Below are 144,179 nucleotides of genomic sequence, written 5' to 3' on the forward strand. Positions count from 1 at the left end.
CCAAATTTGGTCACAAACCCATCAGCGGTTTCGGAGAAGAAGTTGCAAGTGTTTACAGACGGACTGACGATGCGCCATCACATAATCTCCCCTGAACTTCATTCCAGGTTAGCTAATCATGGTCTAAGGGGGTCTACGAGGGGAAGGGGGAGGGAGGAACAGGAGGGGGAAGTTGACCCCAAAATAGTTTTATTGTGGGTTTCTTTAATGTCGCATGATTACGTTCGTATTATTAGCTCACCTGGAACGAAGCTCAGGGGAGCTTATGCGATGGCGCATCGTCCGTCCGTCCGTCAGTCGGTCCATCCGTCAGTCAGTCCGTCCGTCAGTCAGTCAGTCCATCCGTCAGTCAGTCCATCCATCAGTCAGTCCGTCCATCAGTCCATCCGCCAGTCAGTCCATCCGTCAGTCAGTCCATCCGTCAGTCAGTCCATCCATCAGTCAGTCCATCCGTCAGTCCATCCATCAGTCAGTCAGTCCATCTGTCAGTCAGTCCATCCGTCAGTCAGTCCGTCCGTCAGTCGGTCCATCCGTCAGCCAGTCCATCCGTCAGTCAGTCCATCCGTCAGTCAGTCCATCCATCAGTCAGTCCATCCGTCAGTCAGTCCATCCGTCCGTCAGTCCATCCATCCATCAGTCAGTCCGTCAGTCAGTCCACCCGTCAGTCAGTCCATCCGTCAGTCAGTCAGTCCGTCCATCAGTCGGTCCGTCCATTAGTCTATCAGTCCGTTAGTCAGTCCGTCCATCAGTCAGTCAGTCCATCAGTCAGTCCGTCCGCCAGTCAGCCCGTCCGTCAGTCATTCCGTCCGTCAGTCAGTCCGTCAGTCAGTCAGTCCGTCAGTCAGTCCGTCAATCAGTGAGTCAGTCCGTCAGTCAGTCCGTCAATCAGTGAGTCAGTCCGTCAGTTCATCGGTCCGTAAACACTTCAAACTTCTTCTCCGAAACTGCTGATGGGATTGCAACCAAATTTGGCAGAAATGATATTTGTTGTGTTGTGACCAAAGTTTGTTCACGGCATTAAAAAATATCGGGGTCTAAGGGGGTTTACCGGGGTCAAAGTGGATCCAGGTTAGACCCCCCAAAATAGGTATTTGCTTTTTTAACAGAAACTACACATACTATTTCGATGAAACGTCACCACAACCTTCATCACCCATGATGTACCGGAGTTTATTCACGGCATTAAAATAATCTGCTCCTTTGGTAGTCTACGGGGAGGGGGTTGGGGTTGCCCCCAAAATAGGTATTTTTTTGTTTGTTTAAAGTCTTATGATTATGTTAGTATGATTCTACATGCTGCCCTGTCTTCTCGCAACCATTGAAATTGGTTTTAAATACCTTTAGTCGGTGCAGTAGGCCTATAGTGTTTACTCTACCAGGTGAGCGCCAGGTGTATTGCCCCTATTTTTACAATTTCGTGCCACGATGCAGGGTCAGATATAGATACTGATCGAACACCGTGATATTTTAAATACGGTACCATGGAGTATTTACAATACTCGATTATGGGACTCGGTACAAAGTCAGGAACTCATTTGCACGATAAAGGGTGCAAAGTGTAAAACTACAGGGAGAATGAAAAGCAAATAATCGAGGATGTCGGATTGATCCACTGCTCAAAGTTTGGTCCAACGGACAATCTACTTATTCGGTACTTTTGGAAGGAGAGAGTAAATATAAACGGAAATTCAAAAGAGAAATAGAGGGAAGGTGAAATGCAGGGGGCGAGGCGGGGCACGCCATTCTGGGCGGTGTGTGTTGAGGAGGGCGGGGCAGCCTGGGCGGGGTGTGTTGGGGAGGGTGGGGCAGCCTGGGCGGGGCGTGTTGGGGAGGGCGGGGCAGCCTGGGCGGGGCGTGTTGGGGAGGGCGGGGCAGCCTAGGCGGGGCGTGTTGGGGAGGGCGGGGCAGCCTAGGCGGGGCGTGTTGGGGAGGGCGGGGCAGCCTGGGCGGGGCGTGTTGGGGAGAGCGGGGCACCCTGGGCGGGGTGTGTTGGGGAGGGCGGGGCAGCCTGGGCGGGGCGTGTTGGGGAGAGCTGGGCACCCTGGGCGGGGTGTGTTGGGGAGGGCGGGGCAGCCTGGGCGGGGCGTGTTGGGGAGAGCGGGGCAGCCTGGGCGGGGCGTGCCGGGGAGGACGGGAACGGAGCTGTCTGGCTGGGTGTCATTGGAAGTTGGGAGGAGAGAAGGATAAAGGAAGGAATGGAGGGGAGGAGCTGTGTTGTAGTTTGTCGAGATTACGGCTCCCTCTAGTGAGCGACTCGTGCATTTGATGTCGCGGTTCAAAGTCCACTCCGAGTGAGCTGCGTCAGGCCAAGTCGGGTAGTGGAACGAAGGTACGGATTGGAAGGTATAATGTAACTGAGGTACAGACGGAGTAGGGGTGTAACTGAGGTACGGATTGTAGGGTGTGACTGCGGTACGGATTGGAGGGTGTGACTGAGGTACGGATTGGAGGGTGTAACTGAAGTACGGAGAGGAAGGGAGGGTAGGGTGTGACTGAGGTACCGATTTGAGGGTGTCACTGAGGTACGGATTGGAGGGTGTGACTGAGGTACGGATTGGAGGGTGTAACTGAAGTACGGAGAGGAAGGGAGGGTAGGGTGTGACTGAGGTACCGATTTGAGGGTGTGACTGAGGTACCGATTTGAGGGTGTGACTGAGGTACGGATTGGAGGGTGTGACTGAGGTACAGATTGGAGGGTGTGACTGAGGTACGGATTGGAGGGTGTGACTGAGGTACGGATTGGAGGGCGTAACTGAAGTACGGAGAGGCGGGGAGGGTAGGGTGTGACTGAGGTACCGATTTGAGGGTGTGACTGAGGTACGGATTGGAGGGTGTGGCTGAGGTACGGATTTGAGGGTGTGACTGAGGTACGGATTGGAGGGTGTAACTGAAGTACGGAGAGGAAGGGAGGGTAAGGTGTGACTGAGGTACCGATTTGAGGGTGTGACTGAGGTACCGATTTGAGGGTGTGACTGAGGTACCGATTTGAGGGTGTGACTGAGGTACGGATTGGAGGGTGTGACTGAGGTACGGATTGGAGGGTGTGACTGAGGTACAGATTGGAGGGTGTGACTGAGGTACGGATTGGAGGGTGTGACTGAGGTACAGATTGGAGGGTGTGACTGAGGTACGGATTGGAGGGCGTAACTGAAGTGCGGGGAGGGTAGGGTGTGACTGAGGTACCGATTTGAGGATGTGACTGAGGTACGGATTGGAGGATGTGACTGAGGTACGGATTGGAGGGTGTCACTGAGGTACGGATTGGAGGGTGTGACTGAGGTACGGATTGGAGGGTGTGACTGAGGTATGGATTGGAGGGTGTCACTGAGGTACGGATTGGAGGGTGTGACTGAGGTACGGATTGGAGGATGTGACTGAGGTACGGATTGGAGGATGTGACTGAGCTACGGATTGGAGGGCGTAACTGAAGTACGGAGAGGCGGGGAGGGTAGGGTGTGACTGAGGTACCGATTTGAGGGTGTGACTGAGGTACGGATTTGAGGGTGTGACTGAGGTACGGATTGGAGGGTGTGACTGAGGTACGGATTGGAGGGTGTGACTGAGGTACGGATTGGAGGGTGTAACTGAAGTACGGAGAGGAAGGGAGAGTAGGGTGTGACTGAGGTACCGATTTGAGGTTGTGACTGAGGTACCGATTTGAGGGTGTGACAGGTACGGATTGGAGGGTGTCACTGAGGTACGGATTGGAGGGTGTCACTGAGGTACGGATTGGAGGGTGTGACTGAGGTACGGATTGGAGGGTGTGACTGAGGTATGGATTGGAGGGTGTCACTGAGGTACGGATTGGAGGGTGTGACTGAGGTACGGATTGGAGGATGTGACTGAGGTACAGATTGGAGGGTGTGACTGAGGTACGGATTGGAGGATGTGACTGAGGTACGGATTGGAGGGTGTGACTGAGGTACGGATTGGAGGGTGTGACTGAGGTACGGATTGGAGGGCGTAACTGAAGTACGGAGAGGCGGGGAGGGTAGGGTGTGACTGAGGTACCGATTTGAGGGTGTGACTGAGGTACGGATTGGAGGATGTGACTGAGGTACGGATTGGAGGGTGTCACTGAGGTACGGATTGGAGGATGTCACTGAGGTACGGATTGGAGGGTGTGACTGAGGTATGGATTGGAGGGTGTGACTGAGGTATGGATTGGAGGGTGTCACTGAGGTACGGATTGGAGGGTGTGACTGAGGTACGGATTGGAGGATGTGACTGAGGTACGGATTGGAGGATGTGACTGAGGTACGGATTGGAGGATGTGACTGAGGTACGGATTGGAGGATGTGACTGAGGTACGGATTGGAGGATGTGACTGAGGTACGGATTGGAGGATGTGACTGAGGTACGGATTGGAGGATGTGACTGAGGTACGGATTGGAGGATGTGACTGAGGTACGGATTGGAGGATGTGACTGAGGTACGGATTGGAGGATGTGACTGAGGTACGGATTGGAGGATGTGACTGAGGTACGGATTGGAGGATGTGACTGAGGTACGGATTGGAGGATGTGACTGAGGTACGGATTGGAGGGTGTGACTGAGGTACGGATTGGAGGGTGTGACTGAGGTACGGATTGGAGGGTGTGACTGAGGTACGGATTGGAGGGTGTGACTGAGGTACGGATTGGAGGGTGTGACTGAGGTACGGATTGGAGGGTGTGACTGAGGTACGGATTGGAGGGTGTGACTGAGGTACGGATTGGAGGGTGTGACTGAGGTACGGATTGGAGGGTGTGACTGAGGTACGGATTGGAGGGTGTGACTGAGGTACGGATTGGAGGGTGTGACTGAGGTATGGATTGGAGGGTGTGACTGAGGTACGGATTGGAGGGTGGCACTGAGGTACGGATTGGAGGGTGTGACTGAGGTACGGATTGGAGGGTGTCACTGAGGTACGGATTGGAGGGTGTCACTGAGGTACGGATTGGAGGATGTGACTGAGGTACGGATTGGAGGGTGTGACTGAGGTACGGATTGGAGGGTGTGACTGAGGTACGGATTGGAGGGTGTGACTGAGCCTGAGGTACGGATTGGAGGGTGTGACTGAGCCTGAGGTACGGATTGGAGGGTGTGACTGAGCCTGAGGTACGGATTGGAGGGTGTGACTGAGCCTGAGGTACGGATTGGAGGATGTGACCGAGGTATGGATTGGAGGGTGTGACTGAGGTACGGAGTGGGGGTGTGACTGATCAGGTACCGAGTGGGGGTTGTGACTGATCAGGTACGGAGTGGGGGTGTCACTGATCATGTGCGGGGTTGGGGTGTAACTGAGGTACGGAGTGGTATTAAATAGTGACTAAGGTAATACATTGCATCAAATCAGACTTTTCCACCTTTATTTACACATCTAACCCACAACTTCCAAGTGAAAAACAAATTCTACAAATTTCAGAAAATTAGTTAAAAATACAAAACTAGAATATCTTAATTAGATAAGTGTACACCCCCCTTCTAATAACAATTGGGGAAAGGATCAAGTTTGGCAAAGGCACAGATCAGGGGATGGGTATAAAAATATTCCAAAGGCCTCGACTCTTCCTGGCAGCACAGTCCAGACAGTCATTAAGAAGTGGAAGGCGTTTGGTCCATCACTTCTGAACGGGTTTAAGCTGTGCTTGCAATTCCAATGTCATTATCTCTCTGATTATAATTAATTGTTTTTTGGTAACTTCAATTTGTATTTCTCAAAACAAATTGACGTCATGACAGGATAACTCAGAGGTGACCAAATCGCTTTTGAGTTGTCGAGTCTGCGTTCGACTCCCGACTCGACTCGGATTATAAACTGTCCCGGTGTTTTGCAGACGAGGTGAGGCGTGCTACCCATTGGACGGATGGTAATCTGGGACTCCCATTTAACAGTTTTATTTGGTGGACGTTGAAGATCCCACTGTTTTGCGTAAGACGTCAGGGCTGGTGCGTGGTGCAGGGTGTATTTACGCCCCGATTTTCTTACAAAGCGTTGGTGCTGGCAAAGCTGTTTCTTGGTAAGGGTTACAGTGGGTTGTTTGTCTGTGCTCTATCCTTTTAAATGCTGAGCGTCAAGCAAGGAAGCAGCACAAACAATTTTTTTTTAAATCTTTGGTATGACTCACACAGGACTTTTGTGACTTTTGCTTTTTCTACTTCTCAGGCACGCAACTACCGCAACCAGTACTGCGGGCATGGCGAATGAGTGCAACATGCTGCCTCGTGGCTCTGGGCCACACACTGTGGGCTGCACCGATATTATGACAACTGGAGGTCAAGAGGTAAACACCACCAAAGGAACAGCACCCCGTGTCAAACTCCTCTGGTGGGGTCTTCTAGCTTCACCGAAAACACAGTACCGGTGCTGTGTACCGCAATCTGCTTGTTTTGCTTTCTTATGTTCATCTTCAACACTGAACCTGAACTGTATTTTACCTGAAAAGTTCAATTGTGCTCTTGAATGATGAATGAATGATCGTTTTAAGGCCATTTCCCCGCTAGAGCGGGGGTTAGCCTTGCGGGCCCCATGACGATCATGGTTCCATGTTTGAGGCAATGTTTTTATGGCCGGATGCCCTTCCTGACGCCAACCCTTGGTCGCCTCTTAAGATGTGCAGGGACACGGTGTACCTATTCTAAACCGGGGTACACACCGGGATCATTCATCCCAGCAAGCTGATACTCAATTTGCCGACCTCGGAAGGATGACAGGCTGAGTCAACCCCCCTGGTGTTAATTTAGCGATCGACCGGGATTCGAACCCAGGATCCGAGGATCCCAAGCCGGCACCCGAACCGCTAAGCCAACACCAGGCTTCTCTTCTCAGGCCATAATTACCGCAACCGTCATGTTGAATCTGAAAGAGTGTAACATGCTGTCTCGTTTTGCTCAACAAAATCCAATTGTACTTGCACAATCACAGGTATCTTGTGCTGTTTTTATTACCTTATTATGAACTCCTTTGTTCCATTTTTATTATGTCCACAGGGGACCTTTATGCGTGTTTACTACCCATGCACAACAAATGGCAGCAAGATGTATCCGCCGACCTCATTGATGCCCCGTCATGAATACACTGCTGGTCTTGTAAGCTTCTTAAGGCGTAGCCAGTGGCTCTTCCCACACCTCATCAACAGGTGGTTTGGTGAGTACGCACATCAGGCTGGGGTTGTATATCTTTTACTCGACTTGGGTAAGCTTTCCCTCTTTGCTTTGAGATTTTGTTCAATTAGTAATTGCAGCAGTGTCTCGCTCTTCAAATTGTAATGGCATCGACAGAGGTGCCTACATCTCTTTATACGAGCGGGCTGCAATTCGAGAATGCTGATAGTTCCCGGTATAGCCAATCCTAATATTAGCCAATTAGTATCACTTGAAATTCTGCCTCGTAATGAAAAAAAAAGATATATGTATATATATATATATATATAGTCACGTGAAAAAGTAAGTACACCCCATGTAAAGATTCGACTTTTTCAACATATTTCAACATACAGCTATTTGATCTTCATTTCAACAATATTGATGGATAAAGGTGATATAATATAACAAATATCATGAAACATTTACATTTTGTAGTCCATTGTATAATTTAAATAAACATAAATGCAAATTTCGCAGGTGGAAAAAGTAAGTACACCCTTGGCTCTAATAGGTGGTATTGCCCCCTTTGGCAGAAACAACCTCAAGTAGGCGTTTCTTATAACTGTCTACCAGTCTCTGACATCGACTGGGAGAAATTTTTGCGCACTCCTACATGCAGAATTCTTTCAGCTGTGCGATGTTTGAGGGGTTTCTGGCATGCACAGCTCGTTTCAAATCCCCCCACAACATCTCGATGGGATTTAGATCCGGGCTTTGACTTGGCCATTCCAGAACCCTCCATTTCTTTCTTTTCAGCCATTCCTTGGTGGATTTACTGGTATGTTTAGGGTCATTGTCATGTTGCAAGGTCCACCTTCGGTTGAGCTTCAACTTTCCGACAGATGGCCTCACATTATCCTCAAGCACCCTCTGGTACAATGAAGAATTAATAGTGGATTCTATGATGGTGAGCTGCCCAGGCCCTGATGCAGCAAAGCTACCCCAAACCATAATATTTCCACCACCATGCTTTACAGTTGGTATCAGGTTCTCGTGGTCAAATGCTGTCTTTGGTTTTTGCCAAACATGTTTTCTGGTACTGTGGCCAAATAGCTCTACCTTTGACTCATCTGTCCAGAGCACATTGTTCCAGAAGTGCTGGTCTTTGCCAAGGTGTTCATCGGCAAACTTTAGTCTTGCCCTGATGTTCTTTCTGGACAGCAAAGGTTTCCTCCTGGCACACCTCCCATGTAGATCAAATTTGTGCAGCCTCTTTCTAATGGTAGACTCGTGCACTTTGACATCAACAGTGCCCAGAGCTACCTGTAGGTCCCGTGATGACATTCTGGGGTTCTTAGAGACTTCTTTCAGCATCTTGCGGTCTCCTCTCGGGGTGAACTTGCTGGGGCGGCCTGGCCTCAACAAGTTGACAGTTGTTTAGAATCTTCTCCACTTGTAGATGATCTTCCAGACAGTCGAATGATTGATTTCAAATTGTTTGGAGATCTTTTTAAATCCCTTCCCAGACTCGTAGGCATCTATAACCTTCTTTCTGAAGGCCTCAGAGAGCTCTTTTGATCTCGGCATGGTGATGCCGCACACTTCAACAACAAAGAGCAAACCAAACTAAATGTCTGAGGTTTAAATAAGACAGGTTCCTCCAAGATCCTCTCTAACGATGTTCTAATCATTTGCACCTGAGCTGGTACACCTGATTCTAATTTTAGGTATTTGAAGTAGTGATAAATGTAGGGGTGTACTTACTTTTTCCACATGCGAAATTTGCATTTATGTTTATTTAAATAATGCAATGGACTACAAAATGTAAATGTTTCATGGTATTTGTTATATTATATCACCTTTATCTATCAATATTGTTGAAATGAAGATCAAGTAGCAGTATGTTCAAATATGTTGAAAAAGTCAAAACCTTACATGGGGTGTACTTACTTTTGTGTGTGTGTGTGTGTGTGTGTGTGTGTGTGTGTGTGTGTGTGTGTGTGTGTGTGTGTGTGTGTGTGTGTGTGTGTGTGTGTGTGTGTGTGTGTGTGTGTGTGTGTGTGTGTGTGTGTGTGTGTGTGTGTGTGTGTGTGTGTGTGTGTGTGTGTGTGTGTGTGTGTGTGTGTGTGTGTGTGTGTGTGTGTGTGTGTGTGTGTGTACTTTATATATATACTTTAATATATATATACTTTTTATTATATTATATATATATACTTTCGTAAATGAAGAATAAAATAATTGCAAACATAATAAAGTTCGGAAATAAATGAAAAATAATTTAAAAATTGAAATTAACTAAATATTTGAAAGTTTAAAAAGTTAAATGATGAAAAAAATATATTGTTCAAAAGGTGGGACACACTGTCCCCAAGACTAAAGTCTTCATGCCCCCTCCCAGAACCAAAACTACTCTTTAATTTTTTTTTTTTTTAAATATACGTGGGCTAAGGCTCGTCGTAGAGCTCGCACACACACACACACACACACGCACACACGGACATGCTGACGAGACAAACACGTAACACAACCACTGAGCTTGGGGAAAGTCACTAACGTCACTTCCCAGGATACTCTGGGTACCAGTGACGTCATAACAATGGTGCCACTTTTCTCACCGAACTCAGTGGGGCATTTCCTCAAGGGGAATTTCCTCCTCCCCATGGATGCCAACCGATCGGGATTGTCCGTGCTCTATCCTTTTCAAGCAAGGAAGCAGCACGTACCTTTAAAAAAAATCTTTGGTATGACTTGAACTGGTCCAACCCGGATGGGTATTTTTTAGGAGACACCACCCCCTTACTGGATAGCCATTGGCTCCATGCAAGAGCTCATCCGCCCTTTGCCAGGTGTTGTTTTTGGTCCTGGCAGGGTAGCACAGCCAGTGAGGGATGTCGGTTTAGTCGCCGACAACCCAACCATTCGGCTGGTGGCACTGGGTTACATGTTACCAGTGGCAGTCACAAAAGACTGACCTGACAAAAAAAACAACCCTTTCAGACATTTCTCTTCTGGAACTCCAACGACACCTAGTAGAACACATACCTCCGCCAGGCTGAACAGTTTACATTTTGTATCCCACTGATGGGCTTTCCACATCAGGGAAATGTGCCATCCTGCCTTGCTCTCCAAACTATTTATCTATCTATTTCTATGGCATCCAAGGTCAACTCCACATTTGGCTTACTGAATTCCACTGCTCTCATAGCCAACATGTGGCTCTCAACCAAATCCATTCATCTTTCCTTGTCAAGGCTGGAGTGCCCCAAGGCAGTGTTCTGGCCCAGTCCTATTCCTGATCTCCATAAATGATCTCTCTGAATCTCTGGAAATTCCTATTTTTATATTTCCTGATGACTGTAGCCTGGTGTTGGCTTAGCGGTTAGGGTGCCGGCTTGGGATCCTAGGATCCTGGGTTTGAATCCCGATCGATCGCTGAAATAACGCCAGGGGGGGTTGACTCAGCCTGTCATCCTTCCAATGTCGGCAAATGGAGTACCAGTTCACTGGTAATTCCCTGTGTCGCAAGAGGCGACTAACAGGGTTGGCGGCAGGAAGGGTATCCGGCCATAAAACATTGCTTCAAAAAAGGGACCATGGTGCCCAAAAAAGGCCAATCCCCACTCTGCGGGGAAAAATGGCCTCTAAAGGCGGTTCTATTTCCTGATGACTCCATCCTTTAAGCCCGGTGTTGGCTTTATGGTTAAGGTGGTTGTCTCGAGATCCTAGGGTCCTGAGTTTGAGCTCCTGTCATGTCGTTGAATTAGGACCTGGCAGGTTGATTCAGCCTGTCACCCTTCTGAGGTCAGCAAAATGCGTTCCAGCTGACTGGTATGGGGGGGAGGGGTGGCATTGCATCAGCGAGCGGCACAGCTGCGCCCGCAGAAAACGATGCAGCCAAGCAGCCACAGGCTACATACGAAACTCTACCACTCTACCTTGTGCCGTGACATCCTTCATCCTTCAGACGGGCAGGCTGCAGCCTCTTACCTCTCTTCAGACCTTGAAAAACAATCACAAGCTGGTAAAACACTTGGAATATGTCTTTCAATCCTGACAAATCTCACACTATCACACTCCGAAAGGACCGTCTGGAAAACCCTCGCATCGACTTTCCGAACAATCCACTTGAAGAAGTTCAGTCATTCAAACTCTGTCGTACAAAGTCCTATCTTGGCACACCTGAACTCCTATCCACCTCCAAAGCCTTAATCCGTAGCTTAATGGAGTACTGTTGTCCCTTTTGGCTGGCTCCCTTGCCTCACATCTTTCTCAGCTAGACGCTGTGGAAACCAAGCCCTTCAAGATTATTGGAATCTCCCACAACGAAGCTGCCACTGCAGACAGGTCAGTGGTCTCTTGTTCTTCCACCACCTCATTTCTGGTCTTGCACCCTTTGCTCTTTCCCTGCTTTGTCCAACCTCCCCCAACCCCCCCCCCCCCCCCCCCCCCCCCTCTAGGAATTGGAGAGTTTATCCCATCCTTCCTTGCAGATCTTCTCAAACTCTGTCAAGTAAAGTGCTCGGTGAACAGCAATCTTCAAGTGTTTCCACAGGTTCTCGATGGGATTGAGGTCTGGGCTTTGGCTGGGCCACCCAAGGACTTTCATGGTCTTGTTCCGAAGCCATTCCAGTGTTGCTTTGGCTGTATGTTTAGGGTCCTTGTCTTGTTGGAACGTAAATCTTCACCAAAGTCTAAGGCCTTTTGCTCTCTGAAGCATGTAGCTTGTTCTCCTCAAGGATTTGCCTGTATTTTGGCTCCATTCATTGCTTCCTTTATCCTTAAAAGTCTCACAGTCCCTGCCGCTGAAAAGCATTCCCATAGCATGATGATGTAAGGCATGACCATGCTTCATGGCTTGGATGGTGTTAGATGGGTGATCTGTACTTGGTTTCCGCCAGACGTAGCTCTTTGCATTCAGGCCAGAATTCAAATTTCATCTCAAACCACAGAATATTTTACTTCATGCTCTGAGTCTTTCACGTGCCTTGTTACAAACTCCCAGCATGCTGCCACTTGCTTTTTTTTTCAGGAGTGGCTTCCATCTGGCCGGCTCCCACAAACCCTAAATTTGTGAATTGCTGCAGACACTGGTGTCCTTCTGGTAGGTTCTCCCATCTCAGCCAAGGAACTTTGTAGTTCTGTCAGCGTGATCATTGGGTTCTTGGTCACCTCCCTGACCAAGGTCCTTCTTGCTCGGTTGCTCAGCTTAGTCGGACGGCCAGATCTAAGAAGGGTCTCAGTAGTTTCGTATTCTTTCCATTTCACAATGATAGAGGTCACTGTGCTCATGGGAACTTTCAACATTAGAAATGGTTTTATCCCCTTCCCCAGAGCTATGCCCCCCCCCCCCCCCCCCGCAGTTTCTTGGACTTCATGGTAGAGTTTCTGCTCTGACATGCACCGTCAACTGTGGGACCTTGTATAGAAAGGTGTGTTTCTTTCTAAATAATGTCCAGTCAATTGAATTGGCCGCTGGTGGACTCCAATCACGTTGTAGAGACAACTCAAGGATGATCAAAGGAAATTTGATGAAACTCTTTGGACTGTCATAGTGCCTGTCATTTTTTATTATTTTGTAAAAATTTTGAGAAAAAAAAAAATCCACTTTGACATTATGGTGTATTATTTGTAGATAAGTGCTCTAACGTCCAGATCGAGGCATCCGAGAGTACAAAAAATCTCAATTTAATCCATTTTAAAATGAGGCTGTAACACAAAATTGGCAAAAGGTCAATCGGCGTGAATACTTTCTGGAGGCACTGTACATGTGGAGTTTTTGGTGATTATGTGCTCTGCTTATGATACTCTGTTTTTCACTGTTGTCATGTGCTTTCTCTTGGGCTGACTGTAGGCAGAATGAAGGCTTCTGTCTACTGGAATGCACATCTTAATGGCAAAGAAGCATACCCCCTCCTCATATTTTCACATGGTCTTGGTGGCTTCAGGTGGGGATGTTATTTTGGCCATTTACCCAGCCCTTTTCTGGAATATTTGATGCAACTATACATCTATAAAGTTGAGTAGGAGGATAAATGTCCACCTCATTAATTTTTACAAGGAAGGATATCTCATTACAGTATATATGCCATGTTTCATCACCTGTTCTTTCAGCCATTCAAGTATGAATGTGTTCTTACGTTAACCTTATCTTAGTGCATTTCCCAAAGCCAAAGTCTCACGCTCACGTGAACCATTTTGTCCTTCTTTTCTCGAACCTGTGGAATCGCCTTCCTGCGTTTGTCCAATTATGGGCCTTACTCCAGTGCTGAATCGACTTTCATCTCGCATCCTTTTCATTTCTCACCAAAGATCAACTCGAATGATTTCCAACTCTTTCATGAGATTGGGAAACGTTCCATATTTTAAACAAAATGGCTAACAATTTTCTGGTAACCTAGGTGGGGCGCCGCGTAAATGTTTGTATGTAAGCATGCATATACACCTGTAATCTTCCTGAATGTTGCTTGCAAAATGAGGGTCAGCTATCGTTCGTGACCCAGAGCTGTCAGCCCGATATAACATCTCAATCCAGAATCGTTTTGTTGCTTTGGGCGAACTGTCAGAAGACATTGAGGAGTCCTGGCCCCTTTTCTGTGACACTATCCTCTCTACAGCATCCAAGACAGGCGGATTTAGTAAGCAACAGAAATGGCCCTGGTTGTCGACCGATTCCCTGACCATTATTGATATGAAGAGACAAGCACGACTTCAAGGAAACATCCCAGAAAGTAGGCGCCTTAGAGGTGTCTATCGAGCGAAGGCTATGAAAGACCTTGACTCTTGGTATGGACACCTAGCCGATGAAGCTGAGGAAGATGTCCATCAAAACGAACTTAGACCTGCCTTCTGATCCATCCAGTGCACTGGTCGAAATTCAAATAAAAACAAAAGCATGGGTCATTATTATGATTATATATTACGTATTATACATGGGTCATTTTTCAGCTGCCCTGACTCCACCCCACTGCTTTACACCCATTGGTTGGACAGCTGGCCTGTCTCCACCCCAAATAAAAGCACGTGCCGCCAAGCCATGAAGAAGCACAGATTGGCAGGCCTTAGGCCTGGGTGTTAATCCAATGCCCAGTACAATTTGAATGATCCCAGGTATATAACCACGATATATTATAAATGCACATAAGCCGTACGCATGTTTTTGTTTCATGTGTGTGTATCGGGTTATTTTTATTATTCCTTTCAGCACCGAATGTGACATTATACACCGCCTAAATAACCGGATGTGCTTACTGAATATTGAACTGAAACTTGGTCGGAGACGTGTATTGCAAAGCAATTTTTGCTCTTCTTTATTCTGTCCCAGCTTATTGGGGTTCATTCAATACGTATTTTAAACGTGTACATGTAATTTATTACAACATGCCCACATGTGTCACCAGAAGGGATGTATGGTGTGCCGGTTTTTCAGGTCATTGTACTCTACAGTGTGCATTGACATGGCTTCTCAAGGCTTTGTAGTCGGTGCAGTGGAACACAGGTAACGCAACATGACCTTGTTTCATATTGGTGTAAGAATGTTCGATTGGCACTTCCCTTAACGAGTGGCTCATTGTTGGAGTGGGTTGGGTCTTGTTGTATTCAACACAATGGTACGGGTTCAATTATCAGCACTAACAGCCCATAGGAACAGCACATTGCCACCTCCACTGACCTGCACCTCCATGACTAGTTCCGTGACCTCCATCAACTTCCCAAAATGTCTTTCTAATTTGTGGGCCAACTAGACCGGTTGAGCATTTTCATCCAATCCAGACGTAGGGATGTTTTGCCTGCCTTGTAATATTCCTGGGTAAGACCTATGCACGTGGTGCCTCGTGCTGTCGGCACTTGTGATCCTGTCGTGCTGCTCGTAATTGCTGCCATTATTGTGTGATCGCACTAGAGACGAGTCGGCTTCAGCTACATACTCCATTGACGATGATGGACAGGAGAAGTGGATATCGTTCCGCCATCTACAACAAGGAGAAAAGGAATTTCCTTTAAGAAACAAGCAGGTTTGTGTTTGGCAGGTTTTTCATTGGATTTTGTGAACAAGATGTGGCACAGCCCGGTTGTTTGTGATCATATCATCGACATGGAAACTCGTATGACTGTTGACTTCGTCGGCATCAATGGCATACATGCTGGAATCGCTTTCACATTATTTGCTTTGCCGTTTACATTAGTTGAATTTTAATTTTAAAATTTTTATTTGATCGTCTTGGTTTCATTTCATTAGAATAACATTTTGAGAAGAGGAAGAAGGTTGATCTTATAAATAATTTCAAGTGTTTGTGCATTTGTTACTCTTTCACCACCGAACCGTAACACATAGATGCCCCAACGTTTGGGTGTCGGTACCTCATAATCTGGGCAAGGTTTTAAGATAAAATAACAACTTTATTTCACCAAGTATAAAAACACAAGGAATATGTCTATTTTGGTTACCCAAACACAATAAGACTTTATTTAAAATAAACTCAAAGCTATATCTATAATAATAATAAAAGGGTGTGTGTGTGTGTCTGTGTGTCTGTTACTGTGTGTGTTTCGTTGGTTGTTATCTCCATTTGCAAGTTTCAGGAGGTAGAACTGAGTCCTCCCAGGACCCAAAGTATCCACCTTTGCTTCGGTAAGTGTGTGTGTGTGTGTGTGTGTGTGTGTGTGTGTGTGTGTGTGTGTGTGTGTGTGTGTGTGTGTGTGTGTGTGTGTGTGTGTGTGTGTGTGTGTGTGTGTGTGTGTGTGTGTGTGTGTGTGTGTGTGTGTGTACCTCAAATATAGTTTACCTATTGACCTGTAGCAAATGTGCGATGCAATATGTTGGTGCATTGATGGGTTGACTGACTGCCTGGACGCAACTGAGGTTGTGGATCGACTGATGTACCATCTATTGATTTGGATCCATGATCGAGGTTGTGGATCCGCCGTTTGGAGAGGTCCTGGGCTGAAAGTTTCGAAACCTCGAGGAAGAACGGTGCCCAGCTGATGATCCATGCAGTCGGGAAACTAGTCAATTGCTTACGGGTTAAGGTTCTTGCTTTAGGTGGAGAAACTATGTTTGAGATTTGCAATTTAAATAAAGTTGAATATGGGATGTTGTGAAATTAACATCATTTACAACAATCCTTTAAATTATTTAAGTTTAGGAACAACCGATACTGTACAATTGTGTGTGTGTGTGTGTGTGTTTCCTCCATAACTCCAAAACCATGAAAGCTAGCGGGTCCAAACTTTGTATGCATACTATGGGAACTCCTGGGAGTGCATGAATGAAAACTGGGTGTTTGGGTGTATTAAAACACTATTTTTGAAGATAATTAACCGGGATATTTAATAAAAACAAAAACAGGCTTTATCCTTGGTCAGTCCGCTCTCCCTCGCAGGGGTCTTTTATTTATCCTTTGTCAGTCCGCTATCCCTGCCTCGCTTTTATAGTTACACATGATGAGTATAAATAGACTGTTAAATATCAGTCATAAATAGCGTCGCGTTCCTCGTAATTAAAATCTTTCCAAGGAACGGATAGCCGAACAAGCTGTTACGTTCCTTTAAGGCGTTCAGTAAAAACATATAGCGGAAAACACGCGGGGTGGAGCAAGAGGGAGGGAGGGGGGGGGGGGGGAACCGGAGCTTACCTTCACGATCCCACCGGCGACAGCCCTTGAACCTGTAATAAATAAACTCACACAAAACGGAATTAAAATGTACAAAAGGAAACGGGTTTATTTAGTAAAATGCCGGAACAAAGAAAATGCGCGATAAACCAAATTACTAAACGGAACGTCCCCACAAACAGACCCAAAGACTGACGAAAGGGAAAATAACTGGAAAATAATAGTGTTGTTGGTGGCACTTAGCTCAAAAGGGCTCGTGTGTCTCATCAGTCCGCGAACAGGTCCTGGAGGTCCGTATGCGGGAACACACGCCTTGGCGCGAAGTCCATGCGTGAAACCAGGCCTCAAGGCACCCTCGTTCACTCGGTCACGTGAAGCGACGAGCAGGCATGCAACTCGCATCCCCCAGCCACCGCCTGTCCTCATTATCTCTGCACGGAAAGCACAGCTCTTCCGCCTCCCAACCACCAGCAAGGTCTCGGAACACTGCCATTCGTAACGAGATTCATAACGGGAAGAAAGGACAGCAGCGTCGGGGCACAACCATTGGCTATGGCATTTAGAACGAGCAGGAAGCAAGAGAGAGAATGTCCGCCATAGCCTTCTTTTATCACCCAGGCTCTGACGTCATCCGTGCCTGCTTCACCAGTCAGTGTGTGCCACCTCTTTGTAGTCTATCTCTGCTCCTATCAGCAAGTCCCATCTTACCCCAGGCTTGTGGCAACCAAATCCCGCCCAATCACGGCTCCTCGGGGCATGGCCTCACGGATCTTTTGTCCTTTTCTGTGTCTCTTTCCAGTCGGGGTAATCAGCACTAGTGCTTCATCTGGGTTTCCGGTGGCTTTTTAATTAGTGAGCTTAATGGGGAGTCGATTGCGTGGCTTGTTTATGTGTCTATGGTGTGGTGCCAAAAGGGACATAGGAATAAAGTACAGAGGTAATGACATGCAGGGTATAAATTACCCATAATCCCTGATCTAATTAACATACCCCACTACTCCGATGGGGACAAAGATACACTTAATCCGAACACACGGAGCTGATTTATTTACATCAAGGTTTCTACACGACATTCGGAGCACCTACCTATACATTCTACCTGCACTAAGGTATCAATACCACCTACAAACGTAACAATAGTAATAAAACTGCAAATGAATAGCACCCCCATCCCCCACCCCTGTCCCTGGCATTCAGTAACATCCAAACAATCCAAACAGTAGCACCACATCACAAAAACACGTCAACAGAAAGACCCAGGGCGCAGGAAGACTTTCAGTGGTAATCCAGTTGGACAGGGGAAAAACTGCCTGATGGAAAAAGCAGTTTGTCCAACACCTGAGTGATCTTTATCGCCTTCCAGATGGCAAAAGCTGAAACAAGACATTGGCTGGATGCGAGGCATCCGAGAATATCCTCTGGGATTCTATTCACAGTACGTTCAGTCTGGATAACTCGGGTCTAAATTTGGAAGTTGCGTTGGTGTAACCGGAAGCACGACTTGACCCCATTGTTCCTGAGCAAGCAATTGGGCCTATGTGTTGCACCGTCGCCGTGTGGAGTCGCAGGTTAGAACGTAGCTCCCGCCGATTCACCATGCGACCCACAGTGATTTAAGGAGGCCGAGCTTACCTCGTTGTGTGATGACCTTTAATCTATTATTCGTTCTATAAACCTCCGCACAACTATATGCCGCCGCTTTGGTAAACAGAATGCACCACACTTGCACAGACCACACTTTTTATTTACACAGTTCATACACTACTGGTCAAAAGTTTTAGAACACCTCAATTTTTCCAGTTTTTATTGAAATTTAAGCAATTCAAGTCCAGTGAATAACCTGAAATGGTACAAAGGTAAGCAGTAAACTGCTCGAGGTTAAAAAAAGTTTAGGTTAGCAAAAACGGGAAAATAATGTAAATTGCAGTTATATTGTAAAAAAGGCCTTCTTCAGGGAACAAGTAATGGGTTAACAACTTACAGCTGTTCTGCAGCAATATAAGTAAATTAAGCCTTGAAAGTTGATGCAAACAATTACTACAGGTGTCCCAACCTCTGCTGATTACTTGATTACAAATCCCCTGTCTGTATAAAAGCAGTATTGGAACAGACTGTTATTACACCCTCTGAAGCATTATTTGGACAATATTGCACTGCAGGAAGTAGTATATTGGAAACTGGAGGAAACTCTGACAGGAAGAGGTCTGGCAGATCCAAAGCCACAACAGAATCAGAAGACAAGTTTCTGAGAGTCAACAGCTTGCGTGGTGGGCGGCTCACAGGACAACAGCTTCAAGCACAGCTTAACACTGGTCGAAGTAAGCAAGTTTCAGTTTCAACTGTGAAGAGAAGACTTCGAGCTGCAGGTTTGACAGGTCGAGTGGCAGTAAGAAAGCCATTGCTAAGAATGCAAAATAAGAAAGAGGCTTGCCTGTGCCATGAAACACCGCCAGTGGACTACTGAAGACTGGAAGAAGGTCTTATGGACCGATGAATCAAAATTTGAAATCTTTGGTTCATCACGCAGGGTTTTTGTATGCGAAAAGTTTTTTATGTTTTTGTATCGAGTAGGTGAAAGGATGGTTCCTCAGTGTGTGACACCAACTGTCAAACATGGAGGAGGAAGCGTGATGGTCTGGGGCTCTTTTGCTGGATCCAGAGTCGGCGACTTGCACAGAGTGACTGGCACCCTGAACCAAAAGGGCTACCACAGCATTTTGCAGCACCATTCAATACCCTCTGGTATACGCCTAGTTGGTCAGGGGTTCATCCTACAGCAAGATAATGACCCTAAACACACCTCCAGGCTATGTCAAAACTACCTTCGAGGAAAAGAACAAGACGGTAGGCTTCAAATCATGGAATGGCCAGCACAGTCTCCAGACTTAAACCCCATTGAGCTGGTTTGGGACGAACTGGACAGAAGGGTGAAAGCAAAGCAACCTACAAGTGCAACGCATTTGTGGGAACTTCTGCAACAGTGTTGGGAAGAACTTCCCGAACAATATTTGATTTCCATTGTAGAAAGAATGCCACGATTGTGTTCGGCGGTTATAATCTGCAAAAGGTGGCTACTTTGTTGAGTCAAAAATTTAAATTACATTTTGTTAAACAAAATCATTCTATGATTTCTTTTTTATCTCCAATTGTTTATTCGTTCTATGCTTAATTTAAGAGTACATTGAGACATTAAACTGCGTAAATTTCAATAAAAACTGGAAAAATTGAGGTGTTCTAAAACTTTTGACCGGTAGTGTATTTACAATCGCATTTGTGCATCAGCAATTATTCAAACACAAGCAAGTTTTTCCCTTACCTGTAGGCGGCACTCATGAACCCTCGGTTATAGACATGATATCTTCTGTTATTTAGCACCTCTACAATATGGGCCACTTTCACTCCAACAGGGGCAGATGGAGAGACACATTTGGGGAAGACAAGACAAGACTGACTGCCCTGACCTGTTGCGACAGTTCCAGGGAACCGATGTATCCCTCTGGGTGGTTGCTCGAGCTGAAAAGCTCGCGGTTACTGGTAAGCGTGGGCTTCCCCCATGACCATGGTGAATGGCACCCTTGCGCTCTGGTGTTTATTTGTTGATGCTCCGGGACTGTGCCAGGCACCAACAGCCACAAGGTCCGCCTGCCCCTGCCCCAGGGCACTGAGAAGAATGGTAGCTCGATCATCACCAAGAGCACTCCACCAAGAGCATGCCATGATCCGCTGACTGGATCCAGAGCGCAGGAAGGCTGACAGGCAATCAGGGAGGATGAGAACCTCTGGCAGAAGAGGCCAGCTCTTAAAAGAGCCAAGCCAGATGCCTTGCCTAAGACTCCCCTACTCAGGCTTTCTTCCTCTCTGCTCGTAAGATGTTAAACACTGCCTTTTATAGTTACTCACCCCTGTATCTCTGCCCGTTTCTGCTCTGTGATCCGTTTGGATCGGCCCCGATTGACTGGTTAATTTTGGGTGTGAACTCTTTCTGATCCAATTGATACATCCCCTTGATTGGTGGTATTATCAAGGGGGTAGAATCGTATATGGCATGTTTGTGCTCGCTACCCGATTGGTTCTAGCTGTGGTGGGCGTGTTATTTCTGATCCGGTTTTGGACCAGAAAGGACACAGAATTATGGTCAGTTACCACAAGGGTTTAAGGGATGACAAAGAATAAGGAAAGAAACATTCAACACTGGACTGTACGGGTCAGAAACACAATATGGAAAGGGGGGGGGGGGGAGGGGGAGGGAAACCATGCATCCAATACATACGCAACACGTGTATAACCACATAAACATCGGACATTGAACTAAGCAATCCAAAACAAGAAGAAAAAGACATAAAGTGTCATTGCCCCCATGGTTTTGGGAATTTTGCTGTACGGAGTTAAGGCCGTCAGTCGGCCATCTTTGATCAGATCGCAAAATAAAGTGAGGTGCATGTGAATCGCAACACGTACTATGCTTCAAGTTTGAACAAAATCGGACCATGCATGTTCAAGAAATGGTTGGGGACAGGGCACGTTTGAGTAACAAAATGGCCGCCAGTCGGCCGTCTTGGATCTGATCTCGAAAATAAATGGCGTGTATGTAAGCCATCATTCATTATCTGTTGCCAAGTTTGAGCAACATCGGCAAATGCATGTCCGAGAAATGGTTGGTGATGTGTTCAACATCAGGTTTTTTTTACACCTAAAATGGCTGCCAGCCGGCCATCTTTGATCGTATCGCGAAACGAAATGGTGTGCATAGGTATACCATCATGTGTTTTCTTTGTGCCAAGTATGAACAAAGTCGGTCCATACATCTCCAATATATGGTTGTGAATGGATGCGCACACACACACACACACACACACACACACACACACACACACACACACACACACACACACACACACACACACACACACACACACACACACACACACACACACACACACACACACACACACGGACGGACTGACTAGACCCAATCCATAAGCCCCGTTTTGGACCTAGTCGAACGTGGGCTAATAATAACAACTAGCTCTATGTGCAAATCTCTGTGAGGCCCCCCCAAAACCACAACACCTTATTGGCATGTGGGATTGTGGGGTTAGGCAATGCTGCCACCTCCCGCTGGCAAACGTAATCACCATATGAAGCCGATAACTTCATAGCTTTTCAAAGACCATCATGTCCCAAAACCCCCGCTGGGAAAAGCTCACCACCGAGAGTAGTAACTCCATACGTTTTCAATGCACAACTAGGCACCCCTACGTGTTTTTTTTTCTTTTTTTTTCTGTTTTTTCTCCATGCTAGCCCCGGGTACCCAGACTCGTAAATGCAATATTTCTCACTAATAATGATGTTGCAGGTTAATTGCACGAAATTATTCACAAGGAACCTCTCAGCCTGCAGGCCAGATCTACAGGCTTGGAGGTTCTCCCCTGCCTAATTGTGTAATGTTTTGGTGATATTTTATTCAGTTTTTTAAGTAGCTACTAGACCCGAACGCCAAAACAACTTCAGAGGAGCAACGACAAGTATTCCCCCCAACATGGAAGCTCTCGTCAAAAGGAAGCAATCTCAGAACTCCTATTGGGCAAGTGTGTTGTTGCACGCACAATTCCCAAGTCGTTAAAAAATTATATTCGTAATATAACTATTATTATTGTCCCCCGCCCCTCCGACAAGGTCCGATAAATGACCGATCATCTGCCCAGGTACTTTTGTTTATGCAATGCTTCAAAAACCGTTGAACATTTAGCTTTCATATTGCAGATATCTATATTCCTCATGACATTACCTCAACCTGATTAGATCACGGCTGTGATTGGCTGAATTATGTTGCCATGGCAACCATCTCGGTAACTTGGCTTGTGTATGTGATATTTCGAAAACCGTTGAAAATATATAGCTTTCATATTCCACAGATCTATTCCTCATGACATTATCTCAACCTAAATAGAACGTGGTGGTGATTGGCTGAATTGTGGTGCTATGGCAACCATCTCTAACTTGGCTTGTGCACGTGATATTTCAAATCATTCAAGATTTAGATTTCGTATCACAAAAATTTATTCCTCGTGCCACCAACAAAACCAATAGTCTAACAACGACTTAGCCGGGCTTGTTTGATACTTTCGTTTTTTGGTTTTTTTGTTGTTGTTTTTTGTATACTGAATCGAGGCTCGTGAAAGAGCTAACATTTATTTCACAAACAAATCAACCAGACAAACAAAATATATAAAACTAGAACGGGCACTCGGTAGAGCGCATACCTTCGCCGCAGCTACTTTTGTTGCCAAAATAAAAGACTACAAGATCTGTGTAGCAAGATTCGAGGGAATGACACTCGATGACTACAAGATCTCGGCGCTGATTCGTTGTCACTGTGCCAGTGTGCCATAGTCCCGTTGATTTGCACGGAAAGAACCATGTTTACGGCTGCTAATCCAAGTTTATTACATGCATCCTTACAACTGTAAAATATGCATATATATATATATGTTCTGTTTTTCATCTCTTCAAATTGCACCAACAGTCGAAAACATCATGACACATAAGAATGACACATCTACTTTCATCCAATTTGGATCCGAATTGACCGCGTTATGATTTTTTAAAAACCGCACATTTTGCAAGGGCGTGACCCCCCTGACCTTTGGCCCCCAACCGCTAACAAGGGTTATGACGTCGGAGTGTCATGTCGCATATCACAAGATTGGGCATTGAATTCTGAACATTTTGGCATTAGTTTCATACAAATTGGACACAAATTGACCGCGCTATGGTAAAAAGACGATTTTGACCTTTTCATGACCTTGACCTTGACCTTTGACCCGATCGATTCCAAAATCTAATCAAATGGTTCCCGGATAATAACCTATCATCCCACCAAATTTCATGCGAATCGGTTGAATACTTTTTGAGTTATGCGAATAACATACACACACACACACACAGACATACAAATAAATACACAGCGATCAAAACATAACCTTCCGCTTTTGCGAAGGTAAAGAGGGAGCGGAAGACAAGATGGGGAGAGAAGGGGAAGCACACAAAAACTCATATTCCTATTAAACAGCCAAATAATAACATAACTAAAAGGAAATATAATAAACTTCCGTGGAACGTTTTGGGGTCCCAGCGGGTGTTGTAAGGTTAGGGTTGAGTTGAAGAGGATAGCATGGCCTGGGTGGGCATACCAGTTAGCAGTTAGCAAATAGTGCAAGTATTATTATTTTTTTGACTTCAGGCATGGACAGCCTGTTCGTGAATGACTTGGGTAAAAACAAAAATGGCGAATGGCAAACGATGAACCAATAAATCCCACATCCCCGTGCCACCTTCAGTAGAATGTCAGATATTGACCACGTTCTCTATATTTTCATTCCAAACAGCATCATTCATCATTCCAATCACAAATTAATAATTAAACCTCCTACCTACCTTACAACACCTGCTGGGACCCCAAAACGTTCCACGGAAGTTTATTATATTTCCTTTTAGTAAAATATGCAACTGTAATGGTTACTAAACGCGCTCCGCTATCATGTGACCAGATCCTCAGCTCCGGTTGGTGTATGTTTGTGGGGATATACATACGGACAGATAAACGTTGTTCTAGATGGCATTGCCCTATGGGCTACACCATAAAAAGGGAGGGGAACCTAGAGTATTAGCTTCTTGTTATAGTGTATATGATTTCCTGCATTACTTTTGTTTAAGTAGTTGGTATCAAGAATCAGGATGTTATGTTACAACTATTTATACAGTGCATTCAGAAAGTATTCAGACCCCTTCACTTTTTTCACATTTTGTTATGTTGCAGCCGATTGCTGAAATCGTTTAAATTAATTTTTCCCTCATCAATCTACACTCAATACCCCATAATGACAAAGAGAAATCAGGATTTTAGAAAGTTTTGCAAATTTATTAAAAAGAAAAAGCTGAAATATCACATTGACATAAGTATTCATACCCTTTGCTATGACACTTGAAATTTCGCTCAGGTGCCTCCCATTTCTCTTGATCATCTTTGAGATGTTTCTACACCTTGATTGGAGTCCAACTGTGGTAAATTCAATTGATTGGACATGATTTGGAAAGGCCCACACCTGTCTATATAAGGTCTCACAGCTGACGATGCGTATCAGAGCAAAAACCAAGCCATGAGGTCGAAGGAACTGCCTGCAGAGCTCAGACAGGATTGTGTCAAGGCACAGATTTGGGGGAAGCCTACAAAAAAATCTCTGCTGCATTGAAGGTTCCCAAGAGCACAGTGGCCTCCATAATTCTTAAATGGAAGAAGTTTGGAACAACCAGGACTCTTCCGAGAGCTGGCCGCCCGGCCAAACAGAGCAATCGGGGAAGAAGGGCCTTGGTAAGAGAGGTGACCAAGAACCTGATGGTCACTCTGGCTGAGCTCCAGAGATCCTGTGTGGAGATGGGAGAAACTTCCAGAAGGACAACCATCACTGCAACACTCCACCGATCTGGGCTTTATGGCAGAGTGGCCAGACGGAAGCCTCTCCTCAGTGAAAGACACATGAAAGCCCACCTGGAGTTTGCAAAAAAGCACCTAAAGGACTCTCAGACTGTGAGAAACAAGATTCTGTGGGATATTATAATCTATGAGAAACAAGATATTATAATATACTAACCGAAAGCACCCGGCGTTGCCCAGGTTCTTTTTGAATGAATTTACGACTATAATTCAGCTTTTACTTACGGCCGTAGAAGATTAACTACTATAATTCAGCTCGGCTTTTAATTGCGAAATGGGCCCAGCCCGGCTGAAGTGGCCTCAACTGGCCTCGCCACCTAGTCTATAACCTGCCCGGGGCCCGTCCCGACATTTTTAGTTCTTTTTGAATGATTTACTACTATTTTTCAACTTTTACTCGCGGCCGTAGAAGATTGACTACTATAATTCAGCTCAGCTTATATTTGCGAAATGGGCCCAGCCCGGCCGAAGCGGCCTCGTCCGGCCTCGCCACCTAGCCTATAACCTTCCCGGGGCCCTATAACCTTCACCATTCAGGAGATTAGCACGTTCAGACAAACAAACAAAAACTTTCTTTTGTATATATAAATATAATATTATATACTGTATATATATTTATGTACACACACATGTACCAGGCCGCAGAAAAGTTCAACAATATGTGCTATGGCCCTCTGACCGTAATGCAAGGTCTTTTGGAATTTGCCATTCGTTTATCTTTCTGTGTACCCTTTGGTGGGTCATGCTATTGCTCTGATATAATTTTTTGCCTCCATTTGGCCTTTAATGGCTTTCTTCTTCCCATCCTTCAGGTGGAAATCCGTGCTGAGGAATGCATTCGAGCATTGCATTTGTTTGAAGACTTTCAGAATGGATGTCCCGTGGAAAACCTCCTGCCTGTGGACTTTAAATTTACCAGCTTTCAGGTAAATGAGCAGTAATCACTATAAATTTACCTGCTTTCAGATAAATTAACTCTTTAAAACACTTTCACAGTAGAGGAGAACAGAAACAGGATAGATAACCAGGTAAGTAATGAATGGGTAGACAGCTGTCATGCATAACAATGGAATAGAAAATCTTTCAGATCTTTTTACTTCATCTACATATCTTTCTCCCTCCGTCTCTCTCCCTCCACCTCTCTCACTCGCCATGGCATACCTGCAAAGGATTTCTATGACTCCATGGGACTGACTCGATCTGTGCATTTTCCCACCAGGATCTCTCTCAATGGCAAGTCTTCCTTTCTGGATTTGGTAATGACCAACTTCCCCGCCAATGCATCTTGCTCGGCCTCTGCCCCAATTGGCTCACCTGATCATGTGCTTGAGAAGGTCAACATCTCTCTGGCCTTTCTCGGAGAACAGCTGTAGCACCGGCGAGTCTGGCAATTCACTCGGGCAAACTGACAGGGACTGCAAGCAGCGATCACACTTCAGGACTGGTCTCCGATATCTACCACCGCTGATATTAATTCAGCCTGGAAATTGTTCCACAGAAACCTGCTCTCTTGTATGCACAGATTAATCCCATCTCGTCTTTAGTTATCTTATCCACCCTCCCACTCTTGGTATTCTGAATACTGTGGTGAGACCGTTCCTTTAAAGCAATTTTCTTTCTCTTGCTGGAAGGACGGTCAAGGCAAATCCAACCGAAGGCAACCTCAGATCATTCCACAAATCCTGCAACAAGTGTGTCCACTCTCTGGAGTGCCAGACAACAACATCTCTCCAATCCTACGAATGAGCTTTCAAACTTTCCCTCCTCTAAAACCTGGTGGCGTCTTGTCAAGTCTGTATCTGATGTATGCTCCTCTTCCATCCCTTTCCTCACTTCAAATAGAACCACAGCTGAATGCGCTCGTGAGAAGGCCGAATGCTTCAATTCTGTGTTTGCTTCAAAGTCTTTGTGTCCCCAGCCCCTCCCTCTCTGTACCCACCTTCCAAGTCCCCAGCCCGTACTCAACTGCTCGTGTATTCTGTGTCTTTTGCACCTGAGAAGGTGGAAACGTTTCTGGTAACCCCCGACTCTGACTCCACAACAGGACCGGACGCAGAGCCTCCGTTAGGGTGCCCGCGGAGCCCACAGCCACTGGGGGCCACCCACAGAGGGGCGTCCCACATCAGCTAAAGCATTTTGAAAGTCCAGTTGTGCAACATAGACGTTTCCAATGACACTAGCCATGCATATCTACCGGCTGCCATTCGCTTCACTGACGGGTTTAATCAAAGACTTCATGTTGCACTTCACAACCACATGGCATTTCTGTCTGTAAATCTCAATGAGGATTAAAAATCAGTGAAACACACGAAAACCGGACCTTTCATGGCAGAGTTGTTGTTTTTGTTGTTGTCGTTTTTGTTTTTGTTGTTGTTGTTGTGCTCCTTCTGTGTCTGTCACGCTTTATTCTGAAAACTTAAATGGTTCCTGTTACCGTACATTAAACATCTTCATCCAATTCAGAAAGATAGACGGACTTTTAAAAGAGAAACTTGTATCTTCATTTGAGCGAAAACTTAAAAAATCTTCCTATCCGAAACCGCAAATGCTGTCGATTTGAATGTTGCCTTGTTACGATCGACTACTACCCATGGTGCAAAAAAGTTGTATAAGTTGACGTCATTGGTGAAGCGGTTTGGCAGCTATGTTGAGGTAAAAAAAAAAAAATCTATCCGATTAACACAAAACATTTTTTGTGACATCTACGTATCAATACCAACTTGAATATGAAATTTGTTTTTGATCGGTCACATGGTCTGGCAATGAAAAAGAAAACAAAATTTCTCACGGTTGAAAATGTCGGAAACAATGAAATTTGTCACGGAAAAAACAAACGATGACCAGGCGGCTAAATTGGATTTCATGGAAACCTTTAAAATGCATCTCCCTCTTAATTTTTCGATCGATTGAGTTGAAACTTGGAGCACTTATAGTATGCCACTTGACTTGATGTATATCCTCTGAATGATGTCATAGGTCATGTGGCATTGCGGCCATATTGTATTTCATGAAAAACTTCAAAAATACACCTCCTTCATTTTTCGGATCAATTCAGTTCAAACTTTGCATAATCGGGTCCTGGCTGCCTTTGGCAAGGGGGTCCAAAGGGGACCTTTGGGGGGTCAAGGACGTTGTTGCACACTTGTCCAATTAGAATGGGGCGTCTTGGTCCCCGGGGCATCACTGCTTGCAGTTTTGATTTTTTCTTGTTTCCATACTTTTTCATAGTAACATCCCTACATCCTCTTTTATTTAACAAAAAAAAAAAAAGAAAAAAAAAAAGGTTTTTATTACTTGTTAAATAGCTTTCAAACGACCTCAAAGTGAATCAAATGAAATTTACTGTGAACCATATATACTTGATTTTAGATCATTTCCTCCATCTTGAGGATGAATTTCCTTTAGGACGTCAGTCAGCGTTATCTTCATTCTTAACATACTTGGCATGAGGCCCACATAAGGTATCCTGCCAAAAATGAACAGCGATTTACATTTGAATTGGTTCATTGTTGGCCACATATCACACTCTGGTTCACCCATACTACTACTATCCTATCAAGTTTGGTTACAATCGGTACAGGCATAGCCGAGATACGACTATACATTACCCATGATGGTGTGGAAAAACTGATACACGCAGAGACAGACAGAACTGGTCTTTCTAATACTTCGCTAACCCCTCCGGAACCGAGGTATGAATCGATTCTTCGCCTGAAGATCTGTCACCATATTATTGGCGCTGAGGAAGCGCCTCTAGCGATTGACTTCCAGCCAGTGTAACGCTAATTCCTGTCACAGGAATTCTGAGATCATATAAGTGGGCGTGGCAGTTCCTGATTGGTTCGTGTTGGGGAACGCCTTCTCGCTGCCGACGTGACGTAAATTCGCGCACGCGCACTGGTGATTGGCGCTGAGGAAGCGCCTCTAGCGAATGACTTCCAGCCAGTGTAACGCTAATTCCTGTCACAGGAATTCTGAGATCATATAAGTGGGCGTGGCAGTTCCTGATTGGTTCGTGTTGGGGAACGCCTTCTCGCTGCCGACGTGACGTAAATTCGCGCACGCGCACTGGTGATTGGCGCTGAGGAAGCGCCTCTAGCGAATGACTTCCAGCCAGTGTAACGCTAATTCCTGTCACAGGAATTCTGAGATCATATAAGTGGGCGTGGCAGTTCCTGATTGGTTCGTGTTGGGGAACGCCTTCTCGCTGCCGACGTGACGTAAATTCGCGCACGCGCACTGGTGAAGCTTACTCGATCCCATATTACATGTACTTTCATTGCATACAAATTATACTTCCTCCTAGAAATTCCATGCCCGAACCTCAGCGCAATCCAAGAGGATTCACTTGTTACTTATTAGCCCTCCAATAGAAAGGGCCCCCCACATGAGGTTTGCAGGGGGCCACCCACATACCCAGCAGAGGCTCTGACCAGACGGCATCAGCTCGCATGTCCTATAAACCTGCTCTGCTGCTCTTGCACCTCTTCTCTCTGCCGTTTTCACTGTCATTTACCGGTAGGTTATTTTCCACCTGCTTGGAAATCGGCCACCATCACAGCATTACATAAACATAGGGGCAATACCCCTGGCGCTCACCTGGTAGAATAAACAGTATACTGCACTGATTAAAGGTATTTTAAACCAATTTAAATGGTTGCTAGAAGACAGGGCAGTATGTACAATAATACTAACATAATCATAAGACTTTAAACAAACAAAAGAATACCTATTTTGGGGCAAATCCCCCCCCCCCCCCCCCCCCCATCCTGTATATCTCCTCGGACCTCAATTTTTCCAATGCCTTGAACAAACATTGGTACATCACGGATGATGAAGGTTGTGGTGAAGCTTCATCAAAATCGTGTGTGTAGGTTCTGAGAAAAAGGCAAATACCTATTTTGAGGGGCAACCTTCCCCCCCCCCCCCCCTCCTCCCCCCATATACCACCTCAGACCCCGATTTTTTTAAATGCCAGGAACAAACTTTGGTACAACACGGATGATGAAGGTTGTGGTCAAGTTTCATCAAAATAGTGTGTGTAGTTTCAGAGTAAAAAGCAAATTCTTATTTTGGGGGTCAAACCTGGATCCACTTTGACCCCGGTAAACCCCCTTGGACCCCGATATTTTTTATTTTTTTTTATTATTGCCGTGAAGAAACTTTAGTCACAACACAACAAATATTATTTGTGCCAAATCTGGTCGCAATCCCATCAGTAGTTTCAGAGAAGAAGTTTCAAGGGTTGACGGATGGACTGACTGAAGGATGGACGGACTGACTGAAGGTTGGACGGACTGACTGACGGATGGACGGACTGATTGACGGATGGACTGCTGACGGACTGAATGACTGATGGACGGACGGATGGACGACGCGCCATCGCATAGCTCCCCTGAACTTCGTTCCAGGTGAGCTAAAAAGGTGCAAAAACTGATCCCCTTATCTACAGACCAATGAGCTTGCATCCGATCATCAGCAAGGTCATGGAATACGTCATCACAGTTGACATACAATCATTCCTTTTCTCCAACAGCCTCATCTCAGATCATCAATTCGGATTCAGACCTGGTCACTCTACCTTGGACATGCTCCTTATACTCTCCCAACAATGCATGGAGGACCTCAATATCAGACACGAGATCAGGGTCGTCCCTCTTGACAGATCTAAAAGCTTTTGATACAGCCTGGCATCCCGACTTGCTTTCCAAACCATCTGTCTATGGAATCCAAGGTCAACTCCACTCTTGGATTACTGACTTCCTCCACTCTCTTAGCTAACATGCGTCTCTCAACGGAAACCTTTCTTACTCTCTCCCTATCAAGGTTGGAGTACCCCCAAGGCAGTGTTCTTGGCCCCCATCTTATTCCTCATCTTCATCATTTATCTCACGGACTCTCTGGAAAATCCTCTTTATCTCTTTGGTGATGACTCCACCCTCTGCCTTGACATCCCTCATCCTTTTGAAAGACAGAAGTCTCTTCCCTCTCCACACACCTTGACAAAATCACAATCTGGTCAAACACTTGGAATGTCTTTCAATACTGAGAAATCCCACACACTCACCCTCTCTCTCTCTCTCTCCAAAAAGACCATACCGCAAATCCTCCCATCTATTTTTTCAACAACCCCTCTCAGAGGTTCAATCACTCAAACTCTTGGGTCTCACACTCAGCCATTATCTCTCTTGGGCAAGTAACATTTCAAAGTTGGCTTCCAAAGCCAGATACCGATGGCATCCTTCGTCGTGCAAAGTCCTTGCTGGGCACAGCTGAGCTCCTATCCACCTACAAGGCTTTCATCCGCAGGTTGATGGAGTACTGCTCTCCCCTCTGGGTTGGCTCCCCTGCTTAACATCTTTATCAACTTGATGCCATAGAAACCAAGGCTTTAAAGATCATTGGAATCTCCTACAATGAAGCTGAGTATGTGGGCTTTTCACTTCGCCGACAGAGCATGGTCTCTGTGTCTTCTTATGCCTCATTTTCTGGTCTTGCACCCTCCACCCTCTCTGTTGCTTCATTCTTCTTCACAATTTCCTTCATTATAAATTACAACTGCCTCTACTGCGCACTGCACCATCAAGTTGATTATCACGTGTTCGATACATCGTCTCAACATGCTCAAATACTGTGGCTGCTGCCCTTGCTTCAGAATTTAGAGAATGTGTTTTGGTGAAGTGCCCCCCTTCTCCCCCACCCCTCCCCATGTATGCAACACTATCCTCTTCTTCCTCTGACCGCATTTATTCTCCCTCTCCCCTCCCTACGTAGGGCTGCATAGATCTGAAACGAGTTGCCATAATGGGACACTCGTTTGGAGGAGCGACCGCCATCTTGGCTGCTCACAAGGAAGCAGACTTTCGGTTGTATACAGCACAGAGGATCTGATATTCAATATGCTTATGGGGGATAACATGTTAGAACCGTATGTTGACAGTGAGATAGCACTGCTATGGAGGTGCGTATTAAAATTGATCCAGATTTAAGAGGGGGATTGAAAATATAGTTTGTAAAATATGTTGAGCAACTCCTGAAAAGTCACAAATGTCCACCCAAAAGTAATATTTTTCTGAATATGAAAGCATTAGTTATCACTTACAATCCAGATATCTTATTTACAGTTTATCATTTGTGAAGGACCAGCATTGTTTGAACAAGTCAATTATGTTAAAACTTTACTTCTTTCAAATTTGACTTGAAGACAATATACAGGTAGTAGACAAAAAATGGAAACACCTGGGTAAATGAGGGACATCAAGTATATTGAAAGCAACAGCTTCCGCACAGGTGTGGCCCATGTGTTGATTAAGCAAATAACATTCCAACATGCTTCGGGTCATGTTATAGAAATGATGCACAGGCCTGGTTGCCTATAATTATGGCTAGCATGGCTGCAGGAGACCTCAGTGACTTTGAAAGAGTGGTGATTGTTGATTGTTGGGGCACGTTTGGCAGGAGCTTCAGCGACAAAGGTAGCTCAACTTCCTGATGCTTAATGAGGAACGGTGTCCAAAGTGATGTTGGCATGGAAATCTGAGGTAAAGACATCAGCCGCAAAGGGCAACAGTGGGCAGAAGCGCCTACTTTAGGATCGTGATATCCATGCATCAACTTAAGTGCAAGGCAAAGCAGGGGAGCATCTGCAGATCAAGTGACTGTAAATTTCAACCTGGGGAGCGAGCAACTAGTTGCATCAAAAACGGTCTGCCGAGAACTCCACAGAGCGGGCACCATAGTCAAGTTGCAGTGCACAAACTGCTCATCACATCTAGCAATGCATGTTTGTGAGTCCAGTGATGAAAGAAGCACAGGCAATGGACTACCGTGCAATGGAGAAATGTGATTATGGTCAGATGAATCAACCTTCACCAAGTTCTTGATAAACGGATGAGTGCACATGTGGTGCTAACCTAAAGAACTCTACATCCCCGAGTGCTTGGTTCCAACAATGAAGGGTTCTGGTGGTTCTGTAATGTTCTGGGGTGTATTTTCCTGACATGGCTTGGGTGCAGTCATTCCCTTATAAGGCAAGGTCAATGCCAATCCTTACTTTATGGTACTGAGTGAACAACTTATGTTTCAGCATTTCATTCCTGCCGGGAGGGGTCTTCCATCATGACAATGTTTCCATCCACAGAGCAAGTGTGGTCACCCAATGGTTTGATGAGCATGACACTGATGCTGTCCATATTCAATGGCCTTCTCAGTCACCAAATCTGAAGCCATTTGATCAATAATGGAATATTCTGGGACAACGCCTGAGACAGCGTTTTCCACCTCCATCAAACAGGTGTAAGTTGATTGACGTTCTCATGGAAGAATGGTGCCGCATCCCTCCTGCAGAATTCCAGACGCTGGTGGACTCTAATGCCATGGCCATACAGGCGATACTGGTCTCACGTGGTGGCCCATCGCCCTGTTAAGTGACTTTACATTGGCGCTTCCATTTCTTGTCCACTACCTGTATGTTCTTCATCAACATACAGTACCCATTCGAGCTTCATTAAAACGATGCCCGATAAGACTTATTTGCTGAAATGAACGTTGCTTTTGCATACCACTCGTTGAATCGAACTCGATGAGATGAATGCCCAAAAAGAGGGAAAAAGTGGGATTTTGAAATTCTACATACCTAATATAGCTCTCCCCTTTCAGCTGAACATTGTGTATCCAACACCTGATCACATTGTGTATCCATTAACCTGAACATAACACTGCCAGCTTAGCCAACCAGTGTATCCCCATATAGAACATGTGTAAGATAACCTTCATACTAAAATACACAATTTTGTGTCCTCTGTCTGACCGTGATACATTCAGTTCTTACTTATCCAATCTCAACCAAACTTGAGAGGACTAAGGATCACATTATGGAGGTTGTAGCAACTTCATTGCCTCCCTCCCCAAGGGCTTTTTCCTCCTTGGACAAATGCCTTGTTAACATGTATAAATCATAGCTTACCATTGCATTTCATGAGGCAACCCTACCAGAAGTAAACATTTTTTATAAAACACAAACACATATGATTACCTTTTTAAACAGTCGCTACTGCTGTTTAACAAAAAAGTGAAACAAAGGAAACCTGATGTTCTTGAGGCATTGCATGCTCATCGCATCCCCCACAGACTAATAGATCTGAGCCTAGATCTACTGTAATCTATATACCCCAGGGAGGATAATAACATGACCCTTCCTGCTGTACCCGTCGGGAACGGGTGTGCTAGTTTATCAAACATGGTCTGCTTTATCATGTCGTACGAGCTTATAAAACTTGTAATGACACACTTTTACCCTGATGCTTTTGGTGATTGAGGAAAGGAAACATTTCCTTCTCCTGTCATGTGCTCAAAAGTATAAAAACGTTCCCATCTTACTGATCATTATTGTTTATTTGTATTCCAATCATGAGGGGCTTACTGCACAGTATATTGTCATAAAGCATCCTCAGGTGTAATGAAAATGAAAGCTTTATCCATATAATTGGGGTAAGTCGGATGGGAAGTTTTATATACAGACTTGGCATTTAATATGGAATATTTTGTTTGTGGGGGTGAACTTACTTTTCAAGATGACTTAGAACCAAATGTTCATTGGAATTATGTTGAAATTATTCTAGATTTTGTTAATGTGACCTTTAAAAGAAACAAAAACCACATTTGACATTTCGAAGCAAATAAATTGATCCTTGAAAGTGATGTAAACTGATATCGAACTCAATTCACAGACAGTACTGTGTTAAACTTCTGTACGTTTTCCAGAGTATCTCTTTATTTTGCACATTAGCCAAAAAAAATTTCAACAAAAACAAAAGCTAAATTATGACTGGGATTACGGACAGTAAAATTACAGTTCAGTACTGCGTGTAACCCCTACGAGCATTCAGGAGAGCACGTACACGTTGAGGCATGCTGTTCACGAGATTTGCCAATGTTTGGACAGGAATCGCTTGCCATGCAGTGACAATAGCCTGCTGCAATTCACGCACAGAGGTCGGCTGCTGGTCCAAGTTGTCGATTTGACACGTTAATTCTGCCCACAAGTTCTCTATCGGATTCATATCCGGGGACATGGCAGGCCACTCCATATGCTCTACACCACGGTCAGCAGGAAAGTGTTGGATCATGCGAGCATGATGAGGCCGTGCATTGTCATCTTGGAAGACAAAGTTTCCTCAAAAGGCTGCACAAGCAAATGGAAGCAATGTTTCTTCCAGAATGACCCTGTACTTGAACTGGTTCAGGTTTCCATTCAGAACAACCAGGTCAGTTTTGCCCCCTGCATGAAAAGCAGCCCAAACGGTCACCCCACCACCTCCAGCTTGGACTCTTGGCACTATACAATCTTCGTTGTGGGCTTCAAGCGCTTGTCTGCGCACTCGGACGCGGCCATCTTGACGATAGACCAGAAATCTAGACTCGTCACTGAAGATCACGTGATTCCAGTGTCCTGGCTGCCATTGACGGTGCTCTCTGGCCCACTGCAATCGGCGCTGGCTGTGTTGTCTGGTCAGGCGTGGCTTTCTCAGGGGACGCCTGGCACGATAGCCTGCTTGAACCAGTTGTTGGTTGACTAGCCTTCTGGATACAGGCACATTTGTCAGTTGCTGCCACTCAGCCCTAAGCCGATTAGCTGACTTGGTACGGCCATTGCAGACTAACCGGTGCAGCTGGCGATCATCTCTCCTTGTGGTTCTGCGTGGACGTCCTGGCCTCGGTATTGGAGTACGGACACCCCTCTGAGCATTTCGTTTCAGGATCTTTGACACCTGACCTTGAGTGATGCCGCACTGCCGAGCAATAGCACGCTGTTTCATGCCAGAATTTCGTAAAGCCACCACTCCATGACAAACAGCATTGTCAAGTTGACGGACCATCTCCAGAGGAAGCGGCAATAACTTTTGTAGATGTGCAGCAGTTGTTTTCCACTAATACAGAACGCAACAACCCTTATATACCCGATTGTGAAGCCAATCGTCAAATGTACCTGTCCTTACATTTTGTCACGCCACCTGTGATATTATCCTGTTATTGACTTCTTGCTGCGAAAGACAATCAGTGACATGGTTCTTTCAACAAAGACATCACCGAAGGGTAAAAGAAACTCACCAGATTGATATACTGAGTTCAGAAAGTAAACCCAAGTCAAGAAGAAAAAAAAATATTCCATATTAAATGCCAAGTCTGTATATGATGGATAAACTAAAGAATTTGTGCATTTAATTGCAATAATTATAGACTTGCATGTACATTGTGATGAAATAAAAATCACAACATGGTGCTATCTGTGCAAGTGGATTTGAAGGATTCTGAAATACCAACACCTATTAACAAAGATGGCACAGCTCATTTGAATCGTAACCAAATGACCTTGCCAACCTGCTCTTCCTTCCTTATTCGTTAGGTGTGCAATTGTACTAGATGGCTGGATGGTTCCTCTGCACGAAGACCTCCTGCCAGTGGTGAAAAAACCTCTGTTCTTCATCAACAGTGAGACTTTCCATTGGCCAGTTAACGTGGCCGCCATGCTCGTCTTGCTGTCCAACCAGCCAGCAAACAGGATGATCACTTTGCTGTATGTACCCTTGGCTGTACACCGACACTATTTACACACATAGTTATCCTTTGTATAAACTTACTCGTTATATCTGATCATCTCCTTTTTTTCAAATCTAGGGATTGGTTTCTTAATAGTGAAGCTTCCCCATATAGCATTGCTTCACTAACCTTTTTGTCCATGACCCAAAATTTGAAATCACATTCACCTCTCAACCCAACTGGTAAAATGCTTTCGACGTGACCCTCACCCCCTTCAAAAACCGGGATGTTGATGGGAGTATTTCAGGTTGGGTCACGACGCTGGGTTTAGGAACCGTGCCATATAGGATAGAGGGAGGCTTATTTCTGTTGTAGGGTTTGTTTCTACAATTGGTGCGCCCAATTTTTAATGTACCTCAGTTTCTTGGACCCTTGGGAGTACCAAACCAACATTTAGGGGTTTTTTTCTTCTTCCTTTTTTTCATGCCCCTGTCCAAACATCTGACACCCATCTTTTAGATAACTTTACCATAAAATCCGCTCAAAAATACAAGTCAAGCTCGTTCATCTTTTAATTAACAAATTATGGCACTACATGAAAATTACAACTGCACCTTTCTTGCTTTCACTGATGCAAATTGGTCTATGATGTGCTCAGTCAGTTTTTTCATTTCTTCTCTTTCTACACTCAGCAGAGCAAGAACACAGAGTCTGCTTTGACCCATGGAGGCTCTCAAATACGAAAGTATTCATTTTAACTTGCTGAATGATCTCTCACAGCTGGCGATGGAAACTGCGATGGTTAGCATTATCTGAATAGTAATGCGAAGAATGGGGAAGACGCTCTCATCTCCATACTGAACAATTAATTCGAGAAGCTCTTCAGGTCTTGATATTTTCATGTTGGCCCGAGTTGATAGCAACTTTCTGCGATCCAAAATTTCTTCATATAGCTGCTGTCCATCAACATCAGAGCTGTACAATTCGCCCAAATTTTCGCACTTCTCCTTTAGGTCGTTACTGTCGGCGCCGTAACACAGTCCCTCAACATCGAGAAGGAACCCAAACTTGGCTACAGTGTCGTGCAAACGAGCGAACCTTTCATCCATTTCTCTGTGAAGATGGTCGAGTGTTCCCTTCATGACTCTTTCCATTTCCTCCTTGGCTGTTAACCCAGCGTCTCTCGAATTCTCATCAGCCATTCGTTTCTTTCGTCTCTGATGTCTTTCAACCTCAATATTCCATTCTTGACAGAGACCAAGTCCTTCTTCGAGTGACTCACTGACCAACACTTCTCTTTCATCATCAAAATGATCTCGGAGGGCTTTCAAATCCAGGGCAGCATCATGGAAGTTCATGCTAGGATCCTGCAGCCTCTTTTGAATACGGTCCATGTGAATGAGTACTTTGTTCCAAAATCCTAGCTAAGTCAGAAAATCATAACTCAACATGCGGTTATACAGCTGCCTTGCGTCACTTCTTGGTTCACTGGTCTCGTTTTCATTGTCTATCATGTGCTGGAGAACTTGAAGCATCTCCAAGGTACTTGTTGACGGGCTTCACTGCTTCTGTCCTTGCACTCCACCTGGTTTCGGACTCCAACTTAACAACCACAGGCACGGCGTTTTTGAGTTTTTCCCAGCGCTGTGTTGAACGAGAGAAGAACACGTAGAGAGCTTCGATGGTTCCAAAAAACGTGACCATCATTGTATCCTGCTTGGCTGCATGTACATCCACCAAGTTGAGTGAGTGATTGTCGCAATTCACAAACACTGCCAGGTTGTTTTCTCACTTATTCTTTCATGAACACCACTTCTGTGTCCAGCCATCACAGCAGCGTTGTCATAGCACTGTGACCGACAATCTTCGAACTCCATTTCGTCCTTCTCTAGCTGTTTTAAGATGTCTTCAACCAAGCTCTCAGCATCCTTCTGGCTTATCTGGATAAAACCAAGGAAGAACTCTCCAACACGGACTGTTTTCCTCTCAACATCAACTTCCACGTACTTCACTACTTCTGACATCTGCTCACGGTGTGCCTGATCAGGAGCCGAGTCGAACATGAGATCATAGTACTTGGCTTTACGAATGCTTCTCAGTAAACTCTGGCGAACAGTGGATGCCATCATGTGGATGAATTCGTTCTGGACACCCGGTGAAAGATAAGACGTGGATCCAGGATGACTTTCCACACGAGTGAGGTGTTCTTTCATGACAGGGTCAAAGATGGCCAGTAGTTTCAGTAAGCCAAGGAAATTTCCCACATTGGAGTCGTCGTCCAGTTGAAGTGACTCACTGTGTCCTCGCAAAGCCAGGTTCTGAGTCGCAAGGAATTTTATGCAGTGAAGGATTCTCGTCAAGATATCACGCCACTTCTGCTTTTCCTTCTCAATCTGTGACTGAAGGTCTGCGTCAATAACTCCTCTGTTTTCAGCTAAATTTCTTTCCATTTCTTTCCACTATGTGAAGCACTCCCGATGATTCTTAGCATTTTCATGAACACTAATCCTTTCAGGTGCTTTCCACTGGTCGAATCCACTTTCCTGCTCCAATGAAGATTGATGGTCTGACCGGGAACGGGAATAGAGAAGACAACAGATACAAAATGCAGACTTTTAGAAGGGGAATAGACCAGCCATGAGCGAGTCACTTCCTCACCATGACCATTTCCCAATTTCCTCTTGAACCAAGTTTTGTTCATTGAGCGGTTATTTGTTGGTAGGAAAGGCCCCTCACTGTTCTGGAAATACTTCGAACACAGCTTTATTATTTCTGTTCTCAACGCGTCATGCAGAATTGCTTTTCCAGTATCCTTGTCGAACTTCAGAAGTCCAATGTCATGCTGTTCAATCACTTCTGGTATGACAGTTCGAGGCTCTTCGACACCATCCAGTTCACTAGGTTCAGTGTCGTCAGGTTCAATCTCGTCAGGTAAAATCTCGTCAATAAACTCAACCTCATCACCACCACCACCATCGTCTTCCCCTCCTGTCATGTCCAAGTTGTCTCTGGCAGCCTCACTTTTAATCTCGTCATACTCGGATTTATCTGACTTGACTTCCTCCTCGGCTTGTGACGCATTTGTACTTGATCCACCTTCGGATTCTAACAAACTTGTAGCAGGTGCAGGCGACTCCATGGAACGTGTCGAACAACTTGTTCCGGGCTTTTCAAAGAAGGGCATGAAGAACTTGCTCGACTTCTTGGCTTCCTCCGTCTCCAACTTTCGTCTCTTCCGTCCTTCAGCTCCACTTTCCTTCTTCTTCGTGAAGAAACATTTCATGGTCTTCTTGCACAATGCTCTGAAATAAGGAAATGGCACTTTTAATGAGAACATTAAATTTCACAGATTTTGCACAAAATTCTAGACTACCTCCCTAGTTTGCACAGGAGAATGGTCTTACTGCCAGTTGGCACTGAGCAGTGGTACTGTGAGGTATGTGGTCATGTAGCTCCCAGCACTGTATTTTTATCTGATAATTTATATAAGTGGTTTAACAATCTAGCCATCCGAGTGCTTCTCACCCATGATAATCAGACAGATCATACATCTGAAGAAAATTCTTTTTTCACTATCCGAGGATGGCTTGTCTGACTTTAATAGAAACTGCTCAGTGGCGCCCCCCCTTCAAGTGGCGCCCAGGGCACGTGCCATACCTTAGGTATGCCATTGGCTGTATGGGAGAACCGGTGGGACTTTCGGAATGAAAATTTTGCATCATTGATGGGAATAAAAAGTATGTGGTTGACATATTTTTTGACCTTTAACTAATGAAGTCATGACCTCATTGTAGAAATTTTGCATTTTGTACCATAACTCGACGAATGCTTGTCCAATCGGAACAAAATTGCCCTCTCTCGATGGCCTAGAGCTAAAACATGTTTTGTTTGTCATTACTTAATTTTGGCCTTCCTAGTCCTTACATCTTAATAGTGGACCTGCATTGAAGTTGTGCATATGATATTTGATTTGTGTCCTTGACCTACTTCTTTCGGATTGTGACCTCTTTAACAAAAAACACCTTTTTGATTACAACTTGAATAATTTTCCTCCGATTTTCATGATGTTGAATGTTATGGATTGTATATTTGGGCATGTTTTCTTTATTTACACTCAATCCCTAAATGTTGAAGGTCAAGGTCATATGGCAGTCCAAAACAAAATTGCCATCATTGAGTCATGGGTGCTGTGAGAGGTTTACCCAAGGCGATCGCTTTGTGATTGCAAAGATCGAGTTGTAACTATAATTGAATGGCCAGAGGGCTTGGTCTGGGATAGTTTGTGTGTGGTCGAAAGAATCGCATTGGATGAAGTAGAGTACGCTTTCTCTATGACTGAATGAATGAATGATCGTTTTAAGGCCATTTTTCCCTGCTAGAGTGGGGGTTGGCCTTGCAGGCCCCATGACCTCATGGGGCCCTGTTTGAGGCAATGTTTTTATGGCCGGATGCCCTTCCTGACGCCAACCCTTGGTCGCCTCTTACGATGCCCAGGGATACGGTGTACCTATTCTAAATCGGGGTACACACCGGATCATTCATCCCAGCAAGCTGGTACTCAATTTGCCGACCTCGGAAGGATGACAGGCTGAGTCAACCACCCTGGTGTTAATTCAGCGATCGACCGGGATTCGAACTCAGGATCCTAGGATCCCAAGCTAGCGCTCTAACCGCTAAGCCAACACCAGGCTGTTTCTCTATCCTTTGGTCAAATAGTATCTCCATGCTGGACTCCAAAATATATCACTCCCACAGAATTCCCTGCATGGCAAGGTTATTCCCTCTGCCGTCCTCAGGTTATATAACAATACAAGACCTTCATCTGGATCGGATTGGTATGGTAATATGGCTCCTTTTAAGGCCATTGAATGTGAGACCGTCCAGCTCGTTTGCCTTCCATGACAGGAGGTCGATTTTCAGGGTCTACTTCTTTCCCTATTTAGTGGCTCTATTCTGGTTTTGCTCCTCTTAAAATCCCACCTCTGTCTAACCTCTACCACTCCACATTGCATGCATTCTTTCAGAAGGTATTACCTTGTTTACCCTCACTGGGTCTAAACTCAACACACACCTCCATTTATTCATCCACATCTTGTCACATGTGACGCCATCTTGCAAAATCTATCTCATGGTCTTGCCTCCACGACTTAAAGTCTGCTTTCCACTGTCACTACATGGTCTCTCCCAATTTCTACCTCTAACCTTTATTACACCACCTGAGACCTTGTCCGCTTTCAACTTCAAATCTTCTGTCCTCGTACTGTTGTGCCACTTTGTCTTGCCAACCCTAAGCCTCTGTTGTTCAGCTCCTATACGAGCCTTAAAGGTCCACAGAAATGCAGAACATTTTAGACTTATTTGTATGAGTATCAGTTTTTTAAAAATAGAAATCGATTTCTTGTAATAAGTAATAGCTAATTTTTTTATATATAATTTTTTCCCTTTCCTTTTAGCGCTCTTGCACCCTGCTAAGCCCCGCCCTAAAAAACCCCGAATTTCACTGCTACCAGATCACATGACGTATGACGTCACCTCCAGAATGAAGTCCATACCATATCGATTCGCTATGCTTCGGCCCGCGATCCGTTCCGTGTAATTTGTATGTATTCTACTTTTGATTTGCTTGATCTTGATCTGAGGTATGCTGAGACACGTGTGTCACGCCTCGCCTCGCCTCGCCTCGTTGATAAGCCCGCAAGGTCGCTCCGTGGAGCGGCCTGCACGTATTCAACTATGTGTGAATTATATAAACTAGGACGTGCCCGTACGTGGGTGCCCGTTCCTTGCCAAAAAAAAAAAAAAAAAAAAAATTCCAAATTTAAGTCAAGTTTACCCGCACGTACGTGCTTGCCCGTACGTGCTTGCCCGTACGTGCGTGCAAAAAAACATGCGTGCAAACAACAACAACAAAAAACAACTTTGAAACCACGTGTCAGTAACGACCACAGAACCCCCCCCTCTATTTACATGAAATGGTTTGGTCCATTCGCAAAGCCAAAGCGAACGACCACAGAACCCCCCCCTCTATTTACATGAAATGGTTTGGTCCAAAGCGAACGGCTTGCGAGTACGGTGACAATCCCCCCCCTCTATTTACATGAAATGGTTTGGTCCAAAGCGAACGGCTTGCGAGTACGGTGACAATCCCCCCCCTCTATTTACATGAAATGGTTTGGTCCAAAGCGAACGGCTTGCGGAGTTTGGTAAAGAAATCGCCATAGCTCGGTAACTACTTGTCCGATTAATATGAAAACTTGAAAAGGCACATCCTCGGGTCCCCAGCAATATACCTGGCAAGTTTCAAGTATATCGGACCCGTGGTTGTCGAGAAACAGCGGTCACAGACAAACACACAAACACACAAACACACAAACACACAGACACACAGACACACAGAGATTACTGGAATTATAGATAGATAACTCACGGTCTGAGGTAACTCGGCTAAAAATTATCCGATTTGCACTAAATAAAGTTTATGAATGGTTGCACAGACCCCTACTTCTCACTAAAAGTGGAAACCGAATGTAAATCGGAGTTAAAATAAGTGTGTGATTTGAATCGAGCAAATGCACGTGGAGCGTGCTTGCGAGCGAGCTGCGTTCTGGAGGTGACGTCACATGGATTACGTCATCGGCTTTGAGGTATGGGGCAGAATTTTTAGGGGCGTTCCCAAGTGGTTCGGTTTCCTTTCATTTTTAATGTTTCAGAGTGAATACAACAAAAAATCAATGCCATATTTGAATTCACCATAAAAAGACTCATTTAGATGACATCAAATGCATTTTAAGTGAGTCCGTGGCTGTGGACCTTTAAGAGCTATATTTAAATAAAACAATAAGTAGAAATCTTCTTATTACTTGCAAAATAGAAGATTTTTCAAGTATATTGGTCGGTTGTTTGTGGTTCTATCTTGTTTGTTTGTCACCGGCCTGCAGGTCATAATTTTCAACCGATCTTCACGAAACCTCACCAAATGGTAGAGTTGGTCAAAAGCCGCCAGAAGCCTATTGTTTTTGGGGGTCAAAACGTCAAAAGGTCCACATAGGCCAAAGGTCACCAACTTTGCGAAATTTCTAAAATCCTCAATTTTCATCCGATTGACTTGAAATTTGAAGAGGACTTGTATATCTGGTCACTGAATTCATCCACCAAGTATTTTTGAGGTCAACATAGGCCAAAAGGTCAACATAGGCCAAATTTCTAAAATCCTCTTTTCATCCAATTGACTTGAAATTTGAAGAGGACTTGCATATCTCGTCACTGAATTCAACCACAAATTATATTTTAGGTGAACATAGGCCAAAAGGTCAACATAGGCCGAATTTCTAAAATCACCAATTTTCATTTGATTGACTTGAAATTATAAGAGGATTTACATATATGGTCACTGAATTCAACCACCAACTAATGTTGAGGTCAACATAGGCCAAAGGGTCAACATAGGCCAAGTTTTAAAAATCCTCAATTTTCATCCGATTGACTTGAAAATTGAACAGCATTTGCACATTGAGTCACAAAATAGGGAAACTAACTATTTTTGAGGTCAAAGGTCAACTCAAGGTCAACCTTACAAAATCATCATTTTTCATCTGAAAAATCGGCACTTTTCTTTCTGTTGACCTGAGCTTTGATCAAGATTGTCAATTTTAATCTTGATGAAATGGACAATTTGCTGTATCAATGGAATTTTTTTCCTTGGGGGTGGGGGGCGGATTTTGCAAGTATCGTGCTCCGCATGACGTCTTCTTGTTTTGTTTTCAGGTGTATCTTGAGATGGCACATGAGGTCAACAGACAGGATTGATCTCTTTATACAATCGAATAGAGCACAATACCTTGTCATGTTCATTGTATCTGTTGTACAAGTACGAACATTTTCTTCACCATATATTACCTTTCAACATACAAAAGCTCTTCCTATATGACATATTGTTGGAAACGAACTGATGGGTACAAAATGCCTGATGTATTGACAATTCAGCCTTTTTATGCCTCAGCTGACGAAGTCGCCAGAGGCATTTTGTTTTTTGAGTTGTCCGTCTGGCTGTCTGTCCGTGTGTCCGTGATAGGTTTTCCTTACCGCAATAACTTAAGGACGGCTGAAGGGATCCAAGTCAAACTTGGTATAAATATGTGTGATGATGCAAAGATACAATGATTAGATTGTAGGGTCAAAAGGTCACTGTTCCCATTAGGTACAAATTGTGTTACAGTGCGAACTTGTTAACCAGAGAGGGGATTTTGACCAAACTTAGCATAAGTATGTATTATGATGCAAAGATGAACTGATTATATTTCAGCGTCAATAAGCCAAAGGTCAGAGGTCATGTCAGGTAAAAATGTGATACCTGAGAACAGCTGAAGGGATTTAAATCAAACTTGGTACAAGTATCTATATAATAATAGCGTAAGGACTCGACTTTGTTATCCCTTTTACGCCGCACCCAGTGACCCGATGCCCACGGCACTAATGGATTTACGATCTACGAACCGCGCTCTTTGTTTATCACGTACAGCCATACTCGAAAAATCTAAATTAGCCGACGTTGGGGCCCAAAAGCATCCGATTAACTGCCGATACGACGCCATCTTACGACGCCATCGTATTGGCGTTTGCTGGGCGAAGGCGAAGCAAGCCGTCCGCTGATTGGACAGGCGAAGGCGAAAGCAAGCCATCCGCTGAGTGGACAATCCAGAGCATGCATTTGTGCCGGTGTCGGCGATCGTTGTTCATATACGCACTCTTCATTCTCATCTTTCTTCCTAACTCTTACTCGGACAAGCAAATCCCCTATGCCATCCATAATGGTACACTCTATCCATACACCACATCCTCCCTTCCGTGGATGTTCCACGGGTTTCGGCTAGTGTATAATGATGTAATAATGTGGGCAGAGCGATATCGGTCGACGTTGCGACATCAGAAAGTGCCGTTCCAGTTTATTTCATTTACTTATTGGGTGTGGTCAGGGTGGGGGCTTAACGAGGGTTGAAAATATAATGGTTTTAGATTGGAGAGGATCTGAGATGGTGGTGAACTGCTATCTTGAAAATCTGGGGGGGGGAGAATGAGTTTGAAGAGAATGTGGAAGTTGGTTCCACATGTAGGACAAGAGATGAAGAAATAAGTGGAAGTGAGCAGTGATTCAGGATTTAGGTAGCTTCACCAGAAGGGGGTTGATGGTGGACTGTTTGTGCCTTGCAGAAACATGGGGGAGAGGAAGCGAGTACAAAACACGAAAAGCGCAGACGGTGCAAGACCAAAAAGGAGGTGGTAGAAGACAGAGAGACCACCGGACCTGTCTGTGATGACAAAGTGATAGGCCTAGAGACTGAGCTTCATCATGGGAGATGACAAAAATCTTAAAGCAAGATGTGAGGCAGGGGAGCCCGCATAGAGGGGAGAGCAGTATGCCATCAAGCTGTGGAATAAAGCTTGTAGGTGGATATGAGTTCAGGTGTGCTAAGGTATGACTTTATACAATGGAGAATGTCCAGTCGTTGGCTGGCCTTGGAGGCCAACTTTGAAACGTGGTTTTCCCAGGAAAGATCATGGCTGATAGTGAGACCCAGGAGTTTGAATGACTTAACTTCCGCAATATAATTAAGAAAGTGGATAGGAGGGTTTGCCAGATGGTCCTAGCAGAGAAAGATAGTGAGAATGTGAGATTTGTCAGGATTGAAAGACGTATTCCAAGTGTTTGCCCAACTTGTGATTTTTTTTTTCCAAGGTCTGAATGAGAACGAAGAGGATGCAGCCTGCATGTTGAATGTTGAGGGACGTCACGGCAGAGTGTAGGGTCATTGGCAAATAGATAAAGGGGCTTTGCCATAGGATTGGGCCCAGAACACTGCATTGGGGTACTCCTGTGTTGACTGGTAGTAGAGATGAAAGGATTCAGTTGAGAACGACACGTTGACCACACGAGTATAGGAAGTCAGTAAGCGATGTGTGGACTCGGCATTGGATGCCATAAGCCAAGAGTTTGGAGAGTCAGGTGGGATGCCAGGCTCTTTTTTTTTTCTTTTTTTTTTGGCACATGGCACATGAGGCTGTATGAAAAGCACAATATATGTCCAGAGAGACGGCCTTGATCTCGAATCTGACATTGAGGGCTTGTTAACATTAAAGGCAAATTAACTTTTCCAGAAATGGGATTTTGAAATTGTTTTGTGTGAAAATTTTAATTCTCAAAATGAGAGAAAAAAGTGTTGTATTTTTTTAATAATGAGAATAATTTAAAAGGAAAGCTCCTGTACTCATGTCCTCATTTTGTTTATATTTTAAGTGCATCATGCAAATGAGATTTATTACTCAAAAGGCCTACATCAAATGTTGATCAATATGTGTTGCTTCTCCCCTAGGGGTACAGGGCACCTGAATCAGTCAGACTGCCCTTTCGCTGTGAGTGGTTACTTGGGCCGCTTGTTGGGAACGCGTGGTCCCCTCGATCCCAAGGAGGCAATGAGAATCAACAACTGCGCCTCTCTCGCGTTCCTGCACAAACATCTCGGTGAGCTCGACATTCCGGGCCTAGAATCGCATGATATCGTAATAATGGCAAATCTTCCAAAATCACATCGGCGAAACAAATTTGTAGACCCGACCGTTTTGCCAAGCCCTGTCCACCTTCTGGTAATGCCTCGGACAGTTTCTCTAAAACGTGCGATAAAACATTCTCGAAGTTTCTTGCCAGAAAGTTGTGACTGGTGGTGGTGGATGCCAAAGTATCCAAATCAACTCTCAGCCATACAAATAACGTCCTGCACACCTGGTGAGCCAGGAAATATGACTGGTGAACCCAGCAAACTCACCTGCTTAACATAACTTCAATCATAGTACACCAAATCAGACATCTCGACCCAATTCTCCCTGATAAGTATCCTCAACTCGGCTTTTGGATCCATCACCAGGTAAGGTTAATTCCAGATAATACCTCTACTCTGGTATTTGTTCTCATCGATGGCATTAGTGGGATTATGTTTTGTAGTTTTGTTTTGTCCGGCTTGATGACTGGAACTTCATAATCCTTAATTTTGATTCCTCATTCCCGTGACAAACGACTGCATAAGACATGTCCTTTGCACCTGGCAGAGCTGGTGCCGGGATTTGAACAGTGGGACGAGCTCGTGGAAGGGAAAGGAGAGCACGTGATGAAAGGCTCTCCAGTGAAGCCTTTCGTGGATGGCTCTTCATCCTAAATCCCCCAGATACCTTTGGTTTTTACCATCTGTTCTTCATGCTGGCTGGTTGTTGAGGTCATCAACCTGAATGGATTTGTACCCTCATGCCTCTGCTTTGGAAAACACTGATTGATTTCCATATTTGATTCATCACCATGTCTTGAAATCTCTAAACGTTTTATGGAGGTAAAGTCAAATGACCTTTTTCCAATAAAGTCCAATTATTTTTGTCTTTTGTTTTTTTTCTCACCTTTATTTTTTTTTTTTACGAAACGACCTCAGGAATTTCTAGTACTTTTGAATGGACTTTGTAAGGGAGGTGATGTTTCTGGAACAATTACAAATACTTGATCAAGTTATGAAAATATCTTGAATCTCATTAATTATTCTCTCGGATGAATGGTTGTGTTCACACTTCCAATATGGATATCCATTTCTTCTGTAATTTCATATTTAGTAAGTTGGCCCTCTCTTTATTGCCTACATAGTTTGAGATATATATAGAGATAGATTATATTTATATATATATATATATATATTTATATATATATTGTTGCGGATCCCAGGTCTGTCGACGCGCTAAGGGGGGGGGGGGGGGGGTTGTGACCCCGTTTCCCCTCAGATGCCGGGGCCACTTGGCCGTCGGCGGTGACGAAAATCGCGCCTGGCGGGTTGCGAAGCAACCTCAATCACCAGTCTCCCAGCCACGGGCCGATGGGTTACTGGTCACTAAACCCAAATACCTTCAAAGACACGCGGCCAGAAAGACCGGGTATTGAATCCCCCTCGCAATTCACACCCAATTGCGATAGTGGGCCGAGCGGATTTGCGGTTTTATCCTGCATGATTGATGGGCCTGATGGAGTAGTCGCATTCGGTTTTGGACGATGCAAGGCCAACAAAGATACGAACAGGTTGAAAACAACAAAATGTACACGCCTTTTATTTACAAGGCACAGAAAAAGAGACGAGAGGCAGTTCTTAACTTAGCAATCCTTACCTATCTAAATCCTTGACAGGCACCTTCACACACAGACTGGGAATGAATTGCACAGGTTAACAGGGAATGAATCGCACTCGTACCGAGCAACGTGCAGCAACTTGGGTGCGCCCACTTCCATGCGCAACTCACGGCCGTTCAGGATGCGCAGCTTGGAGGTCCGCAGGACGAACCGCCGCTTAGAAGTCTGCATGAACGATGATCCATGACGGATGAGTTTCAGCGCAGGAAGGACGAACCAGCATGTCGGACAGCCAGCTTCAAGACGAACGGCGAGAGAGAGCTCGAATGGCAATGGGCACGGACCTTTATTGGGTGGAATGTCCTTCTAGAAGGTTCCACAGCCTCCCATTGGCCGAGGTTGGTCACGTGTGGTCATTCCCTCCCACCTCCTCTAGGAAGGTTTCATTCCTCCTTCCCTCTTTCATTCGAGGAGGTGACGTGTCCACGACCCCTCATTGGTCACTTGCTGGTGACGTGGGTTCGACCTGATTGGTTGCCTGCTGGTTACCTGTCATTGGTTGCTTGTTGGTCACATGGCCTGTTCTTTTAGCCACGCCTCCCTGCACATGAAAATGTCTTCCCTCAACCACACGGAGGTTTGAAATCCTGCCTAACTCAACGCATATTGGTGTGGATTACTAAACATTGGGAGGGGAGCTAATCTTTACATTTAATAATAACTAACTACTGCAGGGTACATGTCGTGCAATTAACTACAGGGGGTTTGCCTTTATCGCAAAACCACAACACTACCTCCTCTCACCGAGACTCGACCTGAGTCGTCCACATGGAGCGGCTAGGGTGAGCTGGCATTCTTCTAACATTACTATTAGTGTGACACGTAGATGTGATCCCCTAACATTTCACTCTAAACCCCATTGTGTGCGACTTTTTTCTTTTTTTTCTTTTTTTACCAAATATGTCCCTCCTAATGCGTTGAGAAACTACCTAACAGATTCACACCCACAACCTTATACTATTCGCGTATTGCTGGAATTTTGAAACTAAACACATATCCTGTGGGCAACATTTTTACATTTTACACTAAACACAATTTATTTACAAAAACCATGACCCAGGACCTGGACTCGAGGAATGGAGAATGGAGGACTTGTGGCTTCTTGCCTTGGTAGGCTGGCTAACAAAACTGGCTGGCCCTGACCGGTATACAGGCCATTGCAAGATCAGGGCCATCTAATTCTTCACATTTCCACACATGGGTCATTTTTTCTATTTCATGAGCAGGGCCACTTGACACGTGGTCCAAATGTGTGACGTCAATGCCACCCAAGAGGTGGTCCATCCAGAAAGCTGATGGGGCAGCCAGGAGGTGCAACAGCAGAAACGTCTGGCCACAGAGCTAGTGGTCCATAATGAATGATGGATGGCAGCAAGATGATGCGACGGCAAGGTGAGTCCTCATGATGGTCCTGGATCGGGGAGGAAGACAAAGCGCAGCGAGTACAAGGAAAGGGCACGGTGGCACATGCAAAACTAAGGCAACGAAACGGGTGAGAGGAATGCCGGCAGAGTGTACTCGAGCCCGGCCCTAACCGTACGCACCCCACCGTCAACTACACTACCCTAGCCCTCCTGGTATTTACAATTCGTCTCTACGTCTTGTCTCCCACGTCCCCTCTTATACCAAATTCGTCCCCAAATCCCCCCAGGTTCTCCCAGGAAGGAAAGGTGGAATGAACACAATGTTTTATACCCACGTCGTGATGCAAACTTCAAGTCCCGTGGTGCAAAATTCTTTTCCTTGTGGATGGTGCGAAGGGGTCTTCACAAATCATAACTACACTAACATCATTAACACATTTAACCTCCCTGGGGTCGTACCCTGCCAATCGGCCTTTTTTAAACTATGTGGTTCTAATAACGTGAATTCCCATTGCCCACCAGTGGTACCCTCCTGAATTTGGGTCTCACACCACGATTTTTCTATCTGTGCCCTTGCACAATTTCGGGGCAGGGTCGTGTGGCTTCAACTGGCAGGTCGATCCGCCTGCACATCCTCGTCCACCGGTGCTGTCTCCCGAGCTCGCCTACTCCTCCCCCTAACCTATCTGGGGAAGGCCCTCCTTGGCACTTCCCACTTGATGCCCACCTTGGCATTTGGCACCCGAATCCTCTTCCAGGATTCTCGGGCACACACACACTAACCTAACTGGCTCCCTGAGCCTACCTACGGCCTTATCTGGCCGACGAGCTCCCAGTGACCGGCGGGGTGCCTCAGCTAACTATCTTCCAACAAACCACACACCCAGCCATTCTACTGCCTCCTACACCTCACCAAACACTACATTCCACAATCAGCACCTCAGGTGTCAATTTCCATTGTAATTTACCTACACCCTCTACCTAACTTTAAACTACCCCTCTGGCCCTCCGTGAATGGGTTCCACCCCCCCACCCCCCCCGCCCATTCAATCCTTCACACCATGCATTCCACACCAATTATTTTCACACCACGCACAATTCCATTTCATACTCACACACAGCATCATCTATCTAACTGATTTCCCCTATAGCTCGTGCTTCCCTTGTCGTCCCTTTAAACTCTGCACACCCTTTGTTAACAACCAACTAAACTCTCTACGTCCCCTCTACTGTTCATGGTCACTACTTAAATCTTGTCCCTATGGTCTCTCTAGATCCCTAATCATTATCCTAGCCTTATTGTCCTATTAGCTAATGATCCTTTTCCATATTGTCATATTAGCTAATGAGCCTGGTGTTGGCTTAGTGGTTAGGGTGCCGGCTTGGGATCCTAGGATCCTGAGTTCGAATCTCGGTCGATCACTGTAATTAACACGAGGGGGTTTGACTCAGCCTGTCATCCTTCCGAGGTCGGCAAATTGAGCACCAGCTTGCTGGGATGAATGATCTCGGTGTGTACCCCAACTTAGAATAGGTACACCGTATCCCTGCACATCGCAAGAGGTGACTAAGGGTTGGCGTCGGGAAGGGCATCCACCCATAAAAACATTGCCTCAAACAGGGAACCATGATTGTCATGGGGCTCCCAAGGCTAACCCCCACTCTAGCAGGGAAAAATGTCCTTAAAACGATCATTCAATATTCATTCATTCAGCTAATGAGGTCAAGAAATCCTTTAACAACTGGGGCTCGCTCCTTTGTGTTTTCCTGGACATTCATAAAGCCTACCATACAGTCTGGAAGGACAGCCTGCTTTACAAGTTACTTCATCTTGTCATTAATGGCAAAATGTTCTGGTAGATCCTGGAGTTTCTGTCCAACAGGACATTTCAGGTAAGAGTGGGCCAGGCCCTCTCCCCATTTTTTTTAATCTAAAAGAAGGTAGCTGCCCAAGCCATATGTTGTTTTTTTGTTATGATCCATGACACAGCCTCTCTCCCAGGGATCCAGGGCAAGATGCTGCTGTTTGCGGACGATATAACTCTATGGGTCTGGAGCAAAAACGTAGCTTTTGCGATAAGAAAACTTCAGGCAGCTATCGACTGGATGGAGCTGTGGGCCCAAAGACGGCGGTTCCAATTCTCTGCCCCCAAATCAAAATTTGTTATTTTTTCTCGCAAAAGAATGGTTCAGGAAACAACAATATCAGTCGGCAGAACCATCCTCAGAGCGTTTTCTGATGTGGTCTTCCTAGGTGTTGTTTTTAACAAGTGGCTAACGTGGAGTTTCCACACCAAGAAGGTTGCAGTCAAATGTGCCAAGGGCCTAAATCTAATTTGATGTCTCACCTGTACATCCTGGAGAGCTCACCAGGAAAGCCTTTTTCTCCTATACAAAGCCCTTGTCTGCTCTCATCTCGAAAATGGAAGTCAGGGTTGTTCGGATATGTCAAAAACCGCATAAACACTTAAAGTCTGTTTGGGTACATTTCTGAGTACGCCAGTCTCTGCCCTTTTGGTGGAGCCCCCTTGAGATGCCCCTATGCCTCTGCTGGGAAGTCTCCCGGCTGAAATTCTGGGCCAAAACCATATCTTCTGGGGCCAACCACTCAGTCAAAGCCATTTTCTCATACTGTTGGGAATACCATCTGTGGGGCAAAAACCCTAATTCCTTCCCCCTGTTAGTGTTCGGCTCCCACGGCTTTTCCGCAGATACCAGGTGACTCTCTCCAGACTAAGACCTTAGCTCCGTCAACTTAATTCGTACCTTCACAGGATAGGGTGTCACTCTACCCGGACCTGTGACACTTGTGCGAAAGCTGAAGATTTACACCACCTGTTTCTAGAATGCCACCTATATGATGGACCCAGGTTGTACCTATTTCAAATCAGTGGAGAGGTGAGGATTGGCGTGTCTGATCTGCCAATCATTTTCGGTCATCTAAACTAGAAGCATCCTCGACTTTTTAAAAAGTGAGCTGGAGATCCATACAGTTTTCTCCCAAAGGCTTCTTCTTTCTCTGCAGGTATGTCCAGGTACGTGGCGTGTATAGAGCCTCGCGGCTCTGAAAACGACATAAACCTTAAAAAGAAGAAGAATCCCCATCTTGTTATTTTTTCCCATCCCCATCTCCCCATCTTGTCTACCGCTCCCGATGTTATTTGTTTTATGTGTCTGTTTGTCTTTCTGTGTGATTAATGTTCGCTCTTTCACGAGCCTCGATCTTGTATACAAAAAAAAAAGAAAAAAAAAAAAAAAAAAGAACAATCATACTAACGCCCTAGTCTTATGTAAGCAAAGATGGCCGCCGTGGTCGAATTCAAAACAATACTACACCTAACGAAATGTTCAGAGACATACCCTTAAAGTATAGTCTTAATATTATTACCTCCGCCACCAAAGGTGGATGGAGGTTATGTTTTCACCCCTGTCTGTTTGTCTGTCTTTTTCTGTGAACAAAATACCTCAAAAGGTTGTGGACAGATTCGGACAAAATTTGGCAGAGATGTAGCATATGTGACAAGGACAATATGACTAGATTTTGGTGAAGATCCGTATTCGGATCCGGCTACTAGAATTTTTTAAGTGATTCTTCACCATTGGGAGAGAGGGCCAAAAACGATACATAGCAGGATATCTCAAAAAGTTATGGACGGATTTGGATGTAACTCGGTGGACAGATTGTGTGTGTGACAAGGACGATTTGATTCGATTTTGGTGAAGATCTGAATATGGATTCGGATATGAGAATTATTTAATTTTTTAAATGATGCTTCACCATTGGGAGATCGGGCCAAAAACGATACAGAGCAGGATATCTCAAAAAGTTTTGGACGGATTTGGACGAAACTTGTTGGACAGGTTGTGTGTGTGACAAAGAAGAATCAATTCAATTTTTGTTGAAGATCCGGATCCGGATCCAGCTGGTCGAATTTTTAAAGTAAGATTCTTCACCATTGAGTGATATGGCCAACCAGGTGGAGGTATATGCTCTCTACTAAGTGCCGTTCTAGTTGAAACATGCATTTCATACTTTTATTGTTCCATCTACTTTTCATCTGATTTCTTGAAGATCTACAAACATGCAAAGCCCCATGTCCCGCAAATGCAAAGTGGGGGGTCTATTGATAAGCTTTGCAGGGGGGCTCCTCCTTCTGACGGTGGTGCCGAACGCTCTGTTCCTTTGGAGTGCTTGCTTGAGCGCTTTGAATCAAACAAGCGGCTTGTCAAGCGATAGCAAGCCGCTTGCTCACGGAAAACACCCCTGGCGTCTCGTAGATAATTAATCATTGTTTGTCCACTTTCCGTTGTTATTTACTCTTGCTTTTCCACATTATTTCCCCTTCATCGGTCTTCTGAACATAAGTAGTTCGTCGTCGGATTCCACACACGTATTAGGTATATCAACGTGTGACCACGCCCACTTCACGTATATCAACGTGTGACCACGCCCACTTCCTCCTCCCCACCATTGGACTTCTCCGGCGGCCATCGCAGCCGGCTATTCGTCTTTCTTCTCGCTCGACGCTCCGTCCTCGTTCACCATGAAACGTTCGCAGCAGCACGGTTTCGAGGCAGGCGGGACGACGCTCGCAGATTGCGGGATTCGGAACACGTAACCGCTTGGGTTTCTGCTCTCCCTCTTCCTTCTTCCCCATCTCCAACACCGCCGGCCAAGCCCATCGGACCCCGCACTCCGTCCCTCCTGAACCCCGGCGCCGGGCATGCGGTTTCGGCTCCCAGCTGCCGGGATTCTGCCGGTGAGTCTTTATCCACGTGCGGCTCAAAGATGCTTGTTCCGTGATCGTCGTTAACAAAGGGGACGATTGTCCTTGGCGCGAGTTTGAGTGTTCCCCGTGACGTGGTTGATCCAGGTAGCCGAGGCAGGTGGACCTGGATCCCTGGTGCCGAGAGGCGGGACGCGCACCGTTTGTGTGGATTGGGAGCTCAGTGTTGTATCCGCTTGTTTGGTTCGTTTTTGTTGGGTTTTGGGAATGAATAGGGTGAAAGGTTGTGGGGTTTGTAGTGTGTACCCACGTAGTGTACAAGTGCTCATGGTTTGTCGTCGGTATGTTGTGGAACCTGTAGTATAAGTGCCAAATAGACAAAATGGCAGAATCTCCCACACCCCAAATGTAGTTTCAGAAACTTCGTGAAAAGATCCTTCGTTCCCATTTGGAATCTGTATTCGATACACCACGTCACGTGTTTTTGCTAACGTACAAACAGCACTTTAAGTTTACTATGTGGACAAACTGCCCGGAACGTTCACATTGCGCGATCAAGGACTCCAAATAAAAACTTTACACTTGCCTATCTCTCCCTCCTCCCTCCTCCCCACCACTCTTCCTTCTTTCCGTCCTCCATACCCCTCTCTGCCCTCCCCACCTTAGCCCACCCTCGCCACCTTAGCCCACCCTCGCCTGCTCCCCACCTTTGCTCGCCATCCCCACCTTTACTTGCCGTCTCCGCCTTTGCCCACTTTCACTTGCTCTCTCCGGCTGCCCCACCTTTGTCCACCCTCCCCACCTTTGTCCACCCTTCCCACCTTTGTCCACCCTTCCCACCGTTGTCCACCCTTCCCACCTTTGTCCACCCTTCCCACCTTTGTCCACCCTTCCCACCTTTGTCCACCCTTCCCACCTTTGTCCACCCTTCCCACCTTTGTCCACCCTTCCCACCTTTGTCCACCCTTCCCACCTTTGTCCACCCTTCCCACCTTTGTCCAGCCTCCCCCACCTGTGTCCATCCTCCCCCACCTTTGTCCATCCTCCCCACCGTTGTCCAGCCTCCCCACCTTTGTCCAACCTCCCCACCTTTGTCCACCCTCCCCACCTTTGTCCACCCTCCCCACCTTTGTCCACCCTCCCCACCTTTGTCCACCCTCCCCACCTTTGTCCACCCTTCCCACCTTTGTCCACCCTTCCCACCTTTGTCCACCCTTCCCACCTTTGTCCACCCTTCCCACCTTTGTCCACCCTTCCCACCTTTGTCCACCCTTCCCACCTTTGTCCACCCTTCCCACCTTTGTCCACCCTTCCCACCTTTGTCCACCCTTCCCACCTTTGTCCACCCTTCCCACCTTTGTCCACCCTTCCCACCTTTGTCCACCCTTCCCACCTTTGTCCACCCTTCCCACCTTTGTCCACCCTTCCCACCTTTGTCCACCCTTCCCACCTTTGTCCACCCTTCCCACCTTTGTCCACCCTTCCCACCTTTGTCCACCCTTCCCCCCTTTGTCCACCCTCCCCCACCTTTGTCTATCCTCCCCCACCTTTGTCCATCCTCCCCCACCTTTGTCCATCCTCCCCCACCTTTGTCCATCCTCCCCCACCTTTGTCCATCCTCCCCCACCGTTGTCCAGCCTCCCCCACCTTTGTCCATCCTCCCCCACCGTTGTCCAGCCTCCCCACCTTTGTCCGCACCCTTTTCCCACTCCTCCTTTACCCACCCTTTCCTACTTCCCCACCTCCACCCGCCCTTTCCGCCTTCCTCACCTTTGCCCACCATACCCACCTTTGCTTTCCCTCCCTACCTTTTCTCATCCTTCCCGCCTTTGCCCACACTAACCACCTTACCCCACCCTCTTTGCCTTCCCCACCTTTGCCCATCCACTTCACCTTCCCCACTTTTTCCTGCCCTCTCCGCTCTTCCCCACCTTTTCCTGCCCTCTACACCCTTCCCGCCTTTGCCCGCCCTCCCCGGCTGCCTCACCTTTGCCCGCCCTCCCTGCCTGCCACACCTTTGCCCGCCCTCTCCGCCTTCACCGGCTTCATCTGCCACACCTTTGCCCACCCTCTCCGCCTGCCTCAACTTTACCCACCCTCTTCGCCTGCCTCAACTTTACCCGCCCTCTCCACCTGCCTCACCTTTGCCTGCCCTCTCCGCCTGCCTCACCTTTGCCCGCCCTCTCCACCTGCCTGCCACACCTTTGCCCACCCTCTCCGCCTGCCTCAACTTTGCCCGCCCTCTCCGCCTGCCTCACCTTTGCCCGCCCTCTCCGCCTGTCTCACCTTTGCCCATCCTCTCCGCCTGCTTCACTTTTGCCCACCCTCGCCACCTGTCTCACCTTTGCCCGCCCTCTCCGCCTGTCTCACCTTTGCCCACCCTCACCGCCTGTCTCACCTTTGCCCACCCTTTCCACCTGTCTCACCTTTGCCCACCCTCTCCGCCTTCCTCACCGTTGCTGCCCTCCCCACATTTGCCCGCCCTCCCCACATTTGCCCGCCCTCCCCACGTTTTCCCGCCCTCCCCACGTTTTCCCGCCCTCCCCACGTTTTCCCGCCCTCCCCACGTTTTCCCGCCCTCCCCACGTTTTCCCGCCCTCCCTGCCTGCCACACCTTTGCCTGCCCTCTCCGCCTTCACCGGCTTCATCTGCCACACCTTTGCCCATCCTCTCCGCCTGCCTCAACTTTTCCCGCCCTCTCCGCCTGCCTCACCTTTGCCCGCCCTCTCCGCCTGCCTCACAGTTGCCCGCCCTCTCCGCCTGCCTCACCGTTGCCCGCTCTCTCCGCCTGCCTCACCTTTGCCCGCCCTCTCTGCCTGCCTCACCTTTGCGCGCCCTTTCTGCGTGCCTCACTTTTGCCCACCCTTTCCACCTGTCTCACCTTTGCCCGCCCTCTCCGCCTTCCTCACCGTTGCTGCCCTCCCCGCGTTTGCCCGCCCTCCCCGCGTTTGCCCGCCCTCTGCGCGTTTGCCCGCCCTCCCCACATTTGCCCGCCCTCCCCACATTTATCCACCCTCTACCGCTCTATCTGTGAAGATACATTCACCTGATGCAATCTTTTAAAATGTTTGTCATACTTATCTTAATTCGTGAATGGAATTTTGTTTCATCTTCCTCTTTTCTGAATCGTAATTTGACAAGTTAATTGTCAAAAAATTTAAATGGGTTTTCTGTACGAGGTGGATTTTTGTGGAATCAGGTATCTTTTTATGGCAATGCCATTCTTTTAGCTTGTTACCATGCTCTAAATGTTGATGTCATGGCCAAAAATGCCCTTTGGTGCAGTCTTTCATGGAACGATGCTCTGCATAGGTTCCTTGGGGGTTGCACCTCATCTTGCACCTCATCACGTCAAATGGTCGTGTATCATGATCACTCGTGTGGCAAAATAATCGGCGCTGTGTTATTTTCTTTTCATTCCCTTTTGATGATTGATTAAAATTCTAAGCTCATAGAGTCGTTCGTACCTGTCTCGCATGTCGGACAAGGACACAAGACATCTTTGTACTTTTATTAACTCAACTGGACTATGTCCAGCTGAGTTTTTGTCGACACCCAGTGTCTGTCTGGCTGTCTCTGTCTATCTGTCTGTCTATCTGTCTGTCTATCTGTCTGTCTGTCTGTTTGTCTGTCTGTCGTCTGTAAACAATTCGACGTCTACGCTCTAAAAGTCACAAATATTGATCAAATTTGATGAAACTTGTTATGCAGCATCTTGAAGACATAAACTAGTTTGGGATTGCATTTGGGCGTTGCACGCCCAAAAATGGGTGCGGCAGGGCGGCCATATTGAAAAATCAATTTTTGTCAATCTGGTACTTCCTAATGTAGCTAGAAGGCTGAAACTTGGTGTGTAGACAGTATGTAACAAACCTCAACACGTATAATAAATTCAAGTCTGAAATCTGAGAAAAGTAATTGTAGTTTTACTTTTCATGCCTCACTTAAAACTCAATTTTTCCTAGTTTCCTGTTTAAACATGAGATACCTTCAACGTTACTGTACCTCTTTAGCACATATAAACTATATAGTTTGTGGTTCTATTATGCATATTCTAACCATATTGATATCGACCAGTTGAGTTCAGGTTCCCTGGAACCTCTAGTTTGAATTTGAAGGAGCAGAGGGGAATGCCAAATCGCCTAAAAACCTCCATATTTTTAGTGATGACTTATCATTAGGTTCGGCCTTCTGTACACGTGCTGGTATTTTTCATTTTGTCTACCCTGTCGGATGGGATTGCAAAGAAGGCACAATGAAGGGTTGTAATTTGCTATGGTGAGGGCACATATGATACTGTTACAATGTGGCATTTGTAGATTGTGAATGGTGCTGTGCCACTGGGAGCCATTACTGGCTTCACTCTAAAGTCGTACTCTGGCAAGGTGCGGCTTCACCCCTACCCAGATACCTTTCACTGAACACTTTCTCAAGACGATGCCAACAACTCCAGAGGAGCTCGGTACCAAGTTAGGGCAATCTCTCTCCTTTTTTTTTTTTGCTACGAAGAGGGGTAAAGCCTGAATCATCAGCACCTTGTGTTCATTTACGTTGGATTTACGTTGGATACTATAAAAACATTGCCTCAAACAGGGAACCATGATTGTCATGGGGCCCGCAAGGCTAACCCCCGCTCTAGCGGGGAAAATGGCCTTAAAACGATCATTCATATTCATTCATTCATAACTCGAAGCATTTTATTCCTATCTTTTTTTTAAAGGCAATCTGGCATCATGCATCATCCTTAAAATATTGAAGCATCTGCTGAATCGGGCTTTTCCGTATCAGGAGGCCCCTCGTGCCATACTGGCACAACACGGACTACTTTGTTGATCGATTTCCACCTGGCCTTGCTCGGGCTCATTGTTGCCAATTGCCATGCACTTCACAAATTACCACATCCGTGCTGGAGATAAAGGTCGTGCTTCCCCGGAGTCATACCAGAATGTTTCAAGGCAGCATTGTTTACTCTGCTCTCTTTCGGCTTGGTTGGTTTGTCTTTCTCCTTGTGTGGGCTTCCCTTATTTACTTCCTGGTGTCATTTCATAAAGAGGATATGTTTCATATTTTTGCTGTTGGATTAAAAAAAAAAAAATTCCCAAAATGTCTAGATGCTAATTAAAAAATAAAAATGATTATTAATCACATCATCATTACAAATATTTCCCCCACCCTCCCTTTGCATTGTCGCTACACATTGTACCTGCAATTACATAATCTGACAAAGCTGGAACTCCGAAGTAATAAAATTTACACTTTTTATTTCATTGTTATTTTTCGCTGCTGCTTTTGTCCACTTTAGTTCAAGTACAAGGTCTTGCATTATGAGCACGTTCAGTCTCCTGCCACAATTTGATTTGAGATGCAGGGTTTGGAAGGATTTTGTAGGGTGTGGTTGTGCATTGCTGTCGTTCTTCATGCGATCGTTATTTTTGGTCGGCCCGGGGTGTGCCGGGTTACGGGTGGAGTTTTCCGTTGGTCCTGGATGCCAAGATCATGCTTCTCGTTATGCACGCTTAAATAGTACGTGAGATGCTGGGTTTGTTTGTTTCGGTTTTATCTGAGCAATATTCGTTTCACTTGCACATTAATTTTTTTTGTTTCCCATCCCTTGCCATGTTTTTTTTTTTTAAGGCCCTGTGCTACCTTTTTATCAACCTGACTTTTGGCTACCCTGCTGACCAAGAATATTACGATAAGAAGCATCCGCAGGACAAGCCAGGTGTTCTGTCCAGTGAAACGGAGGGTCTTGGCTGGAAACGCAATGGCCAACCGACTGCTGTTGCGCCACGTGACAATCTGGCCATATCCCGTCATGGGGCCGCGCGGTGGAGAAGGGGGGGAGGACCTGTAGGAGGGCCGAAGAAGGTTGCACCCGCTGAGGCGTTGATGGAGGAACATCTAGATGGTGACACGCAAAGGCTGGGTGAGATGGAGAGTAGCGCAGAGGGTGAAGGATGGAAAAAAGTCGGAGAAACGCCTCAAAAAGTTTTGAGGAAAGCTAGATCACCTCAAGTGCAGAAACGTGAAGGGAATTTGACTGCAGTGGTTGAAAAGAAAACTCACAGACACGACCACAAGGCAGGTCAAAGCGGCAGTGGTAGGCATGGCAGGGCAAGGCCTCGTGCCGTGAAAATTGAAGGACATGGTGTAACACGCCAAACACAAAATTGGGCAGCCGATCCGCTCGCTTTCCTGGAGTCACGAGGCCGTGAGATCATGGCCAATGTGGCTGGGTGTGTTGGAGATGAATGCACCTGCACCAACGGCAGCTATAAAGTGTTGAGTGCGGGGTGCCAACCACACCGGGTTTGCCTCCCAGGATGGGGTGTTCGAAGAGCCGGGACAGCAAAGCAAGATGTCATGTATGTTTTTCACCTTTTTCTATCATTGAGTAATGAGTATATCCTTTGAAACTTGCTCTGTTTGCATATCGAGCCATGCTGCCATGTTGCCATGTTTGAGCCATGCTGCCATGTTTGAGCCATGCTGCGAAGTTTGTAAAAGGATTGTTATTCACCTTTTCCGCTTCAATACAGCTGTCATCGCTGTCGCCACGGCACTTACTCCGGCGAGTTCTCCAGCACGAAGCGCTGCCAGCACCACACACGTTGTCACCGACTGGGCCTGGCTCTGCTTCGCGTGGGCAATGCGACGAACGATAACATCTGCCACAGCGGCCAATTCCCAATGCCTTCCGGGGAAACTGAAGGTCTTATTCACCAAGGTGAGAGGGCATGTGGCAACCTATATTGCATGTAGACAATTTTCTCTCGCTCATTACCCCTCTCGTGTAGCGCAAAGCGGGGGAAAGAAATTGGTTCAGCCTGTCTGTGGTAAAGTTAGTGGGGTAAAGTTTTCCATGAACTCTAGTTTTGTGAACGAGATGCGTATGCTTGCGCAGGGCTTGTAAAATGGTGTTTGACATTTACCCGGGATGCCATTATCTCTCGCCGGGAATTTCCTCCATTTTGCGGTCATATATTGTTGTTGTTGTTTTTTTTGCTGAATAATTGGTAGATGTTTTTGAATAAACATCTTTGGATGCGTCCTGGACAGGTTGCTTCACAAAAGGTTCAGAGGTGTTTTTAGTGACTGATTGTAAATTTATTTTTCCCATAGATGATGGGACACACTTGCATGAATATGAAGGGTTTCCGATGCTACAGGGATATCTGAATGAATCCTCGATCGAGGACGGGCAATCCGGCGACGAATGGAACCAGACCTCGGCGTCTCATGGTTTATCAAAATTTACCACCTTCCTGGAATCCATCGAGGCCTCAGAGCAGACTTCTGCGATGGCGTCTGTGCCGGCCGGCACCGAGCTCGAAACGACAACCCGAGAACCAGTGACGAGAACGAGTGAACCCCTCTTCAGAGAGACATCTCCTTCACTCCAAAATCCCATCCCTGCCATAGATTCTTTCAGTGGATCAGGACCTATCTCAGAGATCAAGAGCCCACAAGGAAATTCTGAGCACCTTCAAAGTGATGATGCAGCTCCTTTACACTTAAAACCTACTCAACCAGGTCAAGACCTGTTCACTCCCCGGAGCCGTCCCCAGTCAGCAGCCGGTATGGTAAAGCAAGAGTCTGGGCAACGCACTTCAGAGGTGTTGCTGCCACCATCGCCAGCTTCATCAACATGGAGTTTTGATCTGAATGAACACCTGGCCTGGATGACGGTATTACTTATTCTCACTGTTCTCGTGCTGCTCGTTGCCTGCAGTGTACAACGCAGCACTCACTCATATCGTCGCTCGCCTCCCGAGCGGCCTGATGTCATTCGACAACGCGCTGCCCAGCCACGCGCTCAGCCTCGGGCACCACCGCCCTCGCTTCCTGGTGCACCGGCTTGGGACATGTCACGCAAGTGGGTCATCGGTAATCGTGGACAGAGTAAGTTTCTGCTGCTGTTCTTGAGTTTGTTTTACCATTTATGTAATCTTTCTAAAATCAGTCCGACTAGATTAATTTAATTTTTTTTCACACGCCATTTCACCTCATTCCCCACAGGTGTGGACATCCTGCACATGGTCGCTGCGCAAGTGGGCAGCCGTTGGCGAGAGCTGTACAATGCCTTGTCTGCTCCTGGAATTCCTCCGGCTGTGGACGAGGCCCGGCATTCGTCATACCAGGACCTAGCTTATGCAGCCCTCCTCTCCTGGTCTGCAGTCGACCCAGAAGCCAGTTTGGCCAAACTGATTGGTGGTTTGCGGCGTTGCAACTGGCCTGGTCTTGTTGAGTCTATTCGTGCAATCATGGATGACACAGCTGGGGTAAATATGCTCAGGTTATTCGAATCCTGGCTCATTATTAAATTTCTTACAGTATCGCTATAAAGTGTATATTTGGGTTTCCAAATTATTTAAGAAAAACTGCTCGATGCCTCGGCTTCCTTCCTTAGGAACTGAATATTTTCTTAGAACTTTATGAAGGAGGAGAGGTCGGGCATTCCTATAGATCTATGACTCGTTTATATTACAGGTTCGTCTCCAAAGAGGCCTTCTGGGACTGTGCGTCTTTACTCTATTTTACATGAACATTTAAGCTTCCTGCCTCACCCACGCAAAAGTGTAGGGCCAACTTCCAGGCCAATGTGGTGAAAGGAAATGTCATTTCACTGCCATGTGTAGTCACATGTTGCCACAGGATTTTTACCTCTGCCACTGAAGGTGGTTGGAGGTTGTTTTTTTAACGCTTGTCTATCTGTGAGCAGGATATCTCAAAAAGTTATGGATGGATTCGGACGAAACGTTATGGACAGGTTGGGTGTGTGACAAGGACATATTTCGATTTTGGTGAAGATCCAGATCTGGATCCGAGAATTTTTAAGTGGTTCTTCACCATTGAAAGATGGGGCCAAAACCGATTATATAGCACAATATTTCAAAAAGTTATTGACGCATGTTACATGCTCCTCCCCAAATCCCGGCACGGTGTACCTCCGAGCCCCGAGAGGAGTCACGGCAGAAAGATGTGTTATCCTGTGTCAAAGATCAATGGTGAAACCACACCAATTGTTACCAACAAACAAATATTGTATTAAGGTCACACAAGAATAACAACACAAAAACAATAGTAATCAATTGTACAACCAATATATATTTCCTATGATGGTACCATCAGTTTCGTAATATAAAACTCAGTGTGCTCCTAGTGAGCGAAAAGAACATCCCCAATGTCTCTTTCCCGGCTTCAAGCCAAAGTTGATTCCGGCTTCAAGCCAAAGTCGATCCACTCCAGTGATCGTCCGTACGATGTCGTATCGAGACCAGAATCCCATTGGGTTGGCAGTTACACTGCCAAAGATGGGCGAAGGTGTCCTCGAGGAGCGACGGGGAAATCACACCTTCAGATATGGACGTTTGACGGCTCTCAATCGGCGAACCGCAGATTTCCCACTCAAAAGCCACGTTACACACACACCAAATTAACATCTGGATGCGGTGAGAATGGTTGAAGCGAAGTGAAAAACCTTGAGCGATGCGCAAAGCGCACGAGTCAAAATGGCCGACGGCCCGTTCTCGAGGCGTAACGGCACTACGATGATTCTCCTCGGAAGCAACCGCAAAACCTGACACGCCGGTTGATCTGTCACAGCGATAACAACTCTGTCTCAGGAATCCCTTTCCCGGGAAACCCAAAGTTCACTCGTGACCCTCGTTCGCTCCAGACCTCGAAGCAGCTCGGCTTCTTGTCCGACTCACTCGCTCCGCCTTCTTCTCCTCCTCTTCCTCTTCTTCCTCTTCGCCGTCATCCGGTTCCAGTTTCATTTAAAACATTAACTTTTTTACCTTTTGAAAATAGTAATCTCTATTTCCCCCAAACGACAACAATAATAGTACATGGAATCAAAAATGTTTACAGTGGCTGAAAACTACAACAACGGAAGTGACGAATCCGTAACACGCATTATGACAACTTTGTGAATGATTTGGGTTTGTGACTCGAACAAGGCGGTTAGATTTTGGTGAAGGTCCGGATCCAGATCCGGCCTATCTGTGGGATATAAAACGTAAACTGTTCAGCCAGATAGAGATATGTGCGCCACCGAATGCCATTCAAGTTATTGGTGTTTTTGAAGCCAATTATTCTTCTGTATAGAATGAAAATTTGATGGGTCCCCCTTGGCCTAGTTTTTGTGGGCACGACAATGAAATGACTGCTCAAACTGCGAGCGTGAAAGGCTTTTGAAGCTCTGATGCATCCTGAGTTACCCTGGGCTACACTACAGGCTATGTTATTGGGCTATACTGCAAAAACTACATTGCACACATACACGGCCTATTGTGGTCATTAGTATTACAAAAATCCCACCCGTGGCCGAAGCGAGCGGCTGTTTGGAATTTTTAATATGAAATAGGCAAAATCTAGAAACAAACGATACCCTTTGGAGTCGCCCGTTATAACCCTCTAGAATTACACTTTAGAACCTTTCAAAATTCAACACGTTTGGTTAGAAAGGTGCTTCTTCATTTTTTAGTGGACGGATGGTTTTAAGGAAGGACATAGCCTCATATTGAAGTGGCTTCACCACCTTAAAAAAAACATGGGACGGTCTAGTACGAAAAAACACACCAAGAACACGGAATTAATTCTGTGAACGAGGATGCACTTGTATTTGCACTGCCCTCAGAGCATACCTCGCATGACGAGGGGTATTAGAGGCAACACGCATAATGATACATGATAAATATATTTAACAGATGATCGAGAAAAAGGAAAAAACTGGAAAATGGCCGGAGCAACAAACCTGGTGGGACGGGTAGATTGTATTCTGTCAGAAAATCCGTGTGTGACAAGTGCATACCGTTGATTTTGTACCTTGTTGCTATTATAAGTATAGGAAATATTCAAACTGGCCATCGTTGTAAAACATCTGAGAGCCGGAACAACAATAGATCTGGTGGGACAATGATATAATCTATCAGGACGGACTGTTTGTGTCTGTGGCTGTGCATTTTTCGCTTCCGAATTATGTGTGTGTGTGTAGGTTATTGTATCTCATGTATGTGTAGAACCTTTTTAAATGCCCCTCGTAAATTACAGCGACTTGTACTGGTCTATCAACTGATTTCTGGACAGTGGACATTACCTTTCACTGGCTGTATTTGTTCCACCATCTAGTACTGGCACAAATTCCTCTGGAAATCCCCCTCCCTCCCACAAGCAAAGAAGTAGCATGTCCCACTTTTAGTCTTTGGGCTGAACTCTGCCCGTGTTCGAACCGTCGATCTCCCAGACTAAGAGCGGACGCTCTGACCTGTAGATTAGTTACTCCACCTGTAGAATTACATCATGCCATAATGTAAATGGACATGCAAAAAGTAAGAGGATTGGACACTTCTGCGGTAAACACCAGCTCCCGGGGAGAGTGAAGGAGAGTGTACCATCATGCACACTCGGTTGCTTGTGAGGATGAGGGTTGATGAGCCGTGTGAGTAGAGGACCCTTTATAGGATTAGCTCAGAGCTCTGTCATGAATTTTGGATGCCATACAATATACAATCCACAGGAATTGGGCAGAGACAGCTCAAACCTCTTGCTTGTGGTCGAGTCTATCCACCTGAATCGATAAAAGCAACATATCCTGGTTGGAAAGGCTGGGATTAAATCTGAATTGCTGTTCAGTTGTCAGTGAGTTTGGAGGAAATATATATTTTTTTGTTCAGCGTTTATGGATGAGTCATTGGCTCACTGGAACTGATGTTGAGGGGATCTGACTTGTTTATTACCCTCGCCAAAGGAGAGAGTATTGCATTTGAGTCCGTTTGTCTTTGTTTGTTTGTCCGCACAGAATAAATATTTTCTTTGTAACCGTTGGTCCGATTGACAAGAAATTTTCACCATAGGTGCACCTCCACCTGAAGAATTTTTACGGCGCAGCCCATAGGGCAAAGCTCTCAAGAACAGTATTTGTCCATCCGTATGTACGTACTGTATGTTTGTATGTCCCCTAAAAACGTATACCAATCAGAGCTGAGGATCTGGTCACATGACAGGGTGATGTGATTACGTCTGATGTCATTATGGTGGAACAGTGGCTGACTCTCCACACTGGCATTTTGATTCCAATTTCGTTTCATGCCGAACATATCGTTGAACCTGTCATATATCATAATCGCCATGCTCTACCTTTTTCGTTTTTCATTCTGTGTGAAACAAACAGATTGTTAAAATGATCATCAAATATCAAAAGTATCCGCGTTATGTCTCTTCCAACAATACGGTACGTATAGGCCTTGGGCTTCATGCCTCACCTTCGTGCCGTTTCGGACAAATTAAGCCGAGGTTTCTTAATACAGTAGTGTATTGTTTCAGTAGTGTCGTTTTCGTAATAGTAATAATAATAATATAGTAAATATGACCCATAACACTTTAATCCCTATGTCATGAATACAAAGTTAATGGATTGAAGTGGTGTATGGTTCATGAATCGATGATAGCGGTGTACAGTACTAATAACCGCCGAAGTAAGGAATTCGCCTCGATTTTTTGATAGCATGTTATTAACCCAATCTTTGTGGGGTATATAGATTACAGTAGATCTTCCCTCAGTTCTGTTAGTAAAACTTGCCTCACGGATGTCGGGAGTTCTCCAAATTTCTTTGTTTGATGTTATAAACAGCATTAGAGACTGTTTAAATAGCTAATCATGTGTGTTTGTGGTTTATAATATTTTACAAGCCCGGCTACACCGGTTAGACTTTCGGTCTTGTTTAATGATAATTATGACGTCACAGACCATGTGGTACGGGTGCCATCTTGGATAAACCGAAAATTTTGCACCTCTATATCTCTGAAAGCGCTGCATAGAAAAAATTGAGACGTGGCTCATTGTAAAGAACTCTATGGGGAATAGCATATGTTAATGATGTCATAGGTTCCTCCATTATGATGTCATGATTCGACAAGTACAAAACTTTATCTGATCAAGATGAAATTTCTTGAGCGTCATCCATGTTTAAATTTGTGGAGAAAAATAAATAGTGATGACGTCATCGGTCATGTGCTACGGTCGCCATATTTGTTTTAACATAAAAGCCTTAAAAACCACAAAAAACACGTCCTGGTGAGGGTCTGCAATCTGATTGCTCTTGTTTTTTTTATGGGTGGGAATTGTATTTTATGTCTTCCTACATCTTGTAAGGTGGGCCTACAGGTATGGATTTGCTGAAATTTTGGTGGAGACGTTTGGTGTGTGACACACGGAAAAATTGATTAGATTTTGGTGAAGATCCGGATCTGGATCTGGCCCATCAGTGGGATACAAAACCTAAACTATTCAGCCTGATGGAGGTATGCACTCCACCACATGCCTGAACTGCATAGGCTGAGTGTTGGTTGACTCCAAGTGCAGTTGACCAAGTTAATGATTTCGCCCACTTCACCATAACTAATGAGTTTGGTCACTTTGTTCTCATCTTCTCCTCTGTCAGCTGGAACACGATGAACTCGGACCCCTCCCTTCTTTTACACCTGCCCGAGGCCACGTCGGCGTTGTAGACCGTCCTGCTGATGGAGGTGGACTGCGGCCCAATCATAGTGGAGCTTTCCACGACGAGTCTCTGCCTCTTCTACGCAGTGATTCTACATCCTCTGGCTCCTCGTCTGGCTCTGTCCGTAGCAGCTCATTCATTCCAAAGGGTGAGCGAACAAGTGCTGTTGGCATTGAACTTTCACAGATGTGCCTTTATGCTTCTATATTTGTCCTATATCAGGCACGGTGGGATAAGCCGTCTACATATCGTGCGCATAAGCAGACGTGGCAGAATTTTGACCTTGATACAACCCATTCCCCTTGTCTTTATTATTTTATTTTTTTAACCATTTTTTTTTTTGGAATTCCACGTACCCCTTTGTACTTGTGTATGTATATGGCATCCGAAGTTAAGCTGGTATTTAAATTGTCCTTTTTTTAGGTCGTCTGATCACAGTACCAACATCCCTCTTTCCCTAACTCATTGATTAGAAGGGATCATCTAGTGTTTCATCCTTCTCAATAAATATTTAATATTTGATAAAACCTTAAGGGTACAACACTGAGGTGGACCTTGCAAAATCACAATTTGATTTGTAGTTTAATGCCCGAGTTTAGGTTTTCTGACAACGGGGTTCCATGTAGTTACATTACGAGTCATCCAACTGTCTTTTGTACACCGCTCCTTTCCTATGCCATCTCCAGGCACTGCATGATGTCATCGCCAGGCACCGAAGGGGGCCCAGTGCAGTGATGACGTGCGCTGAAAGGGCGTGCTCAGTTTTCAATCCGGTTGTTTGTTTTCTTGTTTGTCCGGGCGATATCTCAGCCATCGTTTGAGCTAGGAAGCTGAAATTTCGGCACAATAGTGAGCAAGTGCTTTGGCAAAAATGTTATTTTTTGTTTTTTTGATTAATCAGTTAATTATTTACTACATTATTATCGACTAGCAGAAGTACCCGGCATTGCCGGGCGGGGGAGGGGAGGGGAGGGGAGGGGGAAGGGGAGGGGAGGGGAACGGGGGGAGAGCGAGCCCCTTGGTAAAGCGAGCGATTTTTTTTTTTAATAGCGTTCATAGCGTTTCATAGCGTCATAGCGATTTTTTTTTTCATAGCGTCATAGCGTTTCATAGCGTCATAGCGTTTCATAGCGTCATAGCGATTTTTTTTTTCATAGCGGCATGGCGTTCATGGCGTTCATAGCGTCATAGCGTCATAGCGTCATAGCGTCATATCGTTCATAGCGTTATAGTGATTTTTTTTGTCATAGCGTCATAGCGTTCATAGCGTCATCACGTGATCGCTCTGAGCGAATCAGCGCCCACCTGCTCTGATTCCGTTGATTCCGTGCGCTGAGGTAAATATAAATAAAAAATATGGATCGTCAAATATTTTGAGTTCGGCCATGTTCGTCCCAGGCTCAATGGCCATGTCTATGCCAAATATCAAGCACGTAAGCCTCTCCGTTTAGGAGTCTATCGGTAACATCACACACACACACACACACACACACACACACACACACACACACACACACACACACACACACACACACACTGTGTTTTATATATACTAGGGCATTGCCCGTACTATATCTATATCTAAAATTATATCCCCCCCCTCTATTTACATGAAATGGTTTGGTCCAAAGCGAACGGCTTGCGAGTACGGTGACAATCCCCCCCCTCTATTTACATGCAATGGTTTGGTCCAAAGCGAACGGCTTCCGGAGTTTGGTAAAGAAATCGCCATCGCGTGCACAAACGCGCAGGAAAGCGAATGAATCGCAAATTCGGTTTTATTAGTTTTAAAACATAGTTTAACGCCAACATAGTTTGCAAACGTGAAATAAATGAATACGCTCTCAAATGTGCCATCCGAGGCAGAGTGTGTCCTCCACGTTCGGCACACGCGATCGTTCGCTGCTCTCTGATTGGTTGAATCGTTTTTTGGACATAGCTCGGTAAGTAATTGTCCGATTAATATGAAACCTTGAAAAGGCACATCCTCGGGTCCCCAGCAATATACCTGGCAAGTTAAAAGTATATCGGACCCGTGGTTGTCGAGAAACAGCGGTCACAGACAAACAGACGTACAGACGTACAGACGTACAAACGTACTGTTACAGACGTGGCTTGGATGTTATTTACCGAGCGGTTTTATGGTATGACCACGTCTGCACAAGTTACCCGATTGTGCCCGAACGTTGACTAGTCGCGCGATGCTGGCTCAATAAGAAAAAGAAGACACCCGGCTGGATTACAATAACACAATACGACACCAATGTTTCAATTCTCAAGACCTCCGGAGGAGATTATATTCGTACGGAAAGGTCAGATTACAGGGGCTAGAGGTATAATCACAGAAAGACAGGCACTTAGACACACTCTTATATTAACCCCGGACAGACGACAGACAAACGGGACAACGGCTGACTCACACGGGGGTTGATGACAGGAAAGCGGGTATCGATGGCTCCAGGTCCTCCTGGGCTCGGGGCAGGGTACAGTACGGTCCGGTCCGGTCCAAAGATGCGGGGAGGTATCGTCGCGCTGGGGATGGCGGTGGCTTCTCTCTCCAAGCTGAGGCGCATCTCACGTCACATCCGGCGCGGGGCCGCGTATATCCGGCGGGGAGTGACACGCCCTCGGCTCGTTAGCTCCGCCCCAGATGGAATCGGCACGTTGCTTCTCATTGGGTGCGTGGGGGGGTTACTGGCTCCGCCCCTGACGAGGAGCTGACAGCCAGCCCCTTCGGGGTAACGCCGTGGAGCGCATGGTCATGGCGGGTAACCGAGCCGGTGTGAGGACGCACACTCCCCGCCCCTCTGTTGTTGTAGTCGTAGTTGTAGTTGTAATTGTTGTTGTAGTTGTTGTTATTGTTGTTGTTTGGGGAAGAAGATGGGAGGAGGTATGGGAAAGGTCCTAAACTCACTACTGATGCCATATAATCACATTCTGGTGCAACGAAGAGTCATAATTAATGGAAACGAGGCCTTAACTGACATAGATTAAGAATAACTAGGAAGATGTCCGAAAGTTGTCTACGTGTGGTGCGGTGGACCTGGGCACGACATTTAATGGGGGAATAAGGGGAAGGTCGGCTCTACTGATTGTTATTTACATGCAATGGGACTAGGGAATGGGGGATTGGGGAAAGTTGGGGAGTATTGGAGAAAATAGGGGAATATTTACAAGCGGATATGGAGGCCAAATTCCATATTCGCAACATTGCACCCTTCTCTACCCTCGGGGCGTCCCGACCCGATAAATTTTTACCTACTTTAGTGTGGCACGCAATGTAGTTCCCTCTACTATTAACTCTACCCTGAGTGCGACAGTTTTACAGATATTCACAAATGAGTAAATATGTCCCCCTGCGACGTTGCACCCTTCTCCTCACAGAAACACACCCACAGGATAACCGAATCCGGAAAGAATTCGCAAACTACACATACAGCCGGTAGGGAGCATTATTTACACGACTACGCTGCTATTTACACTACGATCCAGGACCTGTTTTTTTGGAGGAACACATGCAGATGTTATGCATAGAGAGAGCGCGCTTGCCAACATCGATACACCAACCCACGAGTGCTCTGTGGCCGACGGCCTTTAATAACGTGCAGAGCACCCCGTCCCAGCATCAAAAGCACCACCCCACCGCCAATCGGTGCAGTCACCATTGTTCATTGGAATAAAAATAAATTCGACAACCCCTAACCCTGCAGGTGTCTCTTGCTCTTCGTGTGGCCTTCAGTGGTGTTAATTAACAGTGGTTCACCTTTATGGCATAGGTGCCACGTTGACCCATAGGTCCATCCCCGGGTGGTGCTTGGCCGCAAACGAACTGCGGTCCATTGTGGGTGGCCACAAACATTGCGGTCCATATGGTGTATCGATCCCGGCAGCAAACAGCGAAAGTGCAGGCCCACAACTGCGCAGCCAGCACCTCTCTCTCCTCTCTCTCTACCCCAAAGCCAGATCCTCGGAGGTGGGAGACAAAAGAAGAAACAAGTGAGTAAGGTGGTAAGGGCGCAAAAGTGCACGCAATGTAAGGTGATGCACACTGGGGGCACATGGGAACCAGGTGAGACAGGTACGTTCCTATCGTACGCCCCCCCCCCCCCACCAGGTAACCTACATGGCCCCTCCCTTACCCCTTACTGTATCCACAAAACACAACACTACCCATAAACATCTACTTTACAAATCAACAAACATCCCTACTGTCTTCCTCGTTCCTCCCATAAACCAAATTCGTCTTCTCTCCCTCCTAACCAATCAAATTTGCCATTTTCAACTCTCATCAAAATTTGCCATCTCCAACTCGACATCATAATTTGCCATCACCAATTCATCATCAGTCCCTCCTAAGGAGGGAGAGATGGAATCACCCCAATGTCTCATCCACGTCGTGATGCGTCTCACAAATCCACACAGCAATTCATCTCCTGCAACAAAACAAAGAAAACACAGGTGTGGAGTCATCATCATCACCACAGGTAAGTGGCTGCGTATGGTGCGACAGGTTCATCAATCCTAACTATTTCCTAAATGACTTTAACAACTTTACACTACCCGGGGTCTTTCTCCGGCCAAACCATTGGCCCTCTTACACTATGGGTTCTAAAAACCAATTCCCATTGGCCAAACTGTGGTGCTCTTCAATTTGGGGTCTCACTCCCCCGATTCATCTCCCGGTGCCCTCGTACAATTTCTGGGCTGCGACGTGTACCTCTCCCAGTGGGTCTACCCACCTGCACACCTCCACCACTGCAGTTGCCTCCGAGCTTACCTGCTCCTTACCCTAACCTAACTACCAGGGGAAGGCCCTCTGGCTCTCTCCCCACTCCGTGCCCTCTCTGGCACTGGGCTGCCCGATCCACACCCGGGATCCTCAGGCACCCACTCACAACTACCGGCTCCCAGAGCCCACCTGCGGCCTCACCTGGCCGACATCCTCACAGTGGTGGAGTGCCCAACCAACTACACACACTAACAGGCTACACGCCCAGCCATTTCCACAACACTAATGCACCCATTCACAACACCATTCTGCAACCGCACCACAAATGCCAATATCCAACCACAATTTACCTGCACCCTCTACCTAACACTTACACTACCCGCCCCGGGTACTCGTGAAAGGGGTCCACTCTTCCCCCATCCACACCTTCGCACCATGCACACCACTCCGTACCACTCACTCCAACTCTCTCCACACACCTGTACCTGCACACCTGTGCTCTCACACCTGGTGCCACCTGCACCCTTCTCTCCCCAAGCGCATTCGCGCTGATCCACACACTCACTACTCATACACTGCTCCACACACCTGTCCAGTTGCACACCTGTGCAATCACACCTGTTCAATTCTCACAAACACGGCATCATCTCAGCTAACTACTCCCTTCTGAAACTTGCGCTTCCCAGTCGTCCCTTTAAACTATTGCGCTCCCTCGTCATTATCATCCACACTAATCTACCTGCGTCCCCACTACAGGTATCAGTCACTAACTAACCTTAACGTTACCTAAGGTCATCTTCTCTAGATCCCTACACACCATATCCTAACCCACCCGGGCTAGTTTTCACTGCCATACACCCCATAATCTAGTGCTCCTTTGCCCCCACATGGGAAGGATGGTGGATTTGCCATCCCACCACATCGGGGGTCTCTCACTACCAATTTTGCACATCAAATTTCAACAAATTAAAAATTTGCCAATCACTGCCCATCATCTGCCAATCACTACTGCCAATCCCTTGCCAATCATCAAATTTTGTTTTTCTCTAATTTTGGGTCCAAAACACTAACCTCATCACCCAGTCGACTCACTAATACCTCTCGGTGCGCCAATTCCTGTCCAAAGCCCGGCTTCGTAAAGCCAAGCCATGAATGCTGGTTGTTCTGTGCCAGCGGCTGGGTGCGTCCCGCATTCGGTGCAGGGAAGGAGGTTTACCCGGGCCGAGATCCCACGCACCATCTCGGCACGGAGCCATCCAATGCCCCGATCTCGACCTGCCGGCACGTCTCACCAAAAAGTGGTCGCCATGACGACCCTTTCTATCGGGCTGCCAGCTCCGCCTAGTGGAGCCTGGGCGCGGCCGTTCAAAGCGAGGCCCGGCACGCACCGAGGGCCTGCTTCGGCTAAAAGTCGCTCTAACCTCTAACCCGTGTAACGTCGATGCTTCACCTGGACGCTTACACCCCGCAGCCCGTTCCTTGCTCACACATCCAGCCGTGCCCATGCTCCTCGTACCTTTCCTTACACACCCAGGTACACCCATTCCACTCACAGCCTTGGTCACACACCTGACCACCGAACACTTTGGCACACATTCGTTGCTCGCACACCTCACCAATACACCGCTTCGCGCCCCCTCCGCGGTCACCTCCTCTGTGACAATCACAGGTGTGCCCTCATTCGCACACCCAATCACGTGCCTCACCACCAACTCCAGCGTGCATTCCCACTCACGCTCTACCATTCCAGGTGTGCATCCTTCCATCCCAGGTGTACATCCTCGCTCACCTGTCACAACCAACTCACTCTCCTTGTCACTCTCACTACTCTCACCTCCACTCGTGACAACGCACTCACCCTTACTCCCGACAGCGCACTCTTTCCCCATGCACCTGTCCGTCACACACCTTTCTCGCGCACACTCTCCTGTTACACCCTCTGTAACACTCACCACAGGTGTGCATTCTTCCTTGCCTTTGACAGCGCACTCTTTCCCCATGCACCTGTCCGTCACACACCTTTCTCGCGCACACTCTCCCGTTACACCCTCTGTAACACTCACCACAGGTGGACACTCTTCCTTACTTCTGACAGCGCACTCTTTCCTCATGCACCTGTCGGTCACACACCTTTCTCGCGCACACTCTCCCGTTACACCCTCTGTAACACTCACCACAGGTGGACACTCTTCCTTACTTCTGACAGCGCACTCTTTCCTCATGCACCTGTCCGTCACACACCTTTCTCGCGCACACTCCTGCGCACACTCTCCCGTCACACCCTCTGTAACACTCACCACAGCCCGCTTCCATGTGCTCCCTCGCACACGCGCTACGACCAACTCACTCTTGACAGCACCCTCACTCCTTGGCACACACTTTTTCCTCACACACCCCAGAGTCGGACCTTCTCGCACACCTCCTCTTTCGCACACCAGACCTGTCGCACACTTCACCAACGGCCTCTCACGAACACCCGGGTCCATCTCGACCCCCAAGCTTCTTAAATCCCCTGGCGCATCATACGCACGACCATATTGGTCACCACTTACACCAGGTCCTCTTCCTCTTCGCTTCTCCTCCATCACCTGCGAATCCCTCATCCGGTTAATGAGCACATCATCACGATCCAAACACAGACTTTGGACCAATTCTTTTATCTCCTCTTTTATCTCTTTGTTATCCCCTCTCCGTCGCTTCTTAATTTCGCTCACCCCCTCTTCCACTTCTTTCCGTGTCGCTTTCAACCCTCCTAATACCGCAGTGTTCCTTTGAACCTGCTCCACTAACTCCGTCTGTCCCACCGTCAGCTGCTCCACCTCCTGCGTCATGTCCTCTATGCCCCCTTGTAACTTTACAGTCCCCTTTCTCACCTCCTTCTCCATGTGCTCCTTACAGTGCCTCACCTCCTCGCGCACTCCTCCGACCTCCTCACTCACACCTCTTCTAATCTCCTCTCCCTCTACCCCATTTTTCACTCCCTCTATCTGATTCTCCTGGGCAGCCATTCTATTTTCTACCCCCATTAACCCATTTTTCACCTCCTTTATCCCGTTGTCTAACCCCTCTCCGGTACCCCTCGCTTCGTCCCTCATTACCCCCAGTTGGCCCTCCAATCGCTCACTCCGAGCCCTCATTCGGTTCGTTATTTCTTCAATTTGGTTTCCCAAGTCATTCCTCAGGTCTTCACTTGTCTGGACCATGAGCGCCTTTATTTGTATAAAAAACAAGTTCAAATCCACCGGGGGCGCTGCCACGGTCGCTGGCGCGGTGATCAGCGAGGCGCCATTTTGCGCGCCCGCTTCTTCGTGCGTGACGGCGCTATTTTGCGAACCTGCCGCCCTCACTGCTTCGCTCTCCTCCTGTCCCTCATTTTGGTCCTGGATCGACCCTACCTCTCTCTCCTCTACCGGACCCCAGCTGTCTTGATCCGCCATAGCGCGACTTTCAAAATTCGGTTTTTATTTTTTATTTTCGTAAAACAAATTCAAATTTCGGCCGTTATAATTTCGCGCGGGAAACGCGCTCCAAATCGATTCTAACTGTTACAAATTTGGGCCTAATAAATTTAGTCCCGGGTTCGAATTCCACTCCTCGACACCAATTGTTACAGACGTGGCTTGGATGTTATTTACCGAGCGGTTTTATGGTATGACCACGTCTGCACAAGTTACCCGATTGTGCCCGAACGTTGACTAGTCGCGCGATGCTGGCTCAATAAGAAAAAGAAGACACCCGGCTGGATTACAATAACACAATACGACACCAATGTTTCAATTCTCAAGACCTCCGGAGGAGATTATATTCGTACGGAAAGGTCAGATTACAGGGGCTAGAGGTATAATCACAGAAAGACAGGCACTTAGACACACTCTTATATTAACCCCGGACAGACGACAGACAAACGGGACAACGGCTGACTCACACGGGGGTTGATGACAGGAAAGCGGGTATCGATGGCTCCAGGTCCTCCTGGGCTCGGGGCAGGGTACAGTACGGTCCGGTCCGGTCCAAAGATGCGGGGAGGTATCGTCGCGCTGGGGGTGGCGGTGGCTTCTCTCTCCAAGCTGAGGCGCATCTCACGTCACATCCGGCGCGGGGCCGCGTATATCCGGCGGGGAGTGACACGCCCTCGGCTCGTTAGCTCCGCCCCAGATGGAATCGGCACGTTGCTTCTCATTGGGTGCGTGGGGGGGTTACTGGCTCCGCCCCTGACGAGGAGCTGACAGCCAGCCCCTTCGGGGTAACGCCGTGGAGCGCATGGTCATGGCGGGTAACCGAGCCGGTGTGAGGACGCACACTCCCCGCCCCTCTGTTGTTGTAGTCGTAGTTGTAGTTGTAATTGTTGTTGTAGTTGTTGTTATTGTTGTTGTTTGGGGAAGAAGATGGGAGGAGGTATGGGAAAGGTCCTAAACTCACTACTGATGCCATATAATCACATTCTGGTGCAACGAAGAGTCATAATTAATGGAAACGAGGCCTTAACTGACATAGATTAAGAATAACTAGGAAGATGTCCGAAAGTTGTCTACGTGTGGTGCGGTGGACCTGGGCACGACATTTAATGGGGGAATAAGGGGAAGGTCGGCTCTACTGATTGTTATTTACATGCAATGGGACTAGGGAATGGGGGATTGGGGAAAGTTGGGGAGTATTGGAGAAAATAGGGGAATATTTACAAGCGGATATGGAGGCCAAATTCCATATTCGCAACAGTACAAACAGAGATTACTGGAATTATAGATAGATAGATTCAATAAGTACTTCTTTATTTTTCTTTCTCATCTGGGCAATATCTGAAGCACCTTTTGAGTTTGGAAGCTGACATTTGGGCATGACAATGACCAAGTGATTTGGTTGTAAAGGCTATTTTTCATTTATCGATTAATCAATTTATTATTTTTTGGTTAATCAATTAATATTTTTTCCCGATTAATGACTTATTTAATTAATTTTCAAAAAGTTACAGCATCGGATGAAACTGGTGGTTGAGGTATACTATTAGCCAATTGATTAAGAAATTATTTTATGATTATTATTTAACTAGTACACCCCACTCACTACGAGAGCGGCAGGAAGGGTCATTCCTCTTTGAGGTATATATATTACAATAGATATATGGTCGGGTCTCAAGAACATTGGGTGTGTGTTCATTTACCAAAGTTCTTGTGGAGAGATCGCCAAGTGGTTTAAGCATTCGAGCAAGCACTCCATTCAAAACCGTTAAGGAACGGCTGGCTTGGCAAGCACTAGCTAGCTGCTTGGTAAATGAGCACACCCCGGGCATCCTCCCTTTCAGTTTCATGTTAAACAGCAGGAGCGAGTTTCAAAAGTTCGCTACGAAGAACGCCACGTTAGTGGCAGGAAGGGTCATGTTATTACCCCAAACCTTGTGGGGTATATGGAGTACAGTCGATCTTTGCTCAGTTATGTAAGTAAAACTTACCTCACTGATGTCTGGATTCCTCCAAATTCCTTTGTTTAGTGTTGTAAACAACATTAGCGACTGTTTAAAAAGCTAATCATGCGTGTTTGTGGTTTATAATATTTCTACCTCTGGTGGAGGCCGTTGGCCCGTTGCTCCCACAAAAATGCCACGATAAGCTATTTATTTATAAACGTTGACTCGACGTTTGTTCAAGGAGGAAAACCCCTTGTGGAGGTGGGACATTATTAGTATTAATATTGTTGGCGTAACATTAATATTATGCTCTTACCAATTACCATTCGTTTTGTTATTAGATGCGGCCTTGGAAAAATGCCACGATAAAGCTCGCTTAACATGGATATACACCTCAACACACAACCCCATTGATGGCAATGGCGAGGAAAACCCCCTTGGGGAGGGAGGGGAAATGAATGCGCAACAACCTTCATTGTCTCATCCTTAGTCCTCCTGTCAAGTTTGGTTGAGATTGGATAACTAACGATCGGATATATCACAGTCAAAAATCATCAGACAGACACCAAATTGCGTATTTTAGTATGATTATGCAATTAATTAATCAATTGCTGTACATCTCTGCCTCCCAATACTGTCTCTATGTGCCGTGTGCTGGAGGATATTTATTTATTTGGCATGGGGGCGGTGTACTTTAAATGTATCTGTACTTGTCTTTCTTTCTTTTTTGTTCTCATGTCCACCCTCACCTTGTTCTTCACCTGGTCCATATGTGCATCCACAGAAAAAAGAGACACGATCGTGCGACAAGTACTGGCTGAGCCCGCAGACCTACGACCTGTGTTTGATGACCTCCTTTCCTTGCTGGGGCCTGACGAGGGGCGCATCCTTGAGATGTGTGTCCAGCCTGAAGAGCGACTCGAAAAGCTCTTCGATATTGTCGGATGCAAGAGCCGGGAAGCAAGCCAGAGGCTTCTCGACTCGTTATACCAACATCTGCCAGAGCTACTGTAGCACATCACGGGGCTTTTTGTGTGTGTCTGTGTCTGTGTGTGTGCGTGTGCGCGTGCGTGCCTGTGTGTGTGTGTAGCATTGCCATTTATCATCCTCGCACGACATTATTTCTCCCCACCCCCCCCCCCCCACCCTTTATTCTCGCTCCTCGTTGAACTAGCACCACACTGACTTGACTTCTTATTTCCTTGTTACTGATTTGTTGCTTTCAGCTGATAAGGTCCGTGTCGGTACCTCCCTCCATGTTCTTATGTGCCGACATCGTAGCACCCCTGCTCCCCCAACTTCTTTCATAAATGATGAAATATAAATGAGCAAGTTTGTTTTGTAACCATCATAGTCGTCAGCACTTCTTATTTATGACATGCGGCTTTCAGTGTGACCTCATCTTGTCCGTGTTGGTCCAGCCTCGATTGCCTTTGCTTGACTGAGATTTTGAGCGAAGTACAAGCAGCATGGCTCTTCAACGTGCATGAGAAACTCGGAATCGAAAAGCACACAATGACTTGATAATTTTAAATCTCAATCCCTTTATTATTTATTTTTTGTTTAGGGGGAGGGAGGTGGTAAGAGTGACGGTATAAATTTTGGAAGTATAAACTCGTCACGACGTAATAAATCTTTCGCCTAAGCATGCCTACTCGTGAGAATTGAATTTCTCTTGGGTTTGTCATCTCTGGCTCGACAACTCTTGGAAATACAACTCGCTGTATCTACAATGGGCATAGTAAGCGAGGCCATGTGCTGCCCATTTGGTGTGCTTCGTTATGTACTACAAGCTTTGAAGGTCTGAAAGCTGGAAAGGCCCTCTCGGACTGGCGCTGCTTGCCAACGAGCTTTGGTGTCATGATGCGTTAACCAGGCCGTGCGATGGTTTTACAAGTATTAGGAAGACGATTAACGTTTCTTTATTTTTGCCTTAATTCCCAAACAGGGTTCTCCGAGCTCTACCTGTTGAGACGCGGTGTGGATAATTCGCGGGTTGTCCGATCTCGACGACCGTGGGAAAGGTGTGGATAAAAGGACATGGACAGGTGGAAACCTTTCTTCGGTATTTCAAAGCACACAATTTAACACACGTCTTCCACTATAATAGAGCCTGCTCCCGATTATCCGTCTCTCTCCTGTTGCCACTTTGTACTGGAGTCAAAACTTCCCAAGTTTACAACCAATCTTTTAGGTCTTTCTTCCACACGTTCCAAGTGCCGTGTTTTCTTTTGCTCTCGGTTATGCCTCCCTTCGTACCTTCGGTACACGTTGCGTCATACTCTTTTTACCCGAGCACGGCACTATGTTCATGGTATTTTTATTTTTTTGGACAAGGGTAGTTTTACAGAAGCAGGTTTTTGCGAAGGATATGGTTGAGCTATTTTTCGGCACATTGGTCTCGTGGTCGTCGTATGTTGGAGATTGCATGATATGAAGAGGATTTGCCTCAGTTGTAGACTTGTGTTGAGAGTCGTGCTTTTGCACGGAAAATGGCGCTCTGCCTCGTCTCCCGAGCCACCCCATGTTGTTCTTCGACTGCAAGGAAAAGATACTTTTGTATATGTGAGGGAAGCCGATGATGTGCTCGGGGTGTTTTTGGTACTTGTGCTTACGAGTAAGTCTGTTGGTGATTGGTGCCTCTGAGGGGAGGGGGAGAGATTATATAATGATGTGGATTGTTTCTGGCCTGGTTTCTAATGATTACGGTTCGCTTTTTCTTTCGGAGGTGGTGAGTGGGCAGGGTACCGTGAGGAGCATGGTGATGGTGTGTTTGAGTTTGAATGGGATTGTTACATTCCATTTTGGTGCACACTTCGAATTTGCACACCATGAGTTCAACCTCTGGAATATTTCCTAGATATGTGGGCACTTGTCATTCCATAAACTCTTTCCTCATTTCTATCTGTTCGGATACTTAAAATCCAGTGATGCTAAAAGCTGGTACATATATCGATGCCATCTTGTTCCTTGATCACGCCCCTCTCTCTACATCCCTGTACATTGGCACCTCCTCCGGAGCGTGTCCGGCTGACTTCTTTGGGATGCACGGACGGACGGATGGACGGACGGACAGTTGCTCTCGTTATCAACACGCACAATGTGGGTTTTTTTTTATCGTTAACGTTACCATTTGTTTGGTTTCCTCGTCCCACTCATTGTACACGTTTGAGCTTGTGTAATATAGCATGTAATCGCTGCTTTTTTAACAAATATCTAATGTTTTGTTTTTATAGCCAATTTGGACAAGATCTTTTTCAGAAGGACTCTGCAGGCGATTTCTTTTATTGTTTGTGCTCTGTGATGCTGTTTTCATGTTCTTGTTTTCCTTTTTCTTTTTAATTGAGCCTTGTCCCTAACCCTGTGCACCATGCTCAAGTAGGTAGATGCTGGCAAAGCAAGTGTGCACAATGTGCAGGTGAGAGTTGTGTTGAGCTCTTCTTACCACTCATTTGACTGGTTCTGATCAGTACCGTATGTAAGCAAAGTATGTCTGTGATTTGGAATGCTGGAAATAAAATGGATTTAACACCTGCTTGGGCCTTGTTTTGAAATGTTTTAACGGTGATCGATCGAAGGCTCATGGAAGAGCTTCTCAGAGACCACCAGCAGAATTGCATTAAGTATTATTTGATGTGAATTGCAAGCTCATTGGTAAACGGACTATGGGATTTGAACCTGGATCTCCCGAGCACCACGAGACATCGGCTCGCATGGAAAAGCTCAATGGTCCAATCCAGATTTTGAGGATTTGGTTTTGATCTGCCGCACTAGTTTTCCGAATGCATGAACACGCACCATTGCAGGTGTTCTGATGAGTGAGGATCCCCCCAAAGCACGCCCTGGTCTCACAGCCGCAGTGTGTGGCCCGAAGCCAGCGTTGCATTCCCGGTGCTACTCGCCATTGTGCTGATAGCGCGCAGTGCGGCACGCCTTGCATTTCAAATGAAATCCGACAATGGAGTACCTAGGATACTTCACTGATATTTTGTCATTGGCATGAAGGGGAATGCGAAATAATTTATGGCCTGCGTTGTGGTTGTTTGTTCGTGCCCTTTACTTTTTTAATTCTCAGCGTTTTTTTTTTTTACCTCCGCCACCAATACCTAGTGTTGGCCTAATGGTTAGGGCGGTGGGCTTGGGATCCTAATATAAGGCCTGAGTTTGAATCCCATGAAATTAACGCCAGGTGGGGTTGACTCAGCCTGTCATCCTTCCGAGGTCGGCAAAATGAGTACCAGATAACTGGTTATGGAGAGGCGTTGCATCAGCGGCAGACGCGCCCTTATAAATGATGCAACCGGCAGCCAGGTGGCTACACACGAAACACCACCCACCTCCGCCACCGAAGGTGGGCTGAGGTTGTTTTCACCCCTAGCTCTTGCTTGCAAAAAAAAAAAATCGAAGATTTTTTTATACATCCGCCCCCGAAGGTGGCCACAGGCATTGTTTTCAGGTTATCCGTCCATACGGCTAAACCTTGTTTTTTTCAGCAACCACATGGCTCATTGAAACGAAACGTCCAGGGTAGGAGTGACACCTATGCAGAATGTTTTTATGATAATTGTGATGTCATAGGTCACATGGTATGACAGCCATTTTAGATTAAACGCAAATAATAAAAAAATTAATTCTCGGAAACCGCTGAATTGAAATTTTTTAAACTTGGCACATTGTCAAGTACTCCCAATGTCAAGTACTTTCAAGTGTCAAGTACTCCCAATGTCAAGCATGATAATGATATCATAGGTGAAGTGATATACCAGCCAAAACTGTTTTAATCGAATTCCTTATCCTAAAAATCTGAAATTGCATGCACATGATCTAATACCCATTTGTATTGAAATATTTAATTTATGACATCGTAGGTCACATGGTTTGGAAGCCATATTGGATTTGTCCTAAAACCCTAAAAATACATCTCCCAAACCACCAAATCGATTGACTCGAAACTTTACATGTCATTGCCTAGGCATGGCGATTAAAAGTTGATTACGAAAATATCTTTGGTCAAATGGTGTGGTAGCCATATTGGAGTGAAGGAAAATATTAAATAATTATTTCTCTTAAACCGCTTACCCTATCGGTGCTAAATTTTACAAATATCATACACCACTGTTACCTATCGTTTGAAAATGATGTCTTAGGTCACGAGGTTTGGCAGCCATCTTGAATAGAAAAACGAACCTTATCCGATCAACATGAAACTTCACAAATGTGATCCCCAACATACATATGCAGAGTGTACATTTTCTAACGTCATATGACACGTGGTGTGGCAGCCATATTAGCTTGAAAGCCAATATTTAAAAAAAATCCCTTCTGAAACGGCTTCACCGATCGATGTGAACCATCATGGCTGGTGAAAATGTGATATTGAAAACAGCTGAAGGGATTTAAATCAAACTTGTTTATTTTTAGGACTGAACGAGGGCATCTACCCTTTGGGATGATGTGGAGGTATATTGGCAACAGTCGCATTGTTCTAGTTTAAGTATATTGTTTGGTCGTGTTTTTTATTGTCTGTTTTGTCTGCATGTTATTCATCCACAGGTCACAACCGATCTTCACAAAACAGTAGTTGCTCATAAGGACGAAGCCTATAAATTTTGAGCTCCAAAGGTCAACATCACCCGAAGGCCCACAACTTTGTCGAATTTCTAAAATCAATTTTCATCTAATTGACTTGAAATTTGAAATTGAACCACTGACTGTAACGACCTTCACACAAAAAATTCCAAATTTTCAGAAATGCAAATTTGGGAATGTTAGAAAATTCCAAATTTGGGAATTTTGGGAATGTTAGGGAATTATATCCCGGACGAGCCCCTAATTTCTGTTACGTGCTCTTCCCCAAACCCTGGCCACGGTGTACCTCCGAGCCTCGAAAGGAGTCACGGCAGAAAGATGTGCTATTATGTGTGTCCCAATGACCAATGGTAGAACCACACCAAGCAATTGATACAAAACCAATTATTGTATTCAAACTTACACAATAATAACACTTAACGCAAGTACAAGGAAACTCTCACTTGCACATCATAAACCATACAATTCCTATGATGGTACCACCAATATTTCCTTAATCAATAACTCACAGTACTCCAACGTGAGCGAACTGTAACATTCCTCAAAGTCATGGTGTCACGACACAAGGCCAAAGTCGATCCCCGCTCTGGCGATCACACGAAAAGGTCGTACTGAGACCTGGACCCAGGTCAGTCGACAGTCAAAGCTGCAGAAGAGCCGCTTGGTGAGAGGTCGGGCCGAAGTCTGTCCGGCAATGGTTCACCCAGAAGGTGAATGGAAACACACCTTCCGTTCACCCGACAATGAAACTGACATGAACAATCAACGGTTCCCACACTGAGGTCGCTCCGGGAAAACCCACGACACACACATGGAACCGGGCGAAGGGCTGGTGCGAGGTGAAATGGCGGACTGTCCGATAATGGAGGCGTCTGCTTGGTCTCCAACGATGATTCACTCTCGGAACCAAAACCCGTCATGCAGGTTTATTTGCAACAGCAATAACGACTCTGTCAGGGGAATCCCTTTCCTGGGGAAACCAACATTCGCTCGCGACCAAGGTTCACAAGGGCCGCTCACCACCACGAAGCAGATAAGCCTTTCTTCTCCGAACTCTCTCGATCCTATCGCCCGCCTCTTCCTCTTCTCCTCCCGGGTTTCTTCTTCACTCATTTCGTTTTTCTTCTGAAACACTATTTTTACCTTTGAAGACAGTTATCTCCATTTCACACCGAAACCGTAACAATAATAGTACCTGAAACTAAAAATGCTTCAAGTAGATGAAAACCACAAAGACGGGGTGACGAATCCATAACAATATATATATTATATATAACAATATATAACGCAGCCGAAACGGGATGATGCTGAGGACCTCGACTGAGGACCCGGTCAGTGCGGCACACTTGTGACCAGGTGTGTTTTGAACTTGTGAAAAAGTAAGTACACCCCATGTAAAGTTTTGACTTTTTCAACATATTTCAACATACCGCTATTTGATCTTCATTTCAACAATATTGATAGATAAAGGTGATATAATACAACAAATATCATGAAACATTTTTTTTTTTTTTTTTTTTTTTTTTTGTATACAAGATCGAGGTTTTTTTTGCATCGAGGTTTGTATCGAGGGTTTTTTTGTATACAAGATCGAGGTATACAAGATCGAGGATACAAGATCGAGATACAATGAAACATTTACATTTTGTAGTCCATTGTATAATTTAAATAAACATAAATGGAAATTTCGCATGTGGAAAAAGTAAGTACACCCCTACATTTATCACTACTTCAAATACCTACAATTAGAATCAGGTGCACCAGCTCTGGTGCAAATGATTAGAACATCGTTAGAGAGGATCTTGGAGGAACCTGTCTTATTTAAACCTCAGACATTTCGTTTGGTTTGCTCTTTGTTGTTGAAGTGTGCGGCGTCACCATGCCGAGATCAAAAGAGCTCTCTGAGGCTCTCTGAGAGCACATTGTTCCAGAAGTGCTGGTCTTTGCCTAGGTGTTCATTGGCAAACTTTAGTCTTGCCCTGATGTTCTTTCTGGACAGTTGGTTATAGAAGAAAAGAAGGTTATAGATGAAGGTTATAGATGCCTACGAGTCTGGGAAGGGATTTAAAAAGATCTCCAAACAATTTGAAATCAATCATTCGACTGTCCGGAAGATCATCTACAAGTGGAGAAGATTCCAAACAACTGCCAACTTGTTCAGGCCAGGCCACACCAGCAAGTTCAGCCCGAGAGCAGACCGCAAGATGCTGAAAGAAGTCCCTAAGAACCCCAGAATGTCATCATGGGACCTACAGGTAGCTCTTGCCACTGTTGATGTCAAAGTGCACGAGTCTGCCATTAGAAAGAGGCTGCACAAATTTGATCTACATGGGAGGTGTGCCAGGAGGAAACCTTTGCTGTCCAGAAAGAACATCAGGGCAGAGCTAAAGTTTGCCAATGAACACCTCGGCAAAGACCAGCACTTCTGGAACAATGTGCTCTGGACAGGTGAGTCAAAGGTAGAGCTATTTGGCCACGGTACCAGAAGACATGTTTGGCGAAAACCAAAGACAGCATTTGAGCACAATAACCTGATACCAACTGTAAAGCATGGTGGTGGAAATATTATGGTTTGGGGCAGCTTTGCTGCATCAGGGCCTGGGCAGCTCACCATCATGGAATCCACTATGAATTCTTCATTGTACCAGAGGGTGCTTGAGGATAATGTGAGGCCATCTGTCGGAAAGTTGAAGCTCAACCGAAGGTGGACCTTGCAACATGACAATGACCCTAAACATGCCAGAAAATCCACCAAGGAATGGCTGAAAAGAAAGAAATGGAGGGTTCTGGAATGGCCAAGTCAAAGCCCGGATCTAAATCCCATCGAGATGTTGTGGGGGGATTTGAAACGAGCTGTGCATGCAAGAAACCCCTCAAACATCGCACAGCTGAAAGAATTCTGCATGGAGGAGTGGGCAAAAATTTCTCCCAGTCGATGTCAGAGACTGGTAGACAGTTATAAGAAACGCCTACTTGAGGTTGTTTCTGACAAAGGGGGCAATACCACCTAGGAGAGCCAAGGGTGTACTTACTTTTTCCACATGCGAAATTTGCATTTATGTTTTTTCAAATTATACAATGGACGACAAAATGTAAATGTTTCATGATATTTGTTATATTATATCACCTTTATCTATCAATATTGTTGAAATGAAGATCAAATAGCTGTATGTTGAAATATGTTGAAAAAGTCAAAACTTTACATGGGGTGTACTTACTTTTTCACGTGACTGTATATGTGTGTGTGTGTGTGGCTGATATTCCTATAGTATACTGGTTCTCAAAAACTGGATGTGCTAGTGAAAATTGGATATCATAATCGAAATCTACAGGTTCATGTTGGTTAGAATCACCTCAAAACATACTAGAACCATAAAAGTTTTAAAATTTTGTTGACCAGTGTAATTAGCACAAGGCCATCCTCGTATGACCACAAATATACAAGCTTAATCCGACATCTGGGCTAAACAGGTCCCTGACTTATGTACATCAAAATGGTTCTTTCTCCCCCCCCCCTCCCCCCCCCCGATCATTGGAGCATCTACCTATACAGATCTAACTAAATCTATACATTACTACCCCAAAATTCATAACAATGTGGTGTGGATTGCCAAACATCTGATTGATAAAAAGATGGCGAGAATACGTACATACGGCGTATAAATCCTTTGGTTGTTGTACCTGATATCTCTGGACATCTAGGTTCGATTTGACTATGATCAAATTTCTACCACGTCCCCTCTTCTGTGTGCCTGTGTGTTTGATTGTTTGTCTCTCTGTCTGTGTCTTCTGTTTGTCTGTCTGTCTTTTTGTCTGTCTGACTGTTTGTCTTTCTGTGTGTCTGTTTGATTGACTGTCTGTCTGTTTGTCTGTCCGGCTGTCTGTTTGTCCAACTGTGTCTGTCTGTCTCTCTGGCTGTGTGTTTGTCTCTCTGTCTGTTCGTTTGTTAGATTGTCTGCTTGTCTGACTGTCTGTTTGGCTATCTGTTAGATTGTCTGCCTGTTTGTCTCTTTGGATGTCTGTTTGTTTGTCTGCATCTGTTAGATTGTTTGCCTGTTTGTCTGTCTCTTTGGATGTCTGTTTGTTTGTCTGCGTCTGTTAGATTGTCTGCCTGTTTGTTTATTTGTCTGTCTGTTTGTTTGCCTGTCTGTTAGATTGTCTGCCTGTTTGTTTGTCTGCCTGTGTGTTTGTTTGTCTGTCTGTTAGATTGTCTGCCTGTTTGTTTGTCTGTGTGTCTGTGTGTGTCTGTTTGTCTGACTCTGTATGTGTGTTTGTATATCTGTCTGTGAACAGAATATCTCAAAGAGTTGTGGACGGATTTGGACGAAATTTTGTCGACAGGTTGGGTGTGTGACAAGGAAGAATTGATTGGAGTTTAGTGGATTCAAATCCGGATCAGAGTCATTTTACATTTTAAAGTACTTCTTCCAGTATTCAGTGATGGGGAAAAAACGATACACAGCAGGATATTTCAAAAAGTTGCGGATGAGTTGGTTCGACAACAAGAACAAGGCGATTCGATTTTGGTTCAGGTCCGAATCCAGATCTGGCCAATCAGTGGATACAAAGCGGAAACTGTTCACCTGGCGGAAGTATTCTCTCTACCGAGTGCCCTTCTCGTTTGGTATCTTTCTCACCTTGTCGGTCCGTTCGTTGAAAGTGTCAGGCGGAAGTGACGTGTTTGAACCCCTCGCGCTTGGTAATTTTACGTTGGCACTTGGCTGTGCCTCCTGCGTGCTTCGGCGAAAGGCTTCATTTGGGTTCGGAAACCCGTAGTTCTTCCAGGAATGTCTCCTCTGTGACTAATCGACAGACGCTCCGCAGATCATGAATAATATATCATCTTGGAGGGACGACGAACCAATGAGAAGCCGCTGCGCCTCATGAATATAAATAAGCGCGCGCCCTTTTTTTCGGCAGGCGCTTCGTCGGGCTCGGGAATCGCCTCAGCGGTTCGTCGTCTTGTCGCCGTTTCCGGCAAAGAATCCTTCCAGCGCCCAACGGCCGCGTCGGGAATACCTGATCCCAGGGCAAGGCTCCATGGCGTCCATTTCCAAGACAGCTTCTGGTAAGTGGTAATCCGTTTGGAATGTTTTGTGGTGGTGATGGGTGGTTGTGGTGATGGGGCACGCCGTGGTTGAAGGGTGGTGCTGGTGGTGATTGACTAATCTAAGGGGGCACAGTATTAATAATAATAAATACTCATCTCCGGTTGTTATGTCCGGGACGTGGTGAGATTGAACGAGGGAGGATGATTATGGCGGCGTGTTGTCGTCGTTGTAATTGTAGTTGTAATTGTAGTAGTTGAATGTGATGGTGCAGTGCAATGGTGCTTTTCGAGGAACGAAAGCAAAGAGGGTGCGAAGGTGCGGTGTGCGAAGGTGTTCAGCACCGTGTGCTCCGGACAGCACGACCCGGCCACACCCAGTCTGAGTGCTCTGGGACGACATTGATTGAGACTGTGGACCTGGTTCGGCAACAGCGGTCGGTGCTCGTCATCAGCACTTTTTTTGTCCCCCGTCGCACCGCGGAGCGAAAGTGGGAGTGGGACGATCACTATGGTTTTCCCCTCCGTGCGTGCGTGCGTCCATCCGTGCGTGCGTGCGTAAGGGAAGGACCGAATTCTAATTTGGTGTGTGGGTGCAACGAGGCATATGGAAGAATCGTATTGAAAATGAGGTCGCCACGTCAAAATCCAAGATGGCTGTCACCATATCTAAACCTTGTGAGCGCGATATCTTGAAAAGTAAATGTCTGAACCTTGTGAGCGAAATATCTTGAAAAATAAGCGAAGTACCAACTTCTAATCTGGTGTGTGGGTGTATCTCGGCATAAGGACGAACGCTATTGAAAATTGGGTCGCCACGTCAAAGTCCAAGATGGCCGCCTTGCGTCTTCCACTTTGTCAACTCATCACTTCACCAACGGGGAACCTGGGCGTAATTTTTTTTTTTTTCTTTTCTTTCTGTATACAAGATCGAGGCTCGTTCGTGTAAGAGCTAACATTAATCACACAAAAAAAAAAATCAAACACACATAAAACATAAGGGGAGCGGTATACAAGATCGGGAGAGGGGGAAGCACACAAACATAACATTTAAGAGCAGGGACATCGGGAGATCTGTGGGAGGGAGAGTGCTTGGAGCAGCATTTCCTAACCTGGGGAAAATTTTAGGATTCCTGGGGGGAAACTTATTCTAAGGGAAATACAATATTAGCATTCGTGTAATATTGTGCTTTAGTGAATAAATATCAAATCTCTAATTATTTTCCTCTCTCGACTTTTTACTTAACATAAACATTTATAACATCGTCGGTAAATAAAAATTTATATACAATTTTTGTGTGTGTGTGTGTGTGTGTGTGTGTGTGTGTGTGTGTGTGTGTGTGTGTGTGTGTGTGTGTGTGTGTGTGTGTGTGTGTGTGTGTGTGTGTGTGTGTGTGTGTGTGTGTGTGTGTGTGTGTGTGTGTGTGTGTGTGTGTGTGTGTGTTTGTGTGTGTGTGTGTGTGTGTGTGTGTTTGTGTGTTTGTGTTTTTTATGTTAAGTGAATAAATTTTGTGTTTTGGCTACTTTTTTTCCCTTGTTTATATATACGTATATATATATGGGGGGGGGGGGGGAAATCCGGTCCGTTGAAGGGGGAAACGACAGAAAAAAGGTTTTGAACCACTGGCTTGGAGGGAGAAGGGGGGTGGGGGTGGGTGAGGTAAAAACCACATGGACACAGTTAGGACTTCCAGGAAAGAAGTTGGTATTTCAGAAAAGTGGATCTGGGGTGAATTAACGGGGGTAGAAAAGATCAAGGTTTTGGTTGGGGGACGATAAGAGATGGTGAACAGCTGTTTTAAAGACCAGGAGGGAGGAGTGGAATTGAAGAGTGTGGGAGTTTGTTCCAGAGGCGGGAGAAAAGAGGAATGAAGGAGTGAAGGTGAGCAGAGAGTCTTGATTTTGGCAGTTTCACCATAAGAGGGTTGCAGGCAGATCTTGTGTGACCTGTAGGAATATTTGGGGGACAGACCTCAAAGGATGACAGGCTGAGTTAACCCAACTGGTGTTAATTCAATGGAACAGGGGCTCCAACTCAGGATCGTAAGATTTGAAGCCAGCCATCTCAACCGTTAAGTCAACAACGGGCTTTGCGAACCAAGTGAACAAGATGAGTACTGAGTATCTGTGACGTCACATTCAAAATGTGGGTTGGAGGGCGTTGGACCCAAAGTCCTGGTTTTATTTAATTTACCATTAACAGCTAAAGGTGCGTCGCCTTTTTCACCTTTCGGCTGAGTTGGCTTTGAACTCTGAGCTCCTCAAGGTAATGGGTTTGTCCTTCAGGAGGATGAAAGGTTCAATAATCATTGAATGCACCAAAGCTTGTGGAATATATATATATATATATCTATTTTATTTTTTTCTCGCCACAGTTCTTCACGTTTAGGTAACACGAAGAATAAATATAAAAATGAGGATTGTCATGCCATGCAGGCATGATCGGAAAGTTGTCATTTGTTCATTTGCATTGAAAGGTAAATGTATGTGCAGGTGACATCATAACACAGGCTGATGCACCCATCATGTGATGAACTGTGCACGAGTACAGTACAGACTTTGTCCGTAAAGTCAACCTTTACATTAAAATCGACTATCATTGCTTTTGTTTTTTAATAAGTTCTTTGTTCCAACCTTTGGTTTGTAACATGACATAACCTATTCACCCTCCCCACCCCCCAATACTCTTTTTAGTTTGAACTTGCTGCCCTTTGTTTTCCAGCTCCCCCATATGAGCCTCGACCCTTGTATATTATAACGAGGGCTTTATCAATATTTAAGAGTTTTATATGAAACCCCTTTGCAAGATGTTGTTGATTTGATGTTGCTTGAACTTCTTGTTATAAACCCAAATAATTCCAGTAATCTCTGTCTGTACGTCTGTACGTTTGTTTGTCTGTGACCGCTGTTTCTCGACAACCACGGGTCCGATATACTTTTAACTTGCCAGGTATATTGCTGGGGACCCGAGGATGTGCCTTTTCAAGGTTTCATATTAATCGGACAATTACTTACCGAGCTATGTCCAAAAAACGATTCAACCAATCAGAGCAGCGAACGATCGCGTGTGCCGGCGTTGCGAATGGACCAAACCATTCCATGTAAATAGAGGGGGGGGGGTTCTGTGGTCGTTGCGAATGGACGAAACCATTTCATGTAAATAGAGGGGGGGGATTGTCACTGTACTCGCAAGCCGTTCGCCGTTCGCTTTGGCGTTGCGAATGGACCAAACCATTTCATGTAAATAGAGGGGGGGGGATATAATTTTAGATAGATATATAGTACGGGCATATATATAGTACGGGCATGCCCTAGTAAACCCAAATTACAGAGTCGTCTTGTATCTGATTGTAGTCAACCATTTATTTTCACCTGGGAGCGAAGGGTTTAGTATGATGGTGCAACTAGTAGTTGAATAACTTTTTTTTTGTGATTGTAACTTTTCAGCAACCTGAGCATTTTGAGCCAGTCCCTCGTGCTCATCAGCTGCACGATTCGTTCTGCTGTTCCGTTCTCTGACTTTGTCTCCCTTTTCTTCCGCACACAAAGCTTACAAGGAAAAAATGAAGGAGCTGTCTCTGCTCTCCATCATCTGCTCGTGTTTTAACGCCGAGCCAGGACCCGGAACTGTGTACAAATACGGTGGTCGGTAACCCTTCGCTGTTGCCCGAGAGGGCGGCATGAGCTTTTCTTTTTTGTGTGTATTTGTGCCAACGCCCGGCTGCATGAATGTTGCCCACTTGTTGTCACTGCTTTGCTGCTTGTCTCGTGAGCCGGCTGTGCGATGGCCTGTTGCACTCGCATGAGCTTTATGCTTTCCTGCACATTGTTGTGCAATTCACATATTTGAAGTCCTGCTGCCAGATGTCAAATGCTAGTCGTGATGTTGTGGCCTACCGATTGGGAAGAGGGAGGTTACATTTAGTTAATGTGCAGTTTCAGATCGGTCTCATGCTTACTCTAGTACACACCAGTATGCCACCAGTTCGATCCCATGGGATGGTTGGATGAAGTGATGTTTTTTGACATCCCATGCATTGCACTAACTTGGTTACCAAATGACCCAGGAGTGTTGTGAATTTTGTAATGTTTTTCCCGATTCTTCAGTGATTACAAGTCTAGTCAGTAGTCGGAGGGCAGTGGGTCAACCTACTGGTAAGGTAGCGGCAAACATGTGGACGAAGCACAAACTGAGATGAAGAAAACTCAACTCCACCAAGGAGAAGGAGACTGAGTGAGGTGGTTTTTTTTGTTTGTTTTTGGCAATCTAAGAGTTCATGGCCTTGCTTGCGGAGACAGCAGGAGGTGATGAAGTGTTGTACTCTTGATCAATTGGAGGGAAGAACAAGACTGGACAGTCGGGAAGATTATTCCATCGGTGAAAGAAACCAGGAATGAAGGAGGATGAGATTTCCTCTTGGAGTCTCCATTAAGATGCAGCAGCACCAGTCGATAGTTGGGAGCAATACTCCAGTGCTGCAGGTAAAGCTTTGTACACCATTGAGTTGAGCTCTTTTCTCAGCCTTTCTCGACTTGACAGAATATTCCAACACTGTGTCCATATTATGAGGCCAGTTTGGAGATATGGTTGACCAATGAGGACAGCAGGTGACTGAAACTTAGCTTAAGGAGTTCCACAAAGGTGCACTTGATCTGGATGTTTATTACAGAAGAAAAAAAAAAATCTATCGGAGGTTTGCGGGAGGTTGGCTTGGTTTTTATTGAGGTGGAATGAGTAAATAGGACTTCCCAGCATTGAAGCACGTTCCGACCACAGTTGCAGGGTTCAATACGTCTGCTGTATTCTTAGTGCGTTTGGTGATGTTTTGTGGCAGTTAATTCTGCGGCAGCACAAGTTGAACCAAGGAGCGATGTATGCATTACGGGATTTGGAAAATGGTAAAACGAGTGCACGGGCGATGTTGAAAAATGGAATGGTGTGCATGTTGAAGGCTCGTTGATATGAGCACATTGATCATTTAATGGTTAAATGTTAACCATGACCCTGATGGAAAATTGGCTGAGAACATAAAATGGCTTGTGCACTGTGTGCGATGCAATTTGATCCGCAGGCTTTATGGCGTTTGACCTGAGTGCACATCGATTGTGCTTTTAGTGGTGACTTGATCTGCCGGTGTTGCTTTGGAAACCTTGTTCCCTGGGGTTGGCCATGGCCGACCTGCAAAATGGACACCGCTTCCGTCTAAATGTATTTTTGAATCGAATTTTGTTTTTGTACACGTGGGTTGTGGGAAGGGGGGGAAAGGTGGGATTATTGTTTTGTTCAAACATGAGCATAAGCAATACAATATTGATGTAAAATGGTGTAATTGTGAGGGATTTGAAGTTTATGGAGGAGCTTGGATGTATGTCGTGTAGGACAAGTGTTGGGAGACGGTGTTGGCACGTTTTGGACGTTTGCGCAATACTTGGTGAGTCTAATCATTTGAAGTGGAAAGGACATGATATACTATCCTAGAGTGCATCAGGGCCCTCTGATAGGTTTACTGATCAACGCCAAGACAAATCACGTGCGTGTGCACACACATGCGCACACACGCACACACACGCACATGCACACACACTTTTTGAAAAGACGGAGACTTTGTACACAACAAACCAGCTCTGCAGAAGCATTGAATGGCAGCTCGTACTCTATTGTTGGTTGTACTGTACGGAACATTGAATGGCAGGTTGGACTGTATGGAACATCACCTGATAGGTTGTACTGTATTAAAGGTTGCACTGTACAAAGCATCGCCTGGCAGGTTGTACTGTATTCCAGGTTGTACTGGACAGAGCATCACCTGGCAGGTTGCACTGTATTGCAGGTTGTACTGTACAAAGCATCGCCTGGCAGGTTGTGCTGTATTGCAGGTTGTGCTGTATTGCAGGTTGTGCTGTATTGCAGGTTGTGCTGTATTGCAGGTTGTGCTGTATTGCAGGTTGTGCTGTATTGCAGGTTGTGCTGTATTGCAGGTTGTGCTGTATTGCAGGTTGTGCTGGACAGAGCATTGCCTGGCATGTTGTACTGTATAGAACCTTTTGTTTAATGAATACACACACCACAGAATTGAAAAGCAAAGGGAGTTATTATTTGGTATCTTTACACAAATGCTTCAATTAAATTGCATTTATAGAAATGTAACAATTTTACTCCTTCTTTAAAGGCCTATGTGCTCACTTTGAGAACATTATTTTGGACACGCATTACTGTAGTTTGAGACTTTGGAGTAAAAAGCAAGTTGGGATGTAAATTTCCATGACTTAGTGCCCAAAACCATCACCACACCACGGCAAATAGCATTTGATCATTTTTCAGACTTTGCTTTATATTAGGCTTGAAGTGAGATTATCATGATTCTTCACCAACTATGGTTGTGAAGACACCGTCATAGTGATTGGATGGTTATGTATTGATAAATTGTTTCATTATAGGATAGAGCAGGAAAGCTTCACCCCTCACCACCCCCACTTCCCCTAACCCCTCTAATATTGGAATGATGTATGTCTGTCATCCTGTGTTGCAGTCGGTCACATTTTAAATGCTCATTTTAAAACATCATTTGCATGAGCCTCCAATTGTGTGCACGAGCCAAATCTTTAAAATGTCATTTGCATAAACCTCTTCTTTTTAAAACCTAATTGTTTGCATGATCCTCTTTTTATTTATTTTTAAACAACCTCATTTGCATGAGCCACATTGTGTGCATGGACTTATTTCTTTATTTATTAATTATTATTATTATTATTATTATTGTTTTTTTTTTACAACATCATTTGCAGGAGCCTGAATCTAACCGGAAACCCAGGGCCTGGCATGTTTATGTGCAATGTATCTTGCAGACTTCGAGGTGAAAGAACTGAACAAGCAGTCATCGGGTCATGCATTTGAGGTCATACTCAAGAGTCCTACTCGTGATGTGTCCTCCGAAATGCCCTTTTCTCCCCCACGAAAAGCATCGTCTTGGGAAGAGATAAATAACAAATTGGAAGCTGCCAAGGAGAGACACAAGGTGTGATTGCTTGACGTTTTGTGTCTGTTAACTCATCCACATTTGTTGCGTTGCACAAGTCTATTTGTTTATTTTTGTTTATAGCAAGAAGATACTTTATTTTAAATGTATAATGTTGTACAAGTCGAAATGTCGAAATCGAAATGAGTTGCTGGTTGAGTGAAACACACCGATATCAATGACTTGATATCGGTGTGTGTTATTGAAACATGGTATTTCCAAGTTTGAATTTTAACTTTTCATCCACATGCTGGCCTCAATGTTCAATATCCCTGATACTGTTGGAGTTCGAGAGTGAGTTAGGCCTGTAACCTGGTGAGAGGTCTATAACTACAAGTATGTCATTACATATGAAACCAGACAACCTTAACAGGGATGTTATGAATGAATGAATGATCGTTTTAAGGCCATTTTCCCCACGAGCGGGGATTAGCCTTGCGGGCCCCATGACAATCATGGTTCCCTGTTTGAGGCAATGTTTTTACGGCCGGATGCCCTTCCTGACGCCAACCCTTCGTCGCCTCTTACGATGCGCAGGGATACGGTGTACCTATTCTAACCGGGGTACACCGTGATCATTCATCCCAGCAAGCTGGTACTCAATTTGCCGACCTCGGAAGGATGACAGGCTGAGTCAACCCCCCTGGCGTTAATTCAGCGATCGACTGGGATTCGAACCCAGGATCCTAGGATCCCAAGCCGGCACCCTAACCGCTAAGCCAACACCAGGACTTTTGATACAAGCATCAAAAGTGCATATCTCAAGTACAAAACAATTGACAGCACTCGTATGACAAAACCAATGACAACCAGCCTATTTCTCATTCGACACTCCAGTCGAGCCCAATTTTATATTCACGCACATGGCCAATTGTATCATCATTGAAGGTCACAGGCAGATACAATGTTTTGGATTATGTCGGACTAGATCAGAGGTTGTACCACATACAAGCGAGAGGAATGCAGACTTGGTGCCAAGGGCATCTTGGCCTTTGTATGAAAATGCATATTTTCAGTTTAAACCCATTTTATTAACCACAATACAATTACCAATTTGCCAACATTATTTAAATCCACGTCCATTTAAAATGGCATACAATTTCGTTAACATTCAAGATTGGACATATAAACTTAATATTGATAACGATGCAAATGTTGTCAGCGAGATGTTTGCATTTCACAATTCAGTGCAAAAGTTATTGTGATTCCAGTCAACTTCACACATCCATAAACACTCCCTGCAGGGAGAGTTGGCTTTGAGGCTTTCACCCCACCCCGCCGGCAGCGCGACTGTTGCACGCTGCTCAACACAGAAACGGTTCATTTTAACACAACAAAGCCTCCATTGTTTATAGCATCAAACAAAGCATCAAACAAAGCATCAATCAATTACATAATTATCCACTTGAAACACAATTTATTTTGCATCATCCCTGTACTCAGTAGTTGTTTTCAATTTTTTTTTTTTTTTTTTTTTTTTTTTTGTATACTGAATCGAGGCTCGTGAAAGAGCTAACATTTACTTCACAAACAAATCAACCAGACAAACAAAATATATAAAAAGAGGGAGTGGAAAACAAGATGGGGAAACATGAGAGAAGATGGGGAGAGACTGGGAGAGAGATGGGGAAAACAAGATGGGGAGAGAAGGAGAAGCACACAAACAACATTTGAGAGCAGGGAGATTTGTGGTAGGGAGAGGGCTTGGGGGGAGGAGGCGTGGGAAGGGGGGCGGGGGGGGGGGGGGAGAAGTATAAAACACAAGGACACCAAGGACTTCCAGGACAGAAATTGGTATTTCAAAAAAGTGGAATTGGGGTGAAATTAGCAGGGGTAGAAAAGATCAAGGTTTTGGATGGGGGAAGATAAGAGATGGTGGTGAACAGCTGTTTTAAAGACCTGGAGGGTGGAGTGGGATTGAAGAGAGTGAGTTTGTTCCAGAGGTGGGAGAAAAGAGGAATGAAGGAGTGAAGGTGAGCAGAGAGTCTTGATTTTGGCAGTTTGACCATAAGAGGGTTGTAGGCAGATCTTGTGCGACCTGTAGGAATATTTGCGGGACAGAGCCCAGAGAGAGCTGGGGGGGCAAGGCCAGAGAGGAGTCGGTAGAAGACGGAAAGACCACCAACCTGCCTGCGGTGAGTGAGTGAGAGGCCCTTGGAGTTAGCTTCATCGCGGGAGATTCCAATGATTCTGAATGCTTTGGTTTCAACAGCGTGAAGACGAGCTAGGTGTGAGGCAGGAGCACCAGCCCAGAGGGGAGAGCAGTATTCCATTGAGCTGCGGATGAAAGCCTTGTATGTGGTGAGGAGCTCAGGTGTGCCAAGGAAGGACTTCGCACGACGGAGGATGCCTAGTCGGCGACTGGCTTTGGAGGCCAGATTTGAAATGTGGTTTCGCACAAATGTGGTTTCACCCCACCCCGCCGGCAGCGCGACTGTTGCACCGCTGCTCAACATAGAAACAGTTCATTTTAACACAACAAAGCCTCCATTGTTTATAGCATCAAACAAAGCATCAATCAATTACATAATTATCCACTTGAAACACAATATTCAATGGTACTTTTACCTTCTGTGTGTGTGAGAATGTGAATTTAAAAAAAACAAAAAACCTTTAGAGGCCATTTTTCCCCGCGAAGCGGGGTTTGGCCTTTTTCGGGAACCGTGGTTGTTGTTTTTTGGTCCCCTTTTTGAAGCAATGTTTTACGGCCGGATGCCCTTCCTGACGCCTACCCTTTTTGCCGCCTTTAACGACAAACAGGGAATTACCAGTGAACTGGTACTCAATTAGCCGACCTCGGAAGGATGACAGGCTGAGTCAACCCCCCCTGGCGTTAATTCAGCGATCGACCGGGATTCGAACCCAGGATCCTAGGATCCTAAGCCGGCACCCTAGCCGCTAGCCCAACACCAGGGTTAGTTTAATGTAATGTGAATGTTAGTTTAAAATCTTCAGCTGCAAAAGTATGAGTCGACTTAAATCAATGCTTTCTCAAATCACAATTTCACACATGAATTTGTCATAGTATTGAAGATACAGTGCCCTCCATAAGTATTGGAACAGTGAAGTCAAATTTATTGCTATATACTCAAGAAATCTGAATTCGAGATCAAAAGATGAATACAAGGCAAGAGTACAGAAGGTCAGTTTTTATTTCTATGTATGTTTTCCATTATAGAACAATAGCACTTTTTATGTTCAGTCCCCCTATTTTAGGTAAGCATAAGTATCTGAACAAATGATTGGCAGGTGTTTCTTCTTACTCAGGTGTTTCGTGTTGCATTGATTGTTCACACATAAAAGATGTGGACTGTGGAAAAAAAAACCTGGTCTAAACCCTGACACCCTAAACAACTTCAGACCCATCTCCAACCTACCCTTTCTGTCGAAAGTTTTGGAACACGCTGTAGCCACTCAACTCAAACATCACCTCTCTGCCAATAACCTGTATGAAACATTCCAATCTGGATTCCACTCCAACCACAGTACTGAAACTGCTCTCCTCAAAATCACAAACGACCTTCTCCTCTCCTCTGACGCTGGCAACCTCAACATTCTCATCCTCCTCGACCTCGGCGCCGCCTTTGACACCATCGATCACACCAACCTCCTCACCCGACTTGAAACCACCTTTAACGTTACTGGCACTGCCCTCTCTTGGATTAAATCATACCTCTCTGACAGACGCCAGTTCATCTCCATCAATAACTGCAAATCCCCCACTGCTCCCCTCCCCCAAGGTGTCCCCCAAGGTTCAGTTCTTGCCCCCCTCCTCTTCATCCTTTACCTGTCCCCCCTCGGTCACTTAATCCGCCGTCATGGTCTCCAATTCCACTGCTTCGCCGATGACATCCAGCTTTTCATCTCCACCAAGTCCATCTCCACCGCCACCCACTCTATCCTGACAAACTGCATCACTGAAATAAAATCCTGGCTTCAAATTAACTTCCTCAAACTTAGCTATGGTAAATCTGAAATAATCATCATTGGCCCAAAAACGCTCATAAAATCCACCAATAACTTTGCCCTCAACATCGACGGTATCCCAGTATCCACCTCCCCTCACATCCGGAATCTTGGCATCATCTTTGACCAAACCCTCTCCTTCGACAAATACACTAAACAGATCACAAAGACAGCCCTCTTTCACCTGAAAAACATCGCCCGTCTCCGTCCATCCCTCTCCTCCACGGCTGCAGAAACCCTCATCCACGCCTTCATCACCTCCCGTCTGGACTACTGCAACAGCCTCCTCTATGGTTCACCCTCGACAATCATCAATAAACTCCAATACATTCAGAACTCCGCTGCCCGTCTACTCACCCATTCCCGGACCCCTGACCACATCACCCCCGTCCTTTACAAGCTTCACTGGCTCCCCATCCCCCAGATAATCCAGTACAAAATCCTCCTCTTGACCTACAAAGCCCTCCATAACCTGGCCCCATCCTACCTTACTGACCTCTCCAGACACACTCCCACCCGCAACCTCCGCTCTGCTGGTACCAACCTCCTGACCTCCCCCCCCCCTCCCAATCCGGACCAAATTCAGATCCTGGGGGGACAGGGCCTTCTCCATCGCTGCTCCCACCCTCTGGAACTCACTACCTCACACCATCAGACTCCTCACTCACCACATTCAAAACATCACTCAAGACCCACCTGTTCAACACTGCATTCAACATTTAACCCACAGCATTTAACCCCTGACTATCTCTTCTCTTTCTCCTTCCTTTTGCTTTGATTATTTACCTATTGATTTTTGTCTTTTTGCACTTGTTTTTTGTACTCTGTCAAAGCGTCTTTGGGCTTCTTGAAAAGCGCTATATAAAATAAATGTATTATTATTATTATTACCACCAACTTTGACTGCTTCCGGAATTTTGATTACTCGCAACGGTACCCGCCATATGAGCGGGGCTTCATTTGGGAGGCCCAAATGAAAAGGCAAAATATCAGAAATTGAAGGCTTTTTTAAATTTTAAACGATTCATATAAACATCCGTTGAATCATGTCACATGCAAATCATCAAAATCTAAACTGTGCATGGCGCCCATTTTGAAAAAAGATTGAATTATGCAAAATGGAAGGGGCCTCTACACGTCTTTCTCAGTCGCATGTCTGTGTGAACAGTGTGTGCCAAATCTGTCACGGAAGCGGCCGCTACACCTGTTTCTCAGTTGCTTTGCACACGCTGGCATGTTACTTCGGAGCCGCACGTTTATATAGGAAGAATTCGTCAGGAGTCGATCGACTCTCCTGGTACGTAGAATAAACAGTATTTGTAGAATTTCAACAAAAGCCACATCACTGTTCATATCGGTAAATATTATTCCATCATGTTTGGAAAAATTGGAAAAACAATATAGCCTATTACTCCCAGGGGTCCCAGGAATACCCACCCAAAATATCGTTGCGATCGGTTGAGCCGTTTTTGTGGTACCTTCAAACAGACGGACGGACATTTGGTGAATTGTCGTAAGATTTGGGTTCAAATGTCTGGTAATTGTTTTGTATTTATTAATGCGAATGTGGACTTGTATTTAACTGCCATTAATCAAAAAGGCTTAGGCACTATAGAGCAATGTTTTTTTTGTTTTTTAAAATTTATTTATTTATTATAAATCCCCAAAAACGAACTTAAAAAAAAAACTTTTTTTTTTTTGCCTAAAACATTCCCAGGCACTCACTGATGAACCTCAAAGTTTGACGAAGATCCGTTCAGCCATCTCCGAGAAAAATGGCCACACACACACACACACACACACACACACACACACACACACACACACACACACACACACACACACACACACAGACCAATGGCTCTTGTATAGTAGATATTGCAACAATAACAAATTTGGCTTCACTGTTCCAATACTTATGGAGGGCACTGTATGTATCCATATTCTTTAATTTATTTTAGGCATTACTAGTGAAGGTACCCATGCTGCGCACATGTGGGAGGCCACATTCAAACGGGCAATGTGGAAACGGTGAATGCTAAACCAATAAATTCCACATTCCTGTCACCTTCAGTCGAACGTCAGGCATTGACAGCCGGTTTGTGAAGGACTTTGGCAATAAATGTACCTAGTCTGAATGTTTATATATCCAGTTATTGGCGAATCCACGAATGTCGTGAGTGGAAAGCTTAATGTCATTTTCTTGAAACTGAATCACTCTATTTTCATTTCAACCCACTTACTTTAGGACAGCTGCTGGGACCCCAAAACGTTCCACATAAGGTTTGGTGGGACTAGCCCCAAAACTGAAGGAGTGGTTTCAGGTCAGACAGACAGACGCTCCTGTTTTATAATATAGATTTACAAAATGTTCTTGATATTCTTTGTCTAAACAGAATAAATGAAGGGTGAATACAGGGTTTTTCAAAACGAGATCGAAAGTCTAACAGCGGCGTGGCCGGGCTTGTTTGGTAGTGGGCTTGTTTGGTATTTTAGTTGAAGAGGATAGTGACCTGGGTGAGGATACCAGTTAACATAGTCTGTGGGTGACACGACCTTCACTTAACATAGTCTGTGGGCAACATGACCTTCACTTAACAAAAAAGTACTGTTAGTTTCTCAGCTGACGGTCACCATGGAAGTGAAGAGATTGCATTTAGACACGTTTATTCAATTTTTTCGAGTCAACAACGAACCAACCATACACCGCTTCGATGCAGTAACTTTGCAGTCACGACAAAGGGATTGCAGTGTTGTGATTATATTCAGTATATTTTTTATTATTAATGGTATTATTATTATGAAAACTATAATACACTTGCATATACACTGGACAAGAAAACTTGCTATAATACACTAGACACTGGTTTATTCGATGTTTCGAGTCGACAATGAACCAACCATACACCGCTTCAATCCAGTGACTTTACAGTCAGGACAAATGGCATGGTGAATGCTTTCCATCAATGTATCAATGAACTTGCTACCTTTTGCAATTCTTCGACAATAAAACATTTATATTGTCCACTTTTATTGAAACACCCTGTACATTTGAGAGAAAGATCACATCGATGTGAGAAGTCTCACTGTGCTTTCGAGTGCATTACAACACTTCGGAAAGGATTGACTCAAACGCAATCTATAATTATAGATTGATTGATTATAATCAAGAAAGGGCAATCAGAGATTGCAGACCCTCACCAGGACGTGTTTTGAGTGGTTTTTAAGGCTTTTGTGTTGAAACAAACATGGTGGCCGAACCATATGAGCGATGACATCATTATAAATGTTTTTTCAACACCAGTTTATCCCTAGATGACGCTCAACAAATTTCATCTTGACGTCATAATGGAGGCACATATGACAGCATCATTAACATATTTTATTCCCCATGGAGAGTTCTATACAATGAGCCATGTCAAAAAAAAATTATGTACAGCGCTTTTGGAGATAGAGGTTCAAAGTTTTTCGTTTTTTTTTTTCCAAGATGGCGGCCGAACCACGTGACCATGACGTCATTATCATAAAAAATTATACAGGTGGAGTTGCACCTATATAGAAAATTTCCTGTCAATTGGACCAACGGTTGTAGAGAAAATCATATTTATTCTGTGCGGACAAACAGACAAATGCAATACCCTCTCCTCTGGCGAGGGTAATAAACTAATTAGAACGGCGTTTGGGAGAGCGCATACCTCCACCAGGTTGAACAGTTTGTTTTGTTCCCACTGATAGGCTGGAATTGGATTCGGATATGAACCAAAATCTAATCGGCTTGTTGTCACCTAACCAACCCATCCACCTCGTTTTGTCGTAACTTGTGTACAACCTTATGAGATGTCGTGCTTTATATTGTTTTTGGCCCCATCTCTCTTGATGGAGAATCACTTAAAAATTTTTATCACATCCGAGTGTTCGCCAAAATCGAATCGGTTCATCCTTGTTACACACCCAAACCTGTCCACTAAATTTCATCCTAATCCTTCCAAAACTGAGATATCCTGCTCAGAGACACAGACACGTGAAAACATAACCTCAGTCCACATAACCTCGGTCCACGTAACCTCGGTCCACGTAACCTCGGTCCACGTAACCTCGGTCCACCTCAAATTGAGTTGAAGTAGTTCTCCAGGCAAAAGGGGATCACACTGATTATTTATTATATGCAAGCACAGATTTAAAACTTGACCGCACCCTTCACCACCCTTGATGTACCAAAGTTTGTTCACGGCATTAAAAAAAACGGGCCCTAAGGGAGTGTATGGGGAGGGGAGAGGGGAGTTGCTCCCCAAAATAGGTATTTCCTTTATTCTCAGAAACTACACATGCAATTCTGATGAAACTTGACCACAATCTTAATATCCCGTGTTGGACCAAGGTTTGTTCACAACATTAAAAAAAAAATCGGGCCCTAAGAGGGTCCAACAGGGGGGTGGGAGGCGGTTCCGCACCAAAGTAGGTATTTCCTCTTTTCTCTGAAACTGCACACACGATTTCAATGAAACTTTACCACAATCTTCATCACCTGTGATGTACCAATGTTTGTTCAAGGCATTAGAACAATTTTGGTCTGAGGAGTTGTATGGGGAGGGGGGTTGCCCCCCAAAATAGGTGTTTTTGTTTGTTTAAAGTCTCATGATTACGTTAGTATGATTGTACATGCTGCCTTGTCTTCTAGCAACCATTGAAATTTGCTTTCAATACTGTAATACTGTTTAAAATACCTTTTGTCAATGTAGTATACTGCTTTATTCTACCAGGGGTATTGCTCCTGTTTTTTCCTATTATAACAAGTGTTATCTTTAAGAGTTTATTGAAATCCCATGAAAGTGCTTTTGGTTTTGTATTGCAATGATTTAAATCTCATCACATCTCGATTTATACATTTCCTACTAGACTCATTCTCATTTTAATTACTAGTACACCCACTCCCTATGGGACTGACTATATCGCACAAAAATGTTAGTCCATGAAAAAATGGGTACGTGAATACAAATGAGCAGCTCTGTCTACTGTAACGCCATGGCTTGCAAAAGCAGCCTGAATAGTGTTCAAGTGGTGATTCACCTCGTTAAGCATATTCAAAAATGGTGTTATAACACACCCAAACTTCCCCGGCCTTGACTAATTAAGTACACAGGCATTTGTCACTTCATTTGTAGAGCCCTCGCCAAGCAGCTTAAGCACTCCAATGAAATGGGTGATGAGGAACGGCTGGCTTGGCAAGCGATAGCAAGCTGATTGCTTCTGGTTGAAATGGCCGAGGAATTTAAAAAACACATCGCTTTCCAGCCGAAAATCAGCGAAATGTGGAAACCACTGAGAGCAGACAAATTCAAAGAAAGGTGTTGTAACACACCCAAACTTCTCCGGCCTTGTGGCTTAAAACAAAAAGGGAGCTCTGTCAACTATAACGCCATGGCTTGCAAAAGCAGCCTGAATAGCGTTCACCAATCGTGAGATATTGTAAATGTTGTCAGATTTCACTCCAGATTTGGATATTATTTAGTCAACAGCATCCAATCCTCATCCGAATCCAAATTTTGATGATATGCTTCAATTATGTAATGATAATCGTTTAATCGATCGTGTTTCAAAGGCATGGCACGTTTTAGTAGGCCGAAACAAAATGGCGGCTTAAGAACTCGGTGAGGTGCAGTGGGCTGACCAAGATTCTTATGAGCACCTCGTTAATCATCTTCAAAAAGGATGTTATAACTGCACATCGGATTTTTATGTGAAAAAATGAAAAAATTTCACATAAAACGGCTTTTTTGCGTGCAAAAAAATTATTTTCCTATTTTCGGAGAAAAAAAGAATTTCGCCCTTTTTCGGGAAAAATAAAGTAAAATGCCCTTTTTGGTCGAAAATGTCTGGCAATGCTAAAAAAAATTAGGGAATTTTTCGAAATTTTTAACCATCGAAATTTTTAACTGCGATCGATCAAAAACATAACGTTGCGTGCGTTGCGTCCCCAGCGTGTACAGCAGTGAGGCGGTGTACTACAGTGAGAGTGTACACAAAGTGTGAACAAGTCTCCTATCAAGATGAGTGCTGCTCTTCGTGACAAGTGGCTGAAGGAATTCAACGCTGGCGGCGATGGGGCCACCTTCAAGTACATGTCGAGTGACACGGCTTTCTGTCGAGCTTGTGAAAAGACTTTCCGGGCGAAGCAGAAGTCTGAGCTGGCCCAACATGTCCGAGGAGACCGCCACAAGAGCAACTTGGCCTTGAAGAAGAAGAGGACGGTCACGCAAGCCACCATGGAGGACTTTGGTGGCGGAAAGAGGCACAAGTGCGACGTCGTGGCTCAGGAGCTGTGCCAGGCCATGCTGGCCGCTGGCATCCCATGGTCGAAATTGGAAAACCCTGCCCTCCGGTCGTTCCTGGAGAAGCACATCACTCTCCAGATCCCCGATGAAAGCTGGATTCGAAAGCACTACCTCGACAAGTGCTACGACGAGGCCTTGGCGGGGATCCGTGCCGACCTCGGACAGCAGCCCATCTGGCTGTCCGTCGACGAGACGACCGATTCGGCAGGTCGATATGTGGCCAACATCATCGCGGGACGCTTGTCCAAGGAGGGGTACTTTCGTCCCCACCTCGTCCAGTGCATGTTTCTGGAGAAGACCAACTCCGGGGAGATCGTGCGTGCAGTCAATGACACGCTGCGCTATCTTTGGCCTGATTTCAAGCCGGAGTGCCTCAAGGTCCTCGTCAGCGACGCCGCGGCCTATATGATCAAGGCCGGCCATGCCCTGAAGGAACTCTTCCCGGACTTGCTGCATGTGACTTGCGTTGCCCACGCGCTCCACCGTGTCTGCGAGACAGTCCGAGAAATGTTCAAGGACGTCAACGACCTGATTGCCACGACGAAGAAGGTGTTCGTCAAAGCCCCGTCGCGTGTTGTCTTTTGGAAGGAGCAGCAGCCCAATCTTTCTCTCCCCCCGGAGCCCATTCTGACTTGGTGGGGGACGTGGATCGACGCCGCGGTATTTTACGCCGAGCACTTCGAGGCCGTCAAGGACATTGTGGACCAGCTGAATGATGACGACGCGATGGCAATCCGGAGTGCCAAGGACCTGTTCGGAAAGGCGGACATCAAGCTCAGTTTGGTCTTCTTAAATGCCCACGTGTCGTTCATCCCGAAGATCCTTAAGCAGCTGGAGGAGGCCGGCATGGAGCTGGCCAAGGCCTTCCAGCTCCTTGATCAGGCCAAGGAGGAGCTCGAAAAGATCCGAGGCTGCCGTAAGGAGATCCTGCTCACCAAGTTCAAGGCGGTGCTGCAGCGCAATCCCGACATTGGTGTGCTGAGGACAGTGGCTTTGATCCTGGATGGAGATCAGCACGGATCTGAGGTTGGTGTGCCGGCTGGAGTCAAGCTTGCTGACATCCCCCTCTTGAGGTACTGCCCCATCGTCAGCGTCGACGTGGAAAGGTCCTTCTCCGTCTACAGAAACGTCCTCACCGACCGCCGACACCACCTCACCAAGGAGAACATTACCAAGATAATGACTTCAAACACCTACTTTAACCGTTCCTAAAACGTCTTGTCAATTTCTTCTAGTCCTCTACTTATCAAACAATGCGGTTGCAATAAAGGTACCTGAACGTCATTTTTTACCTGTTTACTAGCCCAGAGTGCTTAATGTTGTGCAGGAAAAAGCTTACCATTTTTTGTTCTTTTTTTGACTGATTTCTGAAAAACTTGGTAATGAAGGAACTGCGCTCCAACGCGAGTCGAAAGAATTGACGCGACCAAAGACGGAATTCGTCCGAGTTGCTTTATTGAAACAAAACAGCTCAGGTATTCTGACAAGCCCGTTTATCGGGCAGCAATATATATACACATTTATGTCGGGAAGTTTGCCCGGCAAAAGCTATACCGGGCATGCCCGGGTGTCAAGGGCGAGCCTTGGAAAGGCGAGTCTGGACCTGCCCGGGCGTGTTTGGCTGCGGCCTGGCAAGTCGAGGCTGGGCGTGCCCGGGCGCTCTGGGCGAGCCCTGGAAAGGCGATAGCGGGCATGCCCGGACGCTCTGGGCGAGCCCTGGAAAGGCGATAGCGGGCATGCCCGGACGCTCTGGGCGAGCCCTGAAAAGGCGATAGCGGGCATGCCCGGACGCTCTGGGCGAGTCCTGGAAAGGCGAGAGCGGGCATGCCCGGGAAAGACGAGACCGGGCGTGCCCGGGAGGTTCGGGCGTGCCCGGGAACAGTGAGTCAGGGCATGCCCGGGAGAGGCGCGTCTGGCCGTGTTCTGGCCGGTGCAAGGCGATTGTGTGCATCCAGCGGTAACCGCTACAGTAATAATTTAAAAAATGAATAAAACGGGGGAAAAAAATATTTCGGGATTTTTTCACATAAAAAAAACAAAATTCTGCTTTTCAAAACATAAAAGGCCTATTTTCTTAACATAAAAATCCGTAGTCTAGTTATAACACACCCAAACACAGTTTTCATCATCGCAATATGTTGGAGGTCCAGGTGTATGCATGCAAAGTTTGGGGCGGCTCGATGTTTTGGAGTTATGGAGGAGACAGACGGACGGACACTGCCTTTTATTATTATAGATGATGCAAGGATTAACTGATTAGATTGTGGGGTTGAGGTCAAAGATCACCTCATTCCTTGTGTACACCGGAGGGGACTATAGGTTTGCAGTCAGTCTGTCAGTCCATCACGCAAAGAACAGCTTTCCGGACTTTTTTCCTAAACTCTTAATGCTAATGATTTCAAACTTGGTACATGGTTTCCTCATAAGTTACAGATCAAGTTCGAACTTCACGACGTTTCGATCATTTTTTGACAGTTATGGCGCGTTGAACTTTGGTAATTTCCCCAACAGTTTTCCGGACGACAGACTGCCGGTAGGGGACATGTATTGCAGCGCAATACTCAGAATGCTTGTTTACAATTATTTCGTTGCTGTAATAACTTAAGAACGGCTGAAGTGATCCAAGTCAAAATTGGTACAGGTATGTATAATGATGGAAAGATTAATTAATTAGATTTTGTGATAAAGATGTGTTACATATTTATGTGAATGTATGTGAATTACTATTCCGGGCTTTGCTTATCAATGTGTAGTCGATTAAAGGTTGTTGTGATTAAAGGGTCAGGAGCCCTTCTGAGAAAAAGGAGACCGGAAACGGAAGAAGAAAAGACACGAGGTCCTGGAGACGCGACGATTCTTCTTCTTCCTGGCCGACCTCGGACGCGAGCGGTATCGATTGAGCAACGTAAGAGAATCGGCGTTTCAAAGCCCGTCTGGCGAGAGGAGTTACCGGGACGTGTAACTACCCTTTGACACGTCAAGTCACTGTGGGTTCGTGCACGGAACCAAGCAGCTGGCACAGTTCGCCTCGCCGTCTACAAGGCCGCGTACGGGTCGCACCTTGGGCCGCGCGCGCTGGGCAAGCCGCGTGTTGCTTTGCCTGCTTTACATTACCCGCTTTGCTTGGCCAGGAGGTGCGCGCTGCAGCCGTTGTTCCTGGTACGGGACGTGCCCGGTGAAAGCACGTCAGGTCCGTTCAACCGCCCGTGTGCGGAGAAGCCGACCATCATCTTGGTCAGGAGGGGCCCAGAGACATTGTGAGGGACAGAGACAAAAGGGGTCGGGAGTGGGGAAAGGGGACACACACATATATAAGATGGCCATCGTAATCACATTGGTGATTGATTGTTGATTGTTGATTGTGGATTGTTGATGGTTGATTCCTTGGGGGAATATATTATTGATTACTCTGGATCCTTGGTGTGGGGGTTTCTTATTGATTGGAATTCATATGGATTGCGTTACGAAAGCGTATAAATAATAGATCTTTCTGGCGGAGTTCCTCTCACGGTCCGGGGGTCACCGAGACCAGGTAGTCACCGGGAGGACCACGTAACAGATGTCAAAGGTCAGAGGTCATGTCAGGTAAAAATGTGATGTTTGAGAACAGCTAAAGGAATTTAAATCAAACTTGGTAAAAGTATGTATAATGATGTAGTAATGTGGGCGCAGGCCCATTAGTCGACGCTGCGATGGCGAAGAGTGGCATTCTCGTTTTACTTCTGGTAGGCTTGTCCCACTATGAGCTATTTATTCACGTCAACACGGAACTTGTCCAAGGAGGGAAAAAAAACCCTTTGAGGAGAGGGGATATTATGAGTATTATTGTTTTGTAATAACAATATCATTGGTGGTGTTGTTGCTATTATTAGAAGGAGCCTTGGAAAAACATCATGATTAGCTATCTTAACACGGATATACACCTTAGCACGGATATACACCTTAGTGACTTATCCCTTAGCACGGATATACACCTATAGCACGGATATACACCTATAGCACGGATATACACCTATAGCACGGATGTACACCTATAGCACGGATGTACACCTATAGCACGGATGTACACCTGAGCACGGATGCACACCTGAGCACGGATGTACACCTGAGCACGGATGTACAGATTGTACACCTGAGCACGGATGCACACCTGAGCACGGATGTACAGATTGTACACCTGAGCACGGATGCACACCTGAGCACGGATGTACAGATTGTACACCTGAGCACGGATGCACACCTGAGCACGGATGCACACCTGAGCACGGATGCACACCTTAACACTGCCTTCACCTTGCGAAACCTCCTTAGTGCTCATGTGAAATTTGGTTGAGATTGGATAAATAACGACCGAATGTATCACGGTCAGACAGACACCAAATTGCGTATTTTAGTATGATGATTATGATTGGCTGATTTTTTTTTTTTTATTGTTATTATTTTTGATGTTATCGATTTTAATCCGATTGACACCCCTCATGCATGAGCTCTTTGGTTTTTTTTTTAAAGTCCCTACGGTGGAGCATTGTACATTGGGTGTTGTAATGTGGTTTTGTTTATTGTATTTTCAAATTGCTTTGTCGCATGGTTTATTTAATTGCAATAATAATCGTAACTGCTGTGTCGGGATGTCTCTCAGAGTCTGGAAGTTCAGGTGCTGCAGAGCTTGGCTGAGCGACGTGTGCACGAGCGTGAGGTGCTCCAGAAGGTACAGGAAGAGAACAACAACTTCAGTCGAATGGCTGAGGAGAAGCTCACCATGAAGATGCAGGCAGTGAAAGAGAACCGCGAGGCACAGTTTGCTGCATTGCATAATCGTCTTCGCGAGAAAGTGAGAAGTCCATCTTGTTACAGATGTCTGTCTGTTCCTTATTGTCATTGTAGTCAAAAACCTCCCCCAGCTGGACCCACAAGAATATGGGGTTGATTGGGCTGGTTAATGTAGTCGTGCCAGCACTTTTTATTACCCTAAATGATTATGCCCTCCACCACCTGCCCCCTGCTTTATTCATTACTTGCAAACTCGAAGATTCTTCAAGTATATTGGGCGGTTGCGTTTGTTATTCTCTTTTTGTCTGTTTATTTGTCACTCACCTGCAGGTCACAATTCTAAACCGATCGTCATGAAACTTCATCAAGTTGCAGAGGTTGTCACAATCACAATTATTAAGAAGCCTATTGATTTTGAAGTCAAAGGTCATCTGGAGGTCCAATTTCTGAAATTGCCATGTTTCATCCGATTGACTTGAAAATTGAACAGCATTTGTATATCGAGTCGCTAAATTGGTAAACAGACTATTTTTGAGGTCAAAATGTCAACTCAAGGTCAAACTTCCAAAATCATCAATTTTCATCGGAAAAAAAAAACCCGCCAATTTTCATCCAATTGACTTGAAAATTATATACCAATTGCACAGTGCCTCACTGAATTGGGAAACCAACTATTTTAAGGTCAAAAGGTCTACTCGAGGTCAAACTTCCAAAATCATCAATTTTCATCTGAAAAATCGTCATTTTTCATCCTATTGACCCAAAGTTTGATCAAGATCGTCAATTTTAATCTTGATGAAATGGACAATTTGATGGATCAATGGCAACCTTTTTGGGGGGTGGGGTGGGTGTATTTTGCAAGTATTGTGCTCTGCATGACGTCTTCTTTATTATTTGTTTATCTCGAGCCATTTTGGCCCGAAGATGATCTGTAAAAAAGCGAAATTATCTTTCCTTGCAGGAGAGACATGCTGAAGAGGTACGCAAGAACAAAGAGCGGCAGGATACTTTGGACTGAGCCAAACGGACTCGCTCGGACCCCTCTTCACACCATTTTGTGTTTGAATTTCCGTTTAAATGGCTGGTTTCGTTCAGAGGGGGTTCGTTTTTACACCAACTGTTGTGAACCCAAAGGTTTTGTTGTTGTTGGCAATTTTGAAACCGACGTGGCTGATTTAGCGTTGCTATGATAAGCGGCTTATTTTGTTACAAACGAAATGGCTTTTCAATGCTATATTTGTTTTCATCAAAGCATGATTTGCGATCAGAATATCTACATCCTATTTCCACAAAGTCCTTCAGTCACTTCTTCCCTCCTGTTGCCTGCATGTTGTCACATTTCACCCAGAACGCAAACCGTTGGCTCAAAGTTGTGACAGAGTTATTGATTCTTTGTGAAACGTCATGCTTTGTACTGTTGGTTGGAGCCCCGAGTTGAGACGATCGTTACGGTGGTTAGTTGGACTGTTTCAATACTTGGCACAAAACCTTGGGGCGAGCATGGACCTCATGCCACCATGGCCTACGGTGGTGTTTACTGCTTCTTCACCCGGACCATGTGTGAACAGGATCTTCGGCCCAAGAGCTGCCGACGTTTTAGCAAACGCCATTTGAAAATGCTCCATCTATCCATGCTCTCCTTGCAGACAAAACGGGTCATGTGTGTACTCGTCTCGTAAGACCTGAGATCTACCACTTCGGGTGTGTCCTGGTCAGTGGCGCTGGCTTTTGAAACGTATGCAGTAACCATTGGGCCTGTATTAATTTAGGGTTGTGGTCTCACCATTTCTCATGTCCTGTTTGTTGTTGTTATTGCTGATGGGTTTTTTTTTTTTCTCCCATGGGTTAATAAAGTTTTTGAAGTGGTTTCCTCTTTATCATTTCATGTGTGTCCTTTAGTTATTAAATTATTTGTACCTTCATAATAAACCAAGTAGTATGCAATTATCTGGTTGAAACACCCACTTTCCTGCTGCCTGCATTTGTCAGTGCAGCCCATCCGAGTGCCAATCAATTCCCGTGGACCGGACCTCTCACTCTTGTCGCTGTCTAACTCTTGTGGCCCTGGCTTCTCAAAGAAGCCCTGGTCTTGTGTTTTCACCCCTGTCTGTTTACTTTGTCTGTGAGCAGAATATCTCAAGTTGTGGACGGATTCGGCCGAAATTTGATGGACAGGTTGGATGTGTGGCAAGGATATAAGAATCTTGATATGAGAATTTTTGAAGTGATTCTTCATTGAGAGATAGCGCTAATACAATGTTGCAACACGATATCTCCAAAAGTTATGGATGGATTCAGCCGACACGATGTGGTCAGGTTGGGTATTCGACAACGATGAATTGATTCGATTGAGGTGGATTCAAATCTGGATACAATAATTTTAAACTGATTTTCCACCGTTCATGGTGCCAAACGCAATGTGTATCATGATACTTCAAAAAGTTGTGGACATACTGATAAAACTTGGTGGATGAGTTGGTAAGTAACAAGAACGAGCTGATTCAATTTTGCTTCAGGTCCTGATCCAGTTTATCGGTGGGATACAAAAGATAAACTGGTCAGCCTGGCGGAGGTATGCGTGCTTCCGAGTGCCTGGTCTATTGACCTTCCCTCCCAGGTCTAACTGATCATTTAAAGTAAATATAAATTTGTACTCTTCCTTTTTATCTCCACCAAAGGTGGATGGAGGTTATGTTTTCACCCCTGTCTGGCTGTCCGTTTGTGAACAAAAGATCTCAAAGTACTAGACGGATTCGGACGAAATTTGTCAGAGATGTAGCGTATGTGAAAAGGACGAAATGATTAGATTTTGGTGAGGATCCGGATCCAGCTACTAGAAATTTTTAAGTGATTCTTCACCATTGAGTGATATGGCCAAAAACGATATATTATAGCAGGATATCTCAAAAAGTTGTGGATGGATTTGAACGAAACTTGGTGGAGATTGAGAGGTTGTGTGTGTGAAAAGGACGAATCGTTTCGATTTTGGTGAACTGAATATGGATTTGGATATGAGAATTATTTAATTTTTAAGTGATTCTTCACCATTGAGAGACCGAGTGAACAGCGATATATAACATATTGTTGTGGATATGAGGATTGTGTTTTTTTTATTGTTGTAAAAATATCGCCCTCCTTCCTCCAGTTGTGTATAAAGGTCAAAAGGGCGTCCTGTAATTAGGTCATAAACAATCACGTTAGCCAATCATAGATTTCCTCCTTGTTGGTAGTTTATTTCCTTATTCTATGTAGGTTAAGGCTGTGTCTGCCATTAATTGACACTCCATTGCACCGAATTCAAATAGATAGATCCCCTTTCATTCCAATTCCCAAAGCCTTTCCTGCCAACTGCATTCACTGCAGCTGCTGGGCGGTTTTCACCACGACTCCATTAGCCACGAGGTAGGCTTGGAGAAGAAGGGGGAGGAGCCGCCGAATCCTGGTGTGCCCGCCCATCGTCATCAAGGGTGGAGCCAGAGGGCCCGTGCCGACCAATCAGGGCCGAGGCGAGCTCACCGATGGGCGTGTTCTAGAGGCCGGCGGGGTTATAAAAAGCGCGCGCGGAAGCCTTTGAGGAAGAGTCAGAGATATGGCAGAAGTGCCAAGTAGAACAAGTGCCAAGTGCGAAAGAACAAGTGCGAAGTACCAAGTGAGAAGCGCCAAGAAAGAGTTGCACAGAGGTGCCAAGACAGAGATCTAAAGAGCAGCTTTGGAGAGCGCACGGTGCACCGGAGGAGCTTCGCCGTGCAGTTTGGAACCGCGGCGGTTTGGCGATCCCAGCTCGAGTATTGACGGCGGCTGTCCGCTTCCAGCCCGACCGATCCCCGCTGAACCTTCCTCTCCCGCCAAGCTATTCCTCCTTCCGATCATTCCTGCCTGCAAATTCCCCATTCGTGTGAGTCCGTCTTTGTTTGTCTTGTCCTTGGGTTTCTAAGTAAGACTGCATAGGTAAGCTAGAATTTTCACTGTGTCTCCTTGATTTCTTCTGTAAATTATTTTATTATCCTTCCTTCTCCTTGGTTTATTTTGGTTGTAAATAGCAAATAAATTATATTCGTATTTCCTACTTCTGTCTTCCTCTTCTTCACATCCGTGTCGCCTTTGTCTTTTCCCCATTGAATATCTGTGGCACGATTTGGCCCACGTTTAAGGAATCGGGTCTTAGTCATTGTTAATAGTTCGGGCCGCGGCCGCCATCCACTCGGCAAATCAACACCTTATCCGCGGTCCGTAACAATATTTAAATAAATAGCACCGCAAAGCGGGCGTAACCCCTCAGCCCATGCATGGTGGAAACCAATTTCAAGATTGCTGCCGTGGCGGCCATATTGAAAATCGCAGCGCGCCCATTTTCGAAAGGAACCTTCCTCTACTCAACCCCAACACACACTGCAAAAATGGATTTAATCGGACAAGCCATTCTAGAAATTGACGGAAACCAAAAGTTGATGGAAGCCCGGACGACGCCCGTGACGACAATACCCCTTAGCCCAATTTGGGCTGAGGGGTGAAAAGTTATGGACGAGTTATAAATAAACTTGGTGGATGAGTTGGTTGGGTGACAAGAACAAGCCGATTAGATTTTGGTTCAGGTCCGAATCCAGATCCGGCCTATAAGTGAGATACAAAACGTAAACTGTTCACCAGGCGGAGGTGTGCTCTTCCGAGTGCCCTTCTCGTTTTCTCATGAAGTGTGCTGTCTGCTTGTAGCTGTTGAATCGTCCCAATAATGTGGAGATTTTTATTTAAATTTTCTCCTGTTGTGTAAATGCTTCTGAAGACGAAGCTAAAGTCGATGGGATTGTGATGCGTTCTCAAAATGGGCCTATAACTATACCTATCTGTGCAAGGAGATGTCTTCACCTGAGCTTGTGCCACTTGTATGTAAGTCCTGTGCATCTCACTTGAGCTCCATTTTCATGCCTCGTTTGTGAGATTGCAGTGATTTGTGATGGTATACTGAAGAAAGATGAGTTGGACATGACTTGCTGTACCTGGTGGTTCTCAAGGTGTAAAAGGTGCTGTTTGTCATTGGAACAACAACGTTGATGTGAAGGAAAATGTCCTGAAACCGCACGTCCTTTCGTCGTGACCTCAAGTCAGGGTGAGAGATGCAACAAAGCGAGTTGGTTCAGATAAACCAGTTGTTGTGAAAAGTTAAGGGTTTGGTTATGTAACGGCTCGGAGGTTAATTTCTCACATTTTTGCGTACGTAATAAATTTACCCGTGAAGAGACGTGTTTTTTTTTAATTTGTTTATTTGTTTTTGTATACAAGTTCGAGGCTCCTGGAAGAGCTAACATCAATCAAAAAAACGGACACACAAAACATACAATAAAGGGAGCGTGAGACAAGATGGGGAGAGGGAGGGAAGCATACAAGTACAACAGCAGAGAGCAGGGACATCGGAAGATCCGTGGGAGGGAGAGGGCTTGGGGGGAGGAGGCATGGGAAGGCGGGGGGGGGGGGGGGAGGTATAAAACACATGGACACTGCTAGGACTTCCAGGAAAGAAGTTGGTATTTCAAAAAAGTGGATCTGGGGTGAATTAACGGGGGTAGAGAAGATCAAGGTTTTGGATGGGGGAAGATAAAAGATGGTGGTGAACAGCTGTTATGAAGACATGGAGTGATGAGTGGGATTGAAGAGAGTGAGGGAGTTTGTTCCAGAGGCTGGAGTAAAGAGGAATGAAAGAGTGAAGGTGAGCAGAGAGTCTTGATTTTGGCAATTTCACCAAAAGAGAGTTGCTGGCAGATCTTGTGCGACCTGTAGGAATATTTTGGGGACAGAGCACAGAGAGAGAGCTGGGGGAGCAAGGCCGGATAGTAGTCGGTAGCAGACAGAAAGGCCACCAACCTGCCTGTGGTGAGTTAGTGAAAGGTCCTCGGAGTTAGCTTCATCGCGGGAGATTCCAATGATTCTGAACGCTTTGGTTTCAACAGCGTGAAGACGAGCTAGGTGTGAGGCAGGAGCACCGGCCCAGAGGGGAGAACAGTATTCAATTGAGCTGCGGATGAAAGCCTTGTATGTGGTGAGGAGCTCAGGTGTGCCAAGGAAGGACTTCGCATGACGGAGGATGCCCAGTTGGTGACTGGCTTTGGAGGCCAGCTTGGAAATGTGGTTTTCCCAGGAAAGATCATGGCAGATAGTGAGACCCAAAAACTTGAGTGACAGAACTTCTTGGAGAGGATTATTCAGAAAGTGGATGGGAGGGTTGTCCAGTCGGTCTTTGCGGAGAGACATCGTAAGAGTGTGAGATTTGTCAGGATTGAAAGACATGTTCCACTCGTTTGACCAGTCTGATTTTGTCCAGGTCTGCAGAGAGTGAGGAGGCTTCAGACTGCCGATCTGAGGGGTGAGGAATGGAGCGGCAGAGAGTGGTATCATCAGCAAAGAGATAGGATTTTCCAGAGAGTCGGAGTGATCATTGATGAAGACCAGAAAGAGCACAGGGCCCAGAACACTGCCTTGGGGAACTCCAGCCTGAGCAGGAAGGGGAGGAGAGAGATTTCCATTCAGGGCCACACGTTCACTTCGACCAGAGAGGAATTCTGCAAGCCAAGCGTGGAGATTTCCATGGAGACCATAGCAGGAGAGTTTCTTGAGCAGAGCGGAGTGTCAGACCATATCGAAGGCACGTGATATGTCAAGGGAGACAGCTCTGATTTCCTGTTTGGCATTGAGGACCTCCATCCATTGTTGAGACAGCAGAAGTAGCATGTACATAGTGACCAGGTCTGAAACCAAATTGATGATCATAGATCAAGCCATTGGAGAAGAGGAAGGATTTGATATCCGAAGCAATGATGGATTCGATGACTTTGCTGATAATTGGGAGCAGGCTGATTGGTCTGTATTTGCATGGATAGTTCAGTTCAAGTTGAGAATAGTCGGTGCATTAAGCAGGAACCTGATACACTTGGTCACCAGGTAACTAGGATTGGGTAGATATGTGTTAAAGTACCCTTAATTGGCAGGGTCGGTGTGTGTTGGGGGTGAGAGGTGGTGGTGGTTTTGGTACCACACCTCTGATGTAGGCCACAAGAGACCATTTGAGAATGTTCATACAGTCCATTTTCAGCAGATCATGATTTTTATTTTTGTGAATTGTTGTTCCTGTAATTGATTATACTAGGGCATGCCCGTACTATATATATGCCCGTACTATATATCTATCTAAAATTATATCCCCCCCCTCTATTTACATGAAATGGTTTGGTCCATTCGCAACGCCAAAGCGAACGGCGAACGGCTTGCGAGTACAGTGACAATCCCCCCCCTCTATTTACATGAAATGGTTTCGTCCATTCGCAACGACCACAGAACCCCCCCCCCCCTCTATTTACATGGAATGGTTTGGTCCATTCGCAACGCCGGCACACGCGATCGTTCGCTGCTCTCTGATTGGTTGAATCGTTTTTTGGACATAGCTCGGTAAGTAATTGTCCGATTAATATGAAACCTTGAAAAGGCACATCCTCGGGTCCCCAGCAATATACCTGGCAAGTTAAAAGTATATCGGACCCGTGGTTGTCGAGAAACAGCGGTCACAGACAAACAAACGTACAGACAGAGATTACTGGAATTATAGATAGATACCCCCTATTCGAACAGACTTTGCATACTTTGATAGTAGTTGAAACTTCCACGATCATTCATCTGCACGCAGGGGGGATCGTACCAGGTAGTCAGGTGGCTTAGTGAAATTACCGTTACCGGGCGGATAAAAGCACAATTTTTGGCATGAGGCTCCGTTAGGCCCTATTAATTAATGTTAGCCTAGGAGCCCTCGGGAGTTTTAAAATTGTTCATGTACAACACCAAAATTCAAGATGGCCGACATCGATGACAAAATATAGCTTTTCTCGAATCCTGGTAGTCATAAGAAACCCAGGGTGGTTGACAAATTTGGGATTTTGAGGTAGTTGAATGTTATTGTGGACATTATAATAGTACCAATACATTGTAAAATATTATAAAGACCGTTATTATTCCAAAAAATGGCAAATTTCAAATAAACATCCACCCTCTTCTGCAAGGGAAATATCATCCAATAAAGTGAATAATAGTGAATCATGTATTTCAGTAACTGGCCTTGTGCTAGTCAAGACGATACTAAAAAGTCCAAAGCATTTATTAGAATAACTACAGTAATTTGAATTGTACAGACAAAACTCAATTTTCAAGCAAATAACATCACTATGCTTTATTCGTAGGTCTCCAAGTAGTTCTCAATTTCCCTTACTCTCTCACACTACGGAGACAATAGTAGGCCATTTCATGGAGTTGAGTTGGAATGCAATTTGTTTATAATAACAGTCACAGTTTCTTACAAAGTATGTGGCATTCTCATTTTCAATGATGTCTCTTATTCCTGTGATGTCTCTTGCAGTAACACACAGTTTGCAATGCTCTATGGAGTACATTTGCACTTGCAAAGTGGTGAGCAGTCCAGATTTGCTTTGCCACATTGGCAGTTAGAGCAGTCTCCTTTGCAGGAGCATTTGATCAGCTCCCTGCACGATCTGGAAACCTCTGGAATTGTCACCCAAACTGGTATCCATGACTGTGATACCTTGGTCCAGGCAAAATCCTGTGGAGAAGGAACCACCAGCTGTGTTTGTGTGCTGCTCGTCCAGATTCCTGCTTGATACACTGCGCGTCGGACATGTTGGAGTAGGTGGGTGGCAGTTTGTCCATTGCTCGATTCTTCTGGCAGAAGAGTTCCCTTCTTGTCTCGTTGACAGAGCTCAAAGGACTGGTTTTCTCATACAGGATAACAGTCAGTCTCTCGAGCTTCTGGAAGGTTCAAAATGGTCAAAATATGTCAAAATATGTCAAAATTGTGAAGTCAAATTGTGTTGTAAACGATGCACTGGCCGATGGTTAGGCAAGCCTGCGAGTCACGCTTGTCTTGATCTTTCAAGTTGGAACCATTCAAGATCATGGAGACAAGAGACTTGAGGCTTGAGGACAGTGAGTCTTCTTGGCATTCTGCAGGGAAGCAACCAGTGAATTTGAAGCCTTGATGGCTGAAGATGTCTTCTCTGACTATCGTAGCAGCTTTGGCCAGGATAACAGCATCTTCTGAGAAGTCTGGATTCTTCAGAGCTTCCTTCAACATGTTTCTCATGCCTTCCTTGAAAACGAGAACCGTGTTTCTCCCATCAAACTGTTCTTGCGCCTCTGGGAAGCGTTCTAGCAAATGACCCTTCAGTCTGGTCTTGTTGACTAGTTTCGTGATGCCCAGTCCCTCAATACGATTCACATGCAGAGAGTGGATCTCGGACAGCTTGAAGAGGAGAGTTCCAGAGTCCACAGATTTCTCAATGTAGCTGGTCAGTTCTACAAATGCCCGAGACTCGTTCATTTTCTCATCTGTGTTTTCAGGTGTTTGGCTTGCCTTGCGAGTGAGACTACGGTAGCGATTTCTCAGCTTGACCAGACATGCCAGATGGTATTTTGCCTCCATTGCAATTAGATCTCCTCCAACTATTGTAGTCATTAGTTGGGTGTCATTTCGCTCTATGATCATGTCCCGGATATTTTTGTCGGCATCAAATGTTGAAACTTCATGGAGAACATTTTCCTCTTCACCTTTCTCGCAGAAGAAACACTTTTGAACGTTCAGTGCTTTGCGCTTACTGTGCCTTTTCTGTTCATCATCAGGGTTGTGCTCTCTCTTCGTCTTTGCCTTTGCCAACTTAGAATTGTTGAATTTTAAATGGCAAGATTTGTGCCAGGAAGCAGAATGAGAAGCAAAATTGTCAACAGTTTCATCACTCCCAAAGTAGAGTTCAGCTGGAAGAGCACCAATGGCCCGGAACTGTACTACGTTGGTCAGGAATGATGTGTAGGCATCTGTTTTGTCACCACTTGTCCCAGGGCTTTGCAAGAGACACTTCAAGGGTCCAGCAGTGTCCAGCTGGCAGATCACGCAGTGATCCCAGTTTAGCTCCATGTTGAGTCACACACTGAAAAGATACAAGCATATTGGAATATTAAGAACCCAGTTTATGTGTATTGTTCAATAAATACTTTGCTGGAACTCGTTGTAGGTCTACTGGTAGTATTGCGCTATTCAAAATCCTATTCAGTGTGTTCAGTGGCCTAAAAAACCAACATTTTGCAACCACCCTGGTCTTATGACTCCCAGGACTCGAGAAAAGCTATATTTTGTCATTGATGTCGGCCATCTTGAATTTTGGTGTTTTATATGAAATTGTTTTTAAACTCCGGAGGGCTCCTAGGCTAACATGAATTAATAGGCCCTAAGGGAGCCTCATGCCAAATCTTGTGCTTTTATCCGCCCGGTAACGGTAATCTTTAAATATAGCACTAAGCCACCTGACTAAGGTGAGCAAGCCAACCAGCAGTCGTGCAGTCGATGTACACGTGATCCAGCAGAGGGCAGGTGCGTCGTTCGAGAAGTTTTGAGTTTAAAAAAAGAACCGCTCATTGTATGTTACATGGAGTTTGTGCCGCTAGAGGACATTTTGGTTTGTGTTAAAATATTTCTCTCTCCCCACATGTAGCCAGAGGCCGCAAATTGGGATTTCACGTAAACGGATCCACCAGTGGGGTCCAAAGTAGAGCCATTTCTGCCTGGAGTATTCGCCGGTTTAGGTCAACATGAAAACCGCTTGTCCCCGAAAAAGTCTAATTTTCCATATTTGGAGCTTCTTTCAAGTGAGTTTTTTTGTGACGTCATAATAAAATGACATGTCGCTGTTAAACACAAATAAACGCGTCTTTAATAGCTGTGATGTCATAAAGTATCTTCACATCTTGCATGTACATGCCAGTACCATTTACTAAGTAGTTTTTAAAAATTACTTTATGATTAATTGTTGATGACAGTTTGTGCCTGTATCCATCTTGTTTACCCCATGTCGTCCCTTTCTCCCCATTCTTCACCACATCCCTTATGTCTCCAAGTCTTCCTCTATTTTGTCCCTCAACCCTGCGGTTTGTGTGTTCCCTCTCTTTCTACTGTTCCTTTTCTTTTGTTACCTCCTGATCCCTTCTATGGTCGAGCCCCTCCATGAGCCTCGACATTGTATACCAAAAAGCTCCTCCGGGAGCCTCAACATTGAGGTGAGCCTCAACGTGAGCTAAAATAATGCGCACTGTGATTCGGGCAAAGATTTTAAGATCCAGCCACAGGAATGCCTGTTATTTTCATTAACATGTGACATATGGCACCAGTGAGGCAGCGGTATTGCACCATCTATTTATTACGTTTGCAAATATGGAAAGCGAGCACGTCCCAACAATCTGAACCTGGCTCTCAACACCGCCTGCCGTTACATCACCAGCTACCTCAAACTAAACAACATGGACGCCCTGTTTCTACTCTTTAGAATTGCACTTCCGGACATACAAAGGGCAGTGACGAGCAGAGCATCATCTTGTTCCCTGTTCCAGCATCAACTTGCACACAATGAACTGAAGTCCAGTGGCAGCTTCTTGCACCCCACCTACAATCTTGGGCCTACCATCAAGCAGAGCAGAAATTCTGACTGGAAATCCGACTTAGCACAGAGACATCACCAAGGACCAGACCAACCAGGTGAGAAATTTTTCCTTGATGCGGAAGACTCGTGGCGCACTTTCCAGTGTCTTAATAACTTGAGACCTGGTGTGGGTGCTAACGCAGAAGTGGGGCTTCAATAACTGCTGGTAACACATTGTGTGAATGTAGCATTGAGCTACAGACGACGGAACATCTCTCTGGACATTCATTCCTACGAGGATCATAGACAAGGCTGAAAACCATCTGGATTCATACCTAATATACAGACAGGGTGGTCCAATGTGATATGATGTACAATTTTTCAAACAACCTCATATTTTTCGATTATGACCCTCTTTTTATTTTCAGGTTGCCTAAAGAACAAGGTTTAAAAAAAATTTTTCTCTGGAACTATCAACCATGTTGATCAATTTATTTGTGCCCCAGTGGACCCTCGTTTTAGACATTTTTTTGAGATGAAGTCACGTTTCTACAAAAAGGCAGTTTCATAGGATCTATATCCAAATGCAAGAATTCCACAACATAAAACCATGAAATGTGTTGTTGAAAAGTTTAGAGACACTAGACGTGTGACAGGCCAAATTAAAGGACACAGTGGTCAAAAATCCCTTCAATGAGAACACCCAACAAGATAGAGGCTGTAAGAGAAGCCTTTCCAAGCTTTCCAGGTTTCTCTGAAGAAATCGACAAGCCAGCTTGCACAACTGGTGGGAACTTCTCGCATGACCATTGGCGGAATTACACACGAGACCTGAAACTATATCCTTCCAAAATACAGTTACTGCAGCACCAGACCAAATGAAATAAGAGGGAGAGGTTAGAATTTTGACCGCCATTGCCCAGTGGATCGAAGAAGACCAGGATTTGCTAGGCAACATCTTATTTTGTGATGTGGTCCACTTCCATCTCAGTGGCCACGTGAACAAAAAAACCATGCAATTTTAGGTGGAACACCAACCCACAAACATATGGAACAACCAGCTTCTGTAGCGGAAGCAAAGGTTTGGTGTGCAATCGGAAGTCGTGGTATAATAGGACCTTTGTTCTTTGATAATGAAGCTGGACAAACAGTGAAATTCAACACTGATAAATACGTGGACATGCTGTGGAGAAGATTGCTTCCAGCACTGAGGAAGCAAGACATCACTAATTCAGTCATCTTTCAGAAAGATGGTGCACCACTGCATAAGTCTGTCTAATGGTGCGTTGGAGTTTTTGAGATGACATTTCCTCGGTGATCAACTCATTCCTCGATGGACAGATAACCCCTAGCCTCTATACTCCCCGGATCTGTCTTCTCATGACTATACCTATGGGGATCCCTCAAAGCTGACGTCTACAAAAACAACCCACACACACACACACTGCAGGAGTTGAAAAATAACATCAGACGCAGACCAGCTCCAGTTCTCAGCCGAGGCGTTGACAACTTCAGCGTCTGTGTGCCGGCTGTAATCCAGAGGCATGGTCTTGAATTGAGTACTTCATCATCGACTAACGATGTCACTCCTTATTGCTTGTTGTAGCATTTTGTCGCAATAATAAACAAAAAAATTAACTAATCCAGTGTATTGTTAGACAAAACAAACAAAATCAAACAATAATAATAAAACTATTGTGCGATTAGTTAAATTAAAAGTTGCACATCAATTTGGACCACCCTGAAATCCCCAACAGCTCCTCCACTTTGTCTTCCTGCTGAATTCAATCGAGAAACATTGCTACCATATATCTCCAACACCCGCTCCTCATTTTGCTGGATTGATGCAGGAGCAGCTCCTTGCTTAACTTAACTCCTTTGGAATGGACTTAACTCCTTTGCAACGAAGTCTCTTCGGAGAATCCTTGATTATCGCTGATCTGATTATGTGTCCAACGAGCGGTTGCTGAGAGAGGGACTCAGATGAGATTTGTTTCCTGCATGGTCCGTAAGCGTCAACCGCGGCTGTATGGACATGTGGCTCATTTTCTGGACGCTGATCCAGTTCACTAGATACTCTCAGCAAAGGAGCCTCGTTCGTGGAGGAGGCCAATGGGCCGACTACGTGCCTCGTGGTTGTAACAGGTTGATCGGTATCTCAAGGAGATAGGGATGGACCAGGCATCAGCCTGAGGGATGGCCAGAGGGAGACCCTGGAGTACCAACGGAAAGTGGATGCGGCGACGCGTTGCTCCGGCGCATGCTCCCATACCTAACCTGTCCTGAGCTCCTTGCCAAGATGTCACACTTGCCTTGGCCATGGAAAATCCTGCATATATTTTCCAACATTTGGTCCAACTCCACGACCATCTGGCCCTTTGCTTCACCTTCTGGTACCACCGGTGTTGTCATCACTCCCCGTTCCACCGCACCCCATGGTGAAGACGCTTTCATCTGCCATCTTTTCGCCACTGAAAATGTTCATGTCGAGAATTGGATAAAATTTGCGTATTATTTGGAGATGAGGCGATTTTGTTCCATGTCCACCATTTTTCCAAAATTCTGGTAAATAAGGCTGTCAAGACTGCTTTACAAATATGTTTTTGGGTGTAATCAAAATAATTTAATCACCAAAATTTCTTCCTGGGTATGAATGTTCAAATCCTACTCCTGACACCAATTTGTGAGGTGCATGCAGAGACACAAATGTCACTTGCTCACTTCTCAGTGCACATGATCACTACTCCCCGCTCAACCTCACCCAGAATAGCTGAGGATTATTGGCTTAATTGAAGCCATGGGTGGAAATATCTATTTTTTCGCTGGTTCACTGAACTGAATGCGACAAACTGAGCTGAAAATGAGCCGACACTCGACTCTCTGAACTTGACTCACTGGCACCACTCTTCCAACTCCACTGATCTTCTTCTTCGTTTGTATGCAGCACAAGCCTGTGGGTTAGCATCAGTGGCTGAGGGTGCAGCTGTACTGCTGATGTACTGCCCTCAGTTGGTTTTGGCAGGAATTTGGAAATAATTGTTCTCACTTGAGGAAAATTGCAGGACACAATCTCATTGGTTGGCCTGTTTGGTGCTCCCATCTGAGTACTTAGCTCATGACACACGTTCAAATCTCAAATACTATCTTTATTTGTTCATTGTCCACTGATGTCCTGAAAATCCACATGAAAGTAAATTGATGTTTTCTAATGTAGTTACAGTGCTTTCAGAAAGTATTCACACCCCTTGACTTTTTCACATTTTGTTGTGTTACAGCCTGAATTTAAAATTGACTAAATTGAGACTTTTTTGTCACTGATCTACACCCCCATAATGTCAGAGCGGGATTTTTATTTTAGAATTTTTTACAAAATAATTAACAATGAAATACAGAAATATCGAATTTACATAAGTACGAGTATTAAAGCCCCTGAGACAATACTTCATAGAGGTGCCTTTGTCAGCGATTACAGCTTCGAGTCTTCTTGTGTATGTCTGTATTATCTTTGCCATCTGGATTTGGGGAGTTTCCCCCATTCTTCCTTGCAGATTTGCTCAAGCTCTGTCAAGTTGGATGTGGAGCATCGGTGAACAGCAATCTTCAAGTCTTTCCACAGATTATATCAATGTGATTCAATTCTGGGCTTTCGCTGGGCCACTCAAGGACTTTCACGTTGTTGTTCTGAAGCCATTACAGTGTTGCTTTGGCTGTATGATTGGGGTCATTGCCTTGTTGGAACATCAATCTTTGCCACAGTCCTCAAGGTCTTTTGCACTCTGAAGCAGGTTCTCCTCTAGTATTTGGCTTCATTCATTGTTCCCTCTATCCTTACAAGTCTCCCAGTCTCTGCTACTGAAAAACATCCCCATAGCATGATGCTGCCACTGCCATGCTTCATGGTAGGGATGGTGTTAGATGGGTGATGAGCTGTGCTTGTTTTCCGCCAGACGTAGCTCTTTGCATTCAGGCCAAAGTGTTCAATTTTTGTATCATCAGACCACATAATATTTGGCTTCAAGCTCTCAGAATCTTTCATGTGACTTTTGCAAACTACAGGCGTGCTGTCATGTGCCAGTGGCTTCCATCTGGCCAATCTCCCACAAAGCCTAGGTTTGTGAAGTGCTGCAGAGACTGTTGTCCTTCCGGCAGGTTCTCCCATCTCAGCCAAGGAACTCTGTAGTTCTGTCAGATTGGTCATTGGGTTCTTGGTCACCTCCCTGACCAAGGTCCTTCTTGCCAGGTTGCTCAGTTTGGTCGGATGGCAAGCTCTAGGAAGAGGCTGGGTAGTTCCATATTCTTTCCATTTCCTAATGATGGAGCTCACTGTGCTGGTGGGAACTTTCAACACTCCAGAAATTGTTTTATACCCTACCCCAGATTTATGCCTCCTCACAATTATATATCGGAGTTCTACGGACTGATCCTTGGACTTCATGGTAGAGTTTCTGATCTGACATGTACTGTCACTTGTGGGACCTTATATCGAAAGGTGTGTTTCTTTCTAAATCAAGTCTATTCAATGGAATTGGCCACAGATGGGCTCTAATCAAGTTGTAGAGACATCTCAAGGACGACCAAAGGAAATTGGATGCAACTGAGGTCAATTTGGAGTGTCATAGCAAAGGTGTTGAATACTTATTGACTCAAGACATTTCAGCTTTTCATTTTTAATTATCATGTAAAAAAAAAAAAAAAAAAAATGCCACTTCGTCATTATGGGGTATTATGTTTAGATCGGTGACAAAAACAATCTAAATTTAACCCATTTTAAATTCAGGCTGTAACAACAAAATGTGAAAAAGTCAAGGGGTGTGAATACTTTCTGAAGGTACTGTAAGTTTGAATATTCTCTTTTTTTTTTTCTTTTTTTTTTGTATACAAGATCGAGGCTCGTGAAAGAGCGAACATTAATCACACAGTACGACAAACCGACACATAAAACATATAACATCGGGAGCGGTAGACAAGATGGGGAGAGAGGGGGAAGGACACAAACACAACGTTTGAGAGCAGGGACCGAGAGACATGGAGACATCAAGAGATCTGTGGGAGGGAGAGGGCTTTGGGAGGGAGGCATGGGAAGGGGGAGGGGGGGGGGTGGGAGAGGTATAAAACATATGGACACTGCCAGGACTTCCAGGAAAGAAGTTGGAATTTCAAACAAGGTGGATCTGGGGTGAATTAGCGGGGGTAGAAAAGATCAAGGTTTTGGATGGGGGAGGATAAGAGATGGTGGTGAACAGCTGTTTTAAAGACCTGGAGGGAGGAGTGGGATTGAAGGGAGTGGGGGAGTTTGTTCCAGAGGCGGGAGTAAAGAGGAATGAAAGAGTGAAGGTTGAATTTACTTCTTTGTGTCCATTTGAGTCGCTTGGTTCGTTCCGTTTTTGTTTATAGCGTCTTGTTTACCCTCCTCCATGTACTTTGTTTTATAAAATAAATCCTTTAAAATGTAAGAAAACGTGTTTGAGGTAATTGTTTTCCATGTACGTTTGTCGTCGATTCCTGGCCAATTGAATGATCCTTGGTGAACGGTAAAGTTATAAATCGTTGAACGCAGTGCAATAACTTAAACTTTCGGCCAACTCCCGAAATTAAAGGTCTCGGCGCTGAGGTTTCCATCTTAACGGGAGCTTTATACGTGACAATATATTGATTCATGTATTCAACATGTCCTATATGTACATTCTCCTTCCTGGGCATCAGATACTAGAACTAACAGTGTTGTGAACAATAAATCAAGTGAAACTTGTGAATAATCTAATTTCTTATTTTCTCCAAAGCTGTCGACATCACAATGGTGAAGGACTGTTCTCCGCAGTGTAATGACAGAATTTTCAAGTCGTTTCATTCCTGGAGAACCACAACTATTGGCTTGAGGAATTGGAATTGCCTTGTGGAAAATCAGTATGCAAGAATAACGGAGGAGGTAAAGTCTCATCCAGAACACAACCTTTTTTGTTTGATGTTCATGTCGCCCATGAATTGCTGTGATAGCACGAGATGCATGTCTAGAGTGGAATGGCAAGGAAGGAAACTAAAAAATCCGTAAGTTTAGCAGTGCTGAAGCAGTCTTATATACATCACCTTATACAGTGTAATAAGACGACGTTGAGTCGCGGGTTTAGGATATGGAGGTATTATTGATTACCATAGAACACAGCGTCAAACAGCATTGTAACATAGCCATATCGGTGGCCTCTTCTTCACCCCATTACTCTCACATGCCACGCCCTCTCATGCTATACATCGAAACTAGTGAAACTAGCCGGGAGGGGGGAGGGAGAAGGAAGCAGGAGAGAGAGGGGGGTGAGGAAGGGAGTGGGGGGAGTGGGAGTGGAGGGGCTAGGGGAGAGGGACGGGAAGATATACGACATATACATCTTTTGGGAGGTGGAGGGGGGGGGGGCTTTGACAGGCCCCTCCGTTTTGGGGGAGAAGGGGAAGGGAAGGAGGAATTTTTTCCCCGTGCAAAGAGTGCTTTAACCTCAGGGTTGCCCAGGTAAAAAAGGAAATTGTAATACTCTCTGCCACCATCACCAGGTGGCGCTACACGGTACACATTTACATAGAGAATTTGCGCCCCTCTCCCGGTCCCCCACACCTCCGAATGAGGCCGCGGCCACATAGCCTATTTTACTGCCCAGATAAAGTTGTATTTGTATTTGTATCCCGAGTGAAGTATATAAGTGTTTATAGCTGGAGTATCCGGCGTTGCTCAAGCGAAAAAGAAACATTAACATATTTGAAATGAGGCCAAATATAATGGAAAAGCAATTACATCCAAATCAGAATCCATCACAAATGTCAAATCATCATTTTACCTTTTAGTTGAATATATGCTGGTGAATGTGCCGTTGACCACGTTTCTGAGTTAAGTATGATGACGTTCAAGAAGAAGAAGAAGCCTTACCACCAACTTCGACCGCTTCCCAAATTGTTTTATTATTTGTGTTCAAATGGCTGGTGATTGTTTTGTATTTATTTACTTGTATATAACTGTCATTAATCAAAAAGTATTAGGCACTATAGGGCGATCTTTTAAAAAATCCAAAAAAACGTTTTGTTTTTTTTGTTTGCCTAAAACACTCCCAATCACTCACTGATGAGCCTCTGAAAGTTTGACGAAGATCCGTTCAGCCATCTTTTAGAAAAATGGCGACAGACAGACACACACACACACACAGACCAACAGCTCTCTGATATAGTAGATAGATATAGCAGGGTTCTTGGGGGGTATTGAGGTGATTTGTGTTCTACAATGTTCCAACATACGATTCAATTTAAATAAAGGTTTAGAGAGGTTTAAGGACATATAAATAAATAAATTCTGAGTTTTACCACCATTTTACCGAGTGTCTATTACATCACCCGATCTAACATGTTACATTAGTTATTTGTGCTTGTTGTTTGTGTCATTTATAACGTCATTAAAACAGTAGGTTTCATGTTTGGAATGATTTTCAATTTTGTTTCACTGCCAGGCAGACAGAGTAAATATGTAATCTCACTCCTCTCTGCGCATGTATGATCAGGGCTAATTCAAAGCCAAAGTCCGCTAAAACGGCAATCTTGTCATCATATTTGTGACGTGTTGCTATGTTGCGTCTGCGCATGTGTGAATATGATGATGGCAACTCTGTGTGCGCATGCGTGAATAAACAGTTTGGACAAAGGCGGCGTTCATGTAGTCCTTTGTTTCTCCTGGCCTCGTAACGACATCCCTTAGGTTCGAGGATAACTGAACAATATTTATGCTCCAATTTGTGTTCAAAATATATAACGTTCAATTAAAATAAATGGTTCCTCAATCAGAAACTGAAGATCACAAACTGAAGATCACAAACTGAAGATCACAAACTGAAGATCAGAAACTGAAGATCACAAACTGAAGATCACAAACTGAAGATCACAAACTGAAGATCAGAAACTGAAGATCACAAACTGAAGATCAGAAACTGAAGATCACAAACTGAAGATCAGAAACTGAAGATCACAAACTGAAGATCACAAACTGAAGATCAGAAACTGAAGATCACAAACTGAAGATCAGAAACTGAAGATCACAAACTGAAGATCAGAAACTGAGGATCACAAACTGAGGATCAGAAACTGAAGATCACAAACTGAAGATCACAAACTGAAGATCAGAAACTGAGGATCACAAACTGAGGATCAGAAACTGAAGATCACAAACTGAAGATCACAAACTGAAGATCACAAACTGAAGATCAGAAACTGAAGATCACAAACTGAAGATCAGAAACTGAAGATCAGAAACTGAAGATCAGAAACTGAAGATCAGAAACTGAAGATCACAAACTGAAGATCACAAACTGAAGATCACAAACTGAAGATCAGAAACTGAAGATCAGAAACTGAAGATCACAAACTGAAGATCAGAAACTGAAGATCAGAAACTGAAGATCAGAAACTGAAGATCAGAAACTGAAGATCAGAAACTGAAGATCAGAAACTGAAGATCAGAAACTGAAGATCACAAACTGAAGATCAGAAACTGAAGATCAGAAACTGAAGATCAGAAACTGAAGATCACAAACTGAAGATCAGAAACTGAAGATCAGAAACTGAAGATCAGAAACTGAAGATCAGAAACTGAAGATCAGAAACTGAAGATCACAAACTGAAGATCAGAAACTGAAGATCAGAAACTGAAGATCACAAACTGAAGATCAGAAACTGAAGATCAGAAACTGAAGATCAGAAACTGAAGATCACAAACTGAAGATCACAAACTGAAGATCACAAACTGAAGATCAGAAACTGAAGATCAGAAACTGAAGATCAGAAACTGAAGATCACAAACTGAAGATCAGAAACTGAAGATCACAAACTGAAGATCAGAAACTGAAGATCACAAACTGAAGATCAGAAACTGAAGATCAGAAACTGAAGATCAGAAACTGAAGATCAGAAACTGAAGATCAGAAACTGAAGATCAGAAACTGAAGATCAGAAACTGAAGATCACAAACTGAAGATCAGCAACTGAAGATCACAAACTGAAGATCAGAAACTGAAGATCAGAAACTGAAGATCAGAAACTGAAGATCAGAAACTGAAGATCAGAAACTGAAGATCAGAAACTGAAGATCAGAAACTGAAGATCACAAACTGAAGATCAGAAACTGAAGATCAGAAACTGAAGATCAGAAACTGAAGATCAGAAACTGAAGATCAGAAACTGAAGATCAGAAACTGAAGATCAGAAACTGAAGATCACAAACTGAAGATCAGAAACTGAAGATCAGAAACTGAAGATCACAAACTGAAGATCAGAAACTGAAGATCAGAAACTGAAGATCAGAAACTGAAGATCACAAACTGAAGATCAGAAACTGGAGATCACAAACTGAAGATCACAAACTGAAGATCACAAACTGAAGATCAGAAACTGAAGATCAGAAACTGAAGATCAGAAACTGAAGATCACAAACTGAAGATCAGAAACTGAAGATCACAAACTGAAGATCAGAAACTGAAGATCACAAACTGAAGATCACAAACTGAAGATCAGAAACTGAAGATCACAAACTGAAGATCAGAAACTGAAGATCACAAACTGAAGATCAGAAACTGAATATCAGAAACTGAAGATCACAAACTGAAGATCAGAAACTGAAGATCAGAAACTGAAGATCAGAAACTGAAGATCACAAACTGAAGATCACAAACTGAAGATCAGAAACTGAAGATCACAAACTGAAGATCAGAAACTGAAGATCAGAAACTGAAGATCACAAACTGAAGATCACAAACTGAAGATCAGAAACTGAAGATCACAAACTGAAGATCAGAAACTGAAGATCACAAACTGAAGATCACAAACTGAAGATCACAAACTGAAGATCACAAACTGAAGATCAGAAACTGAAGATCACAAACTGAAGATCAGAAACTGAAGATCAGAAACTGAAGATCAGAAACTGAAGATCACAAACTGAAGATCACAAACTGAAGATCACAAACTGATAAGACAGACGGATGGACATGAACCACTCTACCGACTTGTTGTAAATCCAGCTTTTTCAATTGAAAATTTACTCATTTAATTTGAATGGATGGATCATAACAACCTGCATTGATTTATTCAAAATGAATTTGGGCGAAAATGCCTCGGATGGTGTAGGGAGCTTGAAAGTAGAGCACTGAAGATCGCTAATTACCACAACCACCTTCGTTTCAACGTCAGATGTTGGCACAACTATATGATGCACTACAGGTATCGGGGACACCTCTTTGCGGTGGTTGTACCCCCTAACGCAACCCGGCGGCCAAATCTTCCACATTCTTCCCCATTCTTCCCCAAATCTTCCCCATTCTTCCCCAAATCTTCCCCATTCTTACCCAAATCTTCCACATTCTTCCCCATTCTTCCCCATTCTTCCCCAAATCTTCCCCATTCTTCCCCAAATCTTCCACATTCTTCCCTTCTTCCCCATTCTTACCCAAATCTTCCCCATTCTTCCCTAAATCTTCCACATTCTTCCCCATTCTTCCCCATATCTTCCCCATTCTTACCCAAATCTTCCCCATTCTTCCCCAAATCTTCCCCATTCTTCCATATTCTCCCCCATTCTTCCCAAAATCTTCCCCATTCTTCCCCATATCTTCCCCATTCTTACCCAAATCTTCCCCATTCTTCCCCATTCTTCCCAAAATCTTCCACATTCTTCCCCAAATCTTCCACATTCTTCCCCATTCTTCCCCAAATCTTCCCCATTCTTCCCCATTCTTCCCCATATCTTCCCCATTCTTCCCCAAATCTTCCCCATTCTTCCCCAAATCTTCCACATTCTTCCCCAAATCTTCCACATTCTTCCCCATTCTTCCCCATATCTTCCCCATTCTTACCCAAATCTTCCCCATTCTTCCCCAAATCTTCCCCATTCTTCCATATTCTCCCCCATTCTTCCCAAAATCTTCCCCATTCTTCCCCATATCTTCCACATTCTTACCCAAATCTTCCCCATTCTTCCCCATTCTTCCCAAAATCTTCCACATTCTTCCCCAAATCTTCCACATTCTTCCCCATTCTTCCCCAAATCTTCCCCATTCTTCCCCATTCTTCCCCATATCTTCCCCATTCTTCCCCAAATCTTCCCCATTCTTCCCCAAATCTTCCACATTCTTCCCCAAATCTTCCCAATTCTTCCCCATTCTTCCCCAAATCTTCCACATTCTTCCCCAAATCTTCCACATTCTTCCCCAAATCTTCCCCAAATCTTCCCCATTCTTCCCCAAATCTTCCCCATTCTTCCCCAAATCTTCCCCATTCTTCCCCAAATCTTCCCCAAATCTTCCACATTCTTCCCCATTCTTCCCCAATTCTGGCCGTATTGTCAGGGAGGTCACGGTCAGAGTGCCGATCGGTGGCATTGGACCGGCCCTTTTTATTTCCCTCTCTCTCTCTTTCTAACCCTGTCGTGGCCTTGACTTCATGAAGGCAGGGGCACACCATCCTGGACGTGCGGGATCTCTGGGTCAATCCTGGGAGATCGATCGGCTGTCTGTCTCTATGCCACGGACTTGTTCGAGAGAACTGTCCGGGACTATACAACAACAAATATATTCTGCACTTGTACCTGCACGGTGAAAACTTTGATAACAGTCCAGTGGTCATCTTGGACAGAGAAAAAAAAAAGTGGTTTGCTCAAGGTGTAAAGGAATCCATTTGAGAAAGAGTTGAATCGCTATCTCTCAGCAAAAGAGGAGTTTTGTGATTTAATCTGTCATGGATGTGAGACAAGGCTACAACATCTCTCCCACATCGTCTGCAATCGTCACGGGATTCCTGGATTGGTCAATAGACCAATCCACCCTACCAATGGTTGAGGGTCACGTGGCAATTTTCTTCTTCACTTCAACATCTGCCATGAAGAAGACATTGTTCACCTGGATTCTCACCGAGACATTGTTCTACCGACTTTTTAAAGTCCAGCTCTTCCAATTATTATAAACATCACTGATTTAATTTGCCTGGATGAATCATAACAAGCTGCATCAATATAGTAGTTAAAGGTTACACATAAGTAATCAGAATAAGTCCTGTTCATTCCACTGAGACATTTGATGGTGTTTGCTTTGATTATATTTATCATTGTTATTACATTGTGAATATCCTTTCAAATGATATCCAACAGTCAACGAACAGTTTAATGAAATTGAGGCAGGAGGCTGCTAAGTAACCATAACCCCAAAATTTCAGAGTACGAAAATCGCTTTACGTGATTATGGGTTACCTCTCATCAGGGTTTATGGGTACTTCTCATCAGGGTTTATGGGTACTTCTCATCAGGGTTTATGGGTACTTCTCATCAGGGTTTATGGGTACCTCTCATCATGGTTTATGGGTTACCTCTCATCAAGGTTTATGGGTACCTCTCATCAGGGTTTATGGGTACCTCTCATCAGGGTTTATGGGTATTTCTCATCAGGGTTTATGGGTTACTTCTCATCAGGGTTTATGGGTACTTCTCATCAGGGTTTATGGGTTACTTCTCATCAGGGTTTATGGGTTACCTCTCATCAAGGTTTATGGGTTACCTCTCATCAGGGTTTATGGGTTACTTCTCATCAGGGTTTATGGGTTACCTCTCATCAAGGTTTATGGGTTACCTCTCATCAGGGTTCATGGGTTACTTCTCATCATGGTTTATGGGTTACCTCTCATCAGGGTTTATGGGTTACCTCTCATCAGGGTTTATGGGTTACTTCTCATCAGGGTTTATGGGTTACCTCTCATCAAGGTTTATGGGTTACCTCTCATCAGGGTTTATGGGTTACTTCTCATCAGGGTTTATGGGTTACCTCTCATCATGGTTTATGGGTTACCTCTCATCAGGGTTTATGGGTTACTTCTCATCAGGGTTTATGGGTTACCTCTCATCAAGGTTTATGGGTTACCTCTCATCAGGGTTTATGGGTTACTTCTCATCAGGGTTTATGGGTACCTCTCATCAGGGTTTATGGGTTACTTCTCATCAGGGTTTATGGGTACCTCTCATCAGGGTTTATGGGTACCTCTCATCAGGGTTTATGGGTACCTCTCATCAGGGTTTATGGGTTACTTCTCATCAGGGTTTATGGGGACCTCTCATCAGGGTTTATGGGTACCTCTCATCAGGGTTTATGGGTTACTTCTCCTCAGGGTTTATGGGTTACCTCTCATCAAGGTTTATGGGTACCTCTCATCAGGGTTTATGGGTACCTCTCATCAGGGTTTATGGGTACCTCTCATCAGGGTTTATGGGTACCTCTCATCAGGGTTTATGGGTTACCTCTCATCAAGGTTTATGGGTACCTCTCATCAGGGTTTATGGGTACCTCTCATCAGGGTTTATGGGTACCTCTCATCAGGGTTTATGGGGACCTCTCATCAGGGTTTATGGGTACCTCTCATCAGGGTTTATGGGGACCTCTCGTCAGGGTTTATGGGTACCTCTCATCAAGGTTTATGGGTACCTCTCATCAGGGTTTATGGGTACCTCTCATCAGGGTTTATGGGTACCTCTCATCAGGGTTTATGGGTACCTCTCATCAGGGTTTATGGGTACCTCTCATCAGGGTTTATGGGTGCCTCTCATCAAGGTTTATGGGTACCTCTCATCAGGGTTTATGGGTACCTCTCATCAGGGTTTATGGGGACCTCTCATCAGGGTTTATGGGTACCTCTCATCAGGGTTTATGGGTACCTCTCATCAGGGTTTATGGGTACCTCTCATCAGGGTTTATGGGTACCTCTCATCAGGGTTTATGGGTACCTCTCATCAGGGTTTATGGGAACCTCTCATCAGGGTTTATGGGTACCTCTCATCAGGGTTTATGGGTACCTCTCATCAGGGTTTATGCGTACCTCTCATCAGGGTTTATGGGTACCTCTCATCAGGGTTTATGGGTACCTCTCATCAGGGTTTATGGGTACCTCTCATCAGGGTTTATGGGTACCTCTCATCAGGGTTTGTGGGGACCTCTCATCAGGGTTTGTGGGTACCTCTCATCAGGGTTTGTGGGTACCTCTCATCAGGGTTTATGGGTACCTCTCATCAGGGTTTATGGGTACCTCTCATCAGGGTTTATGGGGACCTCTCATCACGGTTTATGGGGACCTCTCATCAAGGTTTATGGGTTACCTCTCATCAGGGTTTATGGGTTACCTCTCATCAGGGTTTATGGGTTACCTCTCATCAAAGTTTATGGGTTACCTCTCAACAGGGTTTATGGGTTACCTCTCATCAGGGTTTATGGGTTACCTCTCATCAGGGTTTATGGGTACCTCTCATCAGGGTTTATGGGTACCTCTCATCAGGGTTTATGGGAACCTCTCATCAGGGTTTATGGGTACCTCTCATCAGGGTTTATGGGTACCTCTCATCAGGGTTTATGGGTACCTCTCATCAAGGTTTATGCGTACCTCTCATCAGGGTTTATGGGTACGTCTCATCAGGGTTTATGGGTACCTCTCATCAGGGTTTGTGGGGACCTCTCATCAGGGTTTGTGGGTACCTCTCATCAGGGTTTGTGGGTACCTCTCATCAGGGTTTATGGGTACCTCTCATCAGGGTTTATGGGTACCTCTCATGAGGGTTTATGGGTACCTCTCATCAGGGTTTATAGTGACCTCTCATTACGGTTTATGGGGACCTCTCATCAAGGTTTATGGGTTACCTCTCATCAGGGTTTATGGGTTACCTCTCATCAGGGTTTATGGGTTACCTCTCATCAAGGTTTATGGGTTACCTCTCATCAGGGTTTATGGGTTACCTCTCATCAGGGTTTATGGGTTACCTCTCATCAAGGTTTATGGGTACCTCTCATCAGGGTTTATGGGTACCTCTCATCATGGTTTATGGGTTACCTCTCATCAAGGTTTATGGGTACCTCTCATCAGGGTTTATGGGTACCTCTCATCAGGGTTTATGGGTACCTCTCATCAGGGTTTATGGGGACCTCTCATCACGGTTTATGGGTACCTCTCATCAGGGTTTATGGGTACCTCTCATCAGGGTTTATGGGTTACCTCTTATCAGGGTTTATGGGTTACCTCTCATCAGGGTTTATGGGGACCTCTCATCAGGGTTTATGGGTACCTCTCATCAGGGTTTATGGGGACCTCTCATCAAGGTTTATGGGTACCTCTCATCAGGGTTTATGGGTACCTCTCATCATGGTTTATGGGTACCTCTCATCAAGGTTTATGGGTTACCTCTCATCAGGGTTTATGGGTTACCTCTCATCAAGGTTTATGGGTTACCTCTCATCAAGGTTTATGGGTTACCTCTCATCAGGGTTTATGGGTTACCTCTCATCAGGGTTTATGGGTTACCTCTCATCAAGGTTTATGGGTTACCTCTCATCAGGGTTTATGGGTTACCTCTCATCAGGGTTTATGGGTTACCTCTCATCAAGGTTTATGGGTACCTCTCATCAAGGTTTATGGGTTACCTCTCATCAAGGTTTATGGGTACCTCTCATCAGGGTTTATGGGTTACCTCTCATCAAGGTTTATGGGTACCTCTCATCAGGGTTTATGGGTACCTCTCATCATGGTTTATGGGTACCTCTCATCAAGGTTTATGGGTTACCTCTCATCAGGGTTTATGGGTTACCTCTCATCAGGGTTTATAGGTTACCTCTCATCAGGGTTTATGGGTTACCTCTCATCAAGGTTTATGGGTTACCTCTCATCAGGGTTTATGTGTTACCTCTCATCAGGGTTTATGGGTTACCTCTCATCAAGGTTTATGGGTTACCTCTCATCAGGGTTTATGGGTTACCTCTCATCAGGGTTTATGGGTTACCTCTCATCAAGGTTTATGGGTTACCTCTCATCAAGGTTTATGTGTACCTCTCATCAGGGTTTATGGGGACCTCTCATCAGGGTTTATGGTTTACCTCTCATCAAGGTTTATGGGTACCTCTCATCAGGGTTTATGGGTTACCTCTCATCAAGGTTTATGGGTTACCTCTCATCAAGGTTTATGGGGACCTCTCATCAGGGTTTATCGGTACCTCTCATCAATGTTTATGGGTTACCTCTCATCAAGGTTTATGGGGACCTCTCATCAAGGTTTATGGGTTAGCTCTCATCAGGGTTTATGGGTTACCTCTCATCAAGGTTTATGGGTACCTCTCATCAGGGTTTTGGGTACCTCTCATCATGGTTTATGGGTTACCTCTCATCAGGGTTTATGGGTACCTCTCATCAAGGTATCTAAAGTTACTGTAATCCTAACATATTGGGTGCTAACATCTGCTTTCTCACCCAGGACATCCCAAGGAACAAAAAAATAAGGCCACTGAACCTGCAGTTTAGCTGGGCCCTGGATTAATGTTGTAACTCAAATATGGTACTATTCCGACTGGTGGTTCTGGAGAAGAAGATATTTGAAGGAATTTAGACGGTTTTACAAACAATTGACTAAGTCGGCCATTTTGACGAACTTCCGGGCACGTGATCATCGTGGCCTCCACAATTTAACATGAGGACCCTGTCCTAATATTGTAAGACAAATTTGGTAGCATTATAACCAGTGGGTCTGGAGAAGAAGATTTTCACCCTTCTTCGTTTGATTCACAATCTAATGCACCTCTAATAAGTCTAATTTGTAATTAAAATACGTTAAGACCAACCTCGTTATCTTCAACGAAAATCGTCACCAAACACCGGAGCCAATGAGATTCGAGCATTTGAATGCATAAAACAATTGCGAAAAAGTTCAATAGGAGTTTGTTTCACCCGTCTTTGTTTGATTCACAATCTAATGCACCTCTAATTTGTAATTAAAATACGTTAAGACCAACCTCGGTATCTTCAACGAAAATCGTCACCAAACACCGGAACCAATGAGATTTGAGCATTTGAAAAATATTTTTTAAAGCTTATTACGCGTTTAGGAGGCTGAAAACGGCGTCAAATATTCTAAAATTGACGAAGAATTATTTTTTAGAAATCTCCCGGCCGTAGGGGATAGTTTTTCATGGCCGGAAATATCCGAAGTTGAGACGGAATTCACCGAATTAATCAAGAAGTAAATTTTATCAATTTTAATCTCATCCAGAATGCAAGTGGTACCTACTACACCTACTACACCTACTACACCTACTACACCGATGGTACCTACTACACCTACCTACTACCAACTACCTAACCTACTGATGCCACAGGGATGGGTAAAATAGTGGCAAGAGGCTTTGGCTTCGCCGGCTCATTGCGGCTTTGCAGTCGGGTACTAGTAACCAGTGGGTCTGGAGAAGAAGATTTTAAAAGGAATTTAGACGGTTTTTCAAACAATTGACTAAGTCTGCCATTTTGACACACTTCCGGTCACGTGATCAGCGTGGCCTCCACAATTTAACATGAGGACCCTGTCCTAATGTTGTAAGACAAATTTGTAGCATTCTAACCAGTGGGTCTGGAGAAGAAGATTTTTGAAGGAATTTACATGATTTTCCCAAAAATGGACTAAGTCGGCCATTTTGACACACTTCCGGTCACGTGATCAGCATGGCATCCACAATGTAACATCCCTACCCTGGCCTAATGTTGCAACCCAAATTTGGTAGCACTATTACTGGTGGGTCTGGAGAAGAAGATTTTTGAAGGAATTTACTAAGTCAGTCGTTTTGACTCAAAGTCACGTGAACGGATCGAGCTTTGCAATCCCCGTTACCAGTCAGGAGAGGAACCTTGGTGCCCAATTTCAGCCGGATCGACCCAGCGATTTGGCCAGAGAAATCCAAATAGGTAGTCCTAACCAACCCACGGACTCAGAGAGACAGACAAACAGAGGTGAATACAACATATACCTCTGTCCACTTTCGGTAGCAGAGGTAGCAAGTGCAGAGCATATTGGACACAAAAAATAAATAAGAACTTCTTATTCTGGTTTCGAGGCTGGGTATGAGGGGTTGTTTGGGTATCCCCGGGTGGTTTAATTTTGAAGGGAGAAATAACAGACAAGGAACGTGACAATCGATTAGATTTAGAAAAGATAAAAAATGGAGGAAATCGCAAACAAAGAAGTGGAAAACAATGTCAAGACTGAGGGAGAGAGGGGAGAGGTAGAGGGAGAGGGGGAGGGAGAGAGAGAGAGAGAGAGAGAGAGAGAGAGAGAGAGAGAGAGAGAGAGAGAGAGAGAGAGAGAGAGACATAATAGAAAGATGGAGAGAAAGACAGAGAGGGAAAGAGAGACAAAGAGAAAGATGGAGAGATAGGGAGAGAAAGATGGAGAAAGGGAGAGAGAAGAGAGAGACCGAGAGAGAATGTTTCAGCTGCATGGGGGAGTGGGACCTGACATCTTTATAAAATAGCCCGAGGCAAAATCCCATTAAGTCTTTCTGAAGCTGCTTCGCCTGCAGCTGATCTGGTGCTGTGGGGTGTAGAGGGATGAAGCCTGGTTTGTAAGGGCAATGCCAGCTTGAGTCTGAAGCTCAAAACTCCCCTTCCTTCCGCACATTCTACGTCCATCTTTTCTTTTATCAAACACTTTTGCATACGGAAGAGGCGCAAAGGGCTAGTGTGACCGGTTGTTTGTTCAAGCTTTTTGTAAACACACACCACTAATGTACAGTAGTAGCAGCTTGTAATATCCCACAACACCGATTTATATTCCTGTCTCTGCATCTGAATTAATTCCTCTCAAAAGCGACCGCTTTATCTCGGTCTACATCGCGTGTACCCTCATTAAAAGTCTGCGCGCCGTGCTTCCAGCACCGTGGATTGGCGGGGGTCTGTTAAAGGGGATGAACAGCACTGCACCGGTGGGATTTGGGTTTTTGTTAATAGGACACACCATATTGACTTCGGTCTCTGAAAACTTCCTCAATTAACGTCGTTTTTAACCTGATATCGTGCTATTTATTGACTTCACTGATTCCATTTTGGTGTTGCCAATGGATCAGGAATACTCTGCCCTTTTATGACATCCTGTGCCACCACTGAAGTGGTAGGTGAGCTGTGTATCCTCGACCAAACTACATTATTTGGTGTCGGCTTTTAATGTCTTGGGCCTTCCAAACACAATGTTGAAATGTTCTAACATTGAAGTGGAATATGCTCTCCCACTGTAGCATGGAACTCCCGCACATCACCTTGTGCTCCGTTTTGTTGTTGACTTTGTAGTTTTTTTTATTATTATAAAACTTCACCCCCTCATTCATACTTCCGAAATGTAAGGTATTTTCTCCTCTCCATTACCCGGTACCTCTCTGCTCCTGTTTATTGGAATGTTAATTTGTGTTTGGCTAATTTCACTCTTCCGTGCATGAATTGCACATTCATAAAGTTAAGACCCTCAGTGACCTTGACTAATTGTAGGTGTCGTATTCATCTGTTCTTCACCACCCAGACCATTCGAACTAACCTCGCACCCCGATGGAGTGTTCATCTTTCATGAGGTGGGATACCCACACATATAGCTGGATGAGGATACCCACACATATAGCTGGAGGAGGATACCCACACACATAGCTGGTGGAGGATACCCACACATACAACTGGAGGAGGATACCCACACATATAGCTGGAGGAGGATACCCACACATATAGCTGGAGGAGGATACCCACACATATAGCTGGAGGATACCCACACATATAGCTGGAGGAGGGGACCCACACATGTAGCTAGTGGAGAATACCCACACATATAGCTGGAGGAACTCTCTGCAGACCTGGCCAAAATCACAGACAGATCAAACAAGTGGAACATGTCTTTCAATCCTGACAAATATCACACTGTTACTAGGTCTCTCTGAAAAGACCGCCTGGACAACCCTCCCATCTACTTTCTGAATAATCCTCTCCAAGAAGTTCTGTCACTCAAGCTTTTGGGTCTCACTATCTGCCATGATCTTTCCTGGGAAAACCACATTTCCAAGCTGGCCTCCAAAGCCAGTCGCCGACTGGGCATCCTCCGTCATGCGAAGTCCTTCCTTTGCACACCTGAGCTCCTCACCACATACAAGGCTTTCATCCGCAGCTCAATGGAATACTGCTCTCCCCTCTGGGCCGGTGCTCCTGCCTCACACCTAGCTCGGCTTCACGCTGTTGAAACCAAAGCGTTCAGAATCATTGGAATCTCCCGCGATTACGCTATCTCCGAGGGCCTTTCACTTACTCACCGCAGGCAGGTTGGTGGTCTTTCCGTCTTCTACCGACTCCTCTACGGCCTTGCTCCCCCAGCTCTCTCTGGGCTCTGTCCCCCAAATATTCCTGCAGGTCGCACAAGATCTGCCTGCAACCCTCTTATGGTTAAACTGCCAAAATCAAGACTCTCTGCTCACCTTCACTCCTTAATTCCTCTTTTCTCCCGCCTCTGGAACAAACTCCCTCACTCTCTTCAATCCCACTCCTCCCTCCAGGTCTTTAAAACGGCTGTTCACCACCATCTCTTATCTTCCCCCATCCAAAACCTTGATCTTTTCTACCCCCGCTAATTTCACCCCAAATCCACTTTTTTGAGGTGACTTTTGTCTTCTTTCCTGGAAGTCCTTGGTGTCCTTGCGTTTTATACCTTTCCTGCCTCCCCCCAGGCCCTCTGCCTCCCACACATCTCCCGATGTCCCTGCCCTCAAATGTTGTGTTTGTGTGCTTCCTCCCCTTCTCTCCCCATCTTGTTGACCGCTCCCATTATTATATACTTTGTTTACTTGTTTGTTTGATTTGGTTGTTTGATAAATGTTAGCTCTTTCACGAACCTCGACTCTGTATACAAAAAAAAAATAAAAAAAATAAAACCCTGTTAGTAATGTTTGCAGCTATGTTTCTCCCAGAGGTCGACTGGTTGAGTCGAACACCTTTCTCATTTAATGGGACAATCCAGCCCATTGTATCGGAGAGATCATGGTTTTGTTGTCGTTACCTCATTCAGTTTAACATTGTTAATGCTACAAGGCTGGGAATTTTGTGATGATTTTTACTGATGCGATGAGCGTCATGTGAAAAATCCATGCATTCTGTTTAATTTCTTCATTACTAACAAAACAGGTTTTGCACAGATCATCATCATCATTGTCATCATCATTGTCATCATCATCGTCATCATCATCAATGTACCAGACTCTTCACAGAGTGGTGCTGTTGCCAAAGAATCTCCTGGGCAATTGTTAGAGTTGCGCTGGGTGAGTTGGTTATGATGGGCCATTTGTTATGATGGGCAGTTTGTTTATGATTGGCAGTTTGGTTATGATGAGCCATTTGGTTTGACGGGCAGTTTGGTTATGACGGGCAGTTTGGTTATGACGGGCAGTTTGGTTATGACGGGCAGTTTGGTTATGACGGGCAGTTTGGTTATGATGGGTGGTTTGGCCATCATGCGCCAAACCAACACATGCGCCAAACC

General features: G+C 45.2%; 3 protein-coding genes across 8 annotated transcripts; all 3 read left to right on the forward strand.

Moving 5' to 3' along the window:
• Positions 1–2,071: 2,071 nt before the first annotated feature.
• Positions 2,072–48,129, forward strand: LOC137438854 (platelet-activating factor acetylhydrolase 2, cytoplasmic). 4 transcript variants are annotated; one of them, XM_078767335.1, is made up of 12 exons: positions 2,102–2,329; positions 5,820–6,002; positions 6,149–6,266; positions 6,973–7,129; positions 12,920–13,013; positions 14,495–14,563; positions 14,969–15,080; positions 25,986–26,099; positions 31,948–32,039; positions 36,578–36,748; positions 47,079–47,227; positions 47,809–48,129. In XM_078767335.1, exons 3-12 carry the CDS (start codon positions 6,180–6,182, stop codon positions 47,913–47,915), a joined length of 1,152 nt encoding a protein of 383 aa, XP_078623461.1. In that variant the 5' UTR covers positions 2,102–2,329; positions 5,820–6,002; positions 6,149–6,179; the 3' UTR covers positions 47,916–48,129. The 4 variants fall into 4 exon arrangements, with proteins under 4 accessions (XP_067990380.2, XP_078623462.1, XP_078623461.1 ...); XM_078767337.1 differs by having other exon boundaries at positions 2,247–2,329; positions 5,820–5,931; XM_068134279.2 differs by lacking the exon at positions 5,820–6,002 and having other exon boundaries at positions 2,072–2,343.
• Positions 48,130–54,746: 6,617 nt separating this feature from the next.
• TNFRSF21 (TNF receptor superfamily member 21) lies at positions 54,747–82,180 on the forward strand. The gene is made up of 7 exons (XM_068134274.2): positions 54,747–55,043; positions 60,645–61,375; positions 61,550–61,737; positions 62,133–62,912; positions 63,030–63,292; positions 68,456–68,663; positions 79,430–82,180. The coding sequence occupies exons 1-7, from the start codon at positions 55,008–55,010 to the stop codon at positions 79,657–79,659; spliced, it is 2,436 nt and encodes an 811-aa protein (XP_067990375.2). The 5' UTR covers positions 54,747–55,007; the 3' UTR covers positions 79,660–82,180.
• A 6,740-nt stretch (positions 82,181–88,920) lies between these two features.
• On the forward strand, positions 88,921–113,240 carry LOC137413563 (stathmin-3). Of its 3 annotated transcripts, none has more exons than XM_078767339.1 (5): positions 88,921–89,302; positions 92,831–92,926; positions 96,128–96,297; positions 111,235–111,426; positions 112,327–113,240. In XM_078767339.1, the coding sequence occupies exons 1-5, from the start codon at positions 89,275–89,277 to the stop codon at positions 112,381–112,383; spliced, it is 543 nt and encodes a 180-aa protein (XP_078623465.1). In that variant the 5' UTR covers positions 88,921–89,274; the 3' UTR covers positions 112,384–113,240. The 3 variants fall into 3 exon arrangements, with proteins under 3 accessions (XP_078623465.1, XP_078623466.1, XP_067955094.1); XM_068098993.2 differs by lacking the exon at positions 88,921–89,302 and adding an exon at positions 89,701–89,718; XM_078767340.1 differs by lacking the exon at positions 92,831–92,926 and having other exon boundaries at positions 88,922–89,302.
• The last annotated feature ends 30,939 nt before the right edge of the window (positions 113,241–144,179 follow it).

The sequence above is a fragment of the Myxine glutinosa genome, chromosome 13 (assembly GCF_964187855.1).
Source record: "Myxine glutinosa chromosome 13, kmMyxGlut1.1, whole genome shotgun sequence".
In the NCBI taxonomy this organism is placed as follows: Eukaryota; Metazoa; Chordata; class Myxini; order Myxiniformes; family Myxinidae; genus Myxine; species Myxine glutinosa.

What these genes read in the sequence shown, in the direction of transcription:
- LOC137413563 (XM_078767339.1), top strand. Translation starts at nt 89,275, where the DNA reads ATGGCGTCCATTTCCAAGACAGCTTCTG. An exon ending in CTGCCAAGGAGAGACACAAG is followed by an intron (nt 96,298 to 111,234) that starts GTGTGATTGCTT and finishes GATGTCTCTCAG; the next exon opens with AGTCTGGAAGTTCAGGTGCT. An exon ending in ATAATCGTCTTCGCGAGAAA is followed by an intron (nt 111,427 to 112,326) that starts GTGAGAAGTCCA and finishes CTTTCCTTGCAG; the next exon opens with GAGAGACATGCTGAAGAGGT.
- TNFRSF21 (XM_068134274.2), top strand. Translation starts at nt 55,008, where the DNA reads ATGCGGTTTCGGCTCCCAGCTGCCGGGATTCTGCCG. An exon ending in CAGCTGCCGGGATTCTGCCG is followed by an intron (nt 55,044 to 60,644) that starts GTGAGTCTTTAT and finishes TTTTTTTTTAAG; the next exon opens with GCCCTGTGCTACCTTTTTAT. An exon ending in TCATGGATGACACAGCTGGG is followed by an intron (nt 63,293 to 68,455) that starts GTAAATATGCTC and finishes CTCCTCTGTCAG; the next exon opens with CTGGAACACGATGAACTCGG.
- LOC137438854 (XM_068134279.2), top strand. Translation starts at nt 6,180, where the DNA reads ATGGCGAATGAGTGCAACATGCTGCCTCGTGGCTCTGGGCCACACACT. An exon ending in TTCCTTTAAGAAACAAGCAG is followed by an intron (nt 15,081 to 25,985) that starts GTTTGTGTTTGG and finishes CCCATCCTTCAG; the next exon opens with GTGGAAATCCGTGCTGAGGA. An exon ending in GTTCCTGCACAAACATCTCG is followed by an intron (nt 47,228 to 47,808) that starts GTGAGCTCGACA and finishes TGCACCTGGCAG; the next exon opens with AGCTGGTGCCGGGATTTGAA.